Genomic DNA, 120,511 nt, shown 5'->3' with positions numbered 1-120,511 from the left:
AAATTAACATTATTGGCATTTTTAATTTGTTTCATGTAAAATATTTTTTCAGTTCCTTGATATTTTTTTTTATTTTTTTTATACGTTTCCTTCCTAAGTAAATTAACATCTTCTTGTTAGGTTTGCTTCAGTATTTCTCTACTAACAGAGCTTTGTGAGCTGTACCTATCAGTAAATGAGCCTTAGTAGGAAGGTAGGAAGTACTTAACTGTTAATGAGCATTACCAGGGAATACAGAGCTGATACTGCTCTATGAGATTCCGCAAACAGGACAAGTCAAAATTAAACTTTCATGATTCAGACAGAGCATAAAAAAGAGGCTTTTCAATTTACTTCTATTTTTAAATATGATTATACCTAGATATGCACATATGCTGCTAGTAATTGTGTGTAGTGCATTTCTGCTTTGGAGCTGATTTCATTATGGTCTAGATTAGGAGTGGAGCGCAATATTGCGCTTACATGAGCACGATATTTGCACTCCACTCAGTAATACCAGCACGCGTAAATGTGCGCTGGTAATACAAGTGCAGCGCAATGCAAACGTGACCTCGCATTGCCCGGAAGCCTTGCCTCCATAGGCTCCAATGGGAGCCTCGTTTTCATCCCGGTGTTCTATCAGATCAGGCAATTTCCACAAAGCGCAGTGCAGGGAGCAATTCACGCAGCATTGGGCAGCTATAAATAAATATATATGTATATAAATATATACATATATATGTATGTGTTTATATGTGTATATACACTTCTTAACACATAAATATATATTATATAAGCATATACATATATATTTATAGTGAAAACACAGTCCCCCATTGACCTCCATGTTTTCAAACACCCCACATCTCATCACTTTAACCCCTTATAACTACTTCATGCAGTTTTTTTCATAAAAAAATGCTCAAATTTATTTTTTATTTTAAACTACTGTCCTCTTTATTTGGGGGGCAATTGGGGCAACTTTTTATCTGAAGCAGAGGTCTGACATCTGGTTAATTGCACTTAGCGCAAATTGATCAGTGAGCTCGCAATCAGATTAACCAGCCACTTTTAAAGGCTGGTTACTTAACAGAAGCCCTATGTGTTTAACCGCATTACAGAGGTTGAAACACACTCGGCTAGATTACAAGTCTTGCGTTAGCCTTAAAAAGCAGCATTGCTTTTTAACGCCCGCTGGTATTACGAGTCTGGCAGGTACAGGTGTAGCGCTCACTTTTTTTCCGCGACTCGAGCTTACCGCAAATCCCCTTACATAAATTGCGTATCCTATCTTTTCAATGGGACTTGGCTAACGTCGGTATTACGAGTCTTGGAAGAAGTGAGCGGTAGACCCTCTCCTGTCAAGACTCCTACCGCATTTAAAAGTCAGTAGTTAAGAGTTTTATGGGCTAATGCCGTAACATAAAACTCTTAACTAAAGTGATAAAAAGTACACAAACACCCATAAACTTCCTATTAACCCCTAAACTGAGCCCCCCCCCCCCCACATTGGAAACACTTAAATAAAGTTTTTAACCCCTAATCTGCCGACCGGACATCGCTGCCACTTTAATAAATATATTAACCCCTAAACCGCTGCACTCCTGCCTCGCAAACACTAGTTCAATTTTATTAACCCCTAATCTGACGTCCCTAACATCGCCGACACCTAACTACATTTATTAACCCCTAATCTGCCGCCCCAACGTCGCCGCTACTATATTAAATGTATTAACCCCTAAACCTCAGTCTAACCCTAAGTCTAACACCCCTAACTTAAATATAATTAAAATAAAACAAAATAAAATTACTTTCATTAACTAAATTATTCCTATTTAAAACTAAATACTTACCTATAAAATAAATCCTAAACTAGCTACAATATAACTTATAGTTACATTTGTAGCTATTTTAGGATTTATTTTTATTTTACAGGCTACTTTGTATTTATTTTAACTAGGTAGAATAGTTATTAAATAGTTATTAACTATTTAATAACTACCTAGTTAAAATAAGTACAAATTTACCTGTAAAATAAACCCTAACCTAAATTACAATTACACCTAACACTACACTATCATTAAACAAATTAACTAAATTACCTACAATTCATTACAATTAAATTAAATAAACTAAAGTACGAAAAAATAAAAACACTAAATTACAGAAAAAAATAAAATAATTACAAGAATTTTAAACTAATTACACCTAATCTAATCCCCCTAATAAAATAAAAAAGCCACCCAAAATAATAAAAAACCCTACCCTACACTAAATTACAAATAGCCCTTAAAAGGGCTTTTTGTGGGGCATTGCCCCAAAGTAATCAGCTCTTTTACCTGTAAAAAAAAAATACAATACCCCCCCAACAATAAAACCCACCACCCACACTCCCAACCCTACTCTAAAACCCACCCAATCCCCCCTTAATAAAACCTAACACTACCCCCTTGAAGATCACCCTACCGTGAGACGTCTTCACCCAGCCGGCACAAGTGGTCCTCCAGAGGGGCAGAAGTCTTCATCCGATCCGGGCAGAAGAGGACCTCCAGACGGCAGAAGTCTTCATCCAGACGGCATCTTCTATCTTCATCCATCCGGAGCGGAGCGGGTCCATCTTGAAGCCAGCCGACGCGGAGCATCCATCCAGACCGACGGATGGAATAGGGGAATTAGATTAGGTGTAATTAGTTTAAAATTCTTGTAATTATTTTATTTTTTTCCGTACTTTAGTTTATTTAATTTAATTGTAATTAATTGTAGGTAATTTAGTTAATTTATTTAATGATAGTGTAGTGTTACATGTAATTGTAACTTAGGTTAGGGTTTATTTTACAGGTAAATTTAACTAGGAACTTATTAAATAGTTAATAACTATTTAATAACTATTGTACCTAGTTAAAATAAATACAAACTTGCCTGTAAAATAAAAATAAACCGTAAGCTAGCTACAATGTAACTATTAGTTATATTGTAGCTAGCTTAGGGTTTATTTTATAGGTAAGTATTTAGTTTTAAATATGAATAATTTATTTAATTGTAGTAATTTTATTTCGATTATTTTAAATTATATTTAAGTTAGGTGGGGTTAGGGTTAGACTTAGATTTAGGGGTTAATAACTTTAATATAGTGGCGGCGACGTTGGCCGCAGCAGGATCGGGGTTAATAAGTGTAGTTAGGTGACGGCGACATTGGGGGCGGCAGAGTAGGGGTTGATAAATTAAAAGTAGGTGTCAGAGATGTTGGGGGCAGCAGATTAGGGGTTCATAGGGATAATGTAGGTGGCGGCGGTGTCTGGAGCAGCAGATTAGGGGTTAATAAGTGTAATATTAGGGGTGTTTAGACTCGGGGTTCATGTTAGGGTGTTAGGTGTAGACATAACTTTTGTTTCCCCATAGGAATCAATGGGGCTGCGTTAGAAGCTGAACGCTGCTTTTTTGCAGGTGTTAGACTTTTTTTCAGCCGATTCTGCCCCATTGATTCCTATGGGGAAATCGTGCACGAGCACGTTTTACCAGCTCACCGCTACCGTAAGCAACGCTGGTATTGAGGTGAGATGTGGAGCTAAATTTTGCTGTACGTTCACCTTTTTGCGGCTAACGTCGGGTTTAAAAAACCCTGTAATACCAGCGTTGTCTTAAAGGGACAGTCAACACTTCCGTTAACATTTATTTGATATTGAAAAATAAAAACCGAAGATCCGCATGCACTATACCCCTTCTGCCTTGCCGCCTTGCTTCTGTACTAATCACTGTCGCTAACTTCTCTAATACCGAGTAAATATGGCAGCCGAACTCCCCCCACCATTACGTAGCTGCCTTCTTCTTCAAATGATCAGCAAATCAGAATCCAAACCTCGGTCAGAAATTGCACGTGCTTGCAATTTCTGACCGAGGATTGGATTCTGATTTGCTGATCATTTGAAGAAGAAGGAAGCTACGTAACGGTGGGGGGAGTTCGGCTGCCATATTTACCCGGTATTAGAGAAGTTAGCGACAGTGATTAGTATAGTATCAATATCAAATAATGTTAACGGAAGTGTTGACTGTCCCTTTAAGTGAGCGGTGAAAAAAAACTGCTCGTTAGCAACGCACCCCTGTTACCGCAAAACTCGTAATCTCTGTGATTGTTATTTTCGAGCAAGAGTGTGATAATAAAATGCTTTTGCACATTAGGGATTTTTTTTGTCCCGTTAAATGTAAGTAGCTTTTACTTCACACTTTTTGAACTTGTGTAAAAGCTGGTCTTTCTTATGTCCCATGTGGAGTGTACAAAGGTATACTGCAGAGTCCTTGACTTAGAAAGTTGTCAAATGATGAGTGGATTTAGTGGCTTACATTTATACAAGGTACAGTATATTGTTTAATTTTGTGTATATTGAGGAGTTGTTTAAAACAGCTAATACTTTATTCTGCACAAAATTTGCCGCTAAATAATATGTACATTAAAGTTAAAGAGAGAAGTTTTTGTGTAAACATTGTGCTGGTACCAAACTCTCTCTCGAGACTGAAAAGCCAAAAAGTAAATTCTATAACCTATATTTTTTCATATTGGTGGAAACCTGCTATTTTATTAGCAAGCACTAGACATTTTACCAACAACTATTCTATTCTCAGAGACCTATATTGGTTGTGAAATTATAATAACTTCTAACCAGTGCACAGAGCCAAAAACATTAAAGGGACATGAAACCAAACATTTTTATTTTTCTTATTTTTCATGATTCAAATAGAGCATGTGATTTTAAACAACTTTCCAATTTACTTCTTTTATCCATTTTGCTTCATTCTCTTGAAATCTTTTTTTGAAGCAGGGAGCAATGCACTACAGGAAGCTATCTGAAGGCATCTGGGGAGCCAATGAAAAGAGGCATTTTTGTGCAGCCACCAATTAGCTCCCAGTAATGCATTGCTGCTCCTTAGCCTTCCTAGATATGCTTTTCAACTAAGGATACCAAGAGAATGAAGCAATTTGGATAATAGAGACAAATAGTAAAGTTGTTTAAAATCACATTTTCTGTCTGAATCTTTAATGAAAAATTTGGGGTTTCATGTTCCTGTAATTTTCTCCTATGCTATTTGAGGCAACCAATGTCCTGCACATTAAGATATTGAAGGATCTTTTGTACGGAGATAATTCATATTAACCTTTGTCCCTCCAGGTGTAATCACAGGTTTACAACTCATATTTCCTGATATGGCAATGACACAGATGAACATCAGAGAAGATAGATGATAGCACTTGTCTTACTCTCAGGATTATATTGTCTATTGGTTCATCTCTTCTCAGTCATTACATCCTGTAGCTATTTCCCTGCTAACCCACTTTTTCATTTCCCATTTCAATAAATGTATGAAACTGCTAATCAGTCCTTCTTTGCTTAGCTCTTTGTTTTTGTTTTTTTGTACACACAGTTCTAATCATGGCGCAAAGACCATACATGACAAACTCTCAATGGAACTCTGGTTCCACAGCAGCTGTGCCACAAAACGAAGATGTTTTGCAAGTTTTACAAAAAGGGAAAACGAAAGCTCTGGGGGTGAGAATTCATTAAGTGGGAACAATATTTTTGGACTATTGGTTTAATGCACCTTCATTTAACTTTTAATGTTAGTTAACTTAGGCCTAGATTTGGAGTTTTGTCGGTAAGGACCCCCGTAGCTAACGCCGGCTTTTTTCTGGCCGCACCATAAAAATAACTCTGGTATTGAGAGTCCACATAAAGGCTGTGTTAGGCTCCAAAAAAGGAGCGTAAAGCATATTTAACGCAGCTTCAACTCTCGATACCAGAGTTGCTTACGCAAGCGGCCAGCCTCAAAAACGTGCTCGTGCACGATTCCCCCATAGGAAACAATGGAGCTGTTTGAGCTGAAAAAAAACCTAACACCTGCAAAAAAGCCGCGTTCAGCTCCTAACGCAGCCCCATTGTTTGCTATGCGGAAACACTTCCTACGTCTGCACCTAACACTCTAACATGTACCCCGAGTCTAAAGACCCCTAACCTTACACTTATTAACCCCTAATCTGCCGCCCCCGCTATCGCTGACCCCTGCATATTATTATTAACCCCTAATCTGCCGCTCTGTAAACCGTCGCTACTTACATTATCCCTATGTACCCCTAATCTGCTGTCCCTAACACCGCCGACCCCTATATTATATTTATTAACCCCTAATCTGCCCCCCACAACGTCGCCTCCACCTGCCTACACTTATTAACCCCTAATCTGCCGACCGGACCGCACCGCTATTATTATAAAGTTATTAACCCCTAATCCGCCTCACTAACCCTATAATAAATAGTATTAACCCCTAATCTGCCCTCCCTAACATCGCCGACACCTAACTTCAAACATTAACCCCTAATCTGCCGACTGGAGCTCACCGCTATTCTAATAAATGTATTAACCCCTAAAGCTAAGTCTAACCCTAACACTAACACCCCCCTAAGTTAAATATAATTTAAATCTAACGAAATTAATTAACTCTTATTAAATAAATTATTCCTATTTAAAGCTAAATACTTACCTGTAAAATAAATCCTAATATAGCTACAATATAAATTATAATTATATTATAGCTATTTTAAGATTAATATTTATTTTACAGGTAACTTTGTATTTATTTTAACCAGGTACAATAGCTATTAAATAGTTAAGAACTATTTAATAGCTAAAATAGTTAAAATAATTACAAAATTACCTGTAAAATAAATCCTAACCTAAGTTACAATTAAACCTAACACTACACTATCAATAAATTAATTAAATAAACTACCTACAATTACCTACAATTAACCTAACACTACACTATCAATAAATTAATTAAATACAATTCCTACAAATAAATACAATTAAATAAACTTGCTAAAGTACAAAAAATAAAAAAGAACTAAGTTACAAAAAATAAAAAAATATTTACAAACATAAGAAAAATATTACAACAATTTTCAACTAATTACACCTACTCTAAGCCCCCTAATAAAATAACAAAGCCCCCCAAAATAAAAAAAATGCCCTACCCTATTCTAAATTACTAAAGTTCAAAGCTCTTTTACCTTACCAGCCCTGAACAGGGCCCTTTGCGGGGCATGCCCCAAGAAGTTCAGCTCTTTTGCCTGTAAAAAAAACCATACAATACCCAAGCCCCCCAACATTACAACCCACCACCCATATACCCCTAATCTAACCCAAACCCCCCTTAAATAAACCTAACACTAAGCCCCTGAAGATCTTCCTACCTTGTCTTCACCTCACCGGGTTCACCGATCTGTCCAGAAGAGCTCCTCCGATGTCCTGATCCAAGCCCAAGCGGGGGGCTGAAGAGGTCCATGATCCGGCTGAAGTCTTCATCCAAGCGGGGCAGAAGAGGTCCATGATCCGGCTGAAGTCTTCATCCAAGCGGGATCTTCTATGGTCATCCATCCGGAGCGGAGCGGCAGGATCCTGAAGACCTCCGACGCGGAACATCCATCCTGGCCGACGACTGAACGACGAATGACGGTTCCTTTAAATGACGTCATCCAAGATGGCGTCCCTCGAATTCCGATTGGCTGATAGGATTCTATCAGCCAATCGGAATTAAGTTAGGAATATTTCTGATTGGCTGATGGAGTCAGCCAATCAGAATCAAGTTCAATCCGATTGGCTGATCCAATCAGCCAATCAGATTGAGCTCGCATTCTATTGGCTGTTCCGATCAGCCAATAGAATGCGAGCTCAATCTGATTGGCTGATCGGATCATCCAATCGGATTGAACTTGATTCTGATTGGCTGACTCCATCAGCCAATCAGAATATTCCTACCTTAATTCCGATTGGCTGATAGAATCCTATCAGCCAATCGGAATTCGAGGGACGCCATCTTGGATGACGTCATTTAAAGGAACCGTCATTCGTCGTTCAGTCGTCAGCCAGGATGGATGTTCCGCGTCGGAGGTCTTCAGGATCCTGCCGCTCCGCTCCGGATGGATGACCATAGAAGATCCCGCTTGGATGAAGACTTCAGCCGGATCATGGACCTCTTCTGCCCCGCTTGGATGAAGACTTCAGCCGGATCATGGACCTCTTCAGCCCCCCGCTTGGGCTTGGATCAGGACATCGGAGGAGCTCTTCTGGACAGATCGGTGAACCCGGTGAGGTGAAGACAAGGTAGGAAGATCTTCAGGGGCTTAGTGTTAGGTTTATTTAAGGGGGGTTTGGGTTAGATTAGGGGTATGTGGGTGGTGGGTTGTAATGTTGGGGGGCTTGGGTATTGTATGTTTTTTTTTACAGGCAAAAGAGCTGAACTTCTTGGGGCATGCCCCGCAAAGGGCCCTGTTCAGGGCTGGTAAGGTAAAAGAGCTTTGAACTTTAGTAATTTAGAATAGGGTAGGGCATTTTTTTATTTTGGGGGGGCTTATGTTATTTTATTAGGGGGCTTAGAGTAGGTGTAATTAGTTGAAAATTGTTGTAATATTTTTCTTATGTTTGTAAATATTTTTTTATTTTTTGTAACTTAGTTCTTTTTTATTTTTTTGTACTTTAGCTAGTTTATTTAATTGTATTTATTTGTAGGAATTGTATTTAATTAATGTATTGATAGTGTAGTGTTAGGTTAATTGTAGGTAATTGTAGGTAGTTTATTTAATTAATTTATTGATAGTGTAGTGTTAGGTTTAATTGTAATTTAGGTTAGGATTTATTTTACAGGTAATTTTGTAATTATTTTAACTATTTTAGCTATTAAATAGTTCTTAACTATTTAATAGTTATTGTACCTGGTTAAAATAAATACAAAGTTACCTGTAAAATAAATATTAATCCTAAAATAGCTATAATATAATTATAATTTATATTGTAGCTATATTAGGATTTATTTTACAGGTAAGTATTTAGCTTTAAATAGGAATAATTTATTTAATAAGAGTTAATTTATTTCGTTAGATTTAAATTATATTTAATTTAGGGGGGTGTTAGTGTTAGGGTTAGACTTAGCTTTAGGGGTTAATACATTTATTAGAATAGCGGTGAGCTCCAGTCGGCAGATTAGGGGTTAATGTTTGAAGTTAGGTGTCGGCGATGTTTGGGAGGGCAGATTAGGGGTTAATACTATTTATTATAGGGTTAGTGAGGCGGATTAGGGGTTAATAACTTTATAATAATAGCGGTGCGGTCCGCTCGGCAGATTAGGGGTTAATAAGTGTAGGCAGGTGGAGGCGACGTTGAGGGGGGCAGATTAGGGGTTAATAAATATAATATAGGGGTCGGCGGTGTTAGGGGCAGCAGATTAGGGGTACATAAGTATAACGTAGGTGGCGGTCGGCAGATTAGGGGTTAAAAAAATTTAATCGAGTGTCGGCGATGTGGGGGGACCTCGGTTTAGGGGTACATAGGTAGTTTATGGGTGTTAGTGTACTTTAGAGTACAGTAGTTAAGAGCTTTATAAACCGGCGTTAGCACAGAAAGCTCTTAACTACTGACTTTTTTCCTGCGGCTGGAGTTTTGTCGTTAGATGTCTAACGCTCACTTCAGACACGACTCTAAATACCGGAGTTAGAAAAATCCCATTGAAAAGATAGGATACACAATTTACGTAAGGGGATCTGCGGTATGGAAAAGTCGCGGCTGAAAAGTGAGCGTTAGACCCTTTTTTGAGTGACTCCAAATACTGGAGGTAGCCTAAAACCAGCATTAGGAGCCTCTAACGCTGGTTTTCACGGCTAACGCCAAACTCCAAATCTAGGCCTTAGTTAGGTGTTTTGTTTTTTAATAAAGTACAATCAATTACAATGAAATATGTAGATTAAAGTAGATCAATCGAAGATATTTGGGTCATACTCATAAGCATTCTTTTTATATAAAAATAGGTAAATATATCAAATCATGTATGATAAACATGGAGAAAATTAGTGGATAAATATATCTTAAAGGGACAGTATACACCAATTTTCATATAACTGCATGTAATAGACATTACTATAAAGAATAATATGCCCAGATACTGACATAAAAACCAGTATAAAACTATTTAAAAACTTACTTAGAAGCTGTTTAGCTCTGTTGATGAGGTTGACTGGGACACCCACTGAAAGGGGCTGGGTAAACAGAAAGAGCAGACACTTACAGGAGCCTGCAGGTGTCTGTAAACAAGTGTATTCATCTGACACTCTGGGGCTTGGTTAAAAGTCTGAAAATCAGCACAATGTTCTTAAAAAATAAGTAAAACTATTCATTTTTATAAAAACACTATTAGATGGTCTTTATAAATAGATAATCTACAAACCATTTATGGAAAGAAAAACCTAGTGTACAATGTCCCTTTAAGTTCGGACAGAAACCTTTTTTTGCAATATACTTGTATCAATGAAAATGTTTCTATTACAATGTATTATTGTTGGGGCATATGTATAAATGCTGCACGTTTCAAGTATATCTGCAATCGAACACCATGCCTACTTGGAGAGACAGTAGTGGATTGTACAGGGCAATTTGATGCATCACTTACAAGACACATGCAAGCCTAGGAATATAATATAGGTTGTTTGCAGGAGCACTAGGCACATGCAGCATATGTACATATGCCTCTGAAACAGTAATAACTTTTATTAGAAGTGTTTTGCTAAAGTAAGTATATTGCAAACCTACCTCTATTTAAGATAGAAATTATTAAAATCTATCGACCCCATAATGGGCCAGATTACGAGTGGACCGTATTTTAGCGTTTTCACTAGGGCGCTAATTGCGCTATAAGTAAACTGCACTCATCGGTTAGCACATGTATTACAAGTTGAGAGTAAAAAGCTATTGCTTGTGCACACAAGTTAAGAGTAAAAATTGCTCGTGCACTAACCCGACATGCGTAAACAGCTTACTTCTAGCACAATTAGAATATCACGCACGCAATAACGTATTTCCCATAGAAGACAATGGAGAGAAAAAAAGGAAAAAATAACACCCATACTCGCGCACTAATCCAAATCACCATAAGACCCCTACTTTAATAACACCTAAACCTCTACATAGCCCAACACAAATTCCCACTACAACTATTAACTCCTAAACCGCCACCCCCACTTCGCAAAGTAACCTTCTATATTATTAACACCTAAACCGCCACACTCCCACATCGCAAACTACCTCTCTACACTAATAACGCCTAAACCGCCATTCCCCCACATTGCAAACTAAACCTCTACACTATTAACCCCTATGCTGCCAACCCCCACATCGCAAACTAAACCTCTACACTAAATTAACCCCTAACCCACCCCACCACAAAGTAACCCACTAACATATAAACCCCCTAACCTAACACCCCCTATGTTACCCAAAATAGAATAACCCTACCTATAAAAAAAAAAAAAAAATACCTTTAAAAAAATAATAAACTTACCTGAAAACTTAAAGGGACACTGAACCCAAATTTTTTCTTTCGTGATTCAGATAGAGCATGAAATTTTAAGCAACTTTCTAATTTACTCCTATTATCAAATTTTCTTTATTCTCTTGGTATCTTTATTTGAAATGCAAGAATGTAAGTTTAGATGCCGGCCCATTTTTGGTGAACAACCTAGGTTGTCCTTGCTGATTGGTGGATAAATTCATCCACCAATCAAAAACTGCTGTCCAGAGTTCTGAACCAAGAAAAAAAGCGTAGATGTCTTATTTTTCAAATAAAGATAGCAAGAGAACAAAGAAACATTGCTAATAGGTGTAAATTAGAAAGTTGCTTAAAATGGTATGCTCTATCTGAATCATGAAAGAAAAAATTTGGGTTCAGTGTCCCTTTAATAAAAAAACTAACCTTACCTTTAAAAAACAAAACAAAAAACAACTAACATTACTTAAAAAAAACCCAACTAACATTACACACAAAAAAAACCCAAGTGTGTTTGTGTTGAAATATTTGGCTTGCTGTTTCATCGCACATATTAATCTACTGACTGTACGTTCCTGTTGCTTACTGCCTATAGTCCTATAAATATTTTTTTTTTTTATTTAAAGGAACATTGGACTTTGAGAATTTGACTCAGGACGATATCGATAAGTTCTTATACATTTTTGAATTAGTTCCTTTATATGCAGTTTTAAATTTATTGTATTGATTTATTTGCTTATTAAATTTCGTGATTTATTGTGTTATATATTTTGATATTTTTACTTACTAATATATAAAATTGTTTCCTGATTTTTTTCCTGAATCAATATCAGGATTTTAATTACCATATATTTTATATACCGTAGCTGTTTTTAGCGCACCATCTGTTTTTACATACAAAAAAAACCCTAACATTACTTAAAATAAATAAAACCTAACATTACCCAAAAATAAAAAACTCTAACATTAAACAAAATAAAAAACCCTAACATTACAAAAAATCAACAAACAAATTACCAAAAATAAAAAGAGTTATGCTTATTCTAAAATGCCACACAAAAAAATACCCACCCCAAAATAAAAAAAAATATTCTAACACTAAACTACAAACATAACCCTTAAAACGACCTTTTGTAGGGCATTGCCTTAAAGTGAATCAGCTCTTTTTTGTGAAAAAAAATACAGTTTACTAACATTAATCCCCCACCCCCCAAAAAAACTATCTAAAAAAACTACCCCAAAAAGTGCCCTGAAAAGGGCATTTGACTGGGGCATTGCTCTTAAAAGGGCATTTAGCTCTTTTGCTGGCCATGAGAAAAAAAAAAACCCTAAACTTAAAAAAACACCCAAAAAAAACCTAACACTAAACCCCGAAGATGGTACTCACCAAAGATAAATCCGGGTTGTGATGCTCAATATTCACCCGTCGGCAATCTTATCTTCATCCCAGCGGCGGTCCATCTTCATTCCAGTGGCGCTCCATCTTCTTATGTTCATTGTGGCAGCGGTCTTCATCCATCTTCAGATCTTCAACATAGATTTCCTATTCATGCGGTCACCAGCAGCGCACTGAATATAGGCTTATTTTTATGTTCAAATTCAAATTAGCCAATAGCATGAAAGCTTTTTCTGCTGGCTGGTGACTGCATGAAACATAGAAACAAAAGAATTTGATGGTAGATAAGAACCAAAAAGGCCCATCAAGTCTACCCATATTACATGTTACTTTTTCCTTAGGATACCCTTATGCATGTCCCAGGCATTTTTGAATTCCTTTACAGTCTTTGTGTTTACCACCTCAAATTGAAGAGGACATCTGTGTTGAAGATCTGAATATGGATGAAGACCACTGCCGTGATGAAGGTAAGAAGATGGAGCACCGCCAGAATGAAGATGAACCACCACTCGGATGAAGATAAGAAGCTTGTCAACGTATGAAAATGTAGCACTAGTGCCCGGATTCATCTTTTTTTGGGGTATTTTTTTTTCATGGGCAGCAAAGTAGTTAAATACCCAGCCAAATGCCCTTTTCAGGGCACTTTTAAGAGTAGGCTTTCTTTAATATATATATTTTATTTGGGGGGGTTGGGGGGTTAATGTTAGTAAGCTGTATTTTTTTTTTACCCAAAAAGAGCTGATTCACTTTAGGGCAATGCCCTACAAAAGAGCCCTTTAAGGGCTATATTTGTAGTTTAATGTTACAATAGTTTTATAAAATTTTGGGGTGGGTATTATATATTTTTTAGTGGCAGTTTAGAATAAGCATAACTCTTTATTTTTGGTAATTTGTTTCTTATTTTTTGTAATGTTAGGGATTTTTATTTTGTGTAATGTAAGTTTTTTTAATTTGTGTAATGTTAGGGTTTTTTATTTTAATTAATGTTAGGTTTTTAATTTATTTTTTAAAGGTAAGGTTAGTTTTTTATGAATTTTTCAGGTAAGTTTTTATTTTTTTCAAGGTAGTTAGTTTATAGGTAAAGTTATTCTATTGTGCAGTAACTTAGGGGGTCTTAGGTTAGGGGGTTTAGATGTTAGTGGGTTACTTTGTGGGGGTGGCGGTTTAGGGGTTAATAGTGTAGAGGTTTAGTTTGCAATGTGGGGGGTGACAGTTTAGGGGTTAAAAGTGTAGAGGTTTATAGTTTGTGATGTGGTGGGTGGTTTAGGGGTTAATAGGGTAGAGGTTTAGTTTGCGATATGGGCTGTGGCGGTTTAGGGTTTAATAGTATTCACCTAGATTATGAGTTTTGCGTTTCAGCGTTAAAACAGGAACGCAGCCATTACAAGTCTTGTTGGTATAGCTGTACCGCAAGCCTTTTAGCCTGTACCGCAACATCAGTCCCGCACACGTAAAAATTACGTTTTTTAATTGGACTTCCATAGCGCTGCCATTACAAGTTTTGCGGTGAGGCTAAAAAGCTTGCATTGCACCCTATACCGACAAGATCCGTTCCGCAATCTAAAAGCAGTAGTTACGCTACAAATCTGTTACATAGAACTCATAACTAAACTGCTACAAAGTAAACTAAACACCCATAAACTACCTATTAACCCCTAAACCAAGGCCCTCCTGCATCGCAAATACTATATTAAAGGTATTACCCCCTAATCTGCCGCTCCCAACATCGCTGCCACTAATATTTATTAACCCCTATTCCGCTGCTCCCCGACATCGTTGCCACTATACTAAAGTTATTAATCCCTAAACTGCTGCCCTCCCGCATCGCAAACACTATTTAAATATTATTAACCCCTAATCTGCCATCCGCCCACATCGCCCCCACTATACTAAAGTTGCCCTACACCGCCGCCACTATAATAAACCTATCAACCCCTAAACCGCAAGCCCCCAAAAATAAAAATATATTAAATTAAACTATTAACCCCTAAACCGAAAGCCCCCACATCACAATAAACTAATTTAAACTAGTAACCCCTAAACCTAAAGCCCCCCAACTTTAGATTAAAATTACAATTTCCCTATCTTAAATTAAATTAAAACTTACCTGTCAAATTAAAAAAAACTAAGTTTAAACTAACAATTAAACTAATATAACTATTTAACTAAAATTAAATTAACTACCAATTAAATTAAATTAAACTAAAATGCACATTACAAAAATCTTAACACTACTATAAAAATTACAAACTATCTAATTACAAAAAATAAAAAAGACTAAATTACAAAAAATAACAAACACTACATTATGAAAAATAACAAATGGAATTATCCAAAATAAAAAAGAATTACGCCTAATCTAATAACCCTATCAAAATAATAAAGCCCACCCAAAATAAAAAATAACCCTAACTTACAATAAACTACCAATAGCCCTTAAAAAGGCCTTTTGTAGGGCATTGTCCTAAAGAAATCAGCTCTTTTACCCGAAAAAAAAGACCCCCAACATTAAAACCCACCACCCAATCCCCCAAAATAAAAAACCTAACTGTAACAAAAACCTAAGCTAACCATTGCCCTGAAAATGACATTTGTATGGGAATTGCCCTTAAAAGGGCATTTAGCTCTTTTGCATTGCCCTGAAAAGGGCATTTACCTCTTTTATGAAAAGCCCAAACCCTAAACTAAAAAAAAAAATAACCACCCCGAAGATCAACTTACAGTTTTTGAAGTCCCGCTTGATCGATCTTCATCCAGGCGGGGAATTCCTCATCCAGGCGGTGAGAAGTCTTCATCCAAGCGGCATCTTCTATCTTCATCCAGGCGGCAAAGTTTTCATCCAGACGGCCTCTTCTATCTGCATCCAGGCGGGATCTTCTATCTTCATCCCGGGGGCGCGGAGCGGGTCCATCCTGAAGACATCCGGTGTGGAGCATCCTCTTCATATGGTCGCCACCGTATACTGAATCTTCAGTGCAAGGTACGCGATTCAAGATGGCGTCCCTTGCATTCCTATTGGCTGATTTGATTTTGGAAATTCAAATCAGCCAATAGGATGAGAGCTACTGAAATCCTATTGGCTTTTCAAAACAGCCAATAGGATGAGAGCTTCGGAAATTCTATTGGCTGTTCAAATCAGGGGTTAATAACTTTAGTATAGTGGCAGAGATGTTGGGGGCGGCAGATTAGGGGTTAATAGCTTTATTTAGGTGGCTGCGATATCAGGAGTGGCAGATTAGGGGTTAATAACATTATGTAGGTGGCGGTGATGTTGGGGGCAGCAGATTAGGGGTGTTTAGATGTGGGGTTTATGTTAGGGTGTTAGGTTTAAGCCTAACTTTTTTTTCCCCATAGACATCAATGGGGCTGCATTACGGAGCTTTTCTTTCCGTGATCACAGGTGTTAGGCTTTTTTTTAGCCTGTTCTCCCCATTGATGTCTATGGGGGAAGCATGCACGAGCACGTCAAAACAGTGCTTGAATTGTGTGCGGTATGAAGCTCAACGCATCTATGTCACACGCACAAGCCGGCTGTTTGAAAACTTGTAATGGCTGCGCTATAGGGGGTTAAATAATGCCATTTTTGTTGCATTCGTTAATTTACCTATAGCGAGAATAACTCGTAATCTAGCTGATAGAGAGGTAATTTGCAATGTGGGGGGTGGCAGTTTTAGGGTTTAATAGTGTAGAGAGGTATTTTTCGATGTGCGGGTGGTGGTTTTGGGGTAAATAGTGTAGAGAGGTAGTTTGTGATGTGGGATTGTGGTGGTTTAGGGGTCAACAGTGTAGAAGGTTACTTTGTGATGTGGGGGTGTGGTGGTTTAGGGGTTAATTGTGTAGTTTAGTGCAATAGTTTTTTCGGACAAACTTTTTGTGCGACCTGAAAGTTTGAGCTATAAATAGAAAATATGCGGAGCCTAAATTACTGCAAGTTTGCGCATACAAATTTGCAGTAATTTGAACAGCGCAGCACTCTTAATATGGATTTAAGAATAAAGAACACCGTAATCTCGCTGTCACGTCTACACTCCTTGCGCTAATGCTAGCACTGCACTCGTAATCTAGCCCAATATTAGGCATTCCTCCCAGTTTATAAAGCCCCTCTTCATATTATGCCAACCCTTGGAGAGGAAATAAATTATTATCTAGGAAATTAGCCATAATCTTAGTCTGGGACACACCCTACAAAGACTGAAATCTGCCAAAGATCAGAAGATGTGTGCTAGTCAAAATCCTTATCAGTTCTAGCAGGAAACGCACATGTTCATCCTCTTAATACTATTAATTGTAACAGTTTTTATTCATCTGTTGCTTATTACTATTTAAGTCTATGCCCATGAAGGGAAAAGTTCTATAATAATAATATTAATAATACTATGATCCCATTACTCGGGATCAGGAGTGATCTGTTCTAGCCATCTGTCGTCTTTATGTTCTATATGTTTTGTGATCCCTGCCCTTTAAATAATACTTACAAATATCATTTTTTCCTTTAAAACACAGATCGCACAGATAGTCCTTGCCTTCTCACATGTGGCAATCGCAACAATTCAGATCTGTATGTTTCCAGTAGGATATATAATTATTGGAGTTCACAGTGGCAACGGCATTTGGGGAGCTGTGTTTGTGAGTAAAAAAAAATCAGCTACTGACTTTTCCTGCAAATGGCATTAACGTGTGATAAGCGTATTTTGCATATTCAAATTGTGCTCACCTATCATTAACATGAAAATAACTACCCATATCTAATACCAACTCAAAGCCCACCCTACAGTTATATATAAAGTTAAACATAATAATGGGTTTGCCCCTCACAATCTTAGTTGTGTTGGTGGATTAAATATCTGTCTATCTATCTCTGTCTGTCAATCTCTCTATCTATTTATCTACACACACATACACATATATATATATAATCAGCAAATATAAGCGCTCAACTAGGAATGAACAATCGCAAAATAGCTTGTTCTCTTGCTAATTGCCACCTGGGAACAGCCTATTTTGCCCAATTGTGCTTTCTCAGAGAAGAATTTTCCAGAAGTTTATCAGTCTGATCCCACCTATACAGGTACAATTCTCCTCTGAACAAGGAACATGACAACTCCAGATGTTTGTTTCAGCCTTCTTTGGGCCTTGTTAGTGAGGTGCAGCCATATCCATCTAGGCATATTGCGCAGGGAGTGCACATTTGGTTTCCCCCATGACACCTAGGGAATCACACAAGAATCATATTTTAAATATTATCAACAAGTATAAGCATGCAACCAGGAATGAACAATATCAGCTTGTTCTCTGGCAAATTGCCACCTGGGAACAGCCTCTTTTGCCTAACTGTGCTTTCACAGAGGAGAACTTTCCTAAAGTATATCAGTCCGAGCCCGCCTATACAGGTCAGTTCAGCCCCGAAATACCAGGCAATCTTCCTCTGAATAAAGAACATGGCAACTGCAGATGATCATTTTGTTATTCTTTATTTATTAAAATATCATATTTACAATAAAATAAATCATAAAATAACATGTCCATTAAACACAAACAAAAAAATGCAACCATAATTAAAGTTTTTAGTGAAAACATGAATTCAAAAAGCAAAACAAAATTACTTTCCCAAGAGAGAGAGAGAAAAAAACCCACTATCCCTAAAACTAAACTGCCCCTAAAAACTTTCCCTATATACTGTCCCTCAAAAACTATAACAATAACCTTCACCTAACCAACCCACTAGTCCCTAAATCTTTTCTAATACTGTCCCTCTAATAATATCCCTCTCCCTCCCTGAAGTCCCTCCAGCTGACAAAACAAACAAACAATTCAAAAAAAGGAAGAAATTTAAAAAAAAATGTACAGCAACCAGCCAAAATAATGAGATAAAAAATAATATATATATATATATATATACACACCAATGTTTTCATTGTTTAGTTTTCCAGATGCCTTCAGAGTCAGTTTCTGCCATATAGATTTTGTACAAAAATAATCTTCCATGGATCGTACACATGCACTTACATCCACCATTTCTTTCTTAAAAACTAAAACATTTTGTGCATCCCACAAAGACTCTTACTTTTTCTACTCCACACAAACCAAACATAATAATTTCGTATGTAATCAGCTTAATCCCTGTCATACCTATAAACATCTTAGTAAGTGATTTCCATGCATTATTAGCATTTCCACAACTCCACATCAAATGCACTATATTTTCCACTTGACCACATCCATCCCTTGGACAACACTCTGTATTTATCAATCTTCTCCTTCTCTGAAACTCCCTAGTTGATAAACACACAGCCACTGACATCCATGCTACATCCTTCTGCCTATTAACCAAATCTTTCTCAAATTCTTCCATACCTGCACATTCTGAGTCCACCAATTACATATTATCTTTTCCTTACTCAATTTTTCCATACCAGGGGGCATATTTATCAAAGTGCGAGCGGACATGATACAATGTCCGCTGCACATCGATAAATGCCGACAGCATACGCTGTCAGCATTTATCATTGCACAAGCAGTTCACCAGAACTGCTTGTGCAATATCGCCCTCTGCATATTCGCAGCCAATCGTCCGCTAGCAAGGGGTGTCAATCAACCCGATCGTATTCGATCGGGTTGATTTCTGTCCACCGCCTCAGAGCAAGCGGACAAGTTATGGTGCTGCGTCTTTAGAAACAAGGGGCATCAAGCTCCAAAAAAGTCAAACTGCATTCTCACTATTTTCCTCAAAAACTTATTTGGATTTGGAAAAACATTATTAACATACAAAAAAATTGGGATCAACACAGCCTTTACAATTACCACTTTCCCTTCCAACTCAAATATCTACAAGACAAAAAAATAATTCTTTCCTTTACTTTCGCACACACATTTTGCCAACTTTCCCATTTAAATTATTATTAAATTTAATAGCAAGCACTTCAATAGCACCCTTCTGCACAGGCCAACCACTTAACTCCAAATCCGTCCACTCACCAAATGCTTTCACAGCACATTTATCCCAATTCACCCTAAATTCCCTTGCCATATGAACTTTAGCACTAGTTAAACCAGCTTGATTCTTACAAGCCACAGTAACAGCATCTATAAAGCCCAAAACTTTCCGTGGCCGGACTTTTAGCCGACGGACACTTGGCCGACGGACACTTGGCCGACGGACATTTGGCCGACGGACATTTGGCCGACGGACATTTGGCCGAAACACAAGTGGCTGTCAGATAACAGTCCGGCCACGAGATAGATAGATTTGATAGATAGATACATAGATTAGATAGATAGATCAATAGATGCAATAGATACATTTGATAGATACGATAGATAGATAGATTTGATAGATAAATAGATAGATTTGATAGATAGATCATTTCCCAGACAGAGAATTACAAAACGTGCGGGCTGGGACCCATGGTAAGGTTCCCAGAGGCAGTTGCGGCGCCCGAGGCTCTGATTAGAACAGAGCACTCTGGAACGTATCTGCCCTCGGCCGAAATCGGAACATTCTTTAGCTTTCTGTCTGTCAGCCAAATGTCCGTCGGCCAAATGTCCGTCTGCCAAATGTTCTTCTGCCAAATGTCTTTCTGCATTTTGTCAGAGCACCAAACTTTCAAACACCTACCACCACTCCCAGGCACTTCAACACCTCTAATAATTTTATCACAACTTAATCTCTGTAACAAAGGCTCAATCACAAAAATGAAAAGCAGAGGGGGACAAATGATAACCTTGTCTGACTCCAGACTTAGGAGGCGATTTATCAAGTGTTGGGCGGACATGATCCGTTGTAGCGGATCATGTCCGCCTGATATTGCTAAAATGCAGACAGCATACGCATTTATCATTGCACAAGCATTTCTAGTGAAATGCTTGTGCAATGCCGCCCCCTACAGATTCGCGGCTGCTAACAGGGGGTATCAATCATCTCGATCGTATCTGATCGGGATGATTGTTGTCTGCTGCCTCAGAGATGGCGGACAAGTTAAGAAGCAGCGTTCTTAAGACCTATGTTTCCGGCGAGCCTGAAGGCTCACTCGGAAACAGCTGCATTAGCAGCTACATAAATCAGCCCCTTAATATGTACTTTATCAGTCAAAAAACATTTACCAAAACCTTACTCACAATTCCATCATAAAAACATCTAACCCACCCAAGCATCGGATCTTTTCCAGATAAGCCCCACCAAAAAGTTAAGCCCCGCCACAACAAAAACATTTTAAAAAATAAGATATGAAACTTGTACATTTATTGATTATTGAACAGGAACAGTGTGAAATGAAACTTGTACTTGTGAAATTAAATTAAACTTGTACTAAACAGTAACTTGTATTGTTATTTTGCATTGAACTTGTAGTTTTATTTTTTATTGAAGACGATGCATTGAAACTTTGTACTTTTATTTGTTATCGGTGCATTGAAACTTTGTACTTTTATTTGTTATCGGTGAATTGAAACGTTGTACTTTTATTTGTTATCGGTGCATTGAAACTTTGTACTTTTATTTGTTATCGGTGCATTGAAACTTTGTACTTTTATTTGTTATCGGTGCATTGAAACTTTGTACTTTTATTTGTTATCGGTGCATTGAAACTTTGTACTTTTATTTGTTATCGGTGCATTGAAACTTTGTACTTTTATTTGTTATCGGTGCATTGAAACTTTGTACTTTTATTTGTTATCGGTGCATTGAAACTTTGTACTTTTATTTGTTATCGGTGCATTGAAACTTTGTACTTTTATTTGTTATCGGTGCATTGAAACTTTGTACTTTTATTTTAGTGAATTGGGTGCATTGAAACTTGTTTTTTATTTAAGAGGGTGAAATTGGGACAGGTCTTTATTTTTTATTTAAGAGGATGAAATTGGGACAGGTCATTGATAATTCGCATGAAAAGGTCCGTATTTCGGTACCTTTGCCTCCAAACGAACTCACACAAGTAGCTGTCCACTAAAGATCTGTGTGTGCCGCATTGGCGCTTATTCTGCATCTTGTAGACGTGCCAGAAAGATTCAATGGTTTGTGTGTGAGCTCCAGTCGTTGGATCCACAAAGTTTTCGGTATGATTAACCGTTTGATGAGTATAATTCATTGAAAGAATCGTTTCAATTCCTTTGTATGATGGCCACATATCGGAAATGATGATTGAGCCGGGAGCTATGCAGGCCTGTATTGTGTGCAGCAGAATGTCCGCAGTTCGATCTGGAACTGCATACATGAACACTTCTTTACTCTCCCTGCAGATCCCTCCGAAAATCCACTGCTGGGGAAGGACTCGCCCTGCGTTGTTTTTACAGCAAGATATTAGCGTTTCATCGATCTCGACGTGTAGACCTGGCCCGCCGACAATAGTTGGATTCTGCAAAAGACGCCAGGCACAAATTTCGCGAAGAAAGTTCTTCCAGTCAACAGCGGTTGTGTGGCCAATAGATAATTCCTTAGAGCAGAATTTCATACTTGTCAGATTTTTAGACCAGCAATAAATAAATAGAATTACTGTCCTGAACTTCATCCTAGACCACTCCAGCCAAGTTCCCTTTCTAAGAGCGATTTCTTGACGACACTGTCGTGCATTATACCTCCACCTGTCAGAAACAGTTGAAAGTGTCATTTGGTGCCCATTGTTGCATAAACGTTGTTGATGGATCACTCCGTGTGTTTGCAAAAAAAGTATTGCCGTCTCCTTGTCATGAACGACAGTCGAAAGCGTAAGAAAGTTCATTGTTTTTATTTCAAATTGTAATACGTCACTGTTACGTGCGTGCATTACATTGGAGCTGTCAAAAGTGGCGGGGCTTAACTTTTGGCGCGTGCACTGTTTGCCTTAGTGGCGGGGCTTATCTGGAAAAGATCCCAAGCATCTTCCTAGGTATACCTACTTTCTCTAAAACTCCAAACATATATTCATGAGCAACTTTATCATATTCTTTTTCAAAGTAAATCTCATCCACTGCAACAGACTACTTACACTTCTTGTTGTACCATATAACATACTGCAGACAAATAATACAGTCAGCAATCTGTCTACCAGGTACTGCACACACTTGTTCCTCACCGACAATCTTACCAACCACATTCTTAATTCTGTCAACCACTAACTTTGCAATCACTTTATAGTCTACATTCAACGGGGAAATTGGTCTCCAGTTACTTAAATCCTTTTTCTCACCTTTCTTATACAACAAAGTAATAACGCTCTCTTTCCTTGATTCAGACATTTCAATTTTCCCCCCCAAAAAAACAGCATTTGCAAACCTCTAAAAAACCTCACCAATCACATCCCAAAATTTACATTAAAAAGCTACAGGCGAGCCATCGCTTCCCATCTTTCAAACATACTTCCTTTTTCAAAAAATAAAAATCCTCTTTTTCCGGTATTACCTCTATCTTGTTCAATACATCACAGCTTTATCCACATCTTTCTCTCCATACAGATTAGCATAACATTTCCAAACCACATTCAAAATAACATTTACCACTAACATCTTTGTCAGACCCATTCAAAACAATAATAATACCTTCTTTCCCCGCAAACACATTTTTAAAGAAATCTAGAACATGTTTCATCTTTCTCACGTGTATCTATTCCTATATCACAATCTTCCTACCTTTCTCATTCAAATATCTAAAAACGTATTTGATTTAATTTAATTCATCACATACATCCGCACCCGAATCTCTCAATTCTATCAAATATTCCAGGAGCATCTGCCATATTTCATACTCCAACCTTTCCCTCCTAGCTTTCTTATGACCAATACTGATAAAAAAAATAATATCACCTTTAACCCATTCCCACCAATCAAGCACATTCTGGAAAGCCCATTTCTACGGTGTCCATTTTAGGACATCCTTGCTCCTCCTCCAAAACTGATGTCCTAAAATGGACACTGTACTTTATGTGTAGTAAACCCATGTAATGTATTCTTTTTTTTCTTTTGTAGTATATCATCTCTGGATCTTTGTCTGTTGCAGTTGAGTACAAATGCTCTATCTCAATGGTAAGTTTTATGCACAAATGTCTGATTTTAGTTTTTTATCAAATACTCCATCTCTACCCATCCTACCAAAGTTATACAGAGACTTCTAAGTTGAAAGTATTTTAGAAGTATTCTTAGGTCTGTTTATGACCCATCCTATTCTCCTGTACCCTTCATCCAGTGAACCAGTTCAGCCTTCCTTCATTCTCTTGGTATCCTTATTTGAAATGCAAGAATGTAAGTTTAGATGCCGGCCTATTTTTGGTGAATAAACTGGGTTATTCTTGCTTATTGGTGGATAAATTCATCCACCAATAAAAAAGTGCTGTCCAGAGTTCTGAACCAAAAAACAAGCTTAGATGCCTTATTTTTTAAACAAAGATAGCAAGTGAACGAAGAAAAATTCATAATAGGAGTAAATTAGAAAGTTGCTTAAAATTGCAGGCTCTATCTGAATCACAAAAGAAAAAAACTGGGTTCAGTGTCCCTTTAATTTGTGAGTTTTCCTCTCATTGAACTGTCAGCAACGTTTGTTGCATTTTATTCTAAGCTGTGAGAAATCTTAACTCCTTGATCCTCCTCTTCACCCGCACTATGAGGTAAATTTATAGGAGAATGGCTTCAAGTTTCCTTATTGACTACTTCAGAAATGTATTGAACCCCCCCAAGTGATCTTATGATTTTTCATTAAAATGCTGGTAAATCCTATCGTTTAAAAAATTCTAGGATTTCCCAGCACTAAAAACAAAGGTAACTTTCATTCATGAGTTTAAAAAAACTGTGTAAAAAGTTACCATTATTTTGCTGCAGCTTCACTACTAACCTAAGAGCTTACAGATGTCTATGGCACATATAAAAAAAAAAAAAATTGGGCTGTGCCATGGGCAGCCGGAGGCACTCAGGTTAGCAGCAGTGTTTATTTTGACGGCAAAATGTTGATTTAGTCTTAGTTTTAGTCTTTTGACTAAAATGCCATTTTAGTTTTAGTCAAATTTTAGTCATCGGAATTGTTTTAGTTTTAGTCTAGTTTTAGTCAGCTTAATCTCCAGTAGATTTTAGTTGAATAAAATCTAAGGGGTTTAGTTAAAGTGTAATGCATTATTTAAAGGGACATAATACTCATATGCTAAATCACTTGAAACGGATGCAGTATAACTGTAAAAAGCTAACAGGACAATATCACCTGAGCATCTCTATGTAAAAAAGGAAGATATTTTACCTCACAATCTCCTCAGCTCAGCAGAGTAAATTCTGTGTAAAAAGTTATAATTCAGCTGCTGCCCAGCTGCAGGAGAAAAAAAATTGAAGAAATGAACAGCAGCCAATCAGCATCAACAGTGCTGAGGTCATGAACTCTTTTACTGTGATCTCATGAGATTTGACTTAACTCTCATGAGATTTCATAGTTAACTTCCTTATACTGAATAGGGAAATAAGATGAGTGTGCACGAAAGCTCGCTCCTTCCGCTGTCCCGGGACAGACATACTAATTTACTGCTTAGAAGTCATTTACAATGGGATGTGGCTATTGAGGAACTTTTGAGGTAAAATATCTTCCTTGTTCAATGATGTTCAAGTGATATTTTCTAGTCAGCTTTTTACAGCTATGCTGCATCACTTTCAAGTGTTTCAACATTTGGGTATCATGGCCCTTTAAGCAATTTCCAAACTCATTATATACTCCAAGAGTAAAACACTTGTTATTATTTATGGTATTAAGGTTTAAACATGCAATACAGACACAGATTTAGCCAGTATGATATATAACATTTTTATTAAACTTAAAATGAAATAAAACCAAGTTTCATAAACAAAGAGAAGTGCAACTTTAAAATATATTTTTTTAAAAACTGTAAACTGTATTGGCTGTAACGTCATTGCACAATTACCCAATATAAAAACTTTAAGAGTTCTCTGTTAATAATTAAAACAAGTATCAAATAACTCAACACCACAAAAAGTATCTGTAGCTAGCACAGGCACAGCATAACTTAAACCCATACTCGTGGGTTATGCTTATTTCTATAGGAAGAATCAATTGATTAAATTAACACTGCTCTAGAACTTCCAAACTCATTATATACTCCTGGAGTAAAGATTTATTAACCTGTTTTTATTTATGGTATTAAGGTTTGAACATGCAATACAGATTTAACAGATTTAACTGTTGTGGTAAATAACGTCTTTATTTACCTTAAAATTAAATAAAACCAAGTTTTGTAAATAAACAAGAAGATAGCTTTGCTTTTATTTATTTTTTTTACAAAAAGACCATTAATTAGATATGGATTGATTATAACACCTTGCATAAAGTGTTAATTTTGACAGCAAATTTTGATTTAGTTTTACTCATAGTCTTTTGACTAAAATGTCATTTTGATTTAGTTTTAGTCATAGGGGACGATTTATTAAGAGTCGGACGGACATGATCTGCTACAGCAATCATGTCCGCCAGACATCGCTAAATGCCAACAGCATACACTGTTGGCATTTATCATTGCACAAGCAGTTCTGGTGAACTGCTTGTGCAATGCCGCCCCCTGCAGATTTGCGGCCAATCGGCCGCTAGCAGGGGGTGTTAATCAACCCGATCATATGTGATCAAGCTGATTGCTCTACGCCGCCTCAGAGGTGCCGAACGAGTTAAGGAGCAGCGGTCTTAAGATTCGGGCCATGATAAATCGGCCCCATAGTCTGTTGACTAAAATGCCATTTTAGTTTTAGTCAAATTTTAGTCATCAGAATTTCTTTAGTTTTATTGTCATTTTAGACTAGTTTTAGTTGACGAAATGGTGAAATAATGGTAACGTTTACACAGTTTTTTTTAAACTTGTGAATAAAAGTCACGTTTATTTTTAGTGCTGGTAAATCCTAGCGTTTTTTCAAATGCTAGGATTTACCATCACTGTAAGCTATTATTCTTCATGCATTCTACAATGTATTATTTTTACATTCTGCAAGGGACCTCAAAAACCTGCTAAGGCAATTAATATTTTAAAAAAGACTTAAGATTTATGAAAGTGCGAGCGGACATGATCCGTTGTAGCGGATCATGTCCGCCACACATAGATAAATGCCAACAGCATATGCTGTCGGCATTTATCATTGCACAAGCAGTTCTGGTGAACTGCTAGTACAATGCCGCCCCCTGCAGATTTGTGGCCAATTAGTCGCTAGCAGGGGGTGTCAATCAACCTGATCGTATACGATCGGGCGGATTGCGGTCCGCAGCCTCAGAGGTGGCAGAAGAGTTAAGGAGCAGCGGTCTTAAGACCGCTGCTTCTTAAAGGGATAGTATACACTCATTTTCATATAACTGCATGTAATAAACACTACTATAAAGAATAAGATGCACAAATACTGATATAAAAATCCAGTATAAAACTGTTTAAAAATTACTTAGAAGCTCTCAGTTTAGCTCTGTTGAAAAGTTAATGAATCGGTCCCTATGTATCTGGTTCTATGTTTAGGACACAACAGAACAATTTGCCTTCTTGCTCCTTTACATAACCCTTCCCTGCTTGTCAAAGAATCATAATAATTTCAGTCACAGGTCTAAGTACTCATAACTGCTAAGTATTGCTCAACATAACCCAGCATCTCTGTTTTCAATCTACAGGTCAAAGGAGCCCTGTCTATGAATATTATCAGTTGTTTGGCTTCTATAGCTGAACTTGGTTTGATATGCTTCGATCTTGCTGATCTTTGCTATTATGGCTGTAGGAGCGATCATCCAATTATAGTAAGTGGTCTATCTATCTGTCTGTCCGTCTGTCTATCTATTTAATATCTATTTTATTAGTCTATTTATCTATCCTTTTTAAGCTCAAAAATTCCTGTGTGAACCCAGTCAGATGTTTATCACAGTAATTTTATTTAAAGGGACATGAAACACCAAAAAAATTATTTCGTGATTCAGATAGAGAATACAATTTTAAACAACTTTCCAATATCTATTATTTAATATTCTTCCTTCTCTTGTTATCCTTTGCTGAAAGGTTTATTTAGGTAAGCTCAGGAGCAGCAAATAACCTAGGTTCTAGCTGCTGATTGGTGGCTGCATATATATACTGATTGTCATTGGCTCACCCATGTGTTCAGTTAGAAACCAGTAGTGCATTGCTGCTCCTTCAACAAATGATATCAAGAGAATTAAACAAATTAGATAATAGAAGTAAATTAGAAAGTTGTTTAAAACTGTATTCTCGATCTGATTTCTGAAAGAAAATGTTTAGGTTTCATGTCCCTTTAAGTTCCTATTAATATACTCTAATCTCTTTAAAAAATAAGTTAACCAAAGCAACATCCATAGTCTGCATAAAAAAACACTATTTGACTTGACAGCTAATTATACAAAAACATCCTTTACTATCCATCTGTTTATTTACTATTCCTTCATTCTATCCCCCCCCCCCAAAAAAAAAAATATTATATTTCTCTTCCCTCTACTCTCCTCTTTTTTTTTTTTATTTATATACAGTAGCACCACCCAACTGTGTCTCTTCATCTGCCTCCTTTTGTTACATTTATCCATGGCCGGATTGGCCTACCAGGATACAAGGTGATTTCCCGGTGAGCCACAACAGCTGGGGCTGGCCAGCTACAATTTAAGGGCGTGTTGCTACTGGCTTCTCTTCTTTTCACCACTGAGATATATATATATATACTAAGGTCACAAACTATTTCCTTGTAAGCTTTATTTTCTAGACCATGTACCATTTTAATAGCCTCATTTTAATTATTTATAGGGTCTAGTTAAAGGGACAGTCTAGTCAAAATTAAACTTTCATGATTCAGATAGGCCATGCAATTTTAAACAACTTTCACATTTACTTTTATTATCAAATTTGCTTTGTCCCCTTGGTGGTATTTTTGAAAAGTTAAACCTAGGTAGGCTCAAATTGATTTCTAAACCATTGAAAACCACCTCTTAGCTCAGAGCATTTTTTAAGTTTTTCACAGCTAGACAGTACTAGTTCATGTGTGTTATATAGATAACATTGTGCTTACTCCGTGGAGTTATTTAGGAGTCTGCACTGAGTGACTAAACTGCATGTCTGTCAAAAGTACTGAGATAAGGGGGCAGTCTGCAGAGGCTTAGATACAAGGTAATCACAGAGGTAAAACATATATTAATATAACTGTGTTGGTTATGCAAAACTGGGGAATAAGTATTAAAGGGATTATCTATCTTTTTAAACAATAACAATTCTGGTGTAGACTGTCCCTTTAACAGTGACACACTGTTTTGACTATTAACTTTTAAAGATAGGGGAACATATTGTGATGGTTATATCCTGTGTCTTATATCATAAGCCAGAGGTGTGAAGGGGGCAGTGGTCTGAAGTTACTCAGTTATACTAAGTTGAAGAATACTTAGAAAAGATAGCCTCTTTCACATTTGCTTACATAGAAGATGCAAAGCAGAATCATAATAATCTAATGTAAAGAATAAACATATGTTTAAATATAACTTTAACTATAACTTTTATTTATTCAGATTAAAAGTATATCTTATCTAATCGGACCTAGTACTTATTGGGTTAGATTTCAAGTGGAGCGGTATTTTGCGTTTTTGCTATAACAAAAACTCAGATTGGATCTTCATTTATACGCTAGTCGGGTTGCGCTGGTATTACAAGTTTCTTCAGCGGTAACCCGACTTGTGCAAAAAGTAAAAATTTGATAATCGCAATAACATTTACGCATTCACCCATAGAAGTCAATGGAGCAAAAAAAGTTGAAAAAAAACTTTCGCACAGACACCATTAATTTGATTTTCCAATTTTCTTTACGTAACGGAACCATTAATTTAAATTTCCAATGTTCTTTACATAACGGAATATGTTCTATTTATTCATAAATAAATATTTCTATATATATCTGATGTTTTTTTAAACAAATATATATTTATACCTATATATATATATATATATATATATATATATATATATATATATATATATATATATATATATATATATATATATATACAGGTGTCCCTCAGTTTACAACGGTTCAATTTGCACCGTTTCAGAATAACAACCTTTTTTTCAGTCATGTGACTGCTATTGAAAAGCATTGAGAAGCAGTGCATTGATTAAAATAGACAGTAGGTGGAGCTGTCCGCTTGTGTTGCAGCAAAGATATGCAAGCCAAGCAAGCTGAAATTAAATAGTTTAACCAGACCTGAGCTATCGAGCAGTTTGCAAAGGAACAAGATCTTCCTGTCTATAATTCAGTCCAGATTGGAATGCATAGAAAGAACAGTTTGCAGAAAAATGCAAGTAAAGTCTGTATTGTGTGATTATTTTATTAGGTTTATAATGCTGTTTAGCAAATGTTTTTGTTCATTTAACTTAGTTTAATTATACATTCTGTGCTGTGTGATTACTTTATTAGGTTTATAATGCTGTTTAGCATTTAAAGTCTTCATTTCAAAGCTTTAAAAATAATGTATTAGGTGTTACTTTTGCCAATTTTGAGAGGGGCCTGGAACCTAACTCCCTCACATCCCATTGACTTACATTATAAACTGGGTTTCAATTTACAACGGTTTTGATTTACAACCATTCCTTCTGGAACCTAACCCCGGCGTAAACTGAGGGCTACCTGTATATAGATTATACATAGGTATAGATATACAGGGAGTGCAGAATTATTAGGCAAGTTGTATTTTTGAGGATTAATTTTATTATTGAACAACAACCATGTTCTCAATGAACCCAAAAAACTCATTAATATCAAAGCTGAATAGTTTTGGAAGTAGTTTTTAGTTTGTTTTTAGTTATAGCTATTTTAGGGGGATATCTGTGTGTGCAGGTGACTACTATTACTGTGCATAATTATTAGGCAACTTAACAAAAAACAAATATATACCCATTTCAATCATTTATTTTTACCAGTGAAACCAATATAACATCTCAACATTCACAAATATACATTTCTGACATTCAAAAACAAAACAAAAACAAATCAGTGACCAATATAGCCACCTTTCTTTGCAAGGACACTCAAAAGCCTGCCATCCATGGATTCTGTCAGTGTTTTGATCTGTTCACCATCAACATTGCGTGCAGCAGCAACCACAGCCTCCCAGACACTGTTCAGAGAGGTGTACTGTTTTCCCTCCTTGTAAATCTCACATTTGATGATGGACCACAGGTTCTCAATGGGGTTCAGATCAGGTGAACAAGGAGGCCATGTCATTAGATTTTCTTCTTTTATACCCTTTCTTGCCAGCCACGCTGTGGAGTACTTGGACGCGTGTGATGGAGCATTGTCCTGCATGAAAATCATGTTTTTCTTGAAGGATGCAGACTTCTTCCTGTACCACTGCTTGAAGAAGGTGTCTTCCAGAAACTGGCAGTAGGACTGGGAGTTGAGCTTGACTCCATCCTCAACCCGAAAAGGCCCCACAAGCTCATCTTTGATGATACCAGCCCAAACCAGTACTCCAACTCCACCTTGCTGGCGTCTGAGTCGGACTGGAGCTCTCTGCCCTTTACCAATCCAGCCACGGGCCCATCCATCTGGCCCATCAAGACTCACTCTCATTTCATCAGTCCATAAAACCTTAGAAAAATCAGTCTTGAGATATTTCTTGGCCCAGTCTTGACGTTTCAGCTTGTGTGTCTTGTTCAGTGGTGGTCGTCTTTCAGCCTTTCTTACCTTGGCCATGTCTCTGAGTATTGCACACCTTGTGCTTTTGGGCACTCCAGTGATGTTGCAGCTCTGAAATATGGCCAAACTGGTGGCAAGTGGCATCTTGGCAGCTGCACGCTTGACTTTTCTCAGTTCATGGGCAGTTATTTTGCGCCTTGGTTTTTCCACACGCTTCTTGCGACCCTGTTGACTATTTTGAATGAAACGCTTGATTGTTCAATGATCACGCTTCAGAAGCTTTGCAATTTTAAGAGTGCTGCATCCCTCTGCAAGATATCTCACTATTTTTGACTTTTCTGAGCCTGTCAAGTCCTTCTTTTGAACAAACAAACAAAGGGTGGTGTGAGTGCTAATCAGGAAAAGGTTTCTGTGCTTGAATCCCTAATATGGTCTGATAAAATCTCCAATTACAGACTATACGATAAAGAGGTGAGAGTGGTGTGGGATAAGCGCTCCAGATAAGTAGAGCCAACCAGATTATTATGAAAAAATAAAATAACAAGAGGAACTAATGATAGTAAAAAAGAATTTTTATAGTGATTTAGGTAGATGACTAGTTAATGCATACAGAATATGTTAGCATATACTCAATTACATAAGATGCCGGCATCAGTAACAATCAAACATATTAATCATATTAAAAACAGAAAAATACAGCCGATATAAAATTTCTAAAAGATTCCCTAAGTGTTTCTTAAAAATATATACGAATATGAATAAACTTGATAAAGGTTAATAACTCTTAGCACAGTAAAATTGGCTCGGCTAAATGTTACCAGTATTATTTTTAAGCAATGGAATATTTGGTCACAGTATTCAGTGGAGGCGTCTGATCTGTTCAGCCGTTAGGAGTAACTGTGAGTGATGGATCGGGAGGTGTGACGTCACGTCACCTGACTATTGTATTCCTCCAATCTCTGTGATATGCTTAAACACAAAAAGTTTGAAATTTGTATCCAATTCTCAATCGTAACAAAGTATACTTGTTTATGTGATGGTTAGTATCAATACTTGCAAGTGTCCAATGTCCAAAGAATCTGTCCAAATTTGAAAAAAACGGTTTGTTTTATCAGCAGCTCTGAATCCTATGGAGTGTTGATCCGTTTGGTTTTATGTCCGTTCTGAAATGTGAAACTTGTCCTTATCCGAAGAAGCTCCTAAGCACTTGGTTTTTAGTGTATATTAGGGCTATGATGGGAGCAAAGGAAGAAACTAGGGGGCACACAGGAATTATTCATACATCGATCTCAGTGTTGATTCAAGGAGATAGAAATGAACCTGTTTTTGTGCCAGTAAAACAGTTTAGCAGTTCAATAGCCTTAGTATATAATTGGTTACACACAGGAATTACTCATATGTCCTCCCTCTATATTAATCATAGAGATAGGGATGAACCTGTAGAGTGTAACACTACCAGTACCAGTAATAAAATTCTGAATTGACAGGAGTAAGCAAATCTACGCGTTTCGGCAGTGTTAGCTGCCTTTATCAAGATGCTTACTATATGAAATTACTGCCTTTTTATAAGGAGTGTTTGATTCAGGACAGGTGTGGTTAGAGGATAGTCTAAATTAACCCTTAAGTGCTTCTAAAGTGAATGTGTTGAAGTCAGTTTCATAGATAGATGAGGTATATCTTATTAAAAAATTTTCAAAGACAATATTCCATCTAATTTCACTCATTAAGTGTTTTTGAAATGATTGCATTAGGATTAAATACATGAACAAAATACATAACCAGAATTGGAATGTTGAATTAATATTTAAATTTATGAGAAATCCCATCATTTCAGAATGTGAATTTAAGTGTAAAGATATAGTCGCCCATATCTCAACATTATACTATAACCAGTTTTTCTTTAATACAGTTTTTGTTGAAAGTGATTTTTATATATGTAAATATACATTGCTCCAAAGGTTTTTTTCATTTTATTATAATAATCTTGCAAAATTGCAATATCAGGTTGTTCTTTAATAAGCGCTAAATCAACTTGTCTATATGCTAAGAGGTGAGGGGAGGATGTGATACAAAGTAAAAGTTTTGTAGATATAGCTTCGAGACGGCTATTGTACAGTCTCGTTTATGTTTATTTCGATAGTGTATGAGTTCAATTTTTAGTGAAATAATATTTTATATGATAGATGTAATTTGGAATATGTGTTCAACTATTTTGTTTGTCTAGTGATTGTTTATAAGATAGAATTAAGATCAAAGGAACTATTAAGTCCCAATGGATGTACTGTTTTATATTCAAATATGAGTTCTGCTTCTTTTTTTAGGAGTACCTTTTCTATATTTCCCCCTCTCTTGTTCGGTCTAATTTTTTTCATTCCCCAACATTGAAAACATTTAAGGTCTCCATGGTGTATTTCATTGAAATGTTTGTAAAGTATGGTTTTTGTGGTTTTATGTTCTATGTTCCAAATATGTTCTCTCATTCTATCTTTGAATGTGCGACTGGTTTGACCTATATAGAATAAATTACACGAACATCTTATGCAGTAAATTATATTTGAGTCGTTACATGTTATGGTGTCCTTGATTGTAAATGTAACCTGTTGGTTGATAAATGTTATCTTTTTAGTTTTATTACTATATCTACAGGATTTACACTTGTGACATGGATAGAATCCAAAAATTTCTTCTTTCTTTAAGTTCACATCTTTTGAATAATCATTTTTTGTTTTGAATTCACTTGGTGACAGATAGCTTTTGAGATTTTTAGCTTTTTTGAAAATGAGATCTGGGTAATTTTTAACTGTAGTTCCTAATATAGGATCCTTTTTGATATAGTGCCAGTGTTTTTGAAGGATGGTTTTTATTTCTTTGTGGTTTGAGCTATATTCAGTTATAAATGGAATAAAATTATTGACATTAGAAGGCATTGAATTATTTGTATATAAATTTTTTCTTTTGTTAGGTTGCTTTTGTAATAAGTTGGATCTATCAGTTTTTCTTACAGAAGTTATGGTTTCTTGGATTTTTTTCTGATTGTAACCTTTATCTGCAAATCTATTTAGTAGAATGTTGCATTGTGAGTCATAAGATTCTATGTCTGAGCAGTTTTTTCTGACTCTTAGCATCTGACTTTTTGGGATGTTATCCTTCCACCTATTCAGATGGCAGCTTTGATAATGTATAAAATTATTTGAGTCTATAGTTTTGAAGTAGGTTTTGGTTTTAATTAAATTCTCTACTATCTCTACCTCAATGTCCAGGAAATGTATTGAGCTGGTGCTGTGTTCATAAGTGAAAGTGAGGCCTACATCATTAGTATTCATGTCCTCAAGGAATAGTTCTAGAATTTCGTAGTCACCCCTCCAGACTAGGAAGATATCGTCAATAAATCTTTTATAGAGCACAAGGTTCGCTCCCCACACATCATTGGATAGAAAAGTTTCTTCAAAGAATCCCATAAATAGATTCGCATAGCTGGGAGCGAACCTTGTGCCCATAGCGGTACCCCTAGTCTGGAGGTAAAATTTGTCATTAAACATGAAACTATTGTTTTTTAAAATAAACTCAATGCTATCTAGAATAAATTTGTTTTGTTCTTGTAATAGATTGGGATCGTTATTTAAATAGTGTGCAATTGCTTCTAACCCTAAATTGTGATTAATGTTTGTATATAATGAATTAACGTCACAAGTGACCATTATATAATTGTTTTGCCATTTAATTTCATTTAATACATTTAAAAAATGAGTGGAATCTTTTAAATGTGATGGTAGCTGTGTAACATAATTTTGAAGGTAATGATCAACATATTGGGAAAGGTTGGAGGATATTGATTCTATTCCTGATATAATGGGACGTCCAGGGGGTTTGGTGAGATGTTTATGAATTTTTGGCAGAAAATAAAATGTTGGATTTTTTGGAAAATTAACTTTAAGGAAATTGTATTCTGAATCTGTAATTACTCCTGATATTTTTGCCTTATCCAATAACAGATTGAGTTTCTTTTTCTGAGTTTCTATTGGATTGTTTTTAAGACTGGTATACGTCGTGTTGTCATGTAGAAGCCTATATGATTCTTCCAGGTAGTATTGTACATCCATAATTACAATACCCCCGCCTTTATCGGCGGGTTTTATTATAATCTCTTTATTATTTTGTAATGATTTTAATGTTTTACGTTCATTTGGTTTGAGATTATCTTTTATTTTGTTGTTGATTTCTAATTTCTCTAGATCTTCTTTAACATTTTTTTCAAAATTTTTGATAAAGTCTCCCTTTTCTTGCATAGGGTAGAAAGTTGATTTCTCTTTTAGGTTTGAATGTATATATTTACTAGGTGTGTTTTGTGTTCTAGTGAGTGGAGTAGTTAAAAAATATTTTTTCAAAGTTAGTTTACGAACAAACTGGTTTACGTTTATTAGTGTTTCGAATTTGTTCATTTTGCACATTGGTGCAAAGGTTAGACCTTTTTTTAAAACTCTTTCTTCATCTATATTTAGTTTATATTTACTCAAGTTGAATATACCAGTGTTCTGATCAGTTTTTGAGGTGATTATCTTAGTCTTTTTTGTGGGTTTTCTCCCTCTTCTCCCTCTCTTTCTCTTTTTCCTTTTGGTGTTCCCCAAATGGAATTTTGTGTTTTTGAAGTATTTTTTTGGTGTCCTGTATGTTGTGAAGTTTGTCCTAAAAAATGACTGTTGGTTTTTTGAAAAGGAACATTCTCAAAATTATCATGGGTGTCTGACAAAGGTTCAAAACTATTAGATAAAGGAATTCTCCAATTGTGAGTATTTGTTCTTTCTCTATAATTATTGGAAGATGAGTTTCCTGAGTCACGATATCTATTGTGATAGGATCTATAGTGCATATTTTGATATGATCTATTGTGATGTGATCTATCCTGGTATTGATTATTTTTATCATAATATTGCTGATTTGATCTATAATCATAATCATTTCTCTCATTGTAATAATTTCTATTTGGTATATAGAAGTTATTATTCGTGCCTCTATTACCAGATATGGATTGATTCCTTTGATAATGAGGTTTGTTTTGAAAGTTATGAAAGTTGTGATTTCTGTTGTGATTATAATTATTATCATTGTGTGTATTAATGTTTTCTTTATTAGATGTTGTTTTATTTTCTTTTATAGTTTTGTGTTTACTAAAGATGGATGCATTGATTTGGATGTTTTGTGGGTCTTTATTAGTGTGGGGTTTTGTTGTTTGATCTATTGTGGATGATGAACATGGAATAATGTCATTATCTTCTTCTTCTATTTCTGTGGTTATTTGACTATTCTCAGATTTATTAGCAATTTTATAATCATCCATATCTCTTTTAAATTTATTGTTTTTACCTATTTGTAACATTTGTTTAAATTCCATGATATTTTTAATCATGATTTGTTGTTTATTTATATATTCTTTATCGTTAGTAAACGGTTTTAATTTATCTTTAAATGTATCAATATCATTTTTTATTTGAGTTAGAGAACGATTTCTGGATTTAATTAATATTTTTAACAGATCTAGTGATGCATTTTCTAAGGTGCTGTACCACTCAGTTGCTAGATCTTCATTCAGTTCGAAAGTACAATCTTTTTTTAGTCTTAGTCCTCTAGGAACCATTTTTGACTCTATATATTTCTGGGTATATGATAATTCAACTGAATATTTGATCTCCTTTAGGAGTGTATCTTCTAATTCCTTACAAGTGTTGTGTAAATTAATATCATCCAGTGGTAGCGATTCCATTGTTTCAAAATTATTGGTTTGGATTTCTGATAACATATTTTCTCTAAAAGAAAATAGTTCCATTATGTGTGCGAAAAAGTATCTACCGATACAGTGGTTTAGAAGTTATATGTGAAAACAGTGTGTATTTTTTAAAAGAAATATCTATTATGAACAAATTTCTCAAACTATAGAACTTATTGTGTTTGGAATATTTTTCTTAGTGAGTGACAAGCTACTACAAACACCTGGAGATTATACTAATAAACAAACAAACAAAGGGTGGTGTGAGTGCTAATCAGGAAAAGGTTTCTGTGCTTGAATCCCTAATATGGTCTGATAAAATCTCCAATTACAGACTATACGATAAAGAGGTGAGAGTGGTGTGGGATAAGCGCTCCAGATAAGTAGAGCCAACCAGATTATTATGAAAAAATAAAATAACAAGAGGAACTAATGATAGTAAAAAAGAATTTTTATAGTGATTTAGGTAGATGACTAGTTAATGCATACAGAATATGTTAGCATATACTCAATTACATAAGATGCCGGCATCAGTAACAATCAAACATATTAATCATATTAAAAACAGAAAAATACAGCCGATATAAAATTTCTAAAAGATTCCCTAAGTGTTTCTTAAAAATATATACGAATATGAATAAACTTGATAAAGGTTAATAACTCTTAGCACAGTAAAATTGGCTCGGCTAAATGTTACCAGTATTATTTTTAAGCAATGGAATATTTGGTCACAGTATTCAGTGGAGGCGTCTGATCTGTTCAGCCGTTAGGAGTAACTGTGAGTGATGGATCGGGAGGTGTGACGTCACGTCACCTGACTATTGTATTCCTCCAATCTCTGTGATATGCTTAAACACAAAAAGTTTGAAATTTGTATCCAATTCTCAATCGTAACAAAGTATACTTGTTTATGTGATGGTTAGTATCAATACTTGCAAGTGTCCAATGTCCAAAGAATCTGTCCAAATTTGAAAAAAACGGTTTGTTTTATCAGCAGCTCTGAATCCTATGGAGTGTTGATCCGTTTGGTTTTATGTCCGTTCTGAAATGTGAAACTTGTCCTTATCCGAAGAAGCTCCTAAGCACTTGGTTTTTAGTGTATATTAGGGCTATGATGGGAGCAAAGGAAGAAACTAGGGGGCACACAGGAATTATTCATACATCGATCTCAGTGTTGATTCAAGGAGATAGAAATGAACCTGTTTTTGTGCCAGTAAAACAGTTTAGCAGTTCAATAGCCTTAGTATATAATTGGTTACACACAGGAATTACTCATATGTCCTCCCTCTATATTAATCATAGAGATAGGGATGAACCTGTAGAGTGTAACACTACCAGTACCAGTAATAAAATTCTGAATTGACAGGAGTAAGCAAATCTACGCGTTTCGGCAGTGTTAGCTGCCTTTATCAAGATGCTTACTATATGAAATTACTGCCTTTTTATAAGGAGTGTTTGATTCAGGACAGGTGTGGTTAGAGGATAGTCTAAATTAACCCTTAAGTGCTTCTAAAGTGAATGTGTTGAAGTCAGTTTCATAGATAGATGAGGTATATCTTATTAAAAAATTTTCAAAGACAATATTCCATCTAATTTCACTCATTAAGTGTTTTTGAAATGATTGCATTAGGATTAAATACATGAACAAAATACATAACCAGAATTGGAATGTTGAATTAATATTTAAATTTATGAGAAATCCCATCATTTCAGAATGTGAATTTAAGTGTAAAGATATAGTCGCCCATATCTCAACATTATACTATAACCAGTTTTTCTTTAATACAGTTTTTGTTGAAAGTGATTTTTATATATGTAAATATACATTGCTCCAAAGGTTTTTTTCATTTTATTATAATAATCTTGCAAAATTGCAATATCAGGTTGTTCTTTAATAAGCGCTAAATCAACTTGTCTATATGCTAAGAGGTGAGGGGAGGATGTGATACAAAGTAAAAGTTTTGTAGATATAGCTTCGAGACGGCTATTGTACAGTCTCGTTTATGTTTATTTCGATAGTGTATGAGTTCAATTTTTAGTGAAATAATATTTTATATGATAGATGTAATTTGGAATATGTGTTCAACTATTTTGTTTGTCTAGTGATTGTTTATAAGATAGAATTAAGATCAAAGGAACTATTAAGTCCCAATGGATGTACTGTTTTATATTCAAATATGAGTTCTGCTTCTTTTTTTAGGAGTACCTTTTCTATATTTCCCCCTCTCTTGTTCGGTCTAATTTTTTTCATTCCCCAACATTGAAAACATTTAAGGTCTCCATGGTGTATTTCATTGAAATGTTTGTAAAGTATGGTTTTTGTGGTTTTATGTTCTATGTTCCAAATATGTTCTCTCATTCTATCTTTGAATGTGCGACTGGTTTGACCTATATAGAATAAATTACACGAACATCTTATGCAGTAAATTATATTTGAGTCGTTACATGTTATGGTGTCCTTGATTGTAAATGTAACCTGTTGGTTGATAAATGTTATCTTTTTAGTTTTATTACTATATCTACAGGATTTACACTTGTGACATGGATAGAATCCAAAAATTTCTTCTTTCTTTAAGTTCACATCTTTTGAATAATCATTTTTTGTTTTGAATTCACTTGGTGACAGATAGCTTTTGAGATTTTTAGCTTTTTTGAAAATGAGATCTGGGTAATTTTTAACTGTAGTTCCTAATATAGGATCCTTTTTGATATAGTGCCAGTGTTTTTGAAGGATGGTTTTTATTTCTTTGTGGTTTGAGCTATATTCAGTTATAAATGGAATAAAATTATTGACATTAGAAGGCATTGAATTATTTGTATATAAATTTTTTCTTTTGTTAGGTTGCTTTTGTAATAAGTTGGATCTATCAGTTTTTCTTACAGAAGTTATGGTTTCTTGGATTTTTTTCTGATTGTAACCTTTATCTGCAAATCTATTTAGTAGAATGTTGCATTGTGAGTCATAAGATTCTATGTCTGAGCAGTTTTTTCTGACTCTTAGCATCTGACTTTTTGGGATGTTATCCTTCCACCTATTCAGATGGCAGCTTTGATAATGTATAAAATTATTTGAGTCTATAGTTTTGAAGTAGGTTTTGGTTTTAATTAAATTCTCTACTATCTCTACCTCAATGTCCAGGAAATGTATTGAGCTGGTGCTGTGTTCATAAGTGAAAGTGAGGCCTACATCATTAGTATTCATGTCCTCAAGGAATAGTTCTAGAATTTCGTAGTCACCCCTCCAGACTAGGAAGATATCGTCAATAAATCTTTTATAGAGCACAAGGTTCGCTCCCCACACATCATTGGATAGAAAAGTTTCTTCAAAGAATCCCATAAATAGATTCGCATAGCTGGGAGCGAACCTTGTGCCCATAGCGGTACCCCTAGTCTGGAGGTAAAATTTGTCATTAAACATGAAACTATTGTTTTTTAAAATAAACTCAATGCTATCTAGAATAAATTTGTTTTGTTCTTGTAATAGATTGGGATCGTTATTTAAATAGTGTGCAATTGCTTCTAACCCTAAATTGTGATTAATGTTTGTATATAATGAATTAACGTCACAAGTGACCATTATATAATTGTTTTGCCATTTAATTTCATTTAATACATTTAAAAAATGAGTGGAATCTTTTAAATGTGATGGTAGCTGTGTAACATAATTTTGAAGGTAATGATCAACATATTGGGAAAGGTTGGAGGATATTGATTCTATTCCTGATATAATGGGACGTCCAGGGGGTTTGGTGAGATGTTTATGAATTTTTGGCAGAAAATAAAATGTTGGATTTTTTGGAAAATTAACTTTAAGGAAATTGTATTCTGAATCTGTAATTACTCCTGATATTTTTGCCTTATCCAATAACAGATTGAGTTTCTTTTTCTGAGTTTCTATTGGATTGTTTTTAAGACTGGTATACGTCGTGTTGTCATGTAGAAGCCTATATGATTCTTCCAGGTAGTATTGTACATCCATAATTACAATACCCCCGCCTTTATCGGCGGGTTTTATTATAATCTCTTTATTATTTTGTAATGATTTTAATGTTTTACGTTCATTTGGTTTGAGATTATCTTTTATTTTGTTGTTGATTTCTAATTTCTCTAGATCTTCTTTAACATTTTTTTCAAAATTTTTGATAAAGTCTCCCTTTTCTTGCATAGGGTAGAAAGTTGATTTCTCTTTTAGGTTTGAATGTATATATTTACTAGGTGTGTTTTGTGTTCTAGTGAGTGGAGTAGTTAAAAAATATTTTTTCAAAGTTAGTTTACGAACAAACTGGTTTACGTTTATTAGTGTTTCGAATTTGTTCATTTTGCACATTGGTGCAAAGGTTAGACCTTTTTTTAAAACTCTTTCTTCATCTATATTTAGTTTATATTTACTCAAGTTGAATATACCAGTGTTCTGATCAGTTTTTGAGGTGATTATCTTAGTCTTTTTTGTGGGTTTTCTCCCTCTTCTCCCTCTCTTTCTCTTTTTCCTTTTGGTGTTCCCCAAATGGAATTTTGTGTTTTTGAAGTATTTTTTTGGTGTCCTGTATGTTGTGAAGTTTGTCCTAAAAAATGACTGTTGGTTTTTTGAAAAGGAACATTCTCAAAATTATCATGGGTGTCTGACAAAGGTTCAAAACTATTAGATAAAGGAATTCTCCAATTGTGAGTATTTGTTCTTTCTCTATAATTATTGGAAGATGAGTTTCCTGAGTCACGATATCTATTGTGATAGGATCTATAGTGCATATTTTGATATGATCTATTGTGATGTGATCTATCCTGGTATTGATTATTTTTATCATAATATTGCTGATTTGATCTATAATCATAATCATTTCTCTCATTGTAATAATTTCTATTTGGTATATAGAAGTTATTATTCGTGCCTCTATTACCAGATATGGATTGATTCCTTTGATAATGAGGTTTGTTTTGAAAGTTATGAAAGTTGTGATTTCTGTTGTGATTATAATTATTATCATTGTGTGTATTAATGTTTTCTTTATTAGATGTTGTTTTATTTTCTTTTATAGTTTTGTGTTTACTAAAGATGGATGCATTGATTTGGATGTTTTGTGGGTCTTTATTAGTGTGGGGTTTTGTTGTTTGATCTATTGTGGATGATGAACATGGAATAATGTCATTATCTTCTTCTTCTATTTCTGTGGTTATTTGACTATTCTCAGATTTATTAGCAATTTTATAATCATCCATATCTCTTTTAAATTTATTGTTTTTACCTATTTGTAACATTTGTTTAAATTCCATGATATTTTTAATCATGATTTGTTGTTTATTTATATATTCTTTATCGTTAGTAAACGGTTTTAATTTATCTTTAAATGTATCAATATCATTTTTTATTTGAGTTAGAGAACGATTTCTGGATTTAATTAATATTTTTAACAGATCTAGTGATGCATTTTCTAAGGTGCTGTACCACTCAGTTGCTAGATCTTCATTCAGTTCGAAAGTACAATCTTTTTTTAGTCTTAGTCCTCTAGGAACCATTTTTGACTCTATATATTTCTGGGTATATGATAATTCAACTGAATATTTGATCTCCTTTAGGAGTGTATCTTCTAATTCCTTACAAGTGTTGTGTAAATTAATATCATCCAGTGGTAGCGATTCCATTGTTTCAAAATTATTGGTTTGGATTTCTGATAACATATTTTCTCTAAAAGAAAATAGTTCCATTATGTGTGCGAAAAAGTATCTACCGATACAGTGGTTTAGAAGTTATATGTGAAAACAGTGTGTATTTTTTAAAAGAAATATCTATTATGAACAAATTTCTCAAACTATAGAACTTATTGTGTTTGGAATATTTTTCTTAGTGAGTGACAAGCTACTACAAACACCTGGAGATTATACTAATAAACAAACAAACAAAGGGTGGTGTGAGTGCTAATCAGGAAAAGGTTTCTGTGCTTGAATCCCTAATATGGTCTGATAAAATCTCCAATTACAGACTATACGATAAAGAGGTGAGAGTGGTGTGGGATAAGCGCTCCAGATAAGTAGAGCCAACCAGATTATTATGAAAAAATAAAATAACAAGAGGAACTAATGATAGTAAAAAAGAATTTTTATAGTGATTTAGGTAGATGACTAGTTAATGCATACAGAATATGTTAGCATATACTCAATTACATAAGATGCCGGCATCAGTAACAATCAAACATATTAATCATATTAAAAACAGAAAAATACAGCCGATATAAAATTTCTAAAAGATTCCCTAAGTGTTTCTTAAAAATATATACGAATATGAATAAACTTGATAAAGGTTAATAACTCTTAGCACAGTAAAATTGGCTCGGCTAAATGTTACCAGTATTATTTTTAAGCAATGGAATATTTGGTCACAGTATTCAGTGGAGGCGTCTGATCTGTTCAGCCGTTAGGAGTAACTGTGAGTGATGGATCGGGAGGTGTGACGTCACGTCACCTGACTATTGTATTCCTCCAATCTCTGTGATATGCTTAAACACAAAAAGTTTGAAATTTGTATCCAATTCTCAATCGTAACAAAGTATACTTGTTTATGTGATGGTTAGTATCAATACTTGCAAGTGTCCAATGTCCAAAGAATCTGTCCAAATTTGAAAAAAACGGTTTGTTTTATCAGCAGCTCTGAATCCTATGGAGTGTTGATCCGTTTGGTTTTATGTCCGTTCTGAAATGTGAAACTTGTCCTTATCCGAAGAAGCTCCTAAGCACTTGGTTTTTAGTGTATATTAGGGCTATGATGGGAGCAAAGGAAGAAACTAGGGGGCACACAGGAATTATTCATACATCGATCTCAGTGTTGATTCAAGGAGATAGAAATGAACCTGTTTTTGTGCCAGTAAAACAGTTTAGCAGTTCAATAGCCTTAGTATATAATTGGTTACACACAGGAATTACTCATATGTCCTCCCTCTATATTAATCATAGAGATAGGGATGAACCTGTAGAGTGTAACACTACCAGTGCCAGTAATAAAATTCTGAATTGACAGGAGTAAGCAAATCTACGCGTTTCGGCAGTGTTAGCTGCCTTTATCAAGATGCTTACTATATGAAATTACTGCCTTTTTATAAGGAGTGTTTGATTCAGGACAGGTGTGGTTAGAGGATAGTCTAAATTAACCCTTAAGTGCTTCTAAAGTGAATGTGTTGAAGTCAGTTTCATAGATAGATGAGGTATATCTTATTAAAAAATTTTCAAAGACAATATTCCATCTAATTTCACTCATTAAGTGTTTTTGAAATGATTGCATTAGGATTAAATACATGAACAAAATACATAACCAGAATTGGAATGTTGAATTAATATTTAAATTTATGAGAAATCCCATCATTTCAGAATGTGAATTTAAGTGTAAAGATATAGTCGCCCATATCTCAACATTATACTATAACCAGTTTTTCTTTAATACAGTTTTTGTTGAAAGTGATTTTTATATATGTAAATATACATTGCTCCAAAGGTTTTTTTCATTTTATTATAATAATCTTGCAAAATTGCAATATCAGGTTGTTCTTTAATAAGCGCTAAATCAACTTGTCTATATGCTAAGAGGTGAGGGGAGGATGTGATACAAAGTAAAAGTTTTGTAGATATAGCTTCGAGACGGCTATTGTACAGTCTCGTTTATGTTTATTTCGATAGTGTATGAGTTCAATTTTTAGTGAAATAATATTTTATATGATAGATGTAATTTGGAATATGTGTTCAACTATTTTGTTTGTCTAGTGATTGTTTATAAGATAGAATTAAGATCAAAGGAACTATTAAGTCCCAATGGATGTAACGACTCAAATATAATTTACTGCATAAGATGTTCGTGTAATTTATTCTATATAGGTCAAACCAGTCGCACATTCAAAGATAGAATGAGAGAACATATTTGGAACATAGAACATAAAACCACAAAAACCATACTTTACAAACATTTCAATGAAATACACCATGGAGACCTTAAATGTTTTCAATGTTGGGGAATGAAAAAAATTAGACCGAACAAGAGAGGGGGAAATATAGAAAAGGTACTCCTAAAAAAAGAAGCAGAACTCATATTTGAATATAAAACAGTACATCCATTGGGACTTAATAGTTCCTTTGATCTTAATTCTATCTTATAAACAATCACTAGACAAACAAAATAGTTGAACACATATTCCAAATTACATCTATCATATAAAATATTATTTCACTAAAAATTGAACTCATACACTATCGAAATAAACATAAACGAGACTGTACAATAGCCGTCTCGAAGCTATATCTACAAAACTTTTACTTTGTATCACATCCTCCCCTCACCTCTTAGCATATAGACAAGTTGATTTAGCGCTTATTAAAGAACAACCTGATATTGCAATTTTGCAAGATTATTATAATAAAATGAAAAAAACCTTTGGAGCAATGTATATTTACATATATAAAAATCACTTTCAACAAAAACTGTATTAAAGAAAAACTGGTTATAGTATAATGTTGAGATATGGGCGACTATATCTTTACACTTAAATTCACATTCTGAAATGATGGGATTTCTCATAAATTTAAATATTAATTCAACATTCCAATTCTGGTTATGTATTTTGTTCATGTATTTAATCCTAATGCAATCATTTCAAAAACACTTAATGAGTGAAATTAGATGGAATATTGTCTTTGAAAATTTTTTAAAAAAAAAAATTTTTTAATAAGATATACCTCATCTATCTATGAAACTGACTTCAACACATTCACTTTAGAAGCACTTAAGGGTTAATTTAGACTATCCTCTAACCACACCTGTCCTGAATCAAACACTCCTTATAAAAAGGCAGTAATTTCATATAGTAAGCATCTTGATAAAGGCAGCTAACACTGCCGAAACGCGTAGATTTGCTTACTCCTGTCAATTCAGAATTTTATTACTGGTACTGGTAGTGTTACACTCTACAGGTTCATCCCTATCTCTATGATTAATATAGAGGGAGGACATATGAGTAATTCCTGTGTGTAACCAATTATATACTAAGGCTATTGAACTGCTAAACTGTTTTACTGGCACAAAAACAGGTTCATTTCTATCTCCTTGAATCAACACTGAGATCGATGTATGAATAATTCCTGTGTGCCCCCTAGTTTCTTCCTTTGCTCCCATCATAGCCCTAATATACACTAAAAACCAAGTGCTTAGGAGCTTCTTCGGATAAGGACAAGTTTCACATTTCAGAACGGACATAAAACCAAACGGATCAACACTCCATAGGATTCAGAGCTGCTGATAAAACAAACCGTTTTTTTCAAATTTGGACAGATTCTTTGGACATTGGACACTTGCAAGTATTGATACTAACCATCACATAAACAAGTATACTTTGTTACGATTGAGAATTGGATACAAATTTCAAACTTTTTGTGTTTAAGCATATCACAGAGATTGGAGGAATACAATAGTCAGGTGACGTGACGTCACACCTCCCGATCCATCACTCACAGTTACTCCTAACGGCTGAACAGATCAGACGCCTCCACTGAATACTGTGACCAAATATTCCATTGCTTAAAAATAATACTGGTAACATTTAGCCGAGCCAATTTTACTGTGCTAAGAGTTATTAACCTTTATCAAGTTTATTCATATTCGTATATATTTTTAAGAAACACTTAGGGAATCTTTTAGAAATTTTATATCGGCTGTATTTTTCTGTTTTTAATATGATTAATATGTTTGATTGTTACTGATGCCGGCATCTTATGTAATTGAGTATATGCTAACATATTCTGTATGCATTAACTAGTCATCTACCTAAATCACTATAAAAATTCTTTTTTACTATCATTAGTTCCTCTTGTTATTTTATTTTTTCATAATAATCTGGTTGGCTCTACTTATCTGGAGCGCTTATCCCACACCACTCTCACCTCTTTATCGTATAGTCTGTAATTGGAGATTTTATCAGACCATATTAGGGATTCAAGCACAGAAACCTTTTCCTGATTAGCACTCACACCACCCTTTGTTTGTTTGTTTATTAGTATAATCTCCAGGTGTTTGTAGTAGCTTGTCACTCACTAAGAAAAATATTCCAAACACAATAAGTTCTATAGTTTGAGAAATTTGTTCATAATAGATATTTCTTTTAAAAAATACACACTGTTTTCACATATAACTTCTAAACCACTGTATCGGTAGATACTTTTTCGCACACATAATGGAACTATTTTCTTTTAGAGAAAATATGTTATCAGAAATCCAAACCAATAATTTTGAAACAATGGAATCGCTACCACTGGATGATATTAATTTACACAACACTTGTAAGGAATTAGAAGATACACTCCTAAAGGAGATCAAATATTCAGTTGAATTATCATATACCCAGAAATATATAGAGTCAAAAATGGTTCCTAGAGGACTAAGACTAAAAAAAGATTGTACTTTCGAACTGAATGAAGATCTAGCAACTGAGTGGTACAGCACCTTAGAAAATGCATCACTAGATCTGTTAAAAATATTAATTAAATCCAGAAATCGTTCTCTAACTCAAATAAAAAATGATATTGATACATTTAAAGATAAATTAAAACCGTTTACTAACGATAAAGAATATATAAATAAACAACAAATCATGATTAAAAATATCATGGAATTTAAACAAATGTTACAAATAGGTAAAAACAATAAATTTAAAAGAGATATGGATGATTATAAAATTGCTAATAAATCTGAGAATAGTCAAATAACCACAGAAATAGAAGAAGAAGATAATGACATTATTCCATGTTCATCATCCACAATAGATCAAACAACAAAACCCCACACTAATAAAGACCCACAAAACATCCAAATCAATGCATCCATCTTTAGTAAACACAAAACTATAAAAGAAAATAAAACAACATCTAATAAAGAAAACATTAATACACACAATGATAATAATTATAATCACAACAGAAATCACAACTTTCATAACTTTCAAAACAAACCTCATTATCAAAGGAATCAATCCATATCTGGTAATAGAGGCACGAATAATAACTTCTATATACCAAATAGAAATTATTACAATGAGAGAAATGATTATGATTATAGATCAAATCAGCAATATTATGATAAAAATAATCAATACCAGGATAGATCACATCACAATAGATCATATCAAAATATGCACTATAGATCCTATCACAATAGATATCGTGACTCAGGAAACTCATCTTCCAATAATTATAGAGAAAGAACAAATACTCACAATTGGAGAATTCCTTTATCTAATAGTTTTGAACCTTTGTCAGACACCCATGATAATTTTGAGAATGTTCCTTTTCAAAAAACCAACAGTCATTTTTTAGGACAAACTTCACAACATACAGGACACCAAAAAAATACTTCAAAAACACAAAATTCCATTTGGGGAACACCAAAAGGAGAAAGGGAGAAAACCCACAAAAAAGACTAAGATAATCACCTCAAAAACTGATCAGAACACTGGTATATTCAACTTGAGTAAATATAAACTAAATATAGATGAAGAAAGAGTTTTAAAAAAAGGTCTAACCTTTGCACCAATGTGCAAAATGAACAAATTCGAAACACTAATAAACGTAAACCAGTTTGTTCGTAAACTAACTTTGAAAAAATATTTTTTAACTACTCCACTCACTAGAACACAAAACACACCTAGTAAATATATACATTCAAACCTAAAAGAGAAATCAACTTTCTACCCTATGCAAGAAAAGGGAGACTTTATCAAAAATTTTGAAAAAAATGTTAAAGAAGATCTAGAGAAATTAGAAATCAACAACAAAATAAAAGATAATCTCAAACCAAATGAACGTAAAACATTAAAATCATTACAAAATAATAAAGAGATTATAATAAAACCCGCCGATAAAGGCGGGGGTATTGTAATTATGGATGTACAATACTACCTGGAAGAATCATATAGGCTTCTACATGACAACACGACGTATACCAGTCTTAAAAACAATCCAATAGAAACTCAGAAAAAGAAACTCAATCTGTTATTGGATAAGGCAAAAATATCAGGAGTAATTACAGATTCAGAATACAATTTCCTTAAAGTTAATTTTCCAAAAAATCCAACATTTTATTTTCTGCCAAAAATTCATAAACATCTCACCAAACCCCCTGGACGTCCCATTATATCAGGAATAGAATCAATATCCTCCAACCTTTCCCAATATGTTGATCATTACCTTCAAAATTATGTTACACAGCTACCATCACATTTAAAAGATTCCACTCATTTTTTAAATGTATTAAATGAAATTAAATGGCAAAACAATTATATAATGGTCACTTGTGACGTTAATTCATTATATACAAACATTAATCACAATTTAGGGTTAGAAGCAATTGCACACTATTTAAATAACGATCCCAATCTATTACAAGAACAAAACAAATTTATTCTAGATAGCATTGAGTTTATTTTAAAAAACAATAGTTTCATGTTTAATGACAAATTTTACCTCCAGACTAGGGGTACCGCTATGGGCACAAGGTTCGCTCCCAGCTATGCGAATCTATTTATGGGATTCTTTGAAGAAACTTTTCTATCCAATGATGTGTGGGGAGCGAACCTTGTGCTCTATAAAAGATTTATTGACGATATCTTCCTAGTCTGGAGGGGTGACTACGAAATTCTAGAACTATTCCTTGAGGACATGAATACTAATGATGTAGGCCTCACTTTCACTTATGAACACAGCACCAGCTCAATACATTTCCTGGACATTGAGGTAGAGATAGTAGAGAATTTAATTAAAACCAAAACCTACTTCAAAACTATAGACTCAAATAATTTTATACATTATCAAAGCTGCCATCTGAATAGGTGGAAGGATAACATCCCAAAAAGTCAGATGCTAAGAGTCAGAAAAAACTGCTCAGACATAGAATCTTATGACTCACAATGCAACATTCTACTAAATAGATTTGCAGATAAAGGTTACAATCAGAAAAAAATCCAAGAAACCATAACTTCTGTAAGAAAAACTGATAGATCCAACTTATTACAAAAGCAACCTAACAAAAGAAAAAATTTATATACAAATAATTCAATGCCTTCTAATGTCAATAATTTTATTCCATTTATAACTGAATATAGCTCAAACCACAAAGAAATAAAAACCATCCTTCAAAAACACTGGCACTATATCAAAAAGGATCCTATATTAGGAACTACAGTTAAAAATTACCCAGATCTCATTTTCAAAAAAGCTAAAAATCTCAAAAGCTATCTGTCACCAAGTGAATTCAAAACAAAAAATGATTATTCAAAAGATGTGAACTTAAAGAAAGAAGAAATTTTTGGATTCTATCCATGTCACAAGTGTAAATCCTGTAGATATAGTAATAAAACTAAAAAGATAACATTTATCAACCAACAGGTTACATTTACAATCAAGGACACCATAACATGTAACGACTCAAATATAATTTACTGCATAAGATGTTCGTGTAATTTATTCTATATAGGTCAAACCAGTCGCACATTCAAAGATAGAATGAGAGAACATATTTGGAACATAGAACATAAAACCACAAAAACCATACTTTACAAACATTTCAATGAAATACACCATGGAGACCTTAAATGTTTTCAATGTTGGGGAATGAAAAAAATTAGACCGAACAAGAGAGGGGGAAATATAGAAAAGGTACTCCTAAAAAAAGAAGCAGAACTCATATTTGAATATAAAACAGTACATCCATTGGGACTTAATAGTTCCTTTGATCTTAATTCTATCTTATAAACAATCACTAGACAAACAAAATAGTTGAACACATATTCCAAATTACATCTATCATATAAAATATTATTTCACTAAAAATTGAACTCATACACTATCGAAATAAACATAAACGAGACTGTACAATAGCCGTCTCGAAGCTATATCTACAAAACTTTTACTTTGTATCACATCCTCCCCTCACCTCTTAGCATATAGACAAGTTGATTTAGCGCTTATTAAAGAACAACCTGATATTGCAATTTTGCAAGATTATTATAATAAAATGAAAAAAACCTTTGGAGCAATGTATATTTACATATATAAAAATCACTTTCAACAAAAACTGTATTAAAGAAAAACTGGTTATAGTATAATGTTGAGATATGGGCGACTATATCTTTACACTTAAATTCACATTCTGAAATGATGGGATATCTCATAAATTTAAATATTAATTCAACATTCCAATTCTGGTTATGTATTTTGTTCATGTATTTAATCCTAATGCAATCATTTCAAAAACACTTAATGAGTGAAATTAGATGGAATATTGTCTTTGAAAATTTTTTAATAAGATATACCTCATCTATCTATGAAACTGACTTCAACACATTCACTTTAGAAGCACTTAAGGGTTAATTTAGACTATCCTCTAACCACACCTGTCCTGAATCAAACACTCCTTATAAAAAGGCAGTAATTTCATATAGTAAGCATCTTGATAAAGGCAGCTAACACTGCCGAAACGCGTAGATTTGCTTACTCCTGTCAATTCAGAATTTTATTACTGGTACTGGTAGTGTTACACTCTACAGGTTCATCCCTATCTCTATGATTAATATAGAGGGAGGACATATGAGTAATTCCTGTGTGTAACCAATTATATACTAAGGCTATTGAACTGCTAAACTGTTTTACTGGCACAAAAACAGGTTCATTTCTATCTCCTTGAATCAACACTGAGATCGATGTATGAATAATTCCTGTGTGCCCCCTAGTTTCTTCCTTTGCTCCCATCATAGCCCTAATATACACTAAAAACCAAGTGCTTAGGAGCTTCTTCGGATAAGGACAAGTTTCACATTTCAGAACGGACATAAAACCAAACGGATCAACACTCCATAGGATTCAGAGCTGCTGATAAAACAAACCGTTTTTTTCAAATTTGGACAGATTCTTTGGACATTGGACACTTGCAAGTATTGATACTAACCATCACATAAACAAGTATACTTTGTTACGATTGAGAATTGGATACAAATTTCAAACTTTTTGTGTTTAAGCATATCACAGAGATTGGAGGAATACAATAGTCAGGTGACGTGACGTCACACCTCCCGATCCATCACTCACAGTTACTCCTAACGGCTGAACAGATCAGACGCCTCCACTGAATACTGTGACCAAATATTCCATTGCTTAAAAATAATACTGGTAACATTTAGCCGAGCCAATTTTACTGTGCTAAGAGTTATTAACCTTTATCAAGTTTATTCATATTCGTATATATTTTTAAGAAACACTTAGGGAATCTTTTAGAAATTTTATATCGGCTGTATTTTTCTGTTTTTAATATGATTAATATGTTTGATTGTTACTGATGCCGGCATCTTATGTAATTGAGTATATGCTAACATATTCTGTATGCATTAACTAGTCATCTACCTAAATCACTATAAAAATTCTTTTTTACTATCATTAGTTCCTCTTGTTATTTTATTTTTTCATAATAATCTGGTTGGCTCTACTTATCTGGAGCGCTTATCCCACACCACTCTCACCTCTTTATCGTATAGTCTGTAATTGGAGATTTTATCAGACCATATTAGGGATTCAAGCACAGAAACCTTTTCCTGATTAGCACTCACACCACCCTTTGTTTGTTTGTTTATTAGTATAATCTCCAGGTGTTTGTAGTAGCTTGTCACTCACTAAGAAAAATATTCCAAACACAATAAGTTCTATAGTTTGAGAAATTTGTTCATAATAGATATTTCTTTTAAAAAATACACACTGTTTTCACATATAACTTCTAAACCACTGTATCGGTAGATACTTTTTCGCACACATAATGGAACTATTTTCTTTTAGAGAAAATATGTTATCAGAAATCCAAACCAATAATTTTGAAACAATGGAATCGCTACCACTGGATGATATTAATTTACACAACACTTGTAAGGAATTAGAAGATACACTCCTAAAGGAGATCAAATATTCAGTTGAATTATCATATACCCAGAAATATATAGAGTCAAAAATGGTTCCTAGAGGACTAAGACTAAAAAAAGATTGTACTTTCGAACTGAATGAAGATCTAGCAACTGAGTGGTACAGCACCTTAGAAAATGCATCACTAGATCTGTTAAAAATATTAATTAAATCCAGAAATCGTTCTCTAACTCAAATAAAAAATGATATTGATACATTTAAAGATAAATTAAAACCGTTTACTAACGATAAAGAATATATAAATAAACAACAAATCATGATTAAAAATATCATGGAATTTAAACAAATGTTACAAATAGGTAAAAACAATAAATTTAAAAGAGATATGGATGATTATAAAATTGCTAATAAATCTGAGAATAGTCAAATAACCACAGAAATAGAAGAAGAAGATAATGACATTATTCCATGTTCATCATCCACAATAGATCAAACAACAAAACCCCACACTAATAAAGACCCACAAAACATCCAAATCAATGCATCCATCTTTAGTAAACACAAAACTATAAAAGAAAATAAAACAACATCTAATAAAGAAAACATTAATACACACAATGATAATAATTATAATCACAACAGAAATCACAACTTTCATAACTTTCAAAACAAACCTCATTATCAAAGGAATCAATCCATATCTGGTAATAGAGGCACGAATAATAACTTCTATATACCAAATAGAAATTATTACAATGAGAGAAATGATTATGATTATAGATCAAATCAGCAATATTATGATAAAAATAATCAATACCAGGATAGATCACATCACAATAGATCATATCAAAATATGCACTATAGATCCTATCACAATAGATATCGTGACTCAGGAAACTCATCTTCCAATAATTATAGAGAAAGAACAAATACTCACAATTGGAGAATTCCTTTATCTAATAGTTTTGAACCTTTGTCAGACACCCATGATAATTTTGAGAATGTTCCTTTTCAAAAAACCAACAGTCATTTTTTAGGACAAACTTCACAACATACAGGACACCAAAAAAATACTTCAAAAACACAAAATTCCATTTGGGGAACACCAAAAGGAAAAAGAGAAAGAGAGGGAGAAGAGGGAGAAAACCCACAAAAAAGACTAAGATAATCACCTCAAAAACTGATCAGAACACTGGTATATTCAACTTGAGTAAATATAAACTAAATATAGATGAAGAAAGAGTTTTAAAAAAAGGTCTAACCTTTGCACCAATGTGCAAAATGAACAAATTCGAAACACTAATAAACGTAAACCAGTTTGTTCGTAAACTAACTTTGAAAAAATATTTTTTAACTACTCCACTCACTAGAACACAAAACACACCTAGTAAATATATACATTCAAACCTAAAAGAGAAATCAACTTTCTACCCTATGCAAGAAAAGGGAGACTTTATCAAAAATTTTGAAAAAAATGTTAAAGAAGATCTAGAGAAATTAGAAATCAACAACAAAATAAAAGATAATCTCAAACCAAATGAACGTAAAACATTAAAATCATTACAAAATAATAAAGAGATTATAATAAAACCCGCCGATAAAGGCGGGGGTATTGTAATTATGGATGTACAATACTACCTGGAAGAATCATATAGGCTTCTACATGACAACACGACGTATACCAGTCTTAAAAACAATCCAATAGAAACTCAGAAAAAGAAACTCAATCTGTTATTGGATAAGGCAAAAATATCAGGAGTAATTACAGATTCAGAATACAATTTCCTTAAAGTTAATTTTCCAAAAAATCCAACATTTTATTTTCTGCCAAAAATTCATAAACATCTCACCAAACCCCCTGGACGTCCCATTATATCAGGAATAGAATCAATATCCTCCAACCTTTCCCAATATGTTGATCATTACCTTCAAAATTATGTTACACAGCTACCATCACATTTAAAAGATTCCACTCATTTTTTAAATGTATTAAATGAAATTAAATGGCAAAACAATTATATAATGGTCACTTGTGACGTTAATTCATTATATACAAACATTAATCACAATTTAGGGTTAGAAGCAATTGCACACTATTTAAATAACGATCCCAATCTATTACAAGAACAAAACAAATTTATTCTAGATAGCATTGAGTTTATTTTAAAAAACAATAGTTTCATGTTTAATGACAAATTTTACCTCCAGACTAGGGGTACCGCTATGGGCACAAGGTTCGCTCCCAGCTATGCGAATCTATTTATGGGATTCTTTGAAGAAACTTTTCTATCCAATGATGTGTGGGGAGCGAACCTTGTGCTCTATAAAAGATTTATTGACGATATCTTCCTAGTCTGGAGGGGTGACTACGAAATTCTAGAACTATTCCTTGAGGACATGAATACTAATGATGTAGGCCTCACTTTCACTTATGAACACAGCACCAGCTCAATACATTTCCTGGACATTGAGGTAGAGATAGTAGAGAATTTAATTAAAACCAAAACCTACTTCAAAACTATAGACTCAAATAATTTTATACATTATCAAAGCTGCCATCTGAATAGGTGGAAGGATAACATCCCAAAAAGTCAGATGCTAAGAGTCAGAAAAAACTGCTCAGACATAGAATCTTATGACTCACAATGCAACATTCTACTAAATAGATTTGCAGATAAAGGTTACAATCAGAAAAAAATCCAAGAAACCATAACTTCTGTAAGAAAAACTGATAGATCCAACTTATTACAAAAGCAACCTAACAAAAGAAAAAATTTATATACAAATAATTCAATGCCTTCTAATGTCAATAATTTTATTCCATTTATAACTGAATATAGCTCAAACCACAAAGAAATAAAAACCATCCTTCAAAAACACTGGCACTATATCAAAAAGGATCCTATATTAGGAACTACAGTTAAAAATTACCCAGATCTCATTTTCAAAAAAGCTAAAAATCTCAAAAGCTATCTGTCACCAAGTGAATTCAAAACAAAAAATGATTATTCAAAAGATGTGAACTTAAAGAAAGAAGAAATTTTTGGATTCTATCCATGTCACAAGTGTAAATCCTGTAGATATAGTAATAAAACTAAAAAGATAACATTTATCAACCAACAGGTTACATTTACAATCAAGGACACCATAACATGTAACGACTCAAATATAATTTACTGCATAAGATGTTCGTGTAATTTATTCTATATAGGTCAAACCAGTCGCACATTCAAAGATAGAATGAGAGAACATATTTGGAACATAGAACATAAAACCACAAAAACCATACTTTACAAACATTTCAATGAAATACACCATGGAGACCTTAAATGTTTTCAATGTTGGGGAATGAAAAAAATTAGACCGAACAAGAGAGGGGGAAATATAGAAAAGGTACTCCTAAAAAAAGAAGCAGAACTCATATTTGAATATAAAACAGTACATCCATTGGGACTTAATAGTTCCTTTGATCTTAATTCTATCTTATAAACAATCACTAGACAAACAAAATAGTTGAACACATATTCCAAATTACATCTATCATATAAAATATTATTTCACTAAAAATTGAACTCATACACTATCGAAATAAACATAAACGAGACTGTACAATAGCCGTCTCGAAGCTATATCTACAAAACTTTTACTTTGTATCACATCCTCCCCTCACCTCTTAGCATATAGACAAGTTGATTTAGCGCTTATTAAAGAACAACCTGATATTGCAATTTTGCAAGATTATTATAATAAAATGAAAAAAACCTTTGGAGCAATGTATATTTACATATATAAAAATCACTTTCAACAAAAACTGTATTAAAGAAAAACTGGTTATAGTATAATGTTGAGATATGGGCGACTATATCTTTACACTTAAATTCACATTCTGAAATGATGGGATTTCTCATAAATTTAAATATTAATTCAACATTCCAATTCTGGTTATGTATTTTGTTCATGTATTTAATCCTAATGCAATCATTTCAAAAACACTTAATGAGTGAAATTAGATGGAATATTGTCTTTGAAAATTTTTTAATAAGATATACCTCATCTATCTATGAAACTGACTTCAACACATTCACTTTAGAAGCACTTAAGGGTTAATTTAGACTATCCTCTAACCACACCTGTCCTGAATCAAACACTCCTTATAAAAAGGCAGTAATTTCATATAGTAAGCATCTTGATAAAGGCAGCTAACACTGCCGAAACGCGTAGATTTGCTTACTCCTGTCAATTCAGAATTTTATTACTGGTACTGGTAGTGTTACACTCTACAGGTTCATCCCTATCTCTATGATTAATATAGAGGGAGGACATATGAGTAATTCCTGTGTGTAACCAATTATATACTAAGGCTATTGAACTGCTAAACTGTTTTACTGGCACAAAAACAGGTTCATTTCTATCTCCTTGAATCAACACTGAGATCGATGTATGAATAATTCCTGTGTGCCCCCTAGTTTCTTCCTTTGCTCCCATCATAGCCCTAATATACACTAAAAACCAAGTGCTTAGGAGCTTCTTCGGATAAGGACAAGTTTCACATTTCAGAACGGACATAAAACCAAACGGATCAACACTCCATAGGATTCAGAGCTGCTGATAAAACAAACCGTTTTTTTCAAATTTGGACAGATTCTTTGGACATTGGACACTTGCAAGTATTGATACTAACCATCACATAAACAAGTATACTTTGTTACGATTGAGAATTGGATACAAATTTCAAACTTTTTGTGTTTAAGCATATCACAGAGATTGGAGGAATACAATAGTCAGGTGACGTGACGTCACACCTCCCGATCCATCACTCACAGTTACTCCTAACGGCTGAACAGATCAGACGCCTCCACTGAATACTGTGACCAAATATTCCATTGCTTAAAAATAATACTGGTAACATTTAGCCGAGCCAATTTTACTGTGCTAAGAGTTATTAACCTTTATCAAGTTTATTCATATTCGTATATATTTTTAAGAAACACTTAGGGAATCTTTTAGAAATTTTATATCGGCTGTATTTTTCTGTTTTTAATATGATTAATATGTTTGATTGTTACTGATGCCGGCATCTTATGTAATTGAGTATATGCTAACATATTCTGTATGCATTAACTAGTCATCTACCTAAATCACTATAAAAATTCTTTTTTACTATCATTAGTTCCTCTTGTTATTTTATTTTTTCATAATAATCTGGTTGGCTCTACTTATCTGGAGCGCTTATCCCACACCACTCTCAAGTCCTTCTTTTGACCCATTTTGCCAAAGGAAAGGAAGTTGCCTAATAATTATGCACACCTGATATAGGGTGTTGATGTCATTAGACCACACCCCTTCTCATTACAGAGATGCACATCACCTAATATGCTTAATTGGTAGTAGGCTTTCGAGCCTATACAGCTTGGAGTAAGACAACATGCATAAAGAGGATGATGTGGTCAAAATACTCATTTGCCTAATAATTCTGCACTCCCTGTATATATATATATATATATATATATATATATATATATATATATATATATATAAATATATCTTTATAAATACATAGAACACATTCTGCTGTGTATAGATTGGAATGTCAAATATTTACAGTAAGTACATAGTTAAAACCTCTATTAAATATGAATATTTCATAAATATGCTTTTACGTGTTTTCATCTACTTTATGGCAAAAGGCTCTAATGCAATTATATATATGTCTATATGTGTGTGCATTTATATTTATGTGTTTATATGTATATATATATGTCTGTAAATACATATATACACATATAAATACATTAATACATATGTACACACACATATATATATATATATATATATATATATATATATATATATATATATATATATATATATATATATATATATATATATATATATATTTAGACATGTATATGTATGTATCTCAATGTTAAAGCCTCTCGGCTGCTTTTTTTTTTCTAACACCCGAGATCTCATATCTTTGAGCCCTTACAACTCTTGGATACAAGAAGAAAAGCGAGGACTCAGGAACTTGAAGCCAGGTGACTTTATTTGGTATACAAAGGTGGTTAGCACAAACACAGGTGTGCAAGGGGTGCTAGATCTGACGCGTTTCGCGCATGCTCAAATGCGCTTCATCAGAGATCTAGTGGTGTTACCTGTGAAGGGTTTATAGGGGGTGTCGGCCAATGGAACAAAAATCACAGAAGTGGGCAGTACCAGTCCCAATACTGGTCCCTGTAATAATGTACCAGATGTGAGCGTATACTCTCTCAAGTGGGTGCTATGAGTGAATAAATCAGTGAATAACTTTCTATGATCTATTGGGTGGATCAAAAGGAAAATATTTTAGGTGCAAAATGAAGAAAGGGAAAACATGAGAAATAATTAAAAAGTGATGCTAAAATCAAGTGATGGTGAATTTGTTAAGATGGACCATTGGCACAACATTTACTACATTCAGGCTAAAAAACTAGTGGCCAGGGGCGGAGAGGGTCCAAAAAAGGATAATCTCCACACCTGGGCCCGATGATTGTGTTAAAAACACACATCCTAAGTGTGCAATGTGATTACTGTTACTACTATTTTGTATTTTTTTATTTTTTTATTTTATTATTTATTTATTTATTTTTATATTGGTGTCATATGTTAGTGTATGTTATTATTTGTTGGTTTTATTTTTTATTTTTTATTTTTTATTTTTTATTCTTTATTCAATTCCTATCTTTTCTATATACCTTGTGATATTTGTCAGCGTGCTACTAAATTCTGTATCTGAAGTATCTTTAAATTAATTTGGCCCTTAGGCCACAAGGAACCATTGATAGGTTATTCTTAAATTTTATGGGTTAGTTTTCTTCATAGCATTGAGTTCCTATCTTGGTAACCGAGACACTTGTAATGTTTACTGTACCATAAAATTCTCATTGTGAGTTATGGGACTGAGTTTTGGATGGACTAATAGGTTTAGGGAAGGCATTGTTCCTATATATCACAAGGTCTCACCTGTGAATGGAAAAGAAAAAGGGGGTACATTGATTAAGGGCTCTAGAATTGCTAAGTTGGGGCAATGTGTACCTACCTAGGGAGGTATCTTGCTAATGAAAAAAGTAATATTAGTGCAATACGGCATATGGAGAATAAAACATATATGAATAGAGCATGTAAAATTAAAAAATGAGTATAAAATTAAATTAAATGTTAAAAATAAAGAAGAAGAAAAAAAGGAAAAAAAAGGAAAATAGTAGTGATAATTAGGAGTTTTCTATGGCCATATCTTAGCTGCATGGGTAGGGTAATTGGCAGGATGCTTGGGCAAGGCCAAGGGGGTAATGGTTTCTATGAGCCCAAAATGGCCAGATAAGTGGACACAGTGTATGGAGTGAATACCTAGTTTTCGTGTCAAGGCCAAGGGGGAAAAGAGAAACTAAACCTATTGGGCATTACTTGCCAGCTCTGTGAAAACCTCTTGGTGATAAAACGGAAACCCGGGTGGGGAATGCAGAGGTCAAATCAGAGAAAGAATAATAAGTGCTGAATTGGAGCAGTATGCAATTCTAAAATCAGCAATGGCCATTGGAGAAAAATAGACTGAATGTAAGGTATAAGTTACAAACCAGAAAAATAGACTGAATGTAAGGTATAAGTTACAAACCAGTAAGGGACAAAGGAAACACTAAAAATAGTCTAAATAAAACAGTAACCTAGGGTCAGATATTCCTGGGCCTGGACTTAAGTGTGGGACAGAGAGAGAGGAGGGAAAATAATGAGGGGAAATAGGGGGAGGAAAAAGTTTTAGGGAAGGGGCAAAGGATTCCCCTGCTGGTAGGGCATATATCGAACCTAGTCGATGAATAGGTCAAGGTCTTGTCTCATATTTATGCCATGGGGAAATTTGGTACGAAGAGTAAATATCCAATATGCCTCTCTCTTCTGAAGTTTCCCAACCCTATCCCCTCCTCTGATGTCACTGTGAATATGTTCGATGCCTACAAATTTGAAAAGATGTTTGATATGATTGCCATGAGACCGGAAATGTTTAGCTACAGGGGTTCTGGGAATTTCGTCTTCTAAAGATAATAAGTGTTGTCTGATTCGGTCCTTAAGTGGTCGTGTAGTAAGACCTACATATTGGTGGGAGCACTGCCGGCATGTAATTAAGTATACTACAAAACGGGTAGTGCAGTCTATTCTTTGTTTGATAGAAAATGTTTTACCCGTGCTGGAAGAAGTGAATTGATCTGTTTTCTGAGTGTAATTGCAACTCTTACAGGTGTGGCCACATTTAAAGAAGCCTTTGCTGAGGCTAAGCCAGTGTGTCACAGGTATAGGTTTGTTGGTAAAATGTTTCCTAACCCTGTCTCCCACTGTGGGGGCCTTCTTGGCTACACATTTAATTTGTTGTTTAGTTATGTGTTGTAGTTTGGCGTCACTCTGGAGAATGGGAAGGTATTTAAGTACTATTTTGCAGACCTCATCAAATTGCTGTATTGGGTAGAAAAGACAATTTCATCAGTAAATACATTTTTCTTTGTAGTATTAGTGGTGTTTCTAGTAGAGTAACTTGAGAACAGAGTCTGCCTCTCTATTTTGCTCACTTGATTAGCTGTTTGTATTAGTGACTTCTTATTGTACCCCCTCTCTAGAAGTCTCTGAGTGATTGCATCTGCCTGTATCCTGTACTGTTGAATGTTAGAGCAGTTTCTACGCGCCCTGATGTATTGGCCTTTGGGGATGCCCCTGATAGTGTGTCTGACATGACAGGAGTCAGCTCTAAGTATAGTATTGCGTGCTAGAGTCTTCCTGTGTATTGTAGAAATGATGTTAGATCCTTCATCTATGTAAAGGTGTAAATCTAGATAAGCTATAGAATTGGGTGATGACGAATATGTAAATTTAAGATTAAACTGGTTGTCATTGAGGAGGTCTACCAGAGTGTGTACCTCTGTCCGGTTGTCTGAATTCCAAATGACTATAAGGTCGTCAATATAACGGCCATACACAACTAGATTGTCCCTGAGGGGGAAGTCATCAGCATAAATGCTGTTAAGTTCCAGCCAGCCCATGTATAAATTGGCATACGCGGGGGCAAATTTTGCCCCCATGGCTGTGCCACAATTCTGCAAGTAGAATTCCCCCCCAGAGACAAAGTAGTTGTGTGAGAGAAGGAATTTGGCAGTGGAAACTACAAATTGGATGTATTCGTCAGAGAATGAAGTATATCTCCTAATCATTTTGCCCAGGGCCTCCAGTCCCTTTGAGTGGGGTATACTGGAGTAAAGGGCTGTCACATCTATGGTGAGCCACTGAAAAGTGGGTTGCCACTTGATGTCATTCAGTTGGTGAAGAAGGTGTGCGCTGTCTCTGATATAGCCTGGCAGTGAGGTAACTATGGGTTGTAGGACTGAATCTAGCCAGGCCCCCAGTCTCTCACATAGGGACCCCATGCTAGCCACTATGGGTCTCCCTGGGGGTCTGGTCAGGGTCTTGTGTATCTTGGGCACAATCCTGAAGGTTGGGGTCAGAGGGTTCTCTACAAATAGGTATTCCATGGTTTCCTTGGTAATGAAACCATTCTCTAGGGCCGTGTCCAGGAACGAAAGCAGTTCTAGGCTGAACCTAGAGGTGGGGTCATAACCTAAACGTGTGTAGGTGGAAGTGTCCCCAAGGTGCACATCAATTTCTTCCATATAATCAGTAGTGTTGAGGATCACTACGGCCCCACCCTTGTCGGCCTGTGTGATTACTATGTCAGGATTGATCTCTAGTTCTGCCAGTGCATTTTTTTCCTCATGAGTAATATTGTGTTTGACTGTTGTATGAGTGTCTTTTATAGTCTCATGGAGTGATATGATGTCTCTCAGTACAGTATCTTGATATAACTCGATATTGGGACTTCTGGCCTGAACAGGGTAAAAGAATGAACGATCTTTGTGTGGGAAATTATGTGTGGATAATGAGGGACTGAAGGTGTTGCTTTGTAGTGATAACAATGTATTAAAATCACATTGGTCTCTAAATAGTAGGCCTGAGTGAGTATTGCCTAAAAGTGTTGGGGGAGGCTCTCGAGGAGGATTCTCCATGTGTGTCTCAGAAAAGTGTTTCCTTAGTGTAAGTTTGCAGACTAGTCTGTTGATGTCTATAACGGTAGAAAAGACATCAAAATTCGTGCTGGGTGCAAAAGTGAGTCCTTTATTTAGTATAGAAATCTGTGCAGATGTGAGTTGAATTTTTGATAGATTAATCACATTCGTTATTTCTTTTTGTTTTTTGAGGCTGCCCTGCTGGGGTACCGATGTGCCTGACTAGATGCTTTGGGGGTACTAGTTTGGCTGGGTGATTTGACAAGGGTGGCCAGAGTCGTTCTAGTAGGGACACTAGTGTCTATATTGGCAGAGGTGGAGGGTTCACTAGGCTCAGCTGTAGGAGTGCTGGGGGATTGTGGGAGAGATGTTTCTGAGTCAGTGGTTTCTATACTAGAAAAAGTGACTCTCTTCCCATTTGTGTTGCCCCTACGTTTTTTATTACTATTCTTAGAGGTGTTGGAATTCCCCCTCCCCCTAGTGGGCCTGAGTTGTTGACATGAGTAAACTATGTTGAGGTCATAGTCCTTAGTGTCACGATTATATTTAGACACTTTTCTGCTGGATAAGTCCATGTCTAATTTGTTGATAGTTTCCTCTAGTTGGGCTGTGTAATCTTTATATTGGGTAGTGGCCTCAAAAGGTTGGATGTGAGTCTCTGTAGCTTTGATTTCTGTCAGGATTAGGTCTCTTTCCTGTCTTTTATGTCTCAGTAGTTGGTTCATAAGGGTCATGGAACATCTGGTTAGAGTGTGGTTCCACTCCTCCATGAACTCTGGTAGTTGTTGAGCGAAGGAGGGGAATTTTTTCATCCTTAGCCCACGTGGGACCTTCCCCTCCTTAATATACAAGTCCAGGAATTCTATGTCCCACCAGAGATTGGTCTCCTTAAATCGGAGTTTCTCCAGGCCTGAAAATAATGAGGGCAAATTTTCTTCCCTAGGTACTGTCGGTAAAGCATTAGCCCCTTGAAACTTACAACTCTTGTGTGCAATTTTTTTTGAGAATAATGTTTATTAAATAGTGTTAATATGAGTGTAACTATACTTTGAAATATATTTTTGAAGTGTTTTGTGCACAAATTTTTAGTTTTGTAAAACAGTTAACCACAGCTCTGAAATCGCAGTAAGAATTCTAGCGCAATCGCGATTTTGCTCAACTTGTAATATCAGCGCAATTAAAATGGAGTGAATACAACCGCAAAAAAAAAACAAATATAGGGGTGCCGTCTTGTGAGTTTTATCTCCCCTTAAATTGCATACTGTAGTTTCTAACTATATATAGTCATTCCTTATGGTATATATTTTGTATAAATGTTGGATTAGTGAAGTGTTAAAAATAATTAGCTCCCGGGTTGAAGGAGCTTAGCCACAGTTAAATATATGTAAGACAGTTTACTGAGTGGTATAACCTATAAGGGATAACAAATTATTAAGGGCTATGCTGTAGCGAATCATGTCTGTCCGGCATCGCTAAATGCCGATAGCATACGATGTCGGCATTTAACATTGCACAAGCATTTCACAATGCTGCGAGCCGGAAACATTGTGCGGAGAAAGCAACGTCCACTGCTTAATAAATCTCCCCCTATGTATTCGGTCCGGTTAGATAAGATATACTTTTAATCTGAATAAATAAAAGTTCTATTTAAGTATATGTTTATTCTTTACATTAGATTATTATGATTCTGCTTTGCATCTTCTATGTAAGCAAATGTGAAAGAAGCTATCTTTTTTAAGTATTGGTCAACTTAGTATAACTCAGTAAACACTGTTTTGAGTGTCTTCCCCAGATCACATTAGTCATGGATTGAATTGTGTTGTAAGGAGCCCACATAACCTTGGATATTCTTATATTACAAACTAATGTAATTTAATTCTGATAATATTGTGGGAAGGAGTATCACAGTAATGCCATTGAGATAAAAGGATGTGAATTCTATGGACTCAACAGAACATAGGGATGGTCTTCAAATTTATCTTCTCATATCCTATTACATTTCACTTCTTGTCATCTCCTTTATCTTTATTTTTAATTCTTTCTACGTCTTTTTCTTTACATTAGTTGCTTGTACATCACTGAGGAGACAAGATACAATAAGATAAGATAACAGCTTAGTGAAATTGGCACCCCAAGTTTGTAAAAACTGAATAAAAATATACCATTCGTTTGTGCTACGTTTGTGCTGATTTGTGCTGCAAAAACTAATGTTTGTGATGGTTTGGTTTAGGAGATATTGAGCTTTTTTTATGAAACCCTGCCCACTTTGCACCCCATGTTATTAAATTTTAAAAACAAGAACTCCATTTTGTTTTTGTGGCACAAATCAGCACAATCAAATTGTTTATTTGTTTTTAAAATGTAATAACACAAGGTGCAATTTGGACGGGGTTTCATAAACTATATGTGCAATATCTCTGAAACCAAACTAGCACAAACATTTGCTTTTGCGGCACAAACGCAGCACAAACAAATAGTATATTTGTTTTTAAAATTGAATAACATGGGATGCAAAGTAGGTGGAGTTTCAGCAAATATAATGCACAATACCTCTGAAACCAAACCGGCAAAAATGTTTGTTTTTGCAGCACAAATCAGCACAAATGCAGCACAAACAAATGGTATATTTGTTTTTAAAATTGAAAAATATGGGGTGCAAAGTGTGTGGGGTTTGCGCAATATCTCCTAAACCAAACCAGCACAAACATTTGCTTTTACGGCACAAATTAGTACTAACGTAGCACAAACAAATGGTATATTTGTTTTTAAAATTGAAAAACATGGGGTGCAAAGTGGGCGGGGTCTGCACAATATCTCCAAAACCAAACCAGCAAAAACTTTCATTTTTGCGGCACAAATTAGTACAAACGCAGCACAAACAAGTGGTATAATCATTTTTAAACTGTAATAAAATGGGGTGCAAAGTGGACGGTGTTTCATAAAAAATAATGCGCAATATCTCAGTTTTTGTAGCACAAACGCAGCACAAGCGAATGGTATATTTTTATTCCGTTTTTACAAACATGGGGTGCCAACGTCACTAAGCTTAATATAACAGGCTTTTAAACTTTGGGAAACCTATTTTACAACATGAAGGAGGCTATAACTTTATGGAAAATAATACTTAAAGGGACACTGAATCCAAATTTTTTCTTTCGTGATTTAGATAGAGCACGACATTTTAAGCAACTTTCTAATTTACTCCTATTATCAAATTTTCTTCATTCTCTTAGTATCTTTATTTGAAATGCAAGAATGTAAGTTTAGATGCCGGCTCGTTTTTGGTGAACAACCTGGGTTGTCCTTGGTGATTGGTGGATAAATTCATCTGCCAATAAAAAAGTGCTGTCCATAGTTCTGAATCCAAAAAAAGCTTAGATGCCTTCTTTTTCAAATATTTGTGTTGAATAAATCATTAAATAAAGCATTTATTTAAAGGGATAGAAATGTCAAAATTGAAATGTACAGGAATGCATAACATTTTTAAATAGAAGTATTTTTGCAATATACTACCATTAGCACAAATGCTTCTAATAAAAGCTATTACTGTTTCATCAGCATATGCACATATGCTACTAGTGACTAGACCAGACATCCTCAAACTTGGCCCTCCAGATATGCTGGCTGAGCATCATGGGAAATGTAATTCCAAAACCTCTGGAGGGCCAAGTTTGAGGATGTCTGGACTAGAGGATCAGGATTTAAACACAAAGGAGCCCATTTATCAAGCTCCGGATGAAGCTTGAAGGCCTGTGTTTCTGGCGAGCCTGCAGGCTCTAAAGACCGCTGCTCCATAACCTGTCCGCCAGCTCTGAGCAGGCGGACAGACATCACTGCAATTCAACACGATCGAGTATGATCGGGTTGATTGACAGCCCCTGCTGACGGCCTCTGCAGGGGGTGGCGTTGCACCAGAAGCTCACAAGAGCTGCTGGTGCAATGCTGAATACGGAGAGCGTATTGCTCTCTGCATTCAGCGAGGTCTGGTGGACCTGATCCACACTGTCGGATCAGGTCCGCAAGACCTTTGATAAATATCCCCCAAAATGTTCACAGAGAGGAGTCGGTGGTGTGTATTGCCAAGTTTAAATTTGTAAAAAAAAATAGAAGTATACCGCAGATGAATGTCCATATGATTCTTTGATGTAACCTCAAAAAAAAAGAAAGAAAGAAACTTCAATAGTGTAAAATTATTTAAACATTATTGAAATGCTCAGATTGGTCTGCTACTCACAGCAGCATTAGCTCTGAGATAAGCACTCAGTAATAAATGGATCCAACTCTGTGGCTTGCAGAAGGTTCCAAATGGTATTACAATGTTAAAATAAACACTTGTTAAAAAACAAATAAAATATAATATAACAATGCAGTCCTTTGTAGTCACTCTGGGGTTATTGGATATACTGTCCTCACACAATGTACGCTCTCAGTAGCCTTAGCATTTCTTTCTGATTACTACTAGTATAGCATTCAAGTAACAATACAGCACTAGCTACTTGCAAACAAATGATTCTGGGTGAGTAACCCCTCATTGTGAGGTCAGGATGCCGACTCCACCTCTGATTTAATTTGTGTCATAAAAGCCACTGCTGTTTCTCTGAAAACATACAGTGTTTGAATGGGGCACTCACAGCATATGTGCGTATGCTGCTTAAAGGGATATAAACCTCCCCAAAAAAATTGGTGAGTCAGACAGGGCATAACATTTAAAAAAAGTTTCCAATTTACTTCTATTATCAAATTTGCTTCATTCCCAAGATATTCTGTGTTGAAGAATTATTTCTAGGTACTAGTCATCTGGAGCACTACATGGTAGGAAATAGTGCTGCTATCTAGTGCTCTTGCAAATGGATAACTTTCTCGCAAAGCTGATGCCATATAGTGCTCCAGAAATGGACAGGTGTACTGACGAGATTTCCTACACCATTGAAATTTCCGACCTTTCTTTCCGTATGCGCAAAATTACTTCATCGCATTCCACATATGTTTCAAAAGACTGTGTGGAATGCGCCTACGTAAATGTAAGCATGTGCAGACGGAGAGAATGACTACCCACATTCCTTGTGAATGTGGTGATGTAATTTTGTGCAAAAGATAGTATTTCACAGCGCAAGAGTAAGACTATACAAGCTCCTCCTAGAGGCGAGATCTCTCAACCAGATCTCAAAGGAAAACTAAAAATATGCTAGAAGAGGAGTGCTAAAAAAGCTAGATTAGCTAAGAAAGATAGGACATATATGGGTTAAAAAAGTTTAATTATAATAACATTAAAAGTTAAAAAAGATTAACAATGTATATTCAACACAAAATGATTAACAATGATTAACAATGTGTATTCAACACAAAATAGCATATGTGCATAGTATCCTTCCAAAGAGGTGTACAAAAGTAATTCTTCAAATTACTAAACTAATAAAGTGCGGTATCTGATTAAAATACAAGATAATCTACGTGCTGTACAAGTGTGTATAAAATAATCATGTACTACCCAATACAAAAATTGCGTTGAAACTGAATATATGACTAGAATAGCAACTTAAGTGTCCACATAGTCCAAATGAATCCAAGAAAATATGAACAAAGTTCCTTTAATGTGCCAGTAGAATAAATCTCCCAAAGATAAATAATCCAAAAACTAGTGTTCCAAATGTATATCCAAATATATCCAAACAGTGTAATGTAATGTATATCCATCCAACAGTGTATCCAACAAAAAATGAAAATTAAAAAATAAATGATCAAAAAATTAAAATAGGTGTACATCAAAAAGTAATAAAAAAGATATACGTGGAAAAAGATGTGTGCAAAAAAAAAATAATATATACATGCATGAAAAAATGAGAAAAAATGAGAAAAAAGAGAAAAAAGAATGAAAAAAGTATATTTATATCCAATAGTACGTTTAAAAAAAAAAAAAATGGGGGGCGGAGCCAGCATCTGAAGAAACTAGACGTGTGTGTGAGGAGCTCCTGAATTTTTTATGATATAAATGGTGTTTAAGTACATTTAAAATAAATCTTTATTAAAGAAAAGCTATACACATGTAGCTCAGTTCTGTTTGGAGTAAGTTTATGGAGAGATGACATAACTGGACTTCATGAACCGTTGGTGAGATAATCTACATCGCATAGTGGCCATCTCTTTAATGGGGCCTTGAGGCGCATCCTTATCCCATATCTCGAGTTTTAAGCTGCACTGTGCCTGTTAAATCTGCCCTGGGTATGGAGAATCCGGCTGAAATCCTCCGGCTGTTAACCGACCACTTTGAAAGAAATTTCCTGAATAGGATCGAAAAGATACTAGTCGCACCGCAACGGATCCCTACTTCAGCATGTGACGCAATGTCTCCCACGAGGGAGTCAGTCACGGAAGAAGAAGTAGAGAAAGCCATACATCAGTATGATCTGCTGCTCCCTTCTTTACAACCACCACAACCCGCATGTGACCCTGAGCCAAGGGAAGTAGCTAGCATGAGGCGAGCGTCACAGAGGATCGCATCTAAGACCCCTACAGTAGCTACGCAGCATGGGAGATCGAGCTTGCTTGGCGGCAGAGGTGAGACAGAGTCTCTATGGCATGTGAAGCAGGGACACAGTAGCGGAGTGGCAGCGCTTATGAGAGCCGACAACTTAGATCACGCAGCTGATCCCTTGAATCCGACATCTGCGTTAGACTTGCTATTTGATAAGTATGTTCGGCTGTCTCCCTGCGGTGTGCCCCAGCCCCAGAGATTTGACCTGAATTACTGCTACCCTCCTGCAGATGAAAGACCCAAACAGGGTGTTGGTTAAGCCTAGAGTATGAGACTGTATGGCCACGCTGTAACCAGCTGTTTACTGTTCGAATCTGCCTGTCAGTACTCCAGTATCATTGTACAAACTTTACAGAATGATACGCTATGAAGACTTGAATTAGTCTGATTGGGGTATTTACAGTATGTCCCTCAGCTAGTATACTACTAATCTTGTATGTAATTTTTGAATTTTCATTTTATCCATGAATGGGTTCCCCCAGAAGTCTAAATATTCATGTATATATCTGTGGTCCCCTTAAATAGTCTTGATTCACTAAGTTATGACTCTTTGACCACTAAGAGGTTACTCATTGTTTGGGCTCTTTAGGAACAGCTCTTACCCTAATGCATTATAACAATGTGAGCAACTGTTTGGAAATGCTGTCTTAGACTTTATCTAGGTGACCATGTATTTAACTTAAAAGTAGTAGGGGGAGATCCTCACATAGAATCTATTTTAGAGACCTTTTAAACTAATGTTTGTTGTCCTATCAATATCTTTGGGCATTATAGTAGAAATGTGAGCTAATAATAGTAAGATTTGTTATTTTTGGCCTCTCCTCCGCCCTCCCTTCCTCCCTCCCCCCCCCCCCCTTCCTCCCTCCCCCCCCTCCCCCCCTCCCTTCCCTCCCTTCCCCCCCCCTCCCTTCCCTTCCTTTCCCCCCCCCTCCCCCCCTCCCTTCCTCCCTTCCCTCCTCCCTCCCCCCCTCCCCCCCTCCCTCTCCTCCCCCCTTCCCCCCCCCTCCCCCCCTCCCTTCCTCCTTCCCCCCTCCCTTCCTTCCCTTCCCCCCTCCCCCCCCTTCCCCCCCCCTCCCTTCCCACCTTTTCTCCTCCCTTCCCCTTTCCCCTCCTTTCCCCCCCCCTTCCCCCCCCCTTCCCTTTTCCCTTTCCTCCTTCCCTTCCCCCTTCCATTCCCCCTTCCCTCCCTTTACCTTCCCTTCCCTCCTTCCTTCCCTTCCCCTTTCCCCGACCTCTTCCTCCCTCCCTCCCTTCCCTTCCCCCCTTCCCCTTTCCCACTCTCCCTCCTCCCATTCTACCTTCCTTCCCCCCTCCCTTCCTTTCCCCTTCCCCCCTCCATTCCCCTCCTTCCCTTCCCCTTCCTCCCTCTCCTCTACTCCTCATTTCTGTGCGGCTAGGGATGACTCCCTTTCATTCTGCACACCTTTTGGCAGAGTTTAGTAGTCTCTGCCCTACCTGTTGAGCCAGGACTAAGTTTTTATTCCCCTGCACCATTGTTGAATGGCTCACGGGGGTTCAATACTGGATCATTGATTTTACGGTGATTTCCTGTTTTCTGAAGTTTACTTAAGATAGTGGTTTGAGATTGCCTATGTTCTAATGGAGGCTCAGTACTAACGCTTATTAGACTAAAATAAAACCAACAGAGGTTATATTCCATGTTTTTATAAATGTTGTTTTATACAGAGACATCCTGATGCCTTTATTATGCTTTACTATTTCTGATGTTGAGTATACACTTTACAATCTGTATTTATCCCACATAGGTTGAATTTGCAATCTCTAACATTATCTATGTTGCCATGTCCTCAAGTGTTTTGTTTTACTTTTGGTCCCACGACTGGACCTGCTTGTCTGAGGAACTCGCAAAACCTATAAGATTTAAAAAATGAGGTGCCCTTCGTGTAACGTCATGCCAATACCATATAAGTTGTACAATGTATTCTAGATAGATGAGACTGTTGCCAATGTATTATTTTAACCTCAATAAAAAAACTATTTAAAAAAAAAAAAAAAAAAATATGTCAATCTCTTATTCTCCCGTTATTCTTCTAGAGGAGTCAATCCTCGAAATATTGTGTAATGGTAGACGATCTCTATAAAAGATTTATTTTGATAATTTTGTGTATGCGTAGTAACATTGGTAGGAAAGTTCAACGAAGGAGAAAAAGCTTTCCCTGCGCATTGCTCTTGTTTGCACAGCTGACAGCGCATGCGCAGCCTTCATCTCACCATATGCAGTACAGTAGAAGTGTCAGTATGTCCGATGATCAGTGTACATTCAGCAAGTGTGTTCAAGTATATTCAGTGATGATGTTGCCTAAATAAAATATATAGGCAGTTATGGTTTACCCTATGACCAGTAGAGATGTGCAAGGAAGAAAATTTAGTTTTGGATGAAATTTGCGTTTTGGATATTCAGTGAAATATTCGGTGCCTGCACTATTCGGTATTCCTTTTGTTTAAAACAAAACAAAAATCAAATATAGGTTAAACATTTACATTAATTTTCGCTAAACTAATGTAAATCTTTCCAAATTAACATTTGAAAAGTTCACCTGTAACTACAATATTTAAGGTAAGTATTAAGCTCTTAAAAAAATAATAAAGGAAACAAATGAATACTGACGATTTTTGTTAGTATTTAACAGTTTTCTTTATCTTCATTGGTGCCTTCATTCGCATTTTCATTTCATTAAAATAAAACAAAAATTAGATTTTCATGACGAATGTGCAATAGTCCGAAAACAAATATATTTAAATATATATAAAGTATAAATATATTCAGTATGTCTAGAAAGAATGTAGGGACATTGTGCTCTATCTCAAATATGCATACAGTCTGTACCCTGTGCGCTTACAGCTCAGATGCATGCAGTAACATTGTACCCTACACTCTGTGGGGTAGATTTATCAAGCAATGGATGCTGCAATCTTACCTTCGTAGTTTCAGGTTACCGCTGCTCCTTAACGAGTCTGCCGCCTCTGAGGTGACGGACAGCAATCATCCCGTTTGGATATGATCAGGATGATTGACAGCCCCTGCTAGCGGCCAATTGCCCGCGAATGTGCAGGGGGCGGCATTGCACAAGCATTTCACAAGAAATGCTTGTGCAGTAATAAATGCCGACACATGATAAATGCAGCACATTTATCAATGTGCGGCAGACATGATCCGCTACAGTGGATCATGTCCGCCCTCACAATGATAAATCGGCCCACTGTGTGCTTGCAGTAAGTGTGGCCAGAATGCATGTGTATTGTGTTCAATACACTGTAAGCTTGAAGTGAGCCTGTCTAACTGTGGGTAATAATCATCCTCTCCTTCTAAACGTCCTACCAGGATCTCTGCGCATGCTTGCATTTATGTAATTGCATTCCACACATTCTTTTAAAACGTGGAATCTGATCATGTAATTTAGCACTTGTGCAAATCACGGTGGGAAATTTTGACAGGTTAGGAAATCTCGAAAGAACACTGGCACGAAAGCATACGGGCCCTGCTTTTCAACAAAAAATACCAAGATAATGAAGAAAAATAGATAATAGAAGTAAATTAGAAAGTTGTTTAAAATTGTATGTTCTATCTGAAGTAAGAAATACATTTTTGCGGTTTTTATATCCCTTAAGAACAGTATTAACGTTTACTAGAAGCATTTCTTGCTAATGGACATATATAAAAAAAATGTTTCTATTTAAAATTTAAATGCACCCATGCAGACTTCAGTTCCGACCTTTCAGTTTAATGTCCCTTTAAGTAATTTGAGCTTGAAAGCAACTACATACATTATTATTTTATCTCATAAAAATGATCTACATTAAAACTGCTTATTGCACAAAACTAGAAATATATTCTTCTATTAACTCCTCGAGACCTCTTATAAGCTTGTGCATATTTTGTGATTATATTTAAATACAACGCATTTTTTTTAAGCACAGTAAAATAATTTTGCAATATGCTTTCACTGTTTATGTTGTCGTCTTTTCATGTAATTCAACTCAGAAAAAAAACTCTCATTTTCAGAGCTGGAAATGCAAACTATAGACTTATTAAGACTAACCCTGCTACATATCTGTACCTAATTTGCTTTAACATATAAAACTGCAAAACAATACACTTCATAATAGTATAATAACTGTAGTTAGTGTTGTCAGACTATTTTCTCCAAATGACACAAGCGGTGGGTGGAGTCTAACAATTGAAAAACAATTGCAGCAAACAAAATGTTAAAATATTTAGGGGTAGATTTAAGAAGCAGCGGATGCGGCTTTCTATGTCTGTAGTTTCCGGCTCGCAGACCTCTGCTTCTTAACTTGTCCGCCACCTTTTAGGTGGGAGACTGCAATTATCCCAATACGATCGGGATAATTGATAGCTCTGCTAGCGGCCGATAGGCCGCGAATGTGCAGGGGTGGCATGGCACAAGCATTTCATAAGAAATGCTTGCACAATGTTAAATGCTGACAGCATATGCTGTCGGCATTTAGCGATGTCGGGCGGACATGATTCGCTACAGTGTTTACTGTCCCTTTAAGTAATCTCTCCATATAGTTATTGGTTGTGCTTTTTCTTCTAATGCAGTTGTATTGCTTTCTGACATATTGTGCAACGTTTTCTCTTTTACAGCCAGCTTACGCCTTCTTGATGATTGCTTCTCTTGTGCAGTTCTCTTTGTCAGTTACAGTATCTACCTTTACAAGCCGCGCTCTAAAACGCAAAGCCTCTAAACCTCAACAGGTAAGACGTGAGTGTGAAGAGTACCAGGTACCATGCAATGTTCTGTTTAATAGAGCTTTAGCAAACGTCAGTAGAAACATTTTATGAATCTAGACATCTTTAAGCCATTATCTGGGTGAGGTGAGCATGGGAAAAATGGAGATAAACATAAAAACGTTAGTCATATCCTATGTGTTGTGCTATGACTTTGAGTGTTTTTTGCACATATAATATATCTATATCATTCATATGAAAAAACTGTATTTAAAAATGTTGAAATCACTTCTAATAAAAATGTGAAATAAATGCCACTCAAATTTAACCTAATACAGTGCTTTAAATTGTATACCTCCTACTAATGTTCATTGGCCAATATGTATTTCGCACTAATGCTGATTGGCTGCCAATTATCGTGGATTTATAGGTACTTCCTGCTAATACTGATGTTTGGAATAATGCTCTTTCATGTCAATGATAAAAAAAAAAAAAAATTTAGGGGGGGCGGAGCAAGTCAGGCACCTGAGCGGTCGCAAGCTAAGAGAGCTCTGTTGCTATAATATATTAAATTCCTAATAAGATCGCTCAGGATTGCCCTAGACCATGCCAAATTCTAACTGATAATCGGAAGATTAGTGCTGAGGGGTTCAGTAGCTGCGAGAGGACCTGGAGTGATAAATTTGAAGAGCTTCCCTGTCAACAACGGCCTACGCACAGTCTGCCTAAGGAACAGCCATATTGCTGACCACGTGGAGATAGGAGCAAGACCTGACTCAGGCATCGCTGTGACTTTCCATAAGCTGTGATCATGTCTCTAACACTGCTATCCACATACAGCACCTTGGGTACTGATATACTATTGCCCAATTCGGAGAACACCATGAGCCAGGGCCCCACTATAATAGCCACCATAGAGCAATGGGAAGGGAGGACACTGCTCTCCTTGGATCAGCACTATCAAGATCTCAGGCTACATTTTGATCGCCTCTTCTCTGCGCTACTAGTGAATCTATCTAACCCAGAGGAGGACTCTTGTGCACAACATGACAAGCGCTGGGACCCTGGTATGCAAGTAATTACAGAATGGGTCACGCAGAGGAACACTAACGAGGACTTTTTTCAGAATACCGATGATGCCTTTGTAGCTTCTGAGAATAGCGCTCATTTGAACAGGCTGCCATCTCTGACTCTGAGGAACACAGGCCGAGATCAGAGCACTTTACGATCTAACTTTCACACATTACCTGCCTCAAGTAGTATGGTCATGCCTCTGAGAAATGTAAGTGACTATGTAAGCAAACCCGTAGCCCTCAAACAAGAGATTAGTGACAGCTGTCTAAAGAAACAGTTACCGGAGTATTTCTCTGTACCTAAGGAAAAAGAGAGACCGCTTAGCTTCCACCCGGCACAGCAGATAACCAGGCAGTATACCGGACTTGTGAACATTACCCCTCTCCTTACTCTAGAGTTATATAAGTCCGGCATAGGTTAAATATGCAGCTGGAGGACAGCTCTCATAGGAGTTCAGAACAGATCGGCTTGAGATAAGAATTATGAGAGATAGGCTTCTTTGGTTTAGGGCTCAGGTTGTCTCAGGACACTCTTTTTTGGAACAAAATGATGATGTCTGCATACCAAATGATTTGTATTATAGTTCATGTTTTCATTATTATGTTTGTCTAAGGCAGACAGGCCCCTAGCAGATACCTATAAGCTCCGGAAGATACTTATGAAGACTGTAATATCAGAGGATACATTAGTCTCCCTAGTTAGATTGGGACTCTTATATTGACTTAAACGGTTCATCTGTTTGTTTGTTTTTTCCTTTTTCTTTGCTGGTCACCTGTATCACTTGGGATATTGGCTATATGGTACCTCTAAATATAGCAAAAAGCTCAGATTTTAAGATGTACATATAGCAAATGAATACTATACAGTTTAAACCTCCCTATAACTAATATCAGGGTCTAGCAAATACTTATCCATATTTTCTGTAGTGAAAGGGTCTTTGTACTAATATTATAGTTAAATGGTATTCATTTATGTGACTTATACTTTAACAACTCACTTTGCCATTATACCTGGCGCCTTAGCCTTGTAAAGACCTGAAGACCAGACCTCCCAATTAGTATTCTTAGCAGGTTACATGTTTGTCTCATTACTGTTATTATTAGGTTTGTATTCTGGGGTAAAATGTTCTAATGATGTACAAGATATATGTTGTTTGCAACTACTCACTGGTGAGAGGGGTTCAGTAATAAGCTACAGTTGCTTCCACAGTTAACCCTACTAACATAGGAAATACTATTGCTATTATCATACATTTTCACAGCCATAGTCACTACTGTGTACTAGGGTTTAGTAACTCTGCTCCAGGTAGGTCTCTTTTTGAGTATGAGGTCCACAGCATATATATACACTTTGGTATACTGTAGGACAAGAAAGTAGTACAAGTCACCTTTATGATAGTATAGATTGTATATATTTTATTCTTCTCTAGAGCAGGTCCGGTTATGTTCATCAGTTCTGTTATCAGAACCATAGCTGTATACATTACACATAGAGAGACACATTAAGCCCAAACCCTGCTTTGACTAAGTATCACGACATAGCAATACATAATGCAGCACTGAACTGAATAATAATTAGTTTTCCCACCTTTATATAAATACCTACTACTGAAAACCCTCATTTCCTTATTCATTATATCTATCCTCCACCCGTTTACATGCCTAACCTATTAGCCTATTGCAACTAGCCTGTTGCATAAAGTTCTAACTCTTCTACCTCCGCCCCCCCTTCCTCTTTCTTTTCCCCCTATACACCGAGCGGCTCTTGCCCGCTGTTTTCTTTCTATCTTACCCTTATTACTATAACCCAAATCACATAAGCTTACTCCTTATATCTTCCTAGCCCTAGAACTGACAGTTACAAAATATTCACAAATGGATGTAAGGAGACCATTTAAACTCATATAATAAAATGAAGTTCCATTTACCGCAACCCATACCTTTCACTCTAGCCACATTAAAACATGAAGACTGATCCCTTTTTTGCATATTCATCACACTTTGGTGATCCCATCTCTTTTTCACATGACATTATCATAACCTGACACCCTATCATATCACACCCGTATGCTGGTTTTTCTATTATTTCTATATTACTTTATTGGGGTGTCCGAAATTAGAACGTAAACCTGATGAAGTAACGCTGTAATTCTTTACTAATCTTGTTGGATAGTTTTCATGTAACAGCATTGTATGTCATACTGTGATGTAATTTTGCTCTATGGGTGAAACATGTTTGTTAGTTCTCATTGAAACTTCAATAAAAAATTGTTTAAAAAAAAAAAAAAAAAAACAATTTAGTACAGTGCCCTGTGAAACAACAATTAAATATGGTGCACTTGCATTATAAAACATAAAAGAGCTTATCTGTGAGGTCTCTCTATATTGACTCTATCACAAAAGGTTGATGATGACGAGCACATTTGTTACTATGTACTGTGTACTAAAGATAAACTGTGTGCATTTCAACACAGTCTGATTACATTCACATTACATTTATTATGTATTAATGTTGCTTAAAGGGACGGGAAACCCATGATTCAGATAGAGCATACTATTTTAAACAACTTTCGCCTTGTTATTTCTATTATCTAAGTTGCTTCATTATTTAAAATGTGCTGCCACCAATCAGCAAATAGCACCCAGGTGCCTAACTAGCTATACTTTTCAACAAAGGAAACCTAAATAATGAAGAAAATTAGATAATAGAAGTACATTGGAAGGTTGTTTAAAATTGTATGCTCTATCTGAATCATGAAAGGAATTGTATTGTGTACTTTTATTATTTAGTTTGCCTGCTTTGGCTGTACTATGCCTCTGAAAAATTGGGCTTGTTATTCACAGAAAGGATGGAGAGACTACATCATACTTAAAGGGACAGTCTGCTCAAGAATTTTTATTGTTTAAAAGATAGATAATGCCTTTATTACACATTCCCTAGTTTTGCGTAACCAACACCGTTATATTAATATACTTTGTACCTCTGTGATTACCTTGTATCTGAGCCTTTGCAGACTTTGCCCCTTATTTCAGTTCTTTTGACAGACTTGCATGTAAGCCAATCAGTGCAGTGAGTGAGCACAATGTTATATTTTTAACACACATGAACTAGTGCTGTCTAGCTGTGTAAAACTGTTAAATGCATTCAGATAAGAGGTGGCCTTCAAAAGCTTTGAAATTATATATGAGCCTACCTAGGTTTAGCTTCCAACTAGGAATACCAAGAGAACAAAGCAATTTAATGATAGAAGTAAATTGGAAAGCTGTTTGAAATTACATGCCCTATCTGAATCTTGAATGTTTAATTGACTAGACTGTCCCTTTAAGTAGGGTGAAACAACATTCTACACAGTAATTGGTTAGCTAAAAGCACAATATCATTTACATCTGTTCCTAATTGACCAATAGCTTGAATTTAACCAGGCTTTTCAAGAATATTTCTGAACTGCTCTTGATTTGCAAAACCTTGTAGATACCGCTAACAAAATGAGAATGTTAAATGATTTTAAAACATTAAGGGCTAGATTACTAGTGGAGTGCAAATGTTTGTGCCTGAACGATAAGGAGTCATCGCGAGAGGTTTGCGCTCCTTAGGCTTACAGGTTAGCGCAAATGAGAATATTTAGATATTTAGATTTAGATTTTATTTTCTCCATTGACTTCTATGTGGGAATACATGAACGCACATGCGATATTCTAACTTCGGATTTTTGTGTTTGTTGGGTTAGCGCGAGAGCGAAAACAGTTTACTTTCAACTTGCAATAAGAGCACACCTCAATGAGCACAAAAATCTTACTTTTAGCGCAATTAACGCTCAAGTGGAAGCATTCATTTGCGTTCCTAAGGGTTGACCACAATCCTTTTACAAAATGTATCTAATTAATTATTACAAATTTGATCTTTAAAGTCTAATGGGATTACTGTAGGTAAATAATTTAAAAAAACATTTATATGTTACAAATCTATAATCCATTTAAAACCTACTGAGAAATATCTTGCATTATTTAACTTTAAAACCGTATATAATATGTCTGTGCACTTATGGTAAATGCCTAGATTACAAGCATGGCGGTTTGTACTATCGCAATTGCGATTTCACAAGCCATTTTCCTTTCACTGATATTACAAGTCAGCCAATAGAATATAAGGAAAAAGCTTTCATTCTATTGGCTGATTTGAATTTTAAGATTCAAATTAGCCAATAGGAATGCAAGGGTACCCCTATATGAAAGGGGTACCTTGCATTTACTATTCAGTGTGCGGCTGGAGACCCCATGAAAAGGGAGCTCTGTGTTGAAGATCGGCAGAGGACCACCAACATCGAGCTGACCTCGTCGCCGACACTGAAGTTAGAGGATGATCCTCCGCCAGGATGAAGATGGAAGAAGATGGACCCACGATGAAGATGGATGAAGATGGAGCGCCGCCGGGATAAAGATGTTAGGTTATTACTTTGCATTGTGGGGGGGATGGCGGTTTAGGGGTTAATAGTTTATTTAGATAGTTTGAGTTGTGGGGGGTGATGGTTTAGGGGTTAATAGTGTATTTAGATTGTTTTCACTGGGGGGGGGGTGGGTTTAGGGGTTAATAGTTTATTTAGATGCTTTGCGATGTGGGGGGGTTTAGGGGTTAACAGTTTATTTAGTGTTTACGATGTGAGGAGATGGCAGATTAGGGGTTATTAGGCTAGAGTTTTATGGTAGGGTTTTAGTTTTTTTTCACTTGTTTTTTCAACTTTTTTTTCTCTATTGATTTCTATGGGGGAACATAAGCATGCGCACGCGAAAACTCTGCTAGCGATTTTTGCGCTTTTTTGGCTACTGCTAGCTCTTAAGACCGCTGCTCCTTAACACGTCCACCACCTCTGAGGCGGCGGACAACATTCCGCCCAATCGGATACGATCGGGTTGATTGACACCCCCTGCTAGCAGCCAATTTGCCACAAATGTGCAGGGGCAGTATTGCACAAACATTTCACACAAAATGCTTGTGCAATGATAAATGCAGACAGAGTATGCTGTCAGCATTTATTGATGTGCGGCGTACATGATCTACTACAGCCCAGCTCATTGTTAAATCTGCCCCATAGCATACAATTGTAATAAAGTTATGTTATGAGATTTACTTTTTAGTGCTGCCATCTAGTGCTCTAGCAAATGAATAACATTCTTGCAATACTGCTGCCATATAGTATTCCCTCTTGACACTTGCACGCTCCCGAGCTTAAGTCCCTGCTTTTCAACAAAACATTACAAGAGAATGAAGAAAATTTGGTAATAGAATTAAATTAGAAAGTTATTTAAAATTGTATGTTCTCCTACATAATGTCACTCAAATCCCCAATGATAACATCCATAACGATACAGCAGCAATTGCTGAGACATTCCGACTGTATTATCAGACTTTGTATAACCTTTCAGATACCTTACCCTTCGCTCCCCAGGACAGCCCAGAACACTCAACCCACCCCATAGAACATTACTTATCAGACATTCCTATCCCTAAAATCACCCTAGAACAAGAAAGCTGTTAGATAGCCCATTTTCACTCGAGGAACTCCAAAACGTTATAAAACACCTGCCTATGGATAAGGCTCCTTGCCCAGACGGCTTTACTAACTTCTACTATAAACATTATATAGATATTCTCGCCCCTCATATCCTCTCCCTTTTCAATTCAATCTCAGATGACAACCCTTTTCCCAAACATATGTTAGAAGCCCAAATCTCAATTATTCCCAAACCTGATAAAGACCCTTCATATGTAGAAAATTATAGACCAAATTCCTTGCTAAATACAAATTTAAAAATATTTGCCAAACTTCTTGCTAATCATTTAAATTTAGTTCTCCCAAGCCTTATCCATAGAGACCAAGTTGGATTTGTCCCATCTAGGGAAGCAAAGGACAACACGGTCAGAATTACTCAGCTAATCGAATACGCCACCTTCCAGCAGATTCCCCTCCTGGTCCTGTCGACTGATGCAGAGAAAGCTTTTGACCGTGTCGGTTGGCAGTTCCTTAGACCCGTCCTCGTCAAGATGGGAATAGGCAAAAAACTGTATAAACAACACATTTGTGATGTACTCCTCACCATCGGCACGGGTACGAGTTAATGGCACTCTGTCGGCCCCGCTCAAAATTTCGAATGGTACTAGGCAGGGTTGCCCCCTTTCGCCACTCCTGTTTGCATGCATAATTGAGATTCTCGCCCTTAAAATATGAAATCACCCTCATATCACTGGTATACAAATAGCAAATACACACCATAAAATGATGTTATATGCCGATGATATTTTGTTCTGCATCACCAGACCATTGACCTCCATTCCCCATATCATACACAGCCTTGATGATTTCAAACGGATGTCAAATTTTCTGATAAACAAAAAATATATCGGAAATCCTTAACATCAACCTCCCCGCCACAGAAGTACAAAAAGTTAGAAACATCTGCTCATTTAAATGGCAACCGCTTTCACTTACATATTTGAGTATCCACCTGACACCCAACATACAAGACTTAGGTGACTTTAACTATAAACCACTTCTTAAATCCATAATTGCTGACCTCTCATCTTGGATGAGAAAAAATATCTAATGGTTAGGCAGAATTAACCTTATTAAGATGAATATCCTCCCAAGATTATTAACTTATTTCAAACACTACCCATTCCACTTCCTAACACTTTTATTTCTTCCCTACAGAACAAATTATTTGAATTCATTTGGAGAAATACCAAAGTTCGAATTAATAAAAAAATGATGCTCCTTCCTATGGACATGGGAGGCTTAGGCGTCCCTTACTTCCATAAATACCGACAAGCGACTTTCCTCCAATGCATTATAGACTGGTCCTCAAACATCACCAATAAAATATGGGTCCAACTCGAACACAACATTACCGAGTCCACATACCTAAGCGCACTTTGTTGAACCCCAAAAGACAGGGTGAAACACATAAAAGACCCTACTAAAATCATAGCCAGGTGTAAGTGGTGATCTCTCCACTTACACCCCTGACCTACAACTCATACCAGGCCTCCATCACCCAAAAACAATCATAGGCCCAACTAACAGAATACTTCAAATTTATCATCTGGGGGATGACCGACACTCAACACCCTGAATGAACTTGTTACACAGGGATACCCGATTTTTCAAAATTGGTTGTTCTACAGACAATGTAATTCGTATATTTCTTCCCACCTAACAAAACAGAAACATGCTTAGATTGTTGACATCTTTTGAGTCTCTCTGTACAAAAAATACTCCCACAAGACATGCCCTTTCACTTACATATACCATACTGCAACAGTCCCTACCTGGGAACTTCCCATACTACATAAACAGATGGAACACCGAACTAAATATAGATATATCTTATAAAGATTCCCTTCATATATACACAATCATGTATTAAAAAATCCTCCATCTCCAGTAGATATGTTGAACTCAATATTAAGATCCTACAAAGATGGTATCTAACTCCTGCAAGGTGCCAAAAAATATTTAGGCTTAATACTACGACCTGTTGGAGATGCGGCACAGTAAATGCACATATGGCCCACATTTCATGGCTCTGCCCCAAAATACAGGATGCATGGGACGCTATATCACGAGAAACAAGTAAAATTCTAGAATTTAATACCCCACTTGACCCATGCCTCTGGCTCTTCAACAAAACTTCCAAAACATTCCCACCACCACAGAAAAAAACTGTTCAACATCCTAGCTAACTGTTTCAAAATACTCATAGCTAGAAACTGGAAGTCTGATAAAATCCCATCTATTAATACAATGGCAACAGGAATGTAGCCGCACAATTTCCTTAGAGGAATTCCACTACCTGAAAACTAAGAACTTAGACCACTCGTACAATCCCTATGGAATTCATACATATTAAACTACTCCCCAAATCACGAAGCTCAATAAAAAGAGTTAGGCACCATACTACTTACAGCCATGCACACCTCAGCAGAGTGTTATATTTGTTTGTATTGTTTAATACTCTGTTTATATTAAAGGGACACTGAACCCAAATATTTTCTTTCATGATTCAGATAGAGCATGCAAATTTAAGCAACTTTGTAATTTACTCCTATTATCAAATTTTCTTCGTTCTCTTGCAATCCAACAATCTTATATATGTTGGATATATGCTATAGCTGTGTTACTGTATGTAGTTACACTAGCGCAAATACGTTTCTTTTCATTCTATGTTCTTTTTAGTAAAATATTTTTAGGGATTTTACTTACCTTATTGTTTAGCTTATAACCACATATTTTTAGCTCCAGCGCTACATCCTCCCCATTTTTTAAAAAAATAGCACTCCCACTGCATCATGTGACAGTCATCAGCCAATCACAAATGCATATATGTATATTCTGTTAATTCTTGCACATACTCAGTAGGAGCTGGTTACTCAAAAAGTGTAAATATAAATGGACTTTGCGCATTTTGTTAATGGCAGCAAAATTGAAAGTTGTTTAAAATTACATGCTCTATCTGATTCATGAAAGTTTATTTTTGACTTGAGTCTCCCTTTAAATTGTTAACCATACGATTATATATATATATATATATATATATATATAATGTGAGCTCTTCAGCAATGCTTATGCACATGCGTTTTTCAGGGCAAAACATTTGGACCCACTCATCTAATCAAATTACTTTCTCTGTCTCTATCTCCAGTTGCATACATTAGTCTGTAGTGCATGTGCAGTACATAGCACAGGGGAGTCCCAATGACGTAAAGGTAAACAGTGAATCATTGCTTATGTTGCAATTCACTTTTTACCTGGATACAAGCTAATTGTTGTAGTGTTTATTGGATGCGGCATTAAAACTATGAAGACGAATGCATTGGAATTTAATATTATTTCCTTCATTTATATTAATGTTCTAATCATGTTTTTTTTAAATCGTTTATCTTCAAGTTATCGGGGCCTATCTATCAAGCTCCGAATGATCCCCCTCAGAGCTCGCCAGAAACAGCAGTTATGAAGCAGCGGTCACAAAGACCGCTGCTCCATAACCTGTCTGCCTGCTCTGAGCAGGCGGACATACATCGCTGGAAATCAACCCGTATTGCTCTCTGCATTCAGCGAGGTCTTGCGGACCTGATCCGCACAGTTGGATCAGGTCCGCAAGAAGTTTCTTAAATAGGCGCCATCATCTCAATTGTTTTTTATATATATATTTATTTATTTATTTTTATTTATGCAAATATATAAACATAAAAGCTATATTTATGTGTAAGGTATGCACATGCACAGTTTCAGTCTCTTTTGAAAGTGCACAACAACTCATACGTATAGAGCGGTCGAATGTATTGGAATTTAATATTATTTCCTACAATTATATTAAAGTTATAATAATTTTTTTTAAATCCTTTTATCTTCAAGTTATTATCTCAATCATTTTATATATTATATATATATATATATATATATATATATATATATAATACAGATATATTATGAGTGTGTGTATATATATAATAATACAGATATATTATGAGTGTGTGTATATATAATAATACAGTATTAGATTGAGGTGTGTATATTATATAATAATACAGTTATATTATGAGTGTGTGTATATATATATATATATAATAATACAGATATTATGAGTGTGTATATATATATATATATATATTTATATATATATATATATATATATATTATATAAATGATAAGTTTGAAAAATGCCAGCAAGCACTTTCTTCTATAAAAGTCCTTTTAATGGATGTTAAATATACTTGGACTAAAGAAAGGGGCAGGATTTTTTCACTCAGAACACTGAATGCTTCATATAAGGCGTGGGAACCCAGGAGGCTGTAAGACTTGCAAGGCAAGTGTTCTCCTCAGAAAGGCTAAGGAGGTAACCTTCCGGTTCGTGAAGCACTCCTCTTCTTCTCATAGAGCTGCGGAAGCGGTCGTTGGGACAACGTGTGGTAAAATGCTCAGAGTGCCTGGATGTAAGTTTTTTCCCTTATCCTGGGGGAGTATTACAGCCTTCCATTGTTATTCCTGTTATTCCTTTTATGTCATTTCTTCCGTTAATATAACATTTTCACAGCTTGAAGTATATGAGCACAGGCTCACTGGGGAATTTGACTTTTGTTTATATATATATATATTGACATGAAAATTATATTTATGTGTAAGGTATGCGCATGCGTGGTTTCAGTCTCTCTCAGGAGCGCACAACAACTCATCGGTATAGATCGGGTGGGACCACTTTATACATCACTATAATGCTGGAGACAGAATAGAGGGGGGCGGAGGGAAACATTCTGAAAGATCATGTCAGAGATAAATTATAAGATGATTTTTTATAAAATGTAAGTCATTTTAAATAAAATGTTGGATTGGGATAGTCTATTAAAATTAAATTAATTGTACCTATTATTTAGCATCATTTTAAGAAACTATTTGGTGAAATAATATTTTCTACTTTGCTGTGGCTTTACACTGCCTGGTCAGGTGACATTACCTAAATGTGTTCAATTGAGTAAAGGGTTTATCATATCAGTCTTGTTCAGATGGAATTCTAAAATTTGCATATTTTTCACTTTTTCCTTTTGACTCTGGGACCACCTCAACTACAGCCACTCAACAACTCCCACTAATGAATGACTCCACCTGCCATGGCCCCACCAATATAACACACTTGTTTCTGCTAACAAGTCTCTTAATATTTCAAGTCCTGCTATCCAGCAAATGCTGGGCCGTCAAAAAAATGTACAGCATATTATGTTATGCCATACGATGATGTGCAGTATCTTGTTTCTTTCTCTCACATTGTCACTAGGAATGGGCGAATGGGGTGAAAGTGCAATTTGTTTTGTAGAACGAATAGTCCTGTGCAGGGCCGGTTCAAGATATTGTGCTGCCTTGGTCCATTGGACCCACTTGGTCCCATGGTTGAGCCAGCCCTGGTCCTGTAGTAATCCAATGTTATTTCCGCTATTTGAATGGTACTTTCATTTTTTAATGTTCATAATTATATCAAATATCCACATTCGAAATTTCAAATGTAACATTCAATTTAATAAATACTATTCAGAGGTTCAATAATTATATGTGGTAGGGAGTTTAGTAAATTGAAACATAATAGATACAAATATAAAAATTCAAATGTTTCTAGTTCCAAAATTGCATAATTTGAATATTACATTTAAAATGAGCATTAGAAATAATATCACAAATATATCATTTTGAATATTTCTAGTATTGCATAATTCTAATGTCACATTTAAAGAGAGCATTACCTTTCTATTACACATATAGCAATTTGAATTTTTCTAATTCAAATATTGCAAAATTTGAATCGAATTATGCAATATTTGAATTAGAAAAATTTGAATAGAATATTACATTTAAAGATAGCATTAGAAATACTATTACATTAAACAAATGTTAAAATTTTGTACAAACATTAAAAATTTGAAAGGAACGAAAGTTAGTTAAAATTTGTTTCAGTTTTTGAATGTTGCAAAACATTCACCCATCCCTAATTGTCACCCATTTCTTCTCAGCAGGTATTTGTGATGCAAAATGATTACAGGTCTCAAGGAATGCCTTCTAATATTCCTTCTTCTTATCCTCCGGCATCTGTATACGAAAGGGAAAGACATCCCCAGCAATCACAGGGGCCTAATGATTGGACATCCACAACAAATTTTACAGGGAATTCAACAGTAGCTCAACCTAACTACAGAATGGAAAACAGTAGTACGTCTTTTAGGTACCCAGCATACGAAAAGCCCTCGTATTAATCCAATTTATTTTGCTATGTTAAAAATCGGAAAATTAAATTTTTATGTTTTTGATACTATTTCTGTGGCATTTTTATCCTTCAGAAGTGCAACTGTTTGAATTAATTAATATGTCTGATATATAATAAATCTAGAACATCTGGTTTACTACTTTAAAAGTAGGTAAAAATGTAAATAAACAGTTTATTTGCATTGCTAAACGAAGTAAACTATTATGTATAATGAAAATAAAGCGACTCATTCAATATTGTCATTGACTAAATGAAGTTTTTAACTAATAATATCTGTTTAATGTGTCAATTCATTTATTCATTTTATCTTATGTTGATATTTGTAATAACATCATTTAAAATGCCCAAACAATTTATTGCAAATCTATATGATGATCCAGTTTTATTTCCTTTCACATATTGCATGGTGTAAAATTATGATCTGAACAATATGTTTATATTTTTATTAAACCAGACACAAACTGTGGCTATTAATCTGTGAAATGAGTATGTGTGAAAGCCCTAACATTTATAAAAATAAAAATAAAAAAACGGCTAGATTACAAGTTTTGCGGTAAGAGCGGCTCAGTACTAACTTGCAAGTTATTTGCATCGCTCACCTCCCTATAGCGCTGCTATTACAGGTTTTCATAAACCCGGCGTTAGCAGGCAATATGTTAGCGTAGAGCAAAATTGAGCTCCATACCGCACTCCAATACCAGGGCTGCTTTGAGCTGGTTTTACGTGCTTGCGCACGATTTCCCCATAGACATCAATGGGGAGAGCCGGCTAAAAAAAAGTCTAACATCTGCAATAAAGGAGCATAAAGCTCCGTTACGCAGCCCCATTGATTCCTAATCAACACTTATTAACCCCTAATCTGCCGCTCCCAATGTCACTGCCACCCACCTACACTTATTAACCCCTAATCTGCCGCCTCCCAATGTCGCCACCACCTACCTACACTTATTAACCCCTAATCTGCCGACCCCAATGTCGTTGCTACCTACCTACACTTATTAACCCCTAATCTGCCGTCCCCAACGTAGCCGCCACTATACTAAAGTTATTAACCCCTAAACCTAACCCTAAGTCTAACCCTAACACCCACTAACTTTAATATAATTAAAATCAATCTAAATAAAAATTACTATCATTAACTAAGTAATTCCTATTTAAAACTAAATAGTTACATTGTATCTAGCTTAGGTTTTATTTTTATTTCACAGGCAAGTTTGTATTTATTTTAACTAGGTAGACTAGTTAGTAAATAGTTATTAACTATTTACTAGTTACCTAGCTAAAATAAATACAAATTTACCTGTAAAATAAAACCTAACCTGAGTTACACTAACACCTAACCTAACACTACAATTAAATAAATTACATTAATTAAATACAATTAACTAAATTACAAAAAAAACCCCACTAAATTACACAAAATAAAAAATAAATTATCAAATATTTAAACTAATTACACCTAATCTAATAGCCCTATCAAAATAAAAAAGCCCCCCCCCCCCAAAAAAAAATAACCTACACTAAACTACCAATAGCCCTAAAATGGCCTTTTACGGGGCATTGCCCCAAAGAAATCAGCTCTTTTACCTGTAAAAAAAATAGTACAAACAACCCCCAACAGTAAAACCCACCACCCACACAACCAAACCCCCCAAATAAAAACCTATCTTAAAAACCTAAGCTCTCCATTGCCCTGAAAAGGGCATTTGTATGTGCATTGCCCTTAAAAGGGCATTTAGCTCTTTTTCCGCCTAAACCCTAAGCTAAAAATAAAACCCACCCAATAAACCCTTAAAAAAAACCTAGCACTAACCCCCGAAGATCCACTTACAGTTTTTGAAGACCCGACATCCATCCTCAACGAAGCGGCAGAAGTCCTCAGTGAAGCCGGCAGAAGTCTTCATTCAAGCGGGCCGAAGTCTTCATCAAACCGGGCAGAAGTCTTCATCCAGACGGCATCTTCTATCTTCATCCATCCGGCGCGGAGCGGCTCCATCTTCAAGACATCCGGCGCGGAACATCCTCTTCGTCCAACGGCTTTTCTTGAATGAAGGTTCCTTTAAGTGACGTCATCCAAGATGGCGTCCCTTGAATTCCGATTGGCTGATAGAATTCTATCAGCCAATCGGAATTAAAGGTGAAAAAATCCTATTGGCTGATGTTCCAATCAGCCAATAGAATGTGAGCTCAATCCTGTTGGCTAATTGGATCAGCCAATAGGATTGAAGCTCAATCCTATTGGCTGATTGCATCAGCCAATAGGATTTTTTCACCTTTAATTCCGATTGGCTGATAGAATTCTATCAGCCAATCAGAATTCAAGGGATGCCATTTTGGATGAGGTCATTTAAAGGAGAATTCATTCTTGAAGATCCATCAAAAGAAGAGGATGCTCCGTGCCGGATGTCTTGAAGATGGAGCCGCTCCGCGTCGGAAGGATGAAGATAGAAGATGCCATCTGGATGAACCCATCTGGAGGACCACTTCTTGCCGCTTGGATGAAGACTTCTCCCGGCTTCGTTGAGGATGGATGTCTGGTCTTCAAAAACTGTAAGTGGATCTTCGGGGGTTAGTGTTAGGTTTTTTTAAGGGTTTATTAGGTGGGTTTTATTTTATAGTGGCGGCGATGTTAGGGACAGCAGATTAGGGGTTAATAAAAGTAATGTAGGTTGCGGCGATGTTAGGGACAGCAGATTAGGGGTTAATAATATTTAACTAGTGTTTAGGATGCGGGAGTGTGGCGGGTTTAGGGGTTAATATGTTTATTCTAGTGGCGGTGATGTCTGGAGCGGCAGATTAGGGGTTAATCATTTTATTTTAGTGTTTGCAATGCGGGAGGGCCTCGGTTTAGGGGTTAATAGGTAGTTTATGGGTGTTAGTGTAGTTTTTAGCACTTTAGTTATGAGTTTTATGTTACGGCGTTGTAACATAAAAGCCATAACTACTGGCTTTCAGTTTACGGTATGGATCTTGACGGTATAGGGTGTACCGCTCACTTTTTGGCCTCCCAGGCAAACTCGTAATATCAGCACAAAGGAAGTCCCATTGAAAAAGGACTTTTTGAAAGCTGCGGTAGTTATGTTGTGTTATGGCCAAAAAAGTGTGCGGTGCAGCTAAACCTGCAAGACTCGTACTACCAGCGGTAGTGAAAAAGAGCCATAACACTGCTTTTTCACGCATACCGCAAAACTCGTATTCTAGCTGATTAACATAGTAACATAGTAGATGAGGTTGAAAAAGACCAAAGTCCATCAAGTTCAACCTATACAAATCTAAAATACTTACAAGCTCCAGTTAAACTTAAATAATCCCACTAAAAGGTGATCCATTTAATACTAGCAATCATATCTATGAATTTTGTTTGTAGACAGAAATGTATCCAAACCATTTTTAAATGTATCTAGGGTATTGACATTCACTACCTTCTTTGGTAATGAGTTCCACAATTGTATTGCTGTTACAGTGAAAAACGTTTCCATTGCAGGAGATTAAATCTCCTTTCCTCCAACCTTAAATTGTGACCTCTTGTCACAAACAATTTTCTTGGAATAAACAGAGCTTCTGCCATCTCTGTATATAGGCCTTGAATATATTTATATAAAGTAATCATGTCACCTCTCAAGCGCCTCTTTTCTAAAGAAAACAGACCCAGTTTGGCTAATAATGCATGCTGTGCAGTAATTGGTGGCACTGTTGGTCAATATATGGGCATGTCTTGGGCAGAGCTTGTGGCAGTCCCTTAAAACCAGGACCCAGAGAAACTGTGGGCAGGAAGTGGGACAGATCTCCCAACCCGTAAAGAATCTGTAAGGAACCACAATGGTTGTGAGATCTGTCATTAGTATGTGGTCCTAAAATTCTAAATACGTTAATAATTCCATATGAAGATTCTTTTAAAATATTGCAAGTAAAGAGCATAAAAGAAAACAGTGGCAGCTGGTGACTTTTGAAGATGGGGGAGCACTAGCCCCGCCCCTCAGATGGCTCCGCCCATTTTATATATATATATATATATATATATTTATATATATATATATATATATATATATATATATATATAATATATATATATATATATATATATATATATATACTGGGTACAAGAGTCCTGTCACTGGGGCAGCCTCAGTATAAGGATATATATACACATATATATATATATATATATATATTCACACATATATATACATATATATATATATATATATATATATACACATATATATATATATACACATATATATATACATATATATACATATATACATATATATATATATATATATATATATATATATATATATACATACACACATATATATATATTATATATATACACTTATTATGTCAGTATATTTATGAAAATCTTAGCAGTATTCTCCAAACAATGTGTGAGTATACGGCAGGGAATATATTTAACAATATAAATACAGGGATATTTGTGATAAAGGATACCACAGGTCCCCTATAGGAGGCGCTAATAACCAATAATAAAAGTTGCTAAAATCAGTATGCAACTCGACACACCATATACCTAAGGTAAAGAAATTAAAATGACTAGAAATATCTAAAACTATATGTATATACAGACGCTATAATAAAAGTTGCTAAAATCAGTGTGCAACTCGTCACACCATACACATAATGTAAAGAAATTAGAATTACTATAAATATCTAAAATTATATGTATATACAGACGTAGCACTTGACCAATCTGGCAATAGATAAGTTCAAATGGTATCCAACAAAGTCCAAAAATAGAACAGGCAGCTCTCGGTCTTCACCCAAACGATGGTGTAGCTTCTAAAATGGTTAACTGTAATGAGAACAGAAACAGAGGCGCCACATGTGTAGATCAATCAAAACTGACAATATCCAAGCGATACAAGATACAGGATACTCACAAACGTGAAGGCACTCTCTTGTGCCTGTAGAAGCAGGCTGGTATTCTTACAGCAAACCAGCTGGCTGTACAAAGGAATCCCCATCCTGGTGTCCTATAGTTCTAGTTGTCCCAACAGCAACCCTTGCCTGGGTCACTTTCGACAGAATGGAACTGGAGTGAAGAGGGGAGAAAGGCTAAACAGCCCTTAGGTTACTTCCAAGGGAAATGCCACACAAACACCAGATTTGTAAAAAATAAACCAAGTATTTTATTGTTCCAAAAATAAAAATACCATCAGTGCAACGAATTACAGCTGGCTGTGTTAAAAGGCAAATCTCCTTGTATGTGCAGATGAAACAGGGTTATCCCTGAGAAACGCGTCGCTGTTATCTCTGCACATACAAGGAGATTTGCCTTTTAACACACCCAGCTGTAATTCGTTGCACTGATGGTATTTTTATTTTTGGAACAATAAAATACTTGGTTTATTTTTTACAAATCTGGTGTTTGTGTGGCATTTCCCTTGGAAGTAACCTAAGGGCTGTTTAGCCTTTCTCCCCTCTTCACTCCAGTTCCATTCTGTCGAAAGTGACCCAGGCAAGGGTTGCTGTTGGGACAACTAGAACTATAGGACACCAGGATGGGGATTCCCTTGTACAGCCAGCTGGTTTGCTGTAAGAATACCAGCCTGCTTCTACAGGCACAGAGAGTGCCTTCACGTTTGTGAGTATCCTGTATCTTGTATCGCTTGGATATTGTCAGTTTTGATTGATCTACACATGTGGCGCCTCTGTTTCTGTTCTCATTACAGTTAACCATTTTAGAATATATTTAACAATCTTCCTTTAGACTGAACCCACAATCAATACTTCTACTAAGACAACAATAAATTAATATAAATACCTGAACTCTTTTATTTAGTTAATATCCATGAACATTTTTGAAATATATTTGCAATAAAAGGAATATGAAATAATATTATATGCGCTTGAAACCCAACTATTAAGATATGCTATCCTTCTTACAAAACCCAGAGAAATATACCTTCACAATTCAGCCTTATTTACAAATAGCCTTTTATTTATTTAACACAATGGGACTAAAAACCTCTAACATCCAAGCAATACAATTCTAAACTGTGCTTATAAACAATAGGATTATATATATATATATATATATATATATATATATATATTTATATATATATATATATATATATATATATATTCTGCTATTTAACTGCAATTTATCCTAATACAGAATCAACTTACAATATCAGAACTTGCACAGATGAGTTACTTAGCAAATCAGATACAGATTTAAACAATATATAGCTGTGACTACCAATTTAAAATACAATTTATTTCTCTGACTCTGCCAGACCCAGCAACAATGAATACTTATTTTAAATTGTTTTTGCATACAAACAGGCCAGCTAAGAATTATCTAAAACAATGACACACAGTTTAAAAGTACAACCTGCTCTTTAAATCTATTAACTGTAATTTAAACTGCAGTGTCTTTAAAATATCACATGTAATTAGCAGCCCTTTTATTATACTTTACCAAAATGATCAAAATCGATAATTCAGTTACCAGAAATTTCTTGTTTCATCTCAGAAGACAGATAAGTAATTTTTGCAATCAATAAGAAAGAGGTAGTCAGCTTGTTTAGAATGGTTTCAAAATGCCCAGCAGCAGATATCATCCAAAGTTAAAACAGCCTTTTTTTTTCTCTCTCTTGCTTACTTATATATGTTTTCAATCATTGATGACATCATGTGGGTGGCACTACGGGAGCTGACCTTCCCATTGGTTACCTGGGAAGTCTAATCGGATTGGCCCTTGGAAATTTCATTTTTAACAGCCAGAAAAAACCTTCTGGCTGTAGTTCTCGCAACATAACACCAGGTGGCAGCAGACAGTACAACACAAACAAATACAGCATTTTTAGACAGTGAAATTATTATTTTTTAAACTATGTAATAACTGCCATAATTTCTTGTATTAATCTCTCCCAATATTAATTATAGGTGAAGCAGCATCAGATCAATATCCTGATCGTTTTGATATGAAACGTCATGTTTTATATTATTAACATTTGATTATATTAAGGCAATTTAATACTGCTAATTATTAGCTTAAAATGCATTATAATTCTATCAGTATCTTGGCATTTCTATACAAATAACAGCTTATTTTTATATTTCCAATAGTCCTGTCTGCATTGTGTTCTCTACGATCCATCTGAAAAATAGAAGATTTATGTTACATATATGCACTTCAAATATGGGATTATTAAAATGGCTATTTAATCTATACTGATTCTGAATTTATTTCCTATATAAATATCCCATGCAGCAATTATCTATTAATACAATGTGTTTATATTTATTATCATATAAAAGACCATTTATCCATTAAAAATATATATATTTTCTTATAATGTTGAAATGTATTTTACCTGCCTATAACATAGTTGTTTTAAGATTTTATTGTGAGCCATTTGCTTTCTTTGTGTTACCCTAAGGTCTTCACTGCCCTTTCAGTAACTTTAGATTCCAGACTTTTTGTCTCTTACTCACCACATGAGGTCCCCTGCACCAAAGTGCAAATGCTGAAAATCTCACACGACTTGTCACCTGAGCTAGATTCTTAGGTACATTGGGAGGGGTAAATAGATTTTATCTCCCATTCCCAAGCAATCATACATATGGTTTTTTGAAACTGTGGCTACATTTTAATTAAACCAAATGTCGTAGTGTCAAGCCTTTGGAGACATCCTGGAGATGTGTATTCAGAATTTTACCTGTGTTAATTGAAGAAGTGGGGGAGAACCAAACCTGTCTGAAGCCAGTTCTTCTGAATGCAATGAGTCATTTTTTACTGATCAGTGAAATATCTGATCAAAGATACAGATTTATTAATCTTGAAATATATGATTAAAATATATATTTCTTAACCTCACATATACCTTGACATAAATCCCCCTTCCAATTTTAAATAGATGTAGGACACATGTATTTAAATTGGCCTAAAGTCAATGGTATTTGGTGAGGATGTTGATCGTATACATCATAGGCAGTCCTTTAAGTAGAAAGTCCATTATTTTTGAGCCAGTCATCTTCAAACTACAGTATGTCTTTAGTGCATTTGGGGATATGACACTTCATTCTCCCTCTATGACTTGTAGTTGGGATCTGGGATGACATGCCCGCAATTGATTGATATGGACCCATTTATCTATGAAACTTTCATTTTTGGGGATTCTTATTTTATAGGCCACTGGAGATAGTTTGTCAGTAATGACAAAAGGACCTTTCCATGAGGGAAGAAATTTCTTCTCCCTAACCTGATCTCTTCCAAAGTTATAAAGATAAACTTTATCATTTATTTCATATTCCTTTTTGGTCGTCTTGAGATCATAATAGGTTTTAGTGGCAGTTGCGGATCTCTCTAAATTCCTTTGAGCAAATGCAAATGCATATTGCAGGTGTTTTCTTAGGTTCTCCACATATTGATGTGTATTGGCAGCGTTTATCAAGTTTTGGTCTGATGTACGGTACAGTAGATGCTGAGGTAGAACCATTCTTCTACCAGTCATCAGCTCAAAAGGTGACATCTTGGTAGCACTACTTGGAGTTGCTCTTAATGCCATTAAGACTAGAGGTACTTTTACATCCCAGTCTTTACCCGTTTCACTCACAAACTTTTTAAGGATTTTAACGATGGACTGGTTGTAACGCTCTACACCACCACTTGAGGCAGCTCTATAAGCAATATGGAGCTTTCTTTTAACCCCTAGTATCTTCCACATTTTGGTCATCACTTCGCTAGTGAAGTGGGTTCCCCGATCTGATTCGATTCTTTGGGGCAAACCAAATCTGGAAAACACATGGTTGATGAGCAATGCTGCACATGTTTTCGCACTATTGTTAGGTGCACTAATGCACTCTACCCATTTAGTGAACAGGCATGTCACGGTTAACATGTATTTGTTACCTCTTGATGATCTTGTTACTGGACCGATAAAATCAATTTGTATATCTGACCATGGCATTACCATCCCCCTTTTCTGCAATGGCGCTCTATGCGTTGGTGCAGTGGGTTGAAACTGTGGGCAGATTAAACACCCTTGACAGTAGGTTTGAACATCTTTCAAAATGTGTGGCCAAAAAGCGTAATCACGCAATATTTCATACGTGAGTTTAGCACCGCGATGACCAGATGTGGGAGCATCATGGGCATGTTGAAGCATTAGACCTCTGAACTTGGTGGGTACTACCCACTGCTGGATGCCAGTTTTGGAGGTTCTAATTAATAAACCATCCTGTAACTTGAATTGTGATCTAGATTTTATTAAGATTCTAAGATCTTCTTTGCCAATACAATCATCTTTTGAGATGGGGTTGCTTTCAGGATCTTCTATGTGTTTATAGAAGATGCCTACAATGGGGTCTTCTTTTTGACTAGTGATCAGGTCCTCACTAGGAGAATCCTGACTCCATTGTACCAAGTTAGGCTCACTCTGTTGTTTTGCCTGGTTTCTGGTAATGGCTTCTACCTGAATTGCACCCATTAAGTGGTCAATATTAAGGAGTTCTCCAGTTATGGCTCCTTGTTTGGCTAATGAATCTGCAAGGTCATTACCTTCCTTATCCGGACCTAGAACTTTGGAATGACCCTTGGTCTTTTTCCAGTGTATGGTTAAATCATTGGATACCACCAGATTATCAATCTCGCAGAACAACTTGCCATGCTTGACTGGTTTGTTATTTCTTTTCTGCATGCCATTCCTTTTCCAAGTTGGCAGGTATTCAACAAAACTGTCGCGCACACAATTTGAGTCAGTTATGATCACAAATTCATGAATACCATGTTCAATAGCCATTTCAATGGTTTTGAAAACAGCAGTTAGTTCTGCAACTTGACTGGATCTTGGTCCAATGTTGAAACCTATAGATATATTTGGGAATCCATTTGCCCCAGTTATTCCAATGCTAGCGACTAATCTGTGCTCATTATCACTAGTGGCATGGTAAGAACAACCATCAACATACACCCAAGGTAATGTTTGACAATGGTCCTCATTGTATATTTTATATGGGGAAAGCAATTGTTCCTCCAGAAAATCATCTTCTGATAATTCTTCCCCAGGATCTCTAGCAGTACAGTCGTGGAGCTCAGCAAGCCCTTGTGCGACTGGATTCTTTTTATTCTGCTTGTAGCAAATTTCTAAGGGCCAGCCTTGTAAGGAAAGAGTCCACGCTGTTATGCGGCTATTAGACAAATTCCCATCTCTTATTCTCTCACTTTGCAAATATAGCAAAGGCTGGTGGGCCGTTTCTACAATAATTTTCTCGCCCTGTATATAGCTGCGGAAATTTTGTAGAGCCCATACAGTAGATAAGAGGGCTTTTTCGCAATCGCTAAATTTTATTTCTACTGGGGATAGATTTTTGCTCGCATAAGCAATGGCTTTGTTCAAATTATCATGCTTTTGGTATAAAACAGCACTCATGCTTATATCTGTGTAACCTGTTTCTAAGAAGAAAGGTTTACCACCTTCAGGGTACGCTAAGCAAGGTGCTTGAGTGAGTTTTCTCTTCAGCTCTCTGATGGCTGTCTCTTGAGACTCACTCCAGTGCCATTTCACATCTTTCTTTAGAAGAAGTAGTAGTGGTTTAGCTAATTCCACATAATTATCAATGAATTTGCGAGAATAATTTGTCATACCCAGGAATGATCTCAATTCCTTTAAGTTAGTTGGGTTTTTAGAATTCACTATAGCTTCCACCTTTTTCTTCTGGGGATTTAATCCTTCAGAGGTAACTTCATGTCCCAAGAAGTTTACACGAGTGCGGCACCATTGAGCTTTTTGTAGGGATAATTTGACACCTGCCCTTTTAAGTTGGCTGAGGACGTGTTTAAGCTCTGCGATGTGTTTTTCAAAGTCTGTGCTTTTGATTAAAACATCATCAACATAAGATACGGTCCCCCTTTCCAGTGCATCAGGCATAGCCTTATGCATAAATACAGCAAATTCATGTCCAGAATTTATGTATCCAAATGGAAGTCTCTGGAATGCATATTGGACCTTTTGGAAAGAGAACGCCAGCTTATATTGGTCCTCTTCATGTACCTTTATGGTCCAGTATCCCTGTGCACAATCAATGGCAGTGAATATTTTGGATCCCTGCATTTGTGCTAGGCATTGGTCAATGTATGGTACAGGCCAGCCAGACATGTACACTCGTTTGTTTAGCTGTCTTAAGTCAGCACACAAACGCCATTGTCCATTGGGCTAAGGACACCTAGAATAGGATTATTATAAGAGCTGTGCACCTGTCTGATAATACCTCTTTCTGCCAAATTCCTTATGATCTCTGCAAGAGAATCATATGAGGCTAAGGGAAGTCTGTATTGTTTGACAAATACAGGTGGTGCATCGGGATCTGTTTGTATTCTTGCAATGTGCAAGTCTGTAGTACCACAGTCATAAGAATCCTTAGCAAAAATATCCTTGTACTCCATCAGGAGTTCTCGCAGCTTTTGGCGTTCATCATCGCTGGAACAGCCATTAGCTAAGGATATTTGCTCTTCGACTATTTGCTGAAATCCTGGAAAGATTTCAGGCTGTCCTATTTCATAGGCTTCCTCCAACCTAGAGGTGAGATCCCCTTGATTATAATTTACATTGCTCCCATGACTCTGGGTAATGGGGTAATCTTGCTGTTTGATTGGCTGATCAAACACTAGAGAGGCTTCTTCAATTTTACAGATGCCTTCCTCTGAGCTGAAGGGATAAATAGACCCTCTGGCATAGATGCAAAGGATTGTTCTATTAATTGTTCTTCAGTTAGGTATCCTTCAGGGATCAGCCCAATTACATTATTCTGGAATCCAAAAGTGTAATAACTTGATTCCAGTGCATATCCTATGGTAGTTCCCTTGGATAAGGTTATATCCTGTGGGGTCATGTTATGCACAATAATATGTATTGGAACAGTTCCAATATTCACCATAGGAGTGTAGGTTACTGTGACACCCAGATTTTGTATTCTATGTGAGAGGCAAATCAGTGTTTTAGAAGTTTTTAATTTCTGACCTCTCTTTACCTGTAAGGGTAAAAGAAATTTATCAGCCCCAGCAGGAATTATAACATCGCTAGATACCTGCATATTCACAGCATATGGCAATTGCTGGTTTGACTTCAGGGCTGCATTTTCATCCTGAAATACTTCAGGGTCCCCCTTTAACCTGCTCCAGAGGCAAGAATTAATCAAATCTATTTGTATGGCATATCTATGTAAGATATCATTGCCAATGTATATTTGATTATGGGGAGTATTTAAAACTGAAAACAGGTGCTTCACTGACTTATTACCAATAGAGATAGATAATAAGCACTTAGCTGTGATGTTAAAGCTTTCAGACCTGTCATCCAGGCCGTTGACACAGTGGTCTTGGGGAGAAAGATATTTAATCACTTTAGGTTCAGCTATTTGCGCTAATAAACCTTCGCTTATATAGCTAGCTTCCTGTTTTAAGTTTATTTTAGCATACTTGATTTTACCAAGGTCATGCACTTGTATAGGGATAAATAGATCCTCTTTAACTCTCTCAATCCCTGTGAGGTATTGAGCGTGGCCTCCCCACTTAGGGATTTTATGATCCCCCTTGTGGAGTGATATGGTTAATACATCGCCATCTAGGGAAATATTCCCTATCTTCCCAGGCGATATTTTAAAAGTATTACCATCAGAGCCACTAAAAGGAGTCTGATCATCTATTTGTAGAACAGTGATTTCAGGTACAGAGTTATTCCTGAAATGAATCTCCACAGCATCTGGTTTCTCTTCCACCACGTGACAGCTACGTCGGGTGCGAGATATACCAGATTTTTCATAATTGATAGGCCGTTAAACTTGTGACCAAATTACATTATTTATGCAATCAATTATGGTGCTTAATCGCTTCAGGAGATCACTAACAATAATTAAACGATCAGTTGGCAGATCCACTATAATGACAGGGTGTCTTATGACCCTGTTCCCCAATTAAAATTTTAACCAGGCAGTACCGTAGACTTTAAGGGAGTCACCCCCAACACCTATTAGAGAACCGTCAATTTCTCTTATTTTAGGTTTGTGGGGTGTTAGCTCATTTAGCTGTGTGTAGTACTTGTGGGATAAGATAGTTGCCTGTGACCCAGTGTCAATTAATCCCCTGATAGGGTTGGAGACTGAATCTTGCAGATCAACTAATACATAATATCTTCCTGCAGTTTCTACCATTTCACACATAAAGTTGGCTTTGCCACGTGTTACCTGAGTTTGCCATGCTTTCCGATGCAGAAGAAGCTTCATACCTACCGGTCTCCTCTATGACAGGTTCGGCTGGATTCTTGTGTACTGCATCTGTGGAGATAAGGTTAAGAGAGTGCTGCAAGGGAAGAGGTTTGCTAAATTGTCCGTTTTCAGTCTGTGGGGAGAGAATATTAGTATCATTGATATTTATTATTACATTTTGTATGTCTCTCCCCTCCCCTTCAGGTGATACTGCAGTATTTATGACTGTGCCTGTGGTCCACTGCTGACCACTGGCTGTACCCCTAAAAAAGTATTGTTCGGTTGCTGAGCCATAGAAGGTTGACTCATATTAGCAAATTGTTCGCTCAACCGATTTAACTGGGTAAACAGCATATCTACCTGATTGTACAAGTTACCTCTACCCCCGGGCCTATCTCTTGGTGTCCCATAATAATGATTCCTGGACCATTGGGTTCCCTCAGAATCAGGGCTGCTATTTCTATTCTGGCGTGGTTGCCCCTGGGGTTCAGCTTGTTCAGTATTAGTACTTTGGGGAGCATTATATACCTGGGGTGTCTGGTTACTCTGAGAATATCTTCGCCGTCTATTGTATCTACCCTTGCGCGGATACCAATTGTTTGGTGAGTATTCTCTTTGTGAGTAATTATTCACCTGATTATGTCCCCCACTTTGGTTATAGTCTCCCTGCGCCTCAACCTGTGTAGGGGAGGGGGCAGAGTTAAACCTCTGTGGAGATGGCCTGTTTTGACTGGCCACCTCCGCATAGGTCCTCTTTTTAGACTCCAAATTGAGGGGGCTAGGTGACACCCTAGTTTCTGCTACAATTTTGGGTTTTGACTCCTTTTTAACCCCCTGCTCACTGGACTGCTGAATAGAGTATAATTTTGTACTCTCTTTGATCAGCCATTCCAATGAGCAGTCCTCATCAAAATCTCTAGCTAAGTTAATTTTGATGGGGGTAGGCAATGCTTCAAAAAATAAATTTACAAATTCTGAGCCATCAAATCTGGGATTATCTTCAGCCATACTGTACGCATTTTTCAATACAGAAAGGAATTCGATTGGACTCTGATTCGCACGACACTTTAAACCGTATACCGCTATTTTCACGGCAGTTTTAGTGCGATATTGCCCGAATTCTTTTCTGCATTGTCATTTTATCCCATTCCAGGAATGAATATTCATATCCTTTAGTGAAGCAAAGAATTTGTGATGCTTACTGTCAAATACCCAGGGCAGAAATTCAATTTTCAATTTCTCACTTGTAACATTCATTATAGCTAACGCATTTTCAAAAGCCTCTAAATTTGTTCCCTTATTGGAGAATATAGGTACTGTGCGCTGTACGAAGGTGATTATTTTATGGGAATTATAAAATTTATCAGACTTACTTTGGGAGTCTCTGTTAGAGTTTCCCTCCCCCGCACCAGCTGCGTTACAGCAGTCCTCTGGATTTATATCATGAGGTGACTGCCTATTTGGGAAATCTATTTCTGACCCATTAGGGGTCATTTGTCTATACTGTTCCATATATTTTTGTACCTCGTCCCTGACGCATTCGCTAAAGGAGTTAGCATTATCTGCATTATTCTCACTGTTAATATAAGGGTTTTCATTATGGCGATATGACCTTTTTAAATCGCTTAATTCTCTCTGGCTTTGCGCAAGCTGTTTATTTAAATCTTGTATCTGTGTGATTAAGTCTATATTATGCTTATCTAAGGCGGTTAGGTTTTGGGCAAATTCATCCATTTTATTTTTGGCTATTTTTAAATCCTCTTCGTGTCTGCGTGAGGAACGAATACTATTTTCTAGCTCCTGTATTTGCAATCGTTTGTCTGTGACACAAAACGACATTTTGTCAATAATGCATATTAAGAGGGGCCAAGATTTTAGTATTAGTTCCTCTCGCTTTTTGGGAGTTTTGCATTGATTAATCATTAATAATTCCTGGAAGAATTCATTCTCTTCATTCCACATATATTATTAACGGTAATATTTTTAGCTCTAGTTTCAAGCATAGCCACAAAATCATTTAATTTACCAGCAATATTTAACTTCTTTTTAAGGTAACTTAAGATATCTTTCTTAAGGACCTGACCTTTAGTAATGGGTATTGTAATGGGACCAATTTCATCGCTATGTATAGAATTAAATGAGTCACTTCTGGCTACAGACATTATTATATTGGTTTAGTATTCAGTTAAATTAAAACGCTAATACAATTTTTTACCAATAAAAAGAGAGAGAAAAAAAATTATATTTAAAAAAAAAATAGTATTAATTTTGAAATATGAAAAATTAATATTTCGAAATATGAAAAATTAATATTTTTGATTAACTTTGAAAATATGAGAAATTAATATTTTTGATTAATTTTGAAATATGAAAAATTATTTTTTTATCAATCTTTCAAAAATTAATCTTTAATTAAGATATTAATATCAATCTCGAAATATGAAAATTAATACATTAGCTAATATGCTGCTGATTATAGTTCCTGACTAATGTCCTTGCTGGGGAATCAAAGCGTTAGTGTCCGTATAACACTCTTCCTTCTTTTCCCCTTCTCCTTTTTCTGTCCTCTTTTTCCTTACTTTCTCTTTTTCCTTACTTTCTCTTTTCCTCTTTTCTCCTTTTTCTTTCCCCTTTTTCCTTACTTTCTCTTTTCCTTAGGCAGGTTAAATAGATCTTATTTAACTTTCATTTGTACACACTATAGCACGGCCCCAGCAATATGTACCAAATGAGTTATTGCTTAGTTAAACTTATTTCTTGACTTTCAGTTTATGCAGAAAAATACCTGCTAATAGCTACCAGCAGTGTGGGTAATAACACAAAAATGAGAAGTTCCAGATATGCCTGCAGGATAGTTATTCCACAGGGAGCTTTTATATACACTCTACTAGGTACGTCACTTTAAGAGTACTGAGTTCCTTGATTTTATTGCCAATATGCAGACTTATCCTGTATGTTTTACTACAAGTAGACCCAACATTTATATATATTTTTTCTTTACGGATACTATAGAAAATAAGCATTTATAATATAACTTCAGCCCGCTCACGGGTAATTAACAACTAGCTCTCAAACTGTATACATTTTTTACTCACGGCTCCTTGGTCGCAGTGTCCACAATTGAGGTTTTGGTCACCATTGCAATAGCTCAGACTTACAGATCAGGCTGAGGCATTTGTGAGTGAAGTGTTGAAATAAATTGTAAATATGTGGTCCCTTTGTTATAAAGCTGTCAAATTGGGATTGGGATGTTTTATCACATAGGGAAGGATTTAAGTGTTGTTATTTATCTTTTTTTCCCTCTTTCTCCCTCTCCCTCTCACATAAATCGCTGATAAGGCTAGAAAATGAGTAACCAAATATCCTGTGTTTCCTGGAATGTGGGGGGTATAACGTCCCCAATAAAAAGACAAGTCATAATTAAACATCTTAGATATCAGGGAGCTGATTTTGCCCTTCTACAGGAAACGCATTTGAGTAAAGAGGAACTTCATAAATTAAAATATGGATAGGTAGGGGAGGTTATTGGAACCCCTTGTAGACATAGAAAAAGAGGTGTTGCCATTTTAATTAAGAAGGGTCTCCAATATTCCATAAAATTATGTGATCCTGATGAAAGGTATATGTTTTATAATTAGAAATTGCAGGGATTAGATTTACTATATGTAATGTGTATGGGCCCAATGATTATTCACCTGGCTTCTGGCTAAATTTACAATCCAAATTAATAGAGGTCACCGAGGGGAATGTCATATTAGGAGGAGATTTCAACAGTGTCTTCCAAGTTCCATTAGAGCATTTTAGACAAGGTAATCCCACCAGGAAAACCAGGAGAGATAAAATGAAAGCAAACCTCTTATATTGAGAGATAGCTGGAGAGTCAGTAATCCTGATAACAGGGATTATACGTGTATCTCTAAAGCACATAAAACGTGCTCAAGAATAGATATGTTCCTGGTGTCAGAAAGGCTTACTGGGATAGATATAAATAAAAGCCTCAATAAAAAAAATATAACAATTTCGGATCATGCTCCAATCAGTCTAAATATCTCTGTTAATAGAATAATCTTTTTTTCGGCATTTTCGATTTCCATGCTATTTGATAAATGACTCAAAATTTAAAAATAGTTTGATACAAAAGTGGCAGGAATATTTTCTATGAACAAGGGCATATATCGATAAAGCCAGAGATTTTCTGGGAGGACTTCCAAAAAACGGTGTTGAGAGGGGAGGTTAAAGCATTTGTCAATAAAATTAAAAAAAAAACAAAGACAGAGAAAAAGGGAAGTAAATAAAAAGGTTTAGTCGCCTCTTTTAATAAATACCTGGAGAGACTCAAATAGGACTAATTTGAAACATTATGAGGAAGCTAAGAAAGCAAGAGATACGTTGTTGATACATTCTGTCACTCAGCAAGAAATTAGACATAGCGCCAGGTTCTATAGACATGGAATAAAACAGGAAAGCTTGCGAGCAAAGCGTAGTCAATGTTAATAATAACTTCATAGGAACCATAAAAGCAAAAAACAGGACAGCTAATACATCAGAGGATATTATTACATTATTTTCAGACTCTACAAAAGATATATAGCCACAAGAAATAGATCATATAAAGATGGAAGAGTTCTGGTCTCAAGTTAAGGTACCAAGATTACCCATCGAAAATACGGAGAAGATATTAGGGAAGCCATAAGCTAACATGGGGACCAGGTCTGCAAATCGGGTATCCAATATTCAGCGCAAGGACTTACGTGGTGAAAATGGAGAAATGTTACTCCATTTTCACTTCGCCACACAAGCAGCTGCAGCAAGCCTTGCACTGAGTATAGGAGCACCGTAACTCCGGAAACTGCCTGCAAAAAATAAACTAACACCTAACGCATGCACGACTATCTAACTACGCAATAACTAATAATAAACACCTAGATTAAGAGTGTTGGCGTTATGAGGGGAAAAAGCAGCGTTATGGCTCATAACGCTGCCGCACACCTTTTTGGCCGTCATGCAATGTCAGTATCACAACTTTTTAAAGAGTCCTTTTTCAATGGGACTTCCATAGCGCCGGTATTACGCATTTGCCTGGGAGGCCAAAAAGTGAGCGGTAACAGCCTATTACTGACAAGATCCGTACTGCGCACTCAAAAGTCCAGTAGTTATGAGTTTTACAGTACACAGCTGTACCATAAAACTCATAACTAAAGTGTTAAAAAGTACACTAACACCCATAAACTTACCTATTATAACCCCTAAACCGGGCTCCTCCGCATCGGAAATACTATATTAAATTTTTTAACCCCTAATCTGCCGCTCCGGACCCTCGCCGCCACTATTACAAATTTATTATCCCCTATTCCGCCACTCCCCGACATCGTCGCCACTATAATAAACTTTTTAACTCCTAAACCGCGCCCTCCCCGCATCACAAACACTATATAAAGATTATTAACCCCTATACTGCCGTCTGCCACACCGCCGCTATAATAAACCTATTAATAATATAATAAACCTATTAACCACTAAACCGCAAGGTCCCCCACAACGAAAATATACTAAAATAAATTATTAACCCCTAAACCTCTGACCTCCCACATCACTAACTCTACATAAATATATTAACTCCTAATCCTAACCTTAACCGTAACCCTAAGCCTAACACCCCCTAACTTAAATATAATTAAAATAATCTAAATAAACCTTACAATTATTAACTACATAATTCCTATTTAAAACTAAATACAAACTTATCTTTAAAAAAAAAACCTAAGCTAGCTACAAAATAACTAGTTATATTGTAGCTATCTTAGGTTTTATTTTTTATTTCGCAGTAATTTGTATTTATTTTAACTAGGTAGACTAATTAGTAAATAGTTATTAACTATTTACTAGCTACCTAGTCCAAATAAATACAAAGTTACCCTGTAAATTAAAACCTAACCCTGCTTACACTAAAACCTAACATTACAATAAAATGAAATAAATTAAAATTAATAAAATACAATTTACTAACTTACAAAAAATAAAAAACGAAATTGATCAAAAATAAAAATGAATTACTCCTAATACTAATAGCCCCTATAAAAAATAAAAAAAGCCATTCAAACACCACCCTGCTAGATCATGCTATATATATTAAAAAGCTTGAAGAGCAGGTGGAAGACTTAGAAAACAGATCTAGAAGATCAAATTTGAGAATCAGGAATCTCCCAGAAGATTACAAAAATCTCCAAGCGGATGTCACAGAGATATTCTCACCACTTATTCCAGATACTGAAAATCAACATTTTACTATTTGATAGAATCCACAGAGCCCTCACCAGACCCTCCCAATCAAAGCCAGAGACATTATAATTAAGTTACATTACTACCATGTCAAGGAAATGATTTTACAAGCGGGCAAGACAAGCTAAGTCGGTCACATATGAAGGTCACAATATCCAAATATATACTGACTTATCTCCCATAACATTGAGAAAGAGGCGTGAAAATGAAGCGATTGTGAGGCGCTTAACAGAGAGAAATTAAGGTATCGGTGGAACTTTCCCTTCAAGTTGATCTTTACTCACCAGAATACCTTATACTTTGATCGTCCTCTGGAAGAAGGACAAATAATACTGAACAAGCAGGAAATAATAATGGAAGAACCTACGAAGCAGGCCACACAGCAGACAGCGAGAAGAATACCTCAGAGAGAGTGATCTGTGGTCACTAAAAAAGGTAATGCCAAAAAAATCAAAACCACCTACATCCTCCAGTGAAGATCAGAACTCCATAGACGAAGAGAATCCTCATGTTCCTTGAGGAAGGCATCCTTTTGAAGTCATGGTGATAAGGATCACAATAATAGGAACTTGCCTCCCACTGTTGGACTGATTGTAAGGTATTACGTGAAAGAGACATGAGTCCATGAGTTGTAATGGTAAATGTATAGTCTCTATCTTTTGTTTTTTATTGTTGTCTATCTCTATTATTGTTTTCCTTTTTGCTGCTATATTTTCTCCCTCAATATAATGTCAGATGATAGAAAGTAAGAAATTTATAAGAAGATTACTCCAGAGTATAATACTGACCAAAAGGTCAAAAACTTCCCAGGTGCAGTTTAAGGCACCCAGTTTGAATGTTATATTTAATTGTTGTATGTTTTATTGTTTGGTTCTAAAGGTTAAGTTACAGCAGTCACGAAAAACAGGTTAATTAAGAGACTCCAAATATGAAGGTATCCTCGCAACGTGCAAAGGTCCCACATCCTCAGCCCGATTAGACTACAGGTACAAAGGCCTCTTAAATACTATTAAGCTTAGAAATAAAAAAACAATATGCAGATTAGAATAATATCACATAATGCCAGGGCCTTAATTCCAATATAAAGAGGAAGAAAGCCATTTTAGAGTATAAGGCCCAAAAAGCTAACATAGTGATGATACAGGAAACTCACTTTACCTCCACCACGACACCCAAGTATTGGGATAAACTCTTCCCTACTAAATATCATGCTATCAATAATAAGAAGAAATGTGGTGTCTCCATACTTTTACATGCCTCCCTTAACTTCAAAGAGGAAGAAATAATCTCTGATAGGGAAGGGAGATACCTCATAGTACGGGGCTTGATACATAACACACCAATCCTGTTAGTGAACATTTATGCCCCTAATGATCACCAAGGGCCATTTTTCACCAAAGTAAGCAAGCTACTACTATCCTGGAAGAGATATAAAATCATTGTGGGGGGCGACTTTAATATGACTCTAGCTGATAGATTAGACAGGACATCAACGGACTCTCAAAAGCATAGAAGACAGACCCCAGATCAGCAAATCTTAAGGGATTTACTACTTTACCACAACTTATTAGATAGCTGGAGAGCAGTAAATAGAGGAGCCCAAGAGTACACCTATTACTCATCAGTACATGGTACACATTCTAGAATCGACTTGATATTAATAAGTCAAATCATACTACCCTTAGTTATGCAGGTTACTATTAGTAGTTGTGTATGGTCAGATCATGAAATGATGAGAATAGATTTAGAAGGGTGTTAAAATCCAGGCAGAGTAAGGTCCTGGACCCTGCATCCCAATGTATTCCAGAATGAAGTTTTTAAACACCAAATTGAGAAACATATCAACTAATTCATGAAAATAAATGAGGGCTCTACATCCAACCCAAACATAATTTGGAGTGCTCTGAAGGCTTCCATTAGGGGCCTGATTATAGCTGAATCTTCCAAAGTTAAAAAAACATTATAACTACACAATAGAACATTTGAGGAAGGAGATTCTCCACAATTCGAGAACAGACACTGAGAAATCCCAAGGGAGGGCCCATCTAAAGTATTAAAAAGAAAAGTGAGGAACTCAACCTGTTACTTGACAAAGAGGCGATTTCCTCATTCAAGACAGTTGATACGAGATTCTACACGTAAGGGAATAAGCCTGACAAATTATTAGCAAATAAATTGAAAGATATGACCAGAGCTTCCACTATTCCACAGAATACAGTTAGCAAATGGATCAGTAACCAATAACCCTCGACAATAGCTAATGAATTTGCTAACTATTATAATTCACTTTATAACTTGCCCACAACCTAAACTTGGTGTAGATAAACAAAAAGAATTAGATAATTTCCTGGAGAGTAGCACATTAAAAAAAATATCCCAAGAAGAACTTGATTTGCTCAATGCGCCTATAACATTACAGGAGGTTAACCTAGCTATTAAAGGATTAAAGAGAAATAAAGCCCCAAGCCCGGACGGGTTTCCAGGCTCCTTCTATAAGGACCTTCAAAAATCTGTGAGTACCACATTTAGTAATTATTTTTAATATATTTTGCAAGGCGTAGATATACCACAGGATTTGTTGACTGCGAGGGTGACAGTTATTCCAAAACGGGGAAATGTAAACAATATTGTCAAAACTATAGGCCAATTTCATTAATAAATCAGGACCTTAAGCTCTTCACCAAAAATTTTTGGCAAACCGATTGGCTATCCACATCAAAAATTTAATAAATACTGACCAGGTAGGATTTATAGCTCAGAGAGAGGCTCCAGATAATGTAAGAAAGATTATAGACTTGATAAATCTAGCATCAAATAAAGAAATGCCTTCTCTGTTCCTTACCCTGGATGCGGAGAAGGCATTCAACAGAATCAATTGGGAGTATATGCTAGCAGTCCTAAATAAGGTAGGAATAAGGGGTCCATTCTACATGGGGTTAAAAAAGTTGTACTCTACTCCAGATGCGTTTATAAGACTGTCAGGATACCAATCGAAGCAAATAGCAATCAGAAATGGGACTAGACAGGACTGCCCACTGTCTCCGTTATTATTCGCACTGTGTATTGAACCATTAGCCCAGAGAATTAGAGACAACCCCAACATATCAGGAATTAAATTAGGTGGAAACGAATACAAAATATCACTGTTTGCGGATTATGTCATCCTCGCAGTCACTAAACCTTTACTCTCCCTCCCAGTAATATACTCAGAGATAGGTAAGTTTGGCCCACTATCAGGTTATAAGGTGAACGAGAGTAATGTGAGGCCCTGGATATCCATCTCCTAATCACAGCGAAAAAACTTTTGGAGATTAACTTTGCTTTCTCCTGGGCAAACACATCCATCAAATATTTTAGGTATTTACCTTTCAAGAAATGTGCACACTCTTTACAGAGAAAATTATAAAGTTATATTTAATCAGGTTAAGGACATTGTTGACCAATTGGGCTAAACATAAACGTCATTATATGGAAGGATTATGTCCATCAAAATGACGATACTACCTAAAATCCTCTATTTATTTCGCTCTCTCCCAATAAATGTGCCGATATCAGATTTACAAAATGATGCAGAAGGAAATCCCAAATTTAGATGGCAGGGGAAAAGGGCAAGAATTAATAGAGGACCACTCGGACCAGACATTAATCAGGGGGAGGAGTGGGGCTCCCAGACCTAAGATCTTATTTTTATGCAGCTAGAATGGCCAAACCTCATCCAATGGCAATAAAAATTGACAAACACTCCACAATGGGTTCAACTAGAAACTGATATCATGGAGGTAGGCAGGACTAGACAGACTGCTATGGGCAGACAACAAGACAGACCTCAATCCCTACGACAGTATGTAGCAATATATCACACTATCATTTTTTTTTTTTTTTTAATTTTATTTATCACCAACACAAGGTACATTCGTAAAACAAATATCCGTTACACACCACGCAGCGGCGTGGTTAAGGGATTACAAGATTGATAAAGCATGAGAAAGAAATGTAACAATATACATTCCCAGATAACAAAAACACGTTTATAGTAAGAAAAGCAGGGAACGTCTTCAGATTTGAGTGACATCTAGGTTAAATGAATATGCACCATAATGTTGGGGTTTTGTTATTTTATGAACTAATACAACTAAACACCCTATAAACCTATAAACAAAACTAAAATTAACAGAGAACAAAGGAAAAAAAAAAAAAAAAAGGCATGTTTTAAAGAAATAAGAGGCTGAAAGGTATGTATAGTGGTAGATTAATTCATTGGCCACTCTAGGACATCCCCAATATTGTTAACAAGATAGACCAAAATGATCAATAAACAGTCAGGGACCGCACGTTTACCATATCAGCTAGTACATCCACTATCAAATGTTGGCCCCAAATACAAATCACTCAGCCAGCAATGATATAAAATAAATGGGCTGGAAGTGTACATTGAAGCCAGACTGCGACATTATAAGCATTTCTGCCACACTGCTCTATGCAATACGGTAGCATTCCACAGATGTAGGAAGACGTGACAGCCGCAGTTTAAAATAATATGGCGTATAATGATAGGCAAGTCTAATAGTTAGTTTTTAGAGGTTATAAACAATTAAGTGGTATAATGTAAGTGTATGCATTATATTAGATGGACTTCGCTTACTATTTTGAGTCTGTAAAACGACACAAACAAGCAGGAAACAGCATGACAGAAAACCCAAGACAACTATAAACCGCATAGCATGATAGCATGCCAGAGGGGATAAATATCGATCCCAATTGGGGAGGAAACAAGATTGCTTTCTGATAACCTATATTAGAATTAGAATTTACCACTAACTAAGTAAAAATACCTGGGAGTAGAGTAACAGTCAGGTAGAAGGTGGGATATGATGTTAAGAAGGTGTTAGGTGCTCGTGTAATTCACCTTGGTTAAGAGAGCTGGCAGACTAGTTATGGTTATATTGCCTAAAATGTGGATCCTCTGCTGCACACGAGCTTGCACTTTACATTTATACAGTCATCCCAGATTAAATTATAAGAATAGTATCAACTGCAATCAGCTGGCAATTTAGAGTGAAAGGTACATAAAGAAAGAAATTCAAGTAAGTTACAATGAAACATTTAGGCACACTATATTCAATCATTGAGCATAATGAGTGGTAGATTTAGAATTAAAAGTTTTGCGATGTAAATTATTTGTGCACTAACTAAAACTTCTGCTGCCTTAAAGATGATAACGCAAGCTGTCATAAGTGCACAAGGGCTCCCAGCAAAAATATAGGAGTACTGAGTGAAATGACCGCTTCTATACAAGATGGCGTGTATCAAGGCGATTCAGTCTATACCAATAGAGCATGTAAATAATATAATAAAGTAAAAGGCAACAAGTGGGAAAAAAAAAAAGCACACAAAAAAAAACACCATTTAAAATCACAGCAATAAAGATCAAATATGTTCAGTTTCATACAGATTAACTAGTCCGGTGTACCCACAGTGCCAGTATCAAAGTCCCACCAGAGACAAAAGAAGTGTCCTTTAGAGCAGAAAGATCAATAGCGACCGGGTAACCACAAGTGAGTTATAATTTAGCCAACCCCAGTAGGTAGAGGCATCTCATTCAACTGTAAGGCACATCCTCCGTTTTCATACCGGTTCTCCCCCCCTTCAAATAAAGCCAGCAGTGAATGCCGTGATAAATAAAACAAAGCAGTGATCTCGGGTATTCTTAGTGCGGGTTTGTTAGGGCTGCAGATGTAGTAGGCAATACCTCCCCTACTGCTCAATCCATCTAGGTTACCCTCCAGAGAGGGTGAGGAGGGACAACAGCAAGTCCCATTGTGATTTGCAGTGTGGCTCCGCAGCAGATTTCAGCGTCTGCAGATGTAAGGGAGTCATGGCCGGCATTAGTATCTCCGTCGCAGCTTTCCAGTTGCGTGAAGGTTTAGGTTTGGTAGGACCGCTCGCTGCCTCATAGTATAGATGCGAGGGACGCTAGTTGTAGTATACCAGGCATGACCCGGAGGATTTGACGTGTTTCTCTCCAGCAGCGGGGGGGGGGGATTCCCGACTATTCTCATTGCTGCACAGAGATTCATACAGGAGGATAGAAGTAGATCTAGCCTGGGTATGAAAAAGGCTTTTATTTCAGCCATACTGGATGGTTGCATCCGAATTTACCAGAAGCGAGAGTCTCCATTGTACATGTGCCCCGCGTGCGGTTTGAAATGCTTGTCACTCGCATTAAATATCCTTTTCTACTTTAATTTGCTTCTCGGCGGCCAAGGGGGTAGTATGCCTCGATCCAAGATAGTTCCCGGGCACAAGAAATTGCCAAGGGATGTAAGGATGGCTAATGTGTCATCACACAATCATTTTATGGGACAAATTGACCAGAACTCATACAATTATTAATAGCTGATCTCAGGCTACACCCTTAATACCCTCAAGTCAATAATAAGTTCACAATTGCAGGGAAAATGGGAAAATAGAGGGCCTATGTCGTATTGCAGATAAACTTGTAAATAGTAAGATACTAACTTTTAAGCATTATGAAGAACTAGGGGAACCTGATAGAAAACTATGGTTTCAATACTACACCTCAAATCAAGGGTACAGGAGATATTAGGAAACATAAAGAGAGAGGCATAACACTACATATGAGTCATTGTGTCTTATCTAAAGAATACAAGAGGGGCATTATACTTTACTATACCCAATTTTCAATGTCAAAGAAAAAGATAAAAAAAATTAATGGCATGGTAAAAATGGGAAAAGGATTTAGGCAGATCTTGGTCAGTAGAGACATGGACAGAAAATATCCAGAGAGGGCTTAAATTCTCCCCTAATGCTACTTTAAAAGAAAACTACCCTCAAAGTAATACACAGGTGGTACATCTATCACACTAGATGGGTTAAAGATGAAGAGCGTGCGCATCATTGATGCTACAGAGGGATGTGACGAAGTGGGGGACATATCTACATATGTGGTGGCATTGTGGGGGGGGTCAAGCGGGTATGGGATTACATCTCAAATTACTTAAGCATAATTTAGAAGCAGATATAGCCCTTTCTCCAGAGCAGGCCCTTTTACATTTTCCACTAGAAGGACATCTAAAGAGGCATTCTAAATTAGTCAATATGATCTGTACTGTCACGCGCATGTGTATAGCTAAGTTTTGGAAGATGAATATCCCTTCATTTGAGTATATTGAAAAGAGAATAGAATACCACTATAATATGTCAAGTGCCACAGCAGAACTCTTAAACACTAAAGACCGTTTCATTGAAATGTGGGAACCATATATTATGCATATTGAAAGTCTAGAAGGATAGGACGGACTGCCATATAAAAGGCCAGTGGTAGAAGAGATATTGTATGAGAGTTGTTTCTATCTGTTTGGAATAGGATACCTATGTTGGATACGAAAATAATTTTATTCCGAAGTAAAATCCCGCTAAGTATATAACGAATGTGACTTTTTTACCAGACTGAACCTGTATTGCTTCCTGGTTTGAAGTTTATTTGTATTATGATGTTTTGATATGAAAAATCAATAAAAACATTAAACAAAAAAAATAAAAAAGCCCCCCCCCAAATAAAAAACCCCTAGCCTACACTAAACTGCAATGGCCCTTGAAAGGGCCTTTTGTGGGGCATTGCCCCAAAGATACCAGCTCTTTTACATTGCAATAAAAAATACAAACAACCCCCCAACAGTAAAAACCACCACCCACCCAACCCCCCCCCCCAATAAATACCTAAATAAACCTAAGCTAAACATTGATCCTGAAAAGGCATTTGATAGCCCATTTGCCTTTAAAAGGGCATTTAGCTCTTTTACGAATTGCCCAAAACCTAACCTAAACAAAAAAACACCCAAAAAAAACCCTTAAAGAAAAAACCTAACACTTAACCTCCGACGATCCACTTACATTTATCGAAGTCCGGACATCCATCCTCATCCAGCCAGCGAAGGTCCTCATCCAAGCGGCAAAGAAGTCTTCATTCAGGCGGCCTCTTCGATCTTCATCCAGCCGGTGAAGTCCTCATCCTAGAGCATGAGAAGTCTTCATCCAGACGGCATCTTTTATCTTCATCCATCCGGCGCCTAGCGGGTCCATCTTCAATACATCTGGCGCGGAGCATCCTCTTCTTTACGGTCACTGACGTAAATGAAGGTTCCCTTTAAGTGACATCATCCAAGATGGCGTCCCTTACATTCCTATTGGCTGAAGGATTTCTATCAGCCAATAGGAATTAAAGGGGAAAAAATCCTATTGGCTGTTGCATTCAGCCAATTGGATTGAGCTTTCATCCTATTGGTGGTCGTTAAAATCTCTATAGCGCTCAAAACTCGTAATCTAGCTGTATGTGTATTAACCCCTATATCCGCCATCAACCCACACCACAAGTAATAATTAAATTATTAACCCCTAAATCCGCCAACCCCAACATCGCAACTACTAATAAAACTATTAACCAGTAATCCGCCATTAACCGACAATGCAATAAACCTATTCATTTATGAACCCGCTAAACCGCCAAAGCCCACACAACGTAATGCTAATATATCTATCAACCCCTAAACCACCAAAGCCCACAACTCAAATAGTTAAACACTAAGCCCCCTAACCTAACACCCCCTAAACTAACCCCATTAAATAAATTAAATTAAAACTAAATTACAATTACAATTAAAAAAACTAGCATTACAAAATTACCAATAATTAAAAAATTATACCTAATCCCTATGAAAATAAAAAAGCCCTCCCAAATTAAAAATACCCCCTAATCTAATGCTAAACTACCAATAGCCCTTAAAAGGGCTTTTTGCAGGGCAATGCCCTAAGTTTACAGCTCTTTTGCACTTAAAAAAAGTCTAAGTCCCCCGGTAACAGTAAAACCCCCCCCACCCACCAAACCCCCCAAAATAAAAGAACCTAACACTAAAAAAACCTAAACTACCCATTGCCCTGAAAGGGGGCATTTGTATGGGCATTGCCCTTAAAAGGGCATTTAGCTCTTTTGCTGCCCTTAAAATGGCATTTAAACAGCTCTATTGCATTTGCCCATCCCTAATCGAAATAAAACAACCCCCCCCAAAAACCCTTAAAAAAACATAAGTCTAACCCCCAGGTTGGTACTCACCGTTCCTAAAGTCCAGCGGAAAAGGTCCTGTTCCAGGCGGTGAAGTCTTCTTCCAAGTGGCGACCTCTTCTTTCTTCTTCCAGGAACTAGCCGGCGCGAGAGGCGGAGCTGAAGACCGGCAACCGCGGAGCTGAAGACCGGCGACCATGGAACTGAAGACCGGCGACCCTGGAACCTGAAATTACTAATTTTACCAATTTTACTAAAAACAAGAGAGATTTAAAACCTCTTTACACATATCACTCAGTTTATTATGGAATAATAAAAAGCCCGAGAATTGCCTTGAAGAAGATTTGTCTCCCCAGAGATTTTGGAGGATTGGCTCTACCTAATCTGGAGTTTTACAATTGGATATGTTTGGGAAAATATGTCATTGAATAGTTGTCGGATAGCTCATATTGCACGTGCTTAGAAGTGGAAAAATAAATAACTTCCCCATATTTTATTAATAATATCCTGCACATTCCCTGGAAGAGACTCCCCATCTGAAATTAAAAATATGAAGACTATACTTAATCCTATTAGAGCTTGGCAAAATAAATGTCTCAGACTGAAAAATTAAATTTGGATTGTCTAAATTATTAACAATACAAGGAAACCCAGAGTTCCCAGAAGGGTTGGATTCAGGAATATTTAGAAGGTGGGGTTATAAAGGCTTTCTATATGTCTATCAAATTTTGAATATAGAAGATAAATCTGTTATGTCATGTGAAGATGTTAAAACAGAACTATAACCTGAATATAAGGGATTTTTATGCATATCTATCAGCTGAGACATTATGTATTTGAACTTATTAAAGAAAATGGTTATATATGGGGATGTGAAAAGATAGAACAATGGATAAAAATAAGCTAAGGCAGGGAATTTTCCCTCCATTTCCCCCTGAAATATACTTGTTTTGATTTCGGGACGGACAGATAAATCTGGAATATTTATCCGAAAAAAGGCCAGAAGTAGAAGCAGAGACCATAAAAAAAGTTAAGGAAACCACTTTATCAGAAACATGGAGGGAATATCATTTAAAACTTATTCACAGAACGTATTGTACACCGAAAGAAGGAGCTGTATTGGGAAATAGTGATGTCGCGAATAGTTCGCCGGCGAATAGTTCCCGGCGAACATAGCTTGTTCGCATTCGCCGCGGCAGGCGAAACATATGCGATGTTCGATACCGCCCCCTATTCATCATCATTGAGTAATACTTTGACCCTGTACCTCACAGTCAAGAAGACACATTCCAGCAATCAGCAGCAGACCCTCCCTCCCAGACCCTCCTACCTCCTGGACAGCATCCATTTTAGATTCATTTGGAAGCTGCATTCTTAGTGAGAGGAGGGACAGTGTAGCTGCTGCTGATTTAATAGGGAAATCGATAGCTAGGCTAGTGTAATTCAGTGTCCACTACAGTCCTGAAGGACTCATCTGATCTCTGCTGTAAGGACATGCACCCCAAAAAGCCCTTTTTAGGGATAGAACATCAGTCTGCTTTTTTTTTTTTTTCCTGTGTAATCTAATTGCAGTTGCCTGCCTGCCAGCGTGTGTGTCAGGCTCACAGCGTATACTGTGCCCACTTGACCCGTGCCACCACTCATATCTGGTGTAACAGTAGTGTAGATTTTAAAAAAACAACACTTTTTTGACTGTGTTAAATAATAGCAGTCAGTTTCCTTCACACGTGTGCGTTTCAAGTGCTGCTGCCAGGGCACAGTTGTCACCCCAGTGCAACTCATATCTGGTGTAAACAGTAGTGTAGATTTAAAAAAAACAACACTTTTTTGACTGTGTTAAATAATAGCAGTCAGTTTCCTTCACACGTGTGCGTTTCAGTGCCTGCCTGCCAGGGCACAGTGTCACCCCGGTGCAACTCATATCTGGTGTAACAGTAGTGTAGATTTAAAAAAAAAAAAACTTTTTTGACTGTGTTAAATAATAGCAGTCAGTTTACTTCACACGTGTGCGTTTCAGTGCCTGCCTGCCCAGGGCACAGTGTCACCCCAGTTGCAACTCATATCTGCTGTAACAGTAGTGTATATTTAAAAAAACCAACACTTTTTTGACTGTGTTAAATAATAGCAGTCAGTTTCCTTCACACATGTGCGTTTCAGTGCCTGACTGCCAGGGCACAGTGTCACCTTAGACCTTGAAACCCACCTTAGACCTTGAAGCACACCTCTTTCAGATTGCATTTTAACAGTTTTTCACACCACTAGAGGGTGTTAGTTCACGTATTTCATATGGTGAATGAGAGTAAATGTGAGGCCCTGGATATCCATCTACCTAATCACACGAAAAAACTTTTGGAGATTAACTTTGCTTTCTCCTGGGCAAAAACATCCATCAATATTTAGGTATTTACCTTTCAAGAAATGTGCACACTCTTTACAGAGAAAATTATAAAGTTATATTTAATCAGGTTAAGACATTGTTGACCAATTGGGCTAAACATAAACTGTCATTATATGGAAGGATTATGTCCATCAAAATGACGATACTACCTAAAATCCTCTATTTATTTCGCTCTCTCCCAATAAATGTGCCGATATCAGAGTTACAAATGATGCAGAAGGAAATCCTCAAATTTATATTGGCAGGGAAAAGGGCAAGAATTAATAAGGACACTCGGAACCAGACATTAATCAGGGGGAGGAGTGGGGCTCCCAGACCTAAGATCTTATTATTATGCAGCTAGAATGGCCCAAAACCATCCAATGGCATAAAATGACAAACACTCCACAATGGGTTCAACTAGAAACTGATATCATGGAGGTAGGCAGACTAGACAGACTGCTATGGGCAGACAAACAAGACAGACCTCAATCCCTACGACAGTATGTAGCAATATATCCCACTATCATTTTATGGGACAAATTGACCAGAACTCATTACAATTATTAATAGCTGATCTCAGGCTACACCCCTTAATACCCATCAAGTCAATAATAAGTTCACAATTGCAGGGAAAATGGGAAAATAAGGGCCTATGTCGTATTGCAGATAAACTTGTAAATAGTAAGATACTAACTTTTAAGCAGTATGAAGAACTAGGGGAACCTGATAGAAAATCCTATGGTTTCAATACCTACAACTCAAATCAAGGGTACAGGAGATATTAGGAAACATAAAGAGAGAGCATAACACTACATAGGAGTCATTGTGCTTATCTAAAGAATACAAGAGGGGCATTATTACTTTACTATACCCAATTTTCAATGTCAAAGAAAAAGATAAAAAAAAATTATGGCATGGTAAAATGGGAAAAGGATTTAGGCAGATCTTGGTCAGTAGAGACATGGACAGAAAATATCCAGAGAGGGCTTAAATTCTCCCCTAGATGCTACTTTAAAAGAAAACTACCTCAAAGTAATACACAGGTGGGTAACATCTATCACACTAGATGGGTTAAAGATGAAGAGCGTGCGCATCATTGATGCTACAGAGGATGTGACGAAGTGGGGACATATCTACATATGTGGTGGCAATGTGGGGGGGTCAAGCGGGGTATGGGAATACATCTCAAATTACTTAGCATAATATTAGAAGCAGATATAGCCCTTTCTCCAGAGCAGGCCCTTTTACATTTTCCACTAGAAGGACATCTAAAGAGGCATTCTAAATTAGTCAATATGATCTGTACTGTCACGCGCATGTGTATAGCTAAGTTTTGGAAAGATGGATATCCCTTCATTTGAGTATATTGAAAAGAGAATAGAATTACCGACTATAATATGTCAAGTGCCACAGCAGAACTCTTAAACACTAAAGACCGTTTCATTGAAATGTGGGAACCATATATTATGCATATTGAAAGGTCTAGAAGGATAGGAACGGACTGCCATATAAAAGGCCAGTGGTAGAAGAGATATTTGTGTGAGAGTTGTTTCTATCTGTTTGGAATAGGATACTATGTTGGATACGAAAAATAATTTTATCCGAAGTAAAATCCCGCTAAGTATATAACGAATGTGACTTTTTACAGACTGAACCTGTATTGCTTCCTGTTTGAAGTTTATTTGTATTATGATGTTTTGATATGAAAAATCAATAAAAACATTTAAACAAAAAAAATTAAAAAAGCCCCCCCCCAATAAAAAACCCCTAGCCTACACTAAACTGCCAATGGCCCTTGAAAGGGCCTTTTGTGGGGCATTGCCCCAAAGATACCAGCTCTTTTACATTGCAATAAAAAATACAAACAACCCCCCAACAGTAAAACCCACCACCCACCCAACCACCCCCCCAATAAATACCTAAATAAACCTAAGCTAAACATTGACCTTGAAAAGGCATTTGGATAGGCATTGCCTTTAAAAAGGGCATTTAGGCTCTTTTACGAATTGCCCAAAAACCCTAACCTAAACAAAAAAAACACCCAAAAAACCCTTAAAAAAACCTAACACTAACCTCCGACGATCCACATACATTTATCGAAGTCCGGACATCCATCCTCATCCAGCCGGCGAAGTCCTCATCCAAGCGGCAAGAAGTCTTCATTCAGGCGGCCTCTTCGATCTTCATCCAGCCGGTGAAGTCCTCATCCTAGCAGCAAGAAGTCTTCATCCAGACGGCATCTTTTATCTTCATCCATCCGGCGCCTAGCGGGTCCATCTTCAATACATCTGGCGCGGAGCATCCTCTTCTTACGGTCACTGACGTAAACTG

At 36.1% G+C, this 120,511-nt stretch overlaps 1 protein-coding gene across 1 annotated transcript; it reads left to right on the top strand.

Moving 5' to 3' along the window:
• The first annotated feature begins 17,257 nt into the window (after positions 1–17,257).
• On the top strand, positions 17,258–87,445 carry LOC128639516 (membrane-spanning 4-domains subfamily A member 12-like). The gene is made up of 5 exons (XM_053691659.1): positions 17,258–17,359; positions 23,669–23,725; positions 27,324–27,446; positions 74,248–74,358; positions 86,956–87,445. The coding sequence occupies exons 1-5, from the start codon at positions 17,294–17,296 to the stop codon at positions 87,193–87,195; spliced, it is 597 nt and encodes a 198-aa protein (XP_053547634.1). The 5' UTR covers positions 17,258–17,293; the 3' UTR covers positions 87,196–87,445.
• The last annotated feature ends 33,066 nt before the right edge of the window (positions 87,446–120,511 follow it).

Source organism: Bombina bombina, chromosome 9, assembly GCF_027579735.1.
Source record: "Bombina bombina isolate aBomBom1 chromosome 9, aBomBom1.pri, whole genome shotgun sequence".
Classification (NCBI taxonomy): Eukaryota; Metazoa; Chordata; class Amphibia; order Anura; family Bombinatoridae; genus Bombina; species Bombina bombina.
The sequence above is the reverse complement of the archived record's forward strand: the minus strand, read 5'-3'. Positions and strand labels throughout refer to the sequence as shown.

Coding starts and splice junctions, on each gene's coding strand:
- LOC128639516 (XM_053691659.1), top strand. CDS start 17,294: ATGTTTCCAGTAGGATATATAATTATTGGAGTTCACAGTGGCAACGGC. Junction 27,447..74,247: donor GGAGCGATCATCCAATTATA/GTAAGTGGTCTA, acceptor TCTCTTTTACAG/CCAGCTTACGCCTTCTTGAT. Junction 74,359..86,955: donor AAGCCTCTAAACCTCAACAG/GTAAGACGTGAG, acceptor ATTTCTTCTCAG/CAGGTATTTGTGATGCAAAA.